Source organism: Stigmatopora nigra, chromosome 21 (genome assembly GCF_051989575.1).
Source record: "Stigmatopora nigra isolate UIUO_SnigA chromosome 21, RoL_Snig_1.1, whole genome shotgun sequence".
NCBI lineage: Eukaryota > Metazoa > Chordata > Actinopteri > Syngnathiformes > Syngnathidae > Stigmatopora > Stigmatopora nigra.
Window position 1 is genome coordinate 8,723,726 of NC_135528.1, and position 144,179 is coordinate 8,867,904.

At 40.4% G+C, this 144,179-nt stretch overlaps 4 protein-coding genes and 7 non-coding genes across 30 annotated transcripts in view; 8 read left to right on the plus strand and 3 right to left on the minus strand.

Annotated features, from left to right (window-relative positions):
- Window positions 1-4,618: 4,618 nt before the first annotated feature.
- trps1 (trichorhinophalangeal syndrome I) lies at window positions 4,619-70,082 on the minus strand. Of its 3 annotated transcripts, none has more exons than XM_077743814.1 (11): window positions 69,647-70,082; window positions 56,950-57,346; window positions 41,820-42,443; window positions 41,125-41,246; window positions 37,939-38,455; window positions 37,047-37,261; window positions 36,309-36,483; window positions 36,018-36,246; window positions 34,910-35,579; window positions 11,687-11,809; window positions 4,619-9,712 (listed from the first exon to the last, which is right to left on the minus strand). In XM_077743814.1, the coding sequence occupies exons 2-11, from the start codon at window positions 56,960-56,962 to the stop codon at window positions 8,372-8,374; spliced, it is 4,029 nt and encodes a 1,342-aa protein (XP_077599940.1). In that variant the 5' UTR covers window positions 56,963-57,346; window positions 69,647-70,082; the 3' UTR covers window positions 4,619-8,371. The 3 variants fall into 3 exon arrangements, with proteins under 3 accessions (XP_077599940.1, XP_077599941.1, XP_077599939.1); XM_077743815.1 differs by lacking the exon at window positions 69,647-70,082 and adding an exon at window positions 69,217-69,376 and having other exon boundaries at window positions 42,207-42,443; XM_077743813.1 differs by lacking the exon at window positions 69,647-70,082 and adding an exon at window positions 69,217-69,376.
- A 34,660-nt stretch (window positions 70,083-104,742) lies between these two features.
- trnah-gug (transfer RNA histidin (anticodon GUG)) lies at window positions 104,743-104,814 on the minus strand. Its single transcript has one exon. It is a non-coding gene; the product is annotated as a tRNA-His (tRNA).
- An 8,218-nt stretch (window positions 104,815-113,032) lies between these two features.
- Window positions 113,033-113,104, plus strand: trnah-gug (transfer RNA histidin (anticodon GUG)). The gene has a single exon. It is a non-coding gene; the product is annotated as a tRNA-His (tRNA).
- A 113-nt stretch (window positions 113,105-113,217) lies between these two features.
- On the plus strand, window positions 113,218-113,289 carry trnah-gug (transfer RNA histidin (anticodon GUG)). The gene has a single exon. It is a non-coding gene; the product is annotated as a tRNA-His (tRNA).
- Window positions 113,290-113,795: 506 nt separating this feature from the next.
- clptm1l (CLPTM1 like) lies at window positions 113,796-117,771 on the plus strand. The gene is made up of 18 exons (XM_077744015.1): window positions 113,796-114,177; window positions 114,497-114,712; window positions 114,772-114,866; window positions 114,936-115,125; window positions 115,189-115,349; window positions 115,408-115,486; window positions 115,566-115,683; window positions 115,748-115,842; window positions 115,926-116,010; window positions 116,089-116,192; window positions 116,271-116,336; window positions 116,409-116,459; window positions 116,542-116,624; window positions 116,700-116,734; window positions 116,793-116,848; window positions 116,916-116,960; window positions 117,044-117,159; window positions 117,230-117,771. The coding sequence occupies exons 2-18, from the start codon at window positions 114,548-114,550 to the stop codon at window positions 117,312-117,314; spliced, it is 1,629 nt and encodes a 542-aa protein (XP_077600141.1). The 5' UTR covers window positions 113,796-114,177; window positions 114,497-114,547; the 3' UTR covers window positions 117,315-117,771.
- A 339-nt stretch (window positions 117,772-118,110) lies between these two features.
- rplp1 (ribosomal protein lateral stalk subunit P1) lies at window positions 118,111-119,311 on the plus strand. Its single transcript, XM_077743531.1, has 4 exons — window positions 118,111-118,335; window positions 118,826-118,900; window positions 118,972-119,089; window positions 119,174-119,311. The coding sequence occupies exons 1-4, from the start codon at window positions 118,264-118,266 to the stop codon at window positions 119,257-119,259; spliced, it is 351 nt and encodes a 116-aa protein (XP_077599657.1). The 5' UTR covers window positions 118,111-118,263; the 3' UTR covers window positions 119,260-119,311.
- Window positions 119,312-120,673: 1,362 nt separating this feature from the next.
- trnav-cac (transfer RNA valine (anticodon CAC)) lies at window positions 120,674-120,746 on the plus strand. The gene has a single exon. It is a non-coding gene; the product is annotated as a tRNA-Val (tRNA).
- Window positions 120,747-120,820: 74 nt separating this feature from the next.
- On the plus strand, window positions 120,821-120,893 carry trnav-cac (transfer RNA valine (anticodon CAC)). Its single transcript has one exon. It is a non-coding gene; the product is annotated as a tRNA-Val (tRNA).
- An 84-nt stretch (window positions 120,894-120,977) lies between these two features.
- Window positions 120,978-121,050, plus strand: trnav-cac (transfer RNA valine (anticodon CAC)). The gene has a single exon. It is a non-coding gene; the product is annotated as a tRNA-Val (tRNA).
- An 83-nt stretch (window positions 121,051-121,133) lies between these two features.
- trnav-aac (transfer RNA valine (anticodon AAC)) lies at window positions 121,134-121,206 on the plus strand. Its single transcript has one exon. It is a non-coding gene; the product is annotated as a tRNA-Val (tRNA).
- A 196-nt stretch (window positions 121,207-121,402) lies between these two features.
- ptk2aa (protein tyrosine kinase 2aa) overlaps window positions 121,403-144,179 on the minus strand; it is a 23,068-nt gene continuing 291 nt past the window's right edge. The window contains exons 2-37 of one of the 18 annotated variants that reach the window (XM_077742812.1): window positions 139,881-139,935; window positions 139,368-139,760; window positions 137,336-137,362; window positions 135,682-135,929; window positions 135,330-135,502; window positions 134,755-134,842; window positions 134,461-134,540; window positions 134,189-134,251; window positions 133,142-133,196; window positions 131,716-131,856; window positions 131,552-131,629; window positions 131,213-131,320; window positions 130,928-131,045; window positions 130,780-130,810; window positions 130,126-130,190; window positions 129,808-129,894; window positions 127,119-127,175; window positions 126,844-126,864; window positions 126,301-126,398; window positions 126,151-126,235; window positions 125,987-126,087; window positions 125,791-125,906; window positions 125,503-125,603; window positions 125,344-125,433; window positions 125,071-125,275; window positions 124,807-124,918; window positions 124,658-124,732; window positions 124,291-124,377; window positions 124,087-124,191; window positions 123,634-123,696; window positions 123,481-123,520; window positions 123,320-123,408; window positions 122,707-122,862; window positions 122,554-122,634; window positions 122,388-122,473; window positions 121,403-122,314 (exon numbers count right to left, since the gene is read on the minus strand). In XM_077742812.1, the coding sequence (XP_077598938.1) occupies window positions 122,194-122,314; window positions 122,388-122,473; window positions 122,554-122,634; window positions 122,707-122,862; window positions 123,320-123,408; window positions 123,481-123,520; window positions 123,634-123,696; window positions 124,087-124,191; window positions 124,291-124,377; window positions 124,658-124,732; window positions 124,807-124,918; window positions 125,071-125,275; window positions 125,344-125,433; window positions 125,503-125,603; window positions 125,791-125,906; window positions 125,987-126,087; window positions 126,151-126,235; window positions 126,301-126,398; window positions 126,844-126,864; window positions 127,119-127,175; window positions 129,808-129,894; window positions 130,126-130,190; window positions 130,780-130,810; window positions 130,928-131,045; window positions 131,213-131,320; window positions 131,552-131,629; window positions 131,716-131,856; window positions 133,142-133,196; window positions 134,189-134,251; window positions 134,461-134,540; window positions 134,755-134,842; window positions 135,330-135,502; window positions 135,682-135,929; window positions 137,336-137,362; window positions 139,368-139,386 (3,270 nt within the window). In that variant the 5' untranslated portion in view covers window positions 139,387-139,760; window positions 139,881-139,935 and the 3' untranslated portion in view covers window positions 121,403-122,193. Of the gene's footprint in view, window positions 122,315-122,387; window positions 122,474-122,553; window positions 122,635-122,706; window positions 122,863-123,319; window positions 123,409-123,480; window positions 123,521-123,633; window positions 123,697-124,086; window positions 124,192-124,290; window positions 124,378-124,657; window positions 124,733-124,806; window positions 124,919-125,070; window positions 125,276-125,343; window positions 125,604-125,790; window positions 125,907-125,986; window positions 126,088-126,150; window positions 126,236-126,300; window positions 126,399-126,843; window positions 126,865-127,118; window positions 127,176-127,268; window positions 127,607-128,742; window positions 128,761-129,807; window positions 129,895-130,125; window positions 130,191-130,779; window positions 130,811-130,927; window positions 131,046-131,212; window positions 131,321-131,551; window positions 131,630-131,715; window positions 131,857-133,141; window positions 133,197-134,188; window positions 134,252-134,460; window positions 134,541-134,754; window positions 134,843-135,329; window positions 135,503-135,681; window positions 135,930-136,221; window positions 136,908-137,335; window positions 137,363-137,466; window positions 137,593-139,367; window positions 139,761-139,880; window positions 139,936-142,987; window positions 143,060-143,857; window positions 143,990-144,179 lie in introns of those variants that run through there. The other 17 variants (XM_077742808.1, XM_077742810.1, XM_077742819.1 and 14 more) reach the window with 17 other exon arrangements.

A 144,179-nucleotide genomic window follows, 5' to 3' on the forward strand; every position in this document is an offset into this window, starting at 1 on the left:
CAAATGAGCGGAACTTGTTTGTAGCGGAACTTGTCCCCTCAGGCACTTTGGTGTAACCGATCTAGCTCATTGCTGAGAAGAATCTAGTCACGTGGCTAATAAAGCAGAAACTGTGAATTTCAGACCTCATTATCTCTGCCGCCGGCAAAAAAAAGGACAATCTGTAGGCAGCAGGTCCCTGACATAATTAATATTTCGATTTAAGCCGCTTTTAATTGCTCCGACAGCTCCATTGCTCAGGTGTGTGTGATACCCGGACCGGGCCGAGGATTTCATCTCAAAAGGAGTTATGGCTTCGTATTTCATTTATTTGATAGGGGCAACGGTTAGGCTACTTTCGTAAAGGTGTTACGAATTCCTTCCCTTGGATGCTTCAGATTTAACGGTTTAAGGTGAAAACAATTTTTTAAAAATGTTGTCGAAGCTAAAAATTGAGAAATTGTTTTGCAAGATGCGATTCGAGGGGCTTAAGTTAGTTAAGGTAAATTTAACTCTTCTTATTGTCAATGTATTTCAAAGCTAATATGATAGAATAACTTATGCAAGTATTATGTACTGCATTTTCCAGATCTATCTCGTACTTTCTTCATAATTTGGCTGGTTTTGCAAGTTATTAGTGTAACTTATGCATGTTTTTTTCTCTGACTATGGAAGCCTGTTATGTTGTTTTTGTTAGGTTATAGTTATCTGAAAAACTAGTGTTGACAAATGCCTATTCTGCTAATTTTTCTCCATTTTATACTTTTTGTTCTTGGTTTCTGATGAAATAATGCAGTTTTTGGGTATTTTTTTCTTCCTCTTATTGTTCTTTATATGGATGGTGCGACTGACCCTAAATATAGTCCAGTATATAAATATATATCTATATTTTAGGACTGTAAAGATGACTCCGCTCATTGGATTCTGCCTAACGTTGTGAGGTTCTGTCGACTTGTCTATCTTTCTTTATCCCGGCGGCGCGACAAGACAAAAAAGGCAAAGTGCACTTTGGCTCCAGGCTAAAAAAGTAGCATGGGCATTTGGGTACTCATTGACGGGTGACGGGCATCGTGACTAAAACGCGGGTGTAGAGCGGCCATTAGGTCTCTTTGAATGCTCGCCCAAGGGCCGCCTTGCGACCGCACATTTCGCCGAATCAGGTACGACTGATGGAGCGGCGGAAATCGCCTCGCGTGTCAGCTAGAACAAAAGTGATTTATGACAGCCGGCATAGATGGCTCATCACTGCCAATTAGTTGCCGTGGCTTTGCGTGCCAAACTAGCACACGGTTCATTTTACTGATGTGATGAACTACAACGTGGATTTTCCGTGAGGGATTTCCCAAATAGCCATTAAATAATAGCTAGTTAAAAAGGATTGGACTTCCTGGGCCATCATGGTAGTGAATGTGTTAACAAGGTACTCAATGGTGGATGTATGCATGATTCCAATGTGTGTCAGCGGTCTATTCATTTCCCCACCAAACAAGTATTAGCCTCGTGGGAGGATGGCTGTAAAGAACCAATGGTATAGCTTCCCTCCCCTCCATACCAATTCTATCACTCCACTGAGACCCAAACATTCAATGAAGCTCTAATGTGACATCCCCCCCTGCTGTGTATTAATTATGGAACAAGCACAATGGCAATGCAGGGCAATAAATGATCAAATATAAATTTTATGTGGACGTACAGTAGTACAATGCATGCACAATCTACCGCATGATATTTATGACGTGAGTAATGCAAATAGATTTTCAATTTGTGACATATTAGGATGAGAAGAAATCCATTACGTAGCTCAAATGAGGGCCAGATGAGCACCCCTCGTTCTAGCATGTGCGCCAATGACCAAAATCAGAGCATCAATTACTCAATTCGGCTAAACCACTATAATATGAATATAAAAATACTCGATATGCATTTAGTTTTGCACAGTAGACTTAAATATTTTCACATATATGGAAGGAATATTCTACATTAACACAGATTGGTTTGTGGGCCAGATTTATGCCAACGTTACTAGTTTATTTTTGGCTTAAAAAGTTAACGTACTGTCCGCCATTGTCGACGCTAGGCATATTTTTATTTTTCGATGCTGGTGTTTGTAACCTTAGTGATAGGTGAGTGTCTGTTCATATCTAGGTGAGGTCGACCCAGTGGGAGAGCATTGAGTGTGTGTTAGTTTCAATCGATGGCCATTGATTACAGGGGCCATTGTGAGTGTGTGTCCTTGTGTCGCAGACTTATTTGCTCATATTTAAAGGTTGGGAAGAAGTGTCAGCTATTGATTGTCTGCAAGCAAGCTTACATGTTCCTGTGTATGTGTGTGTGTGTGTGTGGGGGGGGGGGTGCCTGACGGGACGTAATACATGACAAAGTACTACTTAAAGTAGTGCCATATAATGAATGTAAATAGATGGAATTAACAGGATATGTCTATCTAGTCATATCGTACAGGGAAACTGTGATCATTTACTTAGTGTAGATAATTTAAAGTGATAAATAAGGTATGGTAAATTTAAAGAAAGAGGACAATTATGGAGTAGGCACCCGCACCCCCATGATTGAAGATGTTTGATGCTCGAATAACAAAAAGACAAATGGCATTACAATGATGTTACAATGAAAGTAAGGTTATAAAAGCAGGAAAATGTATATGACAATATAGTAAGTCTGGATTTTAGTCTTTGTCGGCAATATGGGAAAAGGCCCGAAGGACCATCGATTATATGTCCAGCCATCATGGACCTCTTAATGGGCTTTGAGACCGTCGATATTAGTTTTTTTCTTATTTTTTTTTTTTAGGACGCAGGAGCTGGATTTATCTCAGACTGCTAACGAAATGGATGCCCTAATCTGGTCAGGGGTCTCGCAGGGGAACACTCACAGAGCCATCAGTAAGAAACTGGTTGTTTTTCCAACCTTTTTTGTAACAATAAAATCAGTTAACAATTTGATTTTCTCATCTAGTTGCTTCAGAATGTATCTAAAACATCTGCTTTAACCAACATAACATACTTTCTTTTGCCTTTTTTTTATTTCTAGTGAATACTCCCACATTCCAAGTTTTTCCATCAAACTACCTTACGGGCTACATGGCGCTTCAGAGTAAAAAAACAAGTAATAAATGCTGTTTCCATTATTTTACTATCAATTTTGCACGGCCATTTTTAGGAGTAGTTTGAAACAAAGATGGAGGACGGCATAGAGAAGCAGACTAGTGTGTAGAAAAGGGCCGTGGAGAGTATATAAGAAGCAGAGGGGGTGTCGTTTGACCTGAAGGGATGCTCAATAATGGATGCACCATGAGGGGACTGGGCACAAGTAAAACCTGTCTTCGTCTCATTCGCAGCTATTGATTTTTCTTTGCTCTTTGCAGCCATATTGAGAACTGTTACTTATGTTCCCACTATTAGAACATGTAGAAACAGCACTTTAACCAAAATATATGTAACTATAAATCATTTGCATTGTAAATTTGGAAAAATCCCTCCCTGACACAAGCTGGAATCGAACCCGGACCACCACAACAGCAGCGGATTTAATAATATTTTCAAACTGGCAAAAAAAACTAAGTTAAATTTCTCAAAACAAACCCAAATTAAACTATTTACTTTTGCACTCTTTTCAAAAAATACTACTATGTATAACTTATTAACTGCCACTTACTACAAAATCAATTTCTTGCCGTCAATAACACTGAATGTGCTCTCCCAGTTGTTTTTCCTACCGTAATATTATTATTTACTTTGCTTATTAATTTGCCACCTGTGCTCATAATTAGTTGCCGATCCATGAGTCTGTGATGACCTCTGTGCAAAGGCACCGGGCTACTTAGTATTCCGTTCTGACAAGTGCCATCTATGCTAAATCATCATCATCATCATCACACTAACATACCCACACACACACACACACACACACACAAATGATACCCCACTGCCTCTTTAATTTCACTCAAGGCACCGAGTTAATAAACTCTAATCAATGTTCATATAATAAACACACAGATAAATTGATAATGCTAAACACAAGATTAAGAAGGCTCCGGTAACGTTGATTGTGAAAGTTCCTGACCCCCACGGGTGGGACGTGCGAGGAAAGTGAAAATTATAGGGCGACTGCGACGAATATTGAACCATTTGAAAGACTGAGGGAATGACAGAAATCGCCTGCTAGCTAACAAAATGACACAAAAAAATATTACCTTTTTCTGACATACCTTAGAATGTAGAAAGTGAAGATGTAGTTAGCTTTGGTAGTGGTGGCCCTTTGGGAAAAGGTTACTTGATTAGTACAAAAATATGACAATAAAAAGGATTTAGAAAAGCCAGAGCTACTTACATTTTTCTTGAAGAGGAAAATTAAACCTGGAATCTCATATTTGAATCTATTGGAGCATCTGGGAAAAAGCATGAGGGCTTAAAAAGGGGTTTTAAACCATACATTTTGTCAAAAACAAACAAATAGCAGTTTAATCTGTTTCTACATTCAAATCTTTAAATGGATGATCATCAAAAACATCAGATTTACAGTCTGTTTTACCGTTCTAGTTTCTTGGAAGCTGAAATTCTGCAAAAAAAAGAAGATAATCCAGTTTATGGTTAATGACAGAAAAAAAAAATCTGAGACGATCTCAGTATATTTGTTACTTTTATTAATTATTATCATTATCAATATTTTTTTTCAAGTTTAGCTGCATAACAAACTTTCTTGGCCGTCCAAAAAAATGAACAAAAAAAATAAGGTCAAGGCGATACCAATTTTTGCAAACCTAACAAATAGGATACAGAAAGGTAACAGAATAAAATAAGACATGACAGAAAACTACCTTAAAAAACAACAAAAATCCCATTTTATATTAAAACAAAAAGACAAAAACTAACAAAAACAAAAAAAACACTTAAATGTACACTTGCCCATGCTTATTTTGGACCAAACTGGCCATTTTTTGAAGCTCCCTTTTATATCGTGATCGTACCTACATTTTGTGTCGTCCCTTCGCAATGAAATGTAAAGCGACGTCACCACTTTTTTTTGCTAAAAACACTCAAAGGGCCTGAATGTAAACATTGACGTGAAATGCCATTCATGTGACTTTTACTGACAACTACTTAAAATGAAGGAAAAAATAAAAAGTAACAGATTGGAAAGATCCCAAGAGTTTTTTTTTATGACCGACTCAAGTCGATTCCTGACGTTTACAGTCAAACGCGTTGGCAGAATGAAGACATCCAAAATCTGAAAAATCAAATCAAATCAAAAAAAGCCCTCCAGTCTTCCCCGCCACTTCATTTCTTTGCTACATTTCCAAACTGTAAACATAATCATTTCGACTGCCCTTAAAACAAGAAAAATCTACTCATTCGCTTCCCACGCTTACAATTTTTGTATCCTTTTTATTTCTTTATTTTACATGATAGGATTTCGCAGGTTTTTTTTGTCTTTTTTTAAGCAAGATTAAAGGCGAACTTTGGACTCAAGCTATTTTTCTTCCAAGCAGCTAATAGTGTTTTGCTAACAAGGCTGTCAGGCTCCACCATTTTTGTTGTTGTTTTCGCCATTATGGCAAAAAATGACGGACTTTTGACACATTTTTTTCAAGTGACACCATTCAAACTGTTTTGTTCTGGATATATTTCATTAAAGATCTGTAAAATCTAGATTACAACTCGGCCAAATGTGAGTTTTCATACTTATTCTTCGTTTCACCATTAGTTCTTGCATTGCATTTGCTTTGAATATAAGTTGCAGTTTTTTTCCCCAATTTCGCAGGTTGCAAACAAAAATAACCTAAAAAAGTAACGTTAAACTTTGCCTATCAGTGCAATCTTCCTCATTATTAATTTCCCAAACTAAAACCATTAAACAAAACTGTCCAAAAATGTGTAAAAACAATGCAAATGGTTCAATATGTGTAGAATACAATCATTTTTCCCAATAAGAGAAAACAGTATATTGATATATTTTACTCATTGGTTGCCATTGATGATATTTGAAGCCCAATTTAACTGGAGTGGGACAATATTATCCTCAAAAATAACTATTGGAGTGAATATTTTGAAGATGTGATGAAAAATTTTGATCAAATACCAAAAATGTGTGAGAAAATGATGCTCACGTTGGAAATAAATCATCCAAAGGTTTATAAAATGTACGCGTATGAAACATTCAAAACATGTCATTGAATAGGGCCGAGATGTGCAATAGGTTTTGCTATGGATGGAATAAGACAAACTAATGTGGAGGTCACTGACATAACCAATCAACAAGACGCCATCCAATGCTTATTTGTGACAAAGTGAATAGAGAAACAACCATAATGAATACGTGTCACTTGATGAAAGCATTGAAAATGCATCGGGCACTTCATTCCGTGACGTAAATCCAACCCGAGACAAAACATCTTGAGTAGGAAAAAACGTTAGCAGGCACTAGGCGGAAAATTTGTTCATGGCTAGAAAAATATCAGTCGCAGGCTTCTTTTTCCTTCATTTTTGTCCTATTTTTTCGTGTTTTTTTTTTTTTTTTTAAAGGCAGCAAGGCAAGGTGAAACTCCTCCCAACCCTCAACCTGGATATGTCATGACTTCGAATGTAAACAGTTGAGTAGAAAAATATTCTGCAGATAAATAACCAACACATGACTAATGATGGCTGAAAAAAAAACAAAACAAAAAACATAAAGCAGGCGGAATGGGGAGGCAGGGAATTTTTCCTGTGAAGAGATTGCACAGTAAAATGCATCAGTAATACTACTGAGGAGGTAACCTGGAGCACACCCCAAATATTGATTAGAATCCAAACAAGAAACAATCAAAGTTGACCTAGTAAAAAGGTTAAAAAATAGGTTGAGAACATGGATAATATTGGGGTCCTCGGTTTACAGTGGTCCCGGTATAGGAAGGTACAGAATGAGTTGGCATCCTTCATTTACTTTTATGTGTTTTTCAGACAAATATCAATGGTTATGATGGTCAAATTGTAATGTAATAGGTTTAACTTTTACATGGTTCGAGTTGGAATGATTTAAAAAAGGTATCCGAGTAACTTTTGATATTAATAAATGCATATAATAATTTAGGGGGAATAAAGAAAATGATTGGTCAGTAGTAAAGTCCAATTAAGACAAAAAATGCTATATTTTACATGCAATACTACAATAATGTAGTATTTCAAGGCAATGTTTGTTTAAGGAAAATAGTTACAAGCCCAAATTTTTAATTTTGCAGGAAAAAAAGGAATAAATATATCATAATTTAACAAAAAAAAAATCGTTTTACGATTTTTTTTGCTAATTTTCCAAATACTTTGACTTAAGTCTTAATACTGCATGTAAAATGGATGACTTTTTGTTTTTTTTTGTTCTTAGAACGGAATTCCATCATGAATCGAGGACCCCACCCTGCATGTGAGAACATAACCTCAGCAACGTAATGTACATGCTCATAAAAAAAAGAAACCAAAACTGTTAAAAAGAAATAAAAATAAAAGGAAGGCGGGCTGGTGTGCAACACGCGTGAGACCCCTGAGGACTGAAATAGCAAACCTTCATTTTGTTTACATCCATAATCGGGGACGGACACGCCCTTGACCCTCACACACACACACACACACACACACACACACACTCACACACTTTTATAGAGACACTTTTCCATGTACCGTTTCCGTAAGAACCTAAAGAAACATAAAGGCAAAAAAAAAATAATAACTGTAGTACCGAGTCCTGAAAAAAAGCACTTCTTGTCTTTACAAAATAACATATATAAAAAAAATCCTATGAAATTGCATGTTTTTGAACTAGAACAACAATATTATTATCATAATTATTATTGGATACAAACGTTAAGCAGGTTAATAGATTGTTTTGTTCTATTATCAGGCAGGCAAAAAGGCAGCCAGGCACATAGCTAGTATCATGGCACGGAGGGAAGTAAAAAATAGAGTCAATTGGTCCAAAATGGACGCAGAAAATACTCGAGCTCGCCGCTATGGCACCGTTTTGAACCAGTCGTGACTGGTTTACAGGCAGGCAGGTCCATGAAACAAAACAAGTCTTAATTTTTGAGGTTTTAGCCCAAGTCTGCTTTCGATAAAGTGTCACTTTGACACCATGTGACTCATTCGTACCGAGTCCACATCCGATGTTTTTTGCACAGCAGTCTGAGAACATGCACGGGTCGACGACTTAGGGCTGCTTGGGTCGAATCGAGTTCCTTTTGAGTTTTCATTCCAGCATTTGGATGCATTTATTTGTCTTAAAATAATCTCCGTCTTCGATTAGTCACTGTGTCAACATCGAATGCCATCTTGCGGGCTTCAGACGCCATCTCGATGCCTTCATGGTGTCCCTCTGCGACCTCTGGACCCGAAATTTATATTTTATTTTATCCAAGGCCTCCAGATGTTTCGTTTTCCGGGTTCGAATCTGTCAACGAATCTGTATTCTTCGACGTCAAATCCGTCGTATTCTTCGGTGTCAAATCCGTATTCTCCGCCTGCAAATCTTCTTCTTCTCGTTGTTCCGAAAGCGGACGCTCCGGCGTGGAGGCGGCGTCTTCCCCATCCTCCGTCGGAGTCTTTTTGTCCGTGTAGCGGTGTAAACCGCGCTGTATGTGCGTGGTAAAGTCATAGCGGTCGGCGCAAATGTGCAAGCAGAAGCTACACTGGAAGGTTTCCTTGTCGCCGTGGCAACTCATGTGAAGTGCGTACATGACTTCGTCCAGGAAGTAGATGCCGCAGTGGAGGCAACGGTTGGCGGGCTCGTCCTGGGTTGCCACATCCGCCGTGGCGCGGGTCGGCGAGTTATGGGCGCCGCTGTCGTCCTCTTCTTCGTTTTTCGTTGACGGCGATTCCCGTTTCCGCTTTGGCGTGCATTCCGTAGACTCTCGCTGCCGTATGGCGAGATCCAGAGGCGCTTCGCTCTCCCCGGACGACGACGATGGGATTTGAGGGTGTAGCGGCGCCGGTGGGTACTGCGCCGGGGCGGGAGGAGGCGGTAATGGCGAGTATGGCGAAGCGCAGGAAGGCAAGGCGTAACTTGGCAGGTGGTGCTGCTGCGCCGGTGCCACCATGGCGCTCAGGTAGTGAGCGTTATTGGCCAGACCCGCCGCGCCACCCAGGTTGCCCAAGCCGGAAGCTGTGGCCATCTTGTATTTGGTCCAGAAGCGAAGCCAATCAGATTCAGGCGTCAAATCTGGAGAAAGGTTCAGGGGAAGCAGCACTGGGAACAAAGGGTACTGGTACTTCTCGATAGGCGACCCCGGGGGGGAGTAACTGGACGGTTTGGACGGCCGCATGTACTTCTCAATGGGACTTCCTCTTTCCGATCCGCCGCCGGAAGCCACTTTGCCCGCTTCCACTTTGGCTAGTGCTTCCGCCACCTCCGAAGGGGCGGGGTGAGCCGGAAGCAACAAGGGTGGCATACGGCGGTGGATCTCCAGAGTTTGGTTGGCTAGGAAGACCTGTGTGGAACGTGGAGAACGTGAGCGAGGCGATGGCTGCTGCTGATGTTGTTGTTGTTGTTGTTGTTGTTGTTGTTGGCTCTTCACCGAAGCGCAACTCCGGTCCGATTCGTCGCCGTTGACGCGGTCCTCCACGGTGGCGCGTTGCTGCTTAGGGGCGGGGTTTTCCGGCGGCAATGTGTCCGGATTGAGGCGTTTGCGAGTGCGCCGGCGAATGATTTGCTCACCGTTGTTTTGTTTGATGATGTTTAAAGGTCGGGGCGTCTGCAAGACAAAAAAGTTACGTTAGAATATGACTGAAAATGATTGTCATTGCAGACGGTGTAAAGTACTGTACAGTACTAAGTACTGTTTCATATCTAAGCACGGTTTCATATCCAAGTACTGTTTCATATCTAAGTACATTTGACCGGCGACCAAAAGACCAGTGACCAAACGTCCGGTCACGCTCAAAAGAGTAGGTAAAAACTGTGAATGGAGAATGTGCTTCGCAGCTTCAACAGAAAGCTTGTCATTTGAAAAGTGGGCAAACGGAGACTACAAAAGGTCGAGCGAGTCAAAACAAACGATGATACGCTTTCTTCTTCTCACCCCCGCAACTCAACTCAATATTCATAACTCTCCCTTTGCACTCTCACCACGGCAGCATTTTTACTAGCCGCGATCTTCGCTAATAATGTGTGTCGAGGACATAAAAATTTTATCGGGTCATGTAAAATATGGCCGTCAACGATTGCCGGGGGAGGATGCGACTAAAAGTGACGGGACAATGGTGCTTCTTTCAGGGTTTTGAACCTGGAACCCCCTAAGATTAGAACACCAGTTAAATAAAAAAAGTATCTGAACATTTGATTTTCCTTGTTTTTACATCAATATTTTGGCTATTGTTTTCTTGAAGAAAAATTGAACTTCATACAAAGACACCTTGACCTACGTAATTAAGACATACACGCCTCCATCGTTTAATTTCCTGAAGAAAATAAAAATCTTTAAGCTCTCATATTAAACATATTTATAATGCCTTTCATGTATTTATGACCAGGCAATAAGGTTACCAGGACAATCAGTGGCCCAATAAAAAAACATTTTGGTTTTCCAGCCCATCACATGAACTGAGTTTTAAGTAAGTGTCAACCAGGCGGCGCATTTATTAAATCAACAATGCGCTTTATTACGCTGGCAGCACCTTGCGGTTGAACAAGGCCATCTTAAAAAGTCAATATGCAAATACGTAGTGATGCGTGAAATGACTCCCAACTCCGCAAGAGCACGTCTGAGGTGATCCACGCTTGAAAGAAGGCCCTTTCCAGAAGCCGCCGCCGCCGCCTGTCGTTATCTCATCTGTAATTCTTGCCGTCTAATTAAGTTTGGGATTTCCATCGTCTTTCCCTGGCTGGAAACGGCCGGTCGCCTCGATTGGCGCCCCAAACGCTTGGCGCTCCTGATGAGGTTGACTGAGACTCCCAGGCAGCCAAATCAAATACACTTTTTGCACGAGAATACCTTTTCGCAAGCAGTAATCGCAGTCAAATGGATCTTAAGAGGGTACAATTGACTGTGTTTATTTAGTATGCTAACTTGTTGTTAGTGATGGATATTAAAATCCAGTTTCAACTTGGATATTTGGAATTTGGAGTTTTTCTATGCTGTTATACACAGGTCTATCATATAGGTTGCCTCATCTGGATTTATGATTCATATTAGGAATCACAGGTCATGATTTGATCCTCATTAATCCCAATGCAACATTTTAAGATTATTTTTGTATATATTTTGGAAAAACTTGGCAAAATTTGACGTTAAAAGTACATTATATGAATTTATTTCTGAAGCTTCATTTGTATTTTGGTATTTTTTGTTTAAATATATATATATTTCTACCAAAAACCACATTCAAACTGATTTTGAATCAATATGAGAACCATGCAATTCTCATATAGTCTCAATTCTCTTGATGTATTGCAGTATCATTTTTTAAAGCACTATGTTTTAAGAGTCATTGTCTTTAAAGGGTGGTACTACATTACCATCATCATTCTATTAAACTGTTTGTAAATATCTGGCAACCAGTTTAGGATCAGCTACAGTACAATAAATTTGTATGGTAAATGAATGAATGAATATTATAATATATTGTTTTGGTGTTTATGTTTGAGGTTACAATAAATAGTAAATTTTAGTATTTTTGTGACCGTAATGACCAAAATTCTAGCTCAACTTTGTGAATAGCGATCTTACCGAATGCAGCTTCTGATAAAGACCACAAGCGTTGCAGACGTAGCCGCCATTGGCATTCTTCCTCCACAGCGACGTCTTGGTGGTCAAACAGTTGGCGCAAAAGACCCCGCTTCCTCGTCGTCGCTGGCGGACAAAAGAAAAGACAAAAAAAGATGGATGTCAGAGGGCCGACTTTAACATAAACGGATGAAGAAAGCTACAGCTAACATTGGAGTAGAAGTTTTGAAATAAGTCATTAACTATAGTACACAAGCGGAATGCTTGAAAAATGTGGCGGGCAAGGTGAACAGGCCAATCGCCCTGGCAACGTGCTCCATCACAGTAATGAGCCAATCAAAGCGTTTCTCCATCCCATTAAGTCTGTGGTCCCCCAGGTCGCCACCTTTACGATGGCGCAGCCGCATCTTTTCTCCTCCAGGATGCCTACAAATTAGCTTGTTTCATTTTCTTTTATGCCAGTCCATCAATCGGGACTCTCAAGTTCCATTTATATATATTTTTTAATCCTACATATTTATGCTCCTAACAAATATAAGTACATTAGCCAAAGAGTTTCAATCAGTCCAAGTTGGTAATGCAATAGAAGCTTTATATCAAATGAGTTTCCATCCTTTTAAATGTCAGTGGCCGTTAAAATTAATGGAATTTCAAATAAACCACTGTTTTAGTTACATATTTAAAATTGAAAATATGTAAAGAAATGCATTGCTTTGATTAATTTGATAATTGCCACTCAGAAGTTGAGTTGAAGAAGTCAATTTGTGTTATTTTGTAGGAGAGAGATTCAAAATTTTATGACTGCAGTAAAAATGGGAGGGATTTATATCTATGTGATTTATACGGCAAGGACTACTTCTTTTAAAAACCCCTTTTTACAGAAATTGCATTTTCTCAGATTTATTCCAAACGTCTGTCATAACTATCAATAATTCCTGAAAGATAAAAAAAAACACACTTTTAGTAACAGATGCAATGACACGTAAGTTAAAGTACTTTTTGACTTTCTGAAATAACATTGAACTATACTCTGGACTTTTTCGGTTGGTTAAATCTACTGCCCATTTAGCATTGATCAATCTGGTTAATGGAACATTCGTGTAAGTTAACCTTCATTTAAGCAGTATTTATCTCAGACAATACATCTCCGAAATCCATCTTGCCACCACTACCCTGAATTCCTGCCGGTTGTCCACCGGGAGCACTTTCTTTCACAACTGTCATCTCCTGGCTTGATGTGCCTGACACAGTGGAGAGTTAACCGTACTTTTGGGGGTAGAATTGGAGCAGTTCCTTGCAAAAACATTTTCACAACAGCGCCTTGACTTCACTCGGGGCCTATCTGGACTCTCCAATGCTGTTACAGATGGAATCACCAACAGATCTTCCAACAGGCATCTGTTTTCGAGAGGCCTCTCGCTACAAAGTAGACAGATCCGGTGGGCACAGCACTGACACATTGTCAAATTTATATATATTTTTTTTTACACACGGAGGGATGCAGTTGATTAAAAAATGTATTTACTCGCACTCCCAACATTTATCGCATCAAGACAATCATCCACAATTGTTTGTTTAGAACTACAACAGTTTCGCTACACTTTTAACAATGCATTTGCCAAGAGATTTTAACCCAAACTACGGCCCGCGGGCCACAAACAAGCCCATTAGGCTTTTAATCCAGCCCGCCAACGTTGTCCAAATACTGTTTTAGTCCTTTTTTTCTGTTTATATTTCATATGTACTGTTAAAGGATGCACTTTTTTATATGTATCGTATCTTGTGCTGACCCGGCCCATCTGTCAAAATTTTAAAGCCAAAAATTTGCCCAAACCTGTTTTAACCCATTGCCTTTGCTATATTTTTAAGACCCCGTCGCTAAAATACTAGAGAGTTGAAATAACTGCAAGCCAAGATATTTATCGCCCAATGTGGCGATGATTAAACAGCCATGTTGTATGGAATAAACAGCAAATGGCTAATACTGAGATTCTTTATAGTAGATGTGCAGCTTTCTGACACAGGGTTTTGCACTTGCATCCAAATCCTCTCCCTGGCAAGACACTGGCTGCACACCATACGCTAGCCACATGTAGCGAGACAGAGCCAGGTGATTGATTGATGTACACATCCTCTGCGAGTCTGTGAGAGAAAGTGTAGAAGAGAGTCTGTGTGTGGCTGTGTAGACTCCAACGATGCATCTGTCATCAGAATTTAGCTTCTCTCGGGGCATGCCAAATTACTTGCATATGGTCATGCAGCTGAACCCCCCCCCATCCCGCCCCTACTACTACCACTACTACTACTACTACTACTACTACTACTACTACTACTACTATCCCTTGCGACAAGAGATAGGGCATAAAGAAATTTTTGGTCTTGAGCGGGATCAGAAAAAATCCCAAAAGGCTTTGAATGATATTTCAGTGCTATTGACGGAGATAAAAATCCATTTGAACTGGTCCCCGTAATAGATTGGACAGAGGTTGAAAAGTTAGAGAGAAGAAGAGTAAACGGGGTGTTAAAAGGGCAGATGAAAGGATATTTATTTCTTTGGCTGATATTTCTATCTTCTTCCAACACTGGCAGATTTATGGCTACACAGAATGTATAACATGGGCAACACATGTTGGGAGTTTCTATGCTGGCTCATCATATGAACAGAAAAAAACGGGATTTGTGGAGGAACAGTATGAATAGGGACCTTTTTTTATGACTTTTATATTATTACTATCCTATCTGATAAAGCCTCTTTTTTCCTTACATAGAAATAGGTAATAATCCAGTTTTTTGCCTCTAAAGAAAAGAGATTGTGGCGCCCAGAAGTCTACCAAAAAAGAAGCTTTTCTAACAAAATGAAATTACATTTGATTCATTTAAAAAGAAAGTCGAACCTTCCACATCAACCACTTAACCGTTAAATCAGTGATTATTTAATCAACTTAGAAAACTACAAGCTGGATGAATTCACTCGATTCTGTAACATCACCTGTTATTTGTGTCTTTACTGTATATAACAAGATAGTAATTTACCAGCATATGCCAAGCTCCATCTGGCAACCATCTGACCCTTAAAGATAAATGCTACCAACCATCAACTTCTTCTGTTTCCAACATGTGCTTCACCTCAGATGACTGTGTGTACTTAATGGAATTATCACATTGTTTTTTTACAGATGTAAACATTGAAGCAGAAGCCATCTTTAATAATACATTGGCAATAATCTAGTCCATGGAAAATGTCCCGTTTTTTTGGCCTTGTTGGATTGAGAATAAAGATATGCTCCTGAAAATTGTCCATTGTGTAATCCTGACAGATAACCTACTTGGTAACAAGACCGCAACACTCTATGCAAATCTGTGTGAGAAGGAGTCAGTCGTGTCTGGATATAGGCCCGACGGGATTAGAACTGTGCCTGAATTCCGCATTAATGTCAGGGTAATATACTCCGTGGCATTACTGCAAGTCTCCAAAAAAAGATAGATATGGCCATAGTGAGGGATCATTCTTACATCACAGTGGAATATGATTGATTGCAAGATGCCAAAAGTTGGATTAGGTTTGTAGCAAATTGGCAAGCTTGATGAAAATTCTGGTCACCTTTTATACAAAACTCACAACAAATGGACTTGAGGTTTTCAGTGAACCTTGTGTATCATAATCCTGGCAAACGACTATCTCATTATTCACACTCGAGGCAAATTTACAACAAAAATAATAATAAAATGCCGTATTTTCCGGAGTATAAGTTGCCCTTTTTGCATAGTTTGGCTGACCTTGCGACTAATACGTCAATGTTTTTTTACATGTCGACTTTTTAATCAAAACCCTATGTTAACAAACTGTCCCCAGTTTTTTTTTTATTCCTTAGACTCAAATGTAACTTATTCCCAATAATACTGCATCCCAAATGACCATTTAAAGGACTAACAATGCTATTCATAACAGTATGTATATTTGTATCCAGCTATATTGAATAAACCCTCCAAAATATACAGTCAGTGGCCATTGAGCAATGTTTAGCACAGCAAGAAACATGCAAACAAGTGGAGCTGGAAAGAGATTTGTTTTCCCTATATTGAACCCGCCTAGTGGTATGTCCCCATGCACCTTGCGCTCCATTAAACATAAGCAAGCCCATAGTAACAGAGCACACGAGCTGGCTTTGGACTGGCAGCACAAGCGCTATCACTGGAGCACATTCAGCAAAAACCCCTACTTTCACTTCCCTTCTCTTTAGAGCTTAAGAGTAAATCTCATTGCAGGACAATAAAGGCTGTGTGGCGATACTATACGTAAGAGGTTTTCCAAAGCCAGGCACCGACCGACCGACAGACCGACCGGCCAGTTGACGAGGAGGCCACCAGCCAGGGGGCCGGCTCCACATTAGAGCGGGGGAAGTCTTTAATGAGGTTTCAAAAGAGCACGTCAGCAAACCCATTGGATTTTTTTTCTTCTCCTTTTTTGTTGGACGGAGGCCAATGGGAGCAGTGTAAACCTGAACACTAACGTGCTAACCTCAGGGGGAATCTGCATGTGACATTTAACTAATGCTTTGCTGTAGTGACTTTGTTGTATTTTGTAAAAGGGTATAAATGTCAACATTTGGATATTCGGATTCATACTCCAAGGATTCCACTTGTATGTGGTAGCCATTTTTGATGGAATACATCACTTTGTAAAGACATTTTTGAATAGCAATTCTATCTCAAACATGGATTGTTGAAAAAACAACATGTTAGGACCATTCTGTCATTTTTAAGTGTTTAAACAATATTTTCCACACTATAAGAAGTCTACACGTAATGACTTTGTTGTCGACTGTGAATGTCTGCACAATTTCCGTGGTAAATCTCAGCGTGAGGTTCAGAACATATTACTCACCCTCTACGCTGACCCCACCCTCGCCGAACAAAATGGTATCTAGAGAACAGTGACCCACTTCAAACTATCCAGATTGGTGAGAAATGTACTCTGCGTATTAAAATCATCTTGCAAAGAAGAAAGGCCCCTCTAGGTTGACATGAATATGCTTTCCTTATCCGGGACAGTACAACCTTAACCCCTTCTCACATTAGAAGCGCCCAAAGGAACAAGAATGAGAAAGAAAGAAAGAACATGAGCAGAAGAGCAGGAAGTTATTCCATGTACTACATCCTTAATACCTGAGGCCTGCCTGATCCACCAGTATTAAACAACTAATTAACTGTCTGGGTCTACTGTTTATCTGAGAAGGGACAATTGAGTTGATTCCCACAATGCAGAATCCCACGTGACCCAATTCTGCCTTCTCTAAACGTCGGTATTAGGAAACATGCGGCCCGTGGGCCGGATGAAGGCCCCAAAGGGATCCGATATGGCCAGCGGAGTTGTTTTGCCTGACAATCTCTAACAGAAACTCTAACTCTTTGGGCCAAACACATCATGGTTCGACCCGTGAAACAAACCGAGTTTGACAGTATGAGTTTATGGTAATTATTACCCGGAATTTGACAGCCAACCATTTGCTGTGTGTGTATATTCGGGAATAAAAATCAGCTGTGAAGTCAAGAATAAAGTCGTCAGAGAATAAAACAAACTGACCTGACAGGCAGAATAACAGCGCTGTGAATAACGGCATGCATTAAGATCATGGCGGCCTGACGCCAACATCTGCGACGCTAATTGTTTGACACCGCGGCACGTTAAACAAGGTGCACGCAGACTGTCCGTCGTACGTCTTCATTTCCAAACGTCCTTGCACGAGCGGGGATTTGCTTAATTGCGGTGCCAACCAGGAACGAGAAGCAAATGGGAAATGGGGGGAGTGAGGTGGATGGCTATTAAATAAAAATGATGGAGAAGACTTGAAGACAGACACAACGGGAATGAAGGAGGGACGCGACCAAAAGCGTGTAATGGATGGCACTTTACAGTATTAAACCTCGAAATGACCTCGCGCAGTTTGCCGCCTCACCAAATGACTATGCCTCCAATTAGTGCGAAGACCAAGATGGAGGACGAGCAAAAAAAGGGAGGACGGGCGGCGAAGGTGGTGTTCCAAACTATCAAAAAAAAAAAAACTGTGCTGACAATTATCGGTGCTCGGACGTTTGGTCGCCGGTCTTTTGGTGACAGAGAGTTTACTGTTGAAACCAGATCTCAAAATTATATTCATGAGAGAGAGTTTAATATCCAAGTACTGTTTAATATCCAAGTACTGTTTAATATCTAAGTACTGTTTGATATCTAAGTACTGTTTGATATCTAAGTACTGTTTAATATCTAAGTACTGTTTAATATCTAAGTACTGTTTAATATCTAAGTACTTTTTAATATCTAAGTACTGTTTAATATCTAAGTACTGTTTGATATCTAAGTACTGTTTGATATCTAAGTACTGTTTAATATCTAAGTACTGTTTAATATCTAAGTACTGTTTAATATCTAAGTACTTTTTAATATCTAAGTACTGTTTAATATCTAAGTACTGTTCAAAACAGTAGATATTTAGATATTAAACTCTCTCATGAATATAATTTTGAGAGCTGGATTCAACAGTACTTAGATAATAAACAGTACTTAGATATGAAACAGTACTTCGATATTAAACAGTACTTGGATATGAAACAGTACTTAATACAGTATATTAAACTCTTTCTCTTAGATATTACACTTTCTCATGAATATAATTTTGAGAGCTGGTTTCAACAGTAAACTCTCTGTCACCGTTTGACCGGCGACCAAACGTCCAGTCACGGTCCAACACATGAGTTGCACTTTTTTTTAGTAATTTCAGAGTCCCATCAATAAATCCCTTCAAAAAGCACAGCCATTTCTATTTGTTGTGGGTGGTAAAAGCTACCTTTACTACCTCACGCAGGAAAAACCTAAAGGTTATGCTGTGTAATGCCACATTTATAGCCCCTACCTATCACGGTTCAATGGTAAATTGTCTATTTTCCCCGACAGTGCGTGGGCGGGTGTGACCGTGGCACGGGTCACCGTTGCGGGAAATGAGCAACAGCGAGTGGGCAAGGAGGTCAAGGTGAATAATAAGCCGGAGAAGACGCAAAAAAAGTGCGGCCAAGTCACAACCAAGTGTGATGATGACACAGGCATCTTTTTCCAAGCCATTCTTAAATGAGAGTTTTAGACAGCACACACTCCGAAAAGACACGTTCATCTTGATATATTTTTAATTTAAAAAACGGGGGTGAGCGCCGGCGAACGGGCAAAACTGCAGGGCTTGCTTGCGTGGCCCAATAAGTAGTTCACAAGTATCAATGTGCTCTATCAAATTGAAGCCAAAAGGACAATTGATAAGGAAAGCTAACTCATTAGAACCAACTTATTCTACAAAACAAAAGGAAGAAAATACTCTGAGCTGTACAATGACTCACCTTTGCATTAAAAGAAAAAGCCTCAAAATTATTTATATACATATTTATCTATTTAAAGCTATGTGTTACTTTTTTTTTACAGTTTTATGACAATACTTTGTTTTTTTTCAAAGACAAACATGACTAAAATGACAGTCCATTTCATTAATATCCCTCACTGTAGCTATATTTTGACATATTTTCATCTATTATCTTACTAAAACATCTCTGATTAACATTCTTTACTGCATTGAAATCAGAGAATCATGAAATTATACTTTATTCCACTAGAAAATAAACAAACTTAGTTAAAATGTTCACCATGACGCATTGGCAATCTATCCAATTGAAACGATCAATTTGTGTCTAGGCTAACTTGGGATGAGTTTTTATGATTTATTGCTGGGGAGTTGGAAGGCACTTGTTGCCACACACAAAAAAAAAAACATGGGTGTACACTTGGAACGCAGTCGTGTCGTTAAGAAAATACGATTTGAAAATGCTCCTTCTGACTTTTAATGGAAGTCTGCCATGGGCAAACAAGACCTAGTAGAGAAGCTAATGATTAATACATGGGTCCAAATTTTAGAAAAAGCAAGTGCAAGACATGCTTGAGGATTGCAATATTGTAACAAAAAAATATATAAATGTAGTCTTATGAATAAAACATAATTGTAGAGTGCTCAATGGTTTTCCACTCACCATGTAATGCACATCTCATCCCAAAATAGGCCATATTGAACCTTTTGCGCTTGTACCAAATTAAAAGGGAATTATAAAGGGCTACAAAGTCGACTTTTTCCAATAGCACGGAAGTGTAAATATTAGAAATATTAGAAATAAAGACTCAATTCAACCTTTTTAAACCCACATTTAAAGTGAGTCCTTGGGCTTTTTTGACAGGTCCCAAATTAATTAAGCAAACCAATTAACTACTCAATCCAACAATGAGTAGTGGAAGGCAAAGAAATGATTAAAGTTTGATGAAGGGGGTATTTAGGGTGTAAGTTGGGGGATATTATTGACTGCCAATTCCTAAAAGACTAAAAAAATGTCTTTGCATAATTAGGTTTAAATGAGGGAGGAGACTGATAGCAAATGAGCAAGCCACCTGATGCTTATCTGACATTTTCCACTTCTAGAGGACGCCAGGATGGACGGAGCGTCATACGTCGATATCGGAAAGACTCGAAAAGACGCAGACGGCGGGCGGGATTGTTGGCAGTCAGTCATGCTCAGTCTGTTGCGACAAAGCAAACAGATCAGCTCGACTCAGAGGAGCGCAAATACGAGTCTGGGGGCGTAATCGACGTGTCATCTCGGTAGGATTCTCGCACCAGACGGCCACGTACGATAACCCGATACGTTACTCCGACAACAGAACGGGAACCTTGACAGATCGTCACGCTGCGCTTCACATCCACAAAAACGGGCGTCCAAATCTGGCGCCGGAAACGAGACGTCTTTTTTTGAGTTGGAGACTTTAATTGGACTTCAGGAGGCACGGCGCCAGATATACCTGGGCGTCAAACCTAGCGGGGGCCATGACACCTCCGAAGACAGAGCGTCGACGCCGTCAATCAAAAACTAAAAGTGGCAGGATGGAACTGAGATACTTTTAGACATCTTTAATGTCCCTTCCTTCATCTCTACAATCTGCTAACTGGCTCTGACATTGACCTCCTCTCTCTAGAGCTTGGAAAAATAAAATCAACATATTTACAGAAAGTCGTCTTGGGGGCTTTGATCACACTGGTGTGTCAGGCTGCCAGTTACAACAACTCAGGGAAAAAAATATGGCGATGAGGATACAAGAAAAAATAGAAGAGGAAACAGAAGGCAAATTCTGACGCCCGCCTTTTCTCTATTCAAATATAGCACATCAGAAAGCAATGTACCCAGACAGTAACGCTGTCAGCGTCGTACAGCGACATCTATAGAATTTTTTAATACAGTGCATACACAAGGCGCACCGACTGATTGGGCGCTACGTCCACTTTGGGAAAATGTTCTTTTAAGTGCCCCCTATGTGACTAGTAATGTCTTTTCTATGGTTTATCGCTCAATAAGGGGAATTGCAATCATTATTAAGGGGAACAATTGGCCTAGGTTGCCAGGTATGAACTAGGATTATGTGTCAAAATATGTCAAGGAAAGAAATAACCAAAGAAATAACCAATTTCTCTGAGTCACTCAAGGACTAGAAATCCACATTTCATTCTTTTACATCTCTCCACTTGTAACCCGGAACAAATAATCAGTGAAAAAAAAAAAAAAGAAAGACTTGAGCTGCCTGGAGAATGGCGAGTCAATTTGATGGAGAGAAAACGCAGAACAGACGGTGAACAAATGACTGTGGTTGCTACAATTTTTTTCCGTAAGAGCTTGATATGACTCGACAGAGTGGATTGGTAGGAATCCGAGCGAGAGCAGACCAGAAAGCTCATCTCCCCGGAAAGACACTCTGGTAATAATGAAATGCAAGCGCACACATGCGAGTACCGCTCGAGAAGCATCAAAGGGATGTTTTTCTTTTTTGCAGTCGACTCATCGTTTCCAGGAGATTGAACGCAAGTTATGCCGGTATGAGGATGGCCTCGTGCGTCAACTACAGTGGACACGCGCAATACACTTGACCACAGATGGTGAAAATGTTGATTGGAACTCTACACAAAGAGCAGCAATCGGAAAAAACAACATCATTGCGGGTCTGACAGACTAAAAACCCTCAATGCACGCCACGCCCTAAAGGGGCAAAACATCATATAAATCACCCAAACTAACGATTGAAAATGGATTGTTCCTTTCCCAGGTGATTGATAAGGGGAAAACATTCCAATTTCCTTCCCTAAAAGGCCTACAAAGACAGGTTTTCTACACCTGGAAGGGGTCAAAAAGGCTCAGCCCCTTTATTTCTACTGCCTGACTTTCATTATTTTATCCCACTGTGATATTGTCTCTCTCATCTCCAGCACACAGAGAAAACAAACACAAACAATGGGGAACACTGCAGGTTGGAGGGGAACAAACAGGCTAGATAGTGATCACTTCAAACACAAGCTGAGCTACAGCCACGCAAAAAAAAAAGAAGGCGGATGGGACGATATTAAAAGTAGCCACACGGAGCTACCTATGCAAACAATGCATTCAATTTCCTCTCTTATTTTCCAAGTGTATCACAGGCTGCTTTTTTTGCAAAATTGCCACATTGGAACTGCTACAGACAACATTCGGTTACCTTATTAAAAGGACCACATTGACTTGGGTAGGTACTTCAATAGATTGGACTTTTACTGTCCTTTCCTTTGTAAAATAAACCAAAAAAAGCATAAAACGTAATTTTAATGGCATGTTAAAGCCTATCCGGAAGTAAAGTAGCAAATTGTAGGCTGTTTCATCTGTTTATAGTTTAATTTCTGTCATTTTAGTACTTTGTTTGAGTTCATCACTATGTTTGTAGAGTCAAGAGGCGTAAATCTACGTGAGTATTCGACCGAGATCCAAAGTTAATCGAGCCTAAAATGCTTCAGGTCAGGCGCTTTCTCACTCACTTCCGCCTTACCGCCAGTTTGAACCTGTACTATCAAATCAATATAGTAAAATATGAATATAATACACATTTTATGGTCCAATTTCAATAGTTACCCATCTATTTGAGTCCTGACCATTGATTTTTGAATATTCTTTGACAACATTCTCATTAAATAAGGTTATAAAAGCTCATGATAGTGCACATGTGATCTTTAGCGACTTCCAAAAAGAAATGACAGCAACTCTGGCTTGCACAAAGAATAAAACAAAAAGATTGAGGCATTTTTCAAGTGGCCCTCCACAATCTTGTGGGTATAAAAACCCAAAAAAATGAGCAGCTCGCCATTTCAAACCATTCCTGCAAAACAAATGAAAATCAGGACGCATCTGGACAACATCCGCACACGAAAACTAGATAACAGACACACGCAAAATGGAGGCTCGAGTATGTTTTCGGGGAATGGTGTTTCTGTCTTTTCTCCTTCTAAGTTTCCTTCTCTCCTTACGCTTTTATTCTGTTCTCTTTGTCTGTTCACTAATCCCATACGACAGAGACACAGAGCACAAATCTCCTTGTTGGCAGTGAGAATGACAAAAAAGAAAAAGTGCGAGAGGGAAAGAGATTGACTGTTGAACACCAGTTGAAGTTATTTATGAGGCTGGATTCGATGCTGGAACATATGGAGACACTACTTGTCTTTTTGAGGGTATTTTTTGTTGTATAGGGGACACCGAATGACTGACCGATGAGTCTACATGAAAAACACAGTTTTTAGAGAGGAAAATTCCCCTTGACATGTTTTTCTTTTGCCTGCAATTTGGATTTATTGGCATTTCCGCAGGTTTTCACACAACAGACACGGAAAAAAAGGGAAATGGGGGTGCGTGATCTTGACAAAAATCATAAATGTTAAAACTTGGTGAGTCACTCGACTATACTTGGAAAGATAATAATCAATTACGGAATTAAAAATCAACTGGAATTGTTCTCCATTTTCTATTATTTTCCTTGGATAGAGAATTATTTTTGTGAATGAAAATAAGGAACCGGTTTTAAGGTTAAAAACTGGTATCAGTGTTTTTGCCAATTTTTGACATTTTACAGAGTAAATCAAAAACAGAAGTATGATCAATTTATACTACATTTTATACTTTACTACATTGTGTCTCATGGCATTCACAGCAAAGTATTATTGTTACTGAAAGATGTAATTACACTATGAGGGGAAATAAATCTGTAAGATGATTGGCTGGCAATGCCACTTTTGGTGGTCTGGGATAGATCCAGCACCCCCCGCGACCCAACTGAGGAAAAATAGTTGAGGAAGTCATTGGGTGGTCACAAATACATCTAAAAAAAATTAAATTGCATATTAAAATGATGATATTCTAAACATTTTCATGTTATCCTTTTATATTTCATACTTTTCTGCATTGGGGAACTAAAAAAAACGGCACTAATAAAAAATAAAGGCACTCACCAGCCACGTTTGACAAAAACAACTATGCAATCCATCGAAACCAGTTCAGATAAATTGAGCCTCTATCACCGTCAATGGCATCCCATAAATGAAAAAACGGCACTTACAACCACAATAAAATGCAACACAACAACCCATCAAACCGCTTCAAAGTAAAAAAAAAATGCCTCCAGTTACAGTAAGTGACTAAGAAGTGCAGTAAAAATGTTGACAACATCAAGGATCCACTAAATAACAATGACGTTTTTTCACTGGCTGAGACTCAAAAAGTGACTTCTACTCCATTTTCCCAACCACAAAATACTTTTTTTTTCTCTAGCCCAGCACGGCGTCGACGGGGGGGTTGTCGCCAAGGCCGTATCGCAAATGAAAGCTGTAATTATTGGCGCTGACGAGATTGAGAGGCGGCAAATGATGAAGCGAAAAGGGACGGGAATGAAAGCAAGGCGCTGCTGCAGTGTAGAAGAATGATAAATAAAAGATCTGATATACAACTGATGCAATACTCTTGTTATTGTATGGCCACATTAGAATTAGCTGAGCCCAAAAGCCTCTCTCTGGCTTGCTCCCTGGCTCCCATAGTAATCATTCAAACCTGATTGCTCTGATCCCTTCATTCTATTTGTCATTATAGCTAACATACACACCCCCATATCCAGAAGACAGATACAAATGCCTTTTAATCATATGGTATCAATATATAAAATGGCTATATTTCCCAAAAGTCCATCTGAAGGGACACGTTATCCATAACTCAAGGTATGAATGCACATTTGCTTCAAATTCTATGGGTGAATACACACACACAGATGCGGATTGTACGGAGAATAATGGAAATGGAGATGATTTCCGTTGTGTGTGGAAGATGAAACCTTCAAACCGTGTGTTGAGTTCAATGCAAGTGCTCCGCCATTGTACTTTTAAGATGCTATCTAAGCGTAATCCTTTTGTTTAAGGTGCGGCTTGGATTTGTGTGGGAAGATAAGCTTCTCACTAGTACGAAAAGTCAAGAAAAGACTTTTGGGGGTTTGACTTTGAGAGGGAAAAACTAACCATTTGTGTCCGTTTTTTTTTTCATATATGCGATATTTTTCAATGGATTGGATGACGAGAACTGAAAAATTTGTAATCATTACATTATTTCCAATGAATGTAGAAAAAAAGTGGAATTTCTGTATTTTGTGTTATATAAATACAAGAAAAAAATAACCCAATTGGATAAAAAATTGGATTTTCTTGCCCTTTTTTGCAGTCACTCTACCAATTTCTGCCTGGAAAGTTTTCTTTCATTAGTGTAAATAAATATATATAATACTGCTATCAAGTTTTTTTTTAAAAATCTGATCCTTTTGACCCGTTTCCAATGCTCTTTTTTAACAAATAAAAGTGGAAGAATTACGGGTTTAGCCTTTACATCTTTTGATTTCATTTCTGAAAGAAGCTCTCAGATAAAATAAATAAATAAAATAAATGTTGACAACCCCAAGTAAATCCCTGATTTGTTGTACTTTATTCCTTATTTTGAGGACGAGAAAAACAGGTGGCTGTTGCTATGGCACCCAAACAAGAAGGATCTTTGGATTCACATCAGCAAATACCCTCATAATACTTTGTTTTTTATAATTAAATAAAAAAAACTCCCATTGGGTAGATGAAAAATGTTGTTTTCATCTGCCGTGGGCATTTGTTTATTCGACTTTAGATGAGAGGAGGCGTTTAATAAAGAAGCAACATTTTATTTTAGAATAATAGAAAACAATATTACTTTATTTCTATTGGTTCAAGTTAAGGAGAAGCCTAGTAAAGCTGCTCTAGTACTTCAATGTAATTTCTTAACTAGGCTTTATCCTGATTGGAGTCTTACTATGAATAACATAAATTGTACTGAGCGGCGTGACGGCCATTGAGCTTTTTTTGCAGTCGGAGACAGAAAAACTTAATTTTAGAAGCCTACTTCAATTTCAATTTAACATCACAATCATTTGCCAAAAAGCGTTAAAGCAGAGCTATCGAATTCCATCCTCACATCTTCCCTAAATCATACCTGAAACGAAATACCCCCCCCAAAAATATATATTCTCAGAATTTAAGACACCCTGTATTAATTCCCCAAGCAATTCACGGAAAATAACTGAACACAGTTCATAAACGGATGACGCACATGGCAAATAATTTGAATCAGAGCATCTAACAGAGCACCGATTAGCGTAAATATGAATATGAATAGCTCTTTTCCACAGTCCCATGCAGCATATCAATGCAGACCTTTTACATTTATTTTATCTGATGTCCAACATTCCAAAGGTTTTATTAACACACACACACACATGCAGACGACGACCCCCCCCCCCCCCTTCCTCTTTTCCTCCGCCCCACTGAATGAATCGCTCCTTGTCTGCGAGCTGATGGAGCGATAAAGTTGCTTTAAACAGCCGAGGAAACACGCCATGGCGGAGGCCAGAACATGTGTCTTACATCAGGAGCAACTCGTGTTAGCGTCGACAAAACGGAAAAAAAAAAAAAAGAATGACCCCCTTGGCGCTTTAAAAAAAAAAAAAAAAAAACATGAGAACACATGTCTACCTGCCATTCTCCTATCAGCTTTTCATCTATCGTCTTTTCCGTAGAGAATTCTAGTTCTCCTCCTTCTCCCATTATTCATTTGGTTTTCCAACAGGGCTACATGTCCAGGGACATGAGACAATTTGTGTGATTTCATTTTACTGCCTGGATACTACTACGAGATGATGACTTTTTTTTTTTTTTTTTGGCGTCTTCACTTACTCAGCAGGAAGGATTGTCCACTTTTATTCCCACTTATTAGTCTCACAGTGGCTGGAAAGTGATTATTTCACCTCTAGTTTCTTGAAAAGACCCCCTCAGCTCTATGGACAAGAACTAAAAATAAACTATCTATAATGTCCCTCCATAGACGCATTAAAGAACACAAACGACAAACACTGACGCATAACGGCGCCTGACAACAACACACGTAGACCAATCACGGACGTACGCAAACACTGAGGCATTTTACGAGACAAAACGCAATTAGAAAGTGAGAAATAAATGAAGCTGTGCATTGTGGGTGCAGAAACTAGATCAGGACTTATTGGCCTAGCCGATACAATGCAATTTGTACCTTATTACCAGGCTAAACAGGTACAAGATGTAAGGCTTAATAAGATTTTAGAAGATTGGAAGGCAGAATGGAGAACTTTACTTGAAACATTTCATGAGACCAAATTAGTTTAAAAATTATAGCCCAGCACAAATGATGCCCAATGATAAAAGTGCAAAATAAACAAGACTAGGGAGTTTATACTTATGTAAATGGGGGTGTTTAATGTTTGCATATAGGAAAAGTTTGGTTCCCGGGTCAGATTTAGGCCAAATAGTTTTCATGTGGGCTGGTTTATTTCCCAAAAGTTAACTTATTGGCCACCATTGATGCCATAGGGATTGGACGTCTGGCGCTGTCCATGGTGCTGAGGATCAATAGTTAGTTTAAGTGAATTGGACATCTATCATAGTCAAAATGAGTACATTTTAGGGTACTTACAAGTCAAAAGTGGGAATTTTTGGATCATTTCCTATTGATTTTGAAGGACCATCTTGTTATGTTCGACTTTTTTAGGCCTAAAATTGAAAATGTCCATTTTTAGACTCCATGAACACCCTGATTTTATTATTTTATTATTATAATACCCAGTTGTAGTTTTTCCTTAGTTCTAAGATTCCTCAGATTACTGTCTTTTTATTTCTGATTTGTCCTAAAAGAAACTACTAATTGACATACTGTCATTGGGAAGCCATAGCATACAAATCTAGTCATAATACTTCACAGACTTTAATACGAAGACTCGTTCTTGATCACTGAGCCGCGATAGATTAAAGGTAACACGTCTCTTCTTAGATGGGGGAGTGGGGGGGCTCATGTCTTGTAAAAAAAGGGGCTTATCTCAATGTGAAGTGGAAGACAAAAGCCCTTCGTTTAGAATAATGGAAGCATAGTCGAGTCTTTCTATGGATTCCACGAATTTAAGACATTAAAAGGTGCAGCCAAAGTGTGTGTGTGTGTGTGTGAGTCAAGATGCTGGCAGACAGTGGCAATTCTAAAGAGAAATTGAAAGAAATGTCCAAGGACGTTCAAGTATCTGTACTTTGAAATAATATACAGGCAGAGTAAAGGGCACCTCGCCATTGTTCTACAGCAACGTAGACATTAAATAACAGGATAGATGAAATATGTGGAGTCTGTATGCCAAACATCTGCTGTAATGATGGTGCAAAATAAATAAATAAGAAGCGCAAAAAAAAGACATTGTTGAGGTACGATGACAGATGGCAGCGTTCTATAGGCTAACGTATTTTCATTAAAAACAAAGGGGAAAAAATTCAAATATGAATGATCACTTTCCAAATGAGCCAGAAAAGACATTTTCTACTCTTCCACAAGCTTGGGAAGATATCACTCACATGAGAAAGGGGGGGGGGGGGGGGGGATATCCTCCATTGCTCAGAAAATGAAGGCCAGAATATGAATTTTTGTGAGTGATGTTAGGAAAGACTTGAGTTACACGTCTTCTGCGACACGTCATTTTAAGCTAGATTTTGTTTAACTTCGAATTTCATCTGGACAAATTTTAGGGTGGCTTTTTAATACTTTTATACTTTGGTGGTAAAATTAAATAATATTTGTATCACTAGTATACATGCAATGCATTTAAATGATGAGTTGAGCAACATTCTTTTTATTTACTTTGCACTTTTTTTCTAAAATTATGGAAAAACTGATCCTTTTTTTAAAAAAAGTATACTACAAAAATGTAATTTAAACCTGTAAAATCTTTGCTTGAGGTATGTTAAACCGTTTTGCCTAAATCTCTGCAACTATTGGCACTATTGTGGTTAAACCTTAGATGTTATTGTATTAGAATCATTTTTACAATGTTGAAAACGAGACTTATAGCACTGGAGGTTGAATTGTTAAAAGATTTTAATAGTGGAAATTTGAATTTTCCAGGTTTCTGTGCAACCCTGTGATGCCCTTTGGAATTAACTTTCTCCATCATCCAATTCTAACGTCAACAAACGGCTTTAACCATTGTGCGCACCTGGAATAACTTGAGCGTCTCTCTAGCTTCCATCAAGTCTTCAAAGACGAGTAAAATCCAATATTTGTATGTTTTTTTTTTTCTAAAGTGTGATCTTCTTGCATTGAACAGAAGTGGAAGGCAGAACAAAAAAAGCTTAGCCTTCTATGGGGAGAGGAAAGGTTTACAGGCCGCATCGCACCCGTAGAGCAGAATTCATAAACACACTTTGCACACAGGCGAGAGAATTCCTAATGAGTCGGACCTCACAGGGGGATGCGGAATAGCGGAAGGGTTGGAGGTGGGGGGTGGGGGGGTGAGTGCTAGTTCGAGAAGATGCCGAGAGGAGAAAAAGCTTTCACATCGTATCCTGCCTGCGTGCGTTGGGGTAAAAAAAAATGCCGTCCACATTGCGGAAACACGTGTTGGAGACCAAGGCGGTGCGGAAACCTTGCCGAGAGGACCTCAGACGGCCAATGTTGCCATGGTATCGCTCCCAAACACACGTGGGGTGTCTTAAGTCAGGTGGAATCATTAGCATATCATAAAGATATAGTCAATAGCACATGCATCTGTATGGACTTGGGTATAAGTGATGTCATTTGTTTGCAATTGCATTGGTTTCAACAGTAAACTCTTTGTCACCATTTGACCAGCGACCAAAAGACCAGAGACCAAAAGACCAGAGACCAAAAGACCAGAGACCAAAAGACCAGAGACCAAAAGACTAGAGACCAAAAGACCGAAGACCGGAGACCAAAAGACCGGAGACCAAAAGACCGGAGACCAAAAGACCGGAGACCAAAAGACCGGAGACCAAAAGACAGCTGACCAAAAGACCGGCGACCAGACGTCCGAGCCCCCCCATGACACATACGATGCATGGTGCAATATTAAAACATCAAGAACTGTCAGTAGATGGTGCAAAAGAACGTGACTCAAGTCAGGCGCACAGATGGCGGAAGTGAAGAAAAGTGAGTGGAATGGTAGAGGGGGTGTCAAATTAACTATTGGTCAGGGGTCAGGTGGACATTTAATCTAACCAATCAGCTTCCTAATTACACAAGTGCTGCCAGGATGCTATGTACTGCCTGTGCATGTGTGTGCGCGCTGGTTAATATTGCGTGTAGAGCTCTTGTTGTAGCAAAATGAACATCTGGCCTCAATATTTGTTCCATGTGTGAACGCACACGCACACGCAAGCGAGCCTGCGGTCAAGCGCTCATGCCTTACACACAAAGAAAGAGAGCGAGAGACCAACAAGCACGGCGGCGAGGGCACACAAAAAAAAGTTGGAGGAAAAAAAACATGTGCAGCGGAGCTGATTGTAACAGTAATTGATGTAAACGCCTAAATTACAGCAAGGAGCTAAAGTGACCGCCGTGTTTGAGCGTTGCCGAGGCAACGCGATGAAAAACACCTGGCCGGCGCGAGGGCTGGCCAGAGCGGAACATCTGTGTCACGGCGTCCGGACCCAGAGCCGCGACGGAGGCCCGCCCGGCCCGCTGGCCACGGGTGTTAGACGCACGTCAAACTCGTTCTATTGCACGCCACAATATATTGTCAGACGTGAATGGCAGCGTGGTAATTAGACGTTGCTTTGAGTGGGAAAAAGAAGAAAGTTTGGCTCCCTATAACCGCAGTTATTCCATTATAAATAGTCAAAGTCAAAAGAGATGCTAGGTTTAATTTGTTTCCCGAAAGAAGTCTTTCCTGCTTGGCCCGCAGCACTACAAAAACAGATCCTCCTGTTTTGTCAAAGCCTAATCAGTCCATTCTTCCCAAATTGATATCCTATCGATTATAATTCAGTGCAGAAAAAAAGGTTTTATCCGTTTTTTTCCCTATTCATCAGGACTCTAAACTTGCGGTAACACGACACACAATCCCTTCTGTGTAATAACTTCGGGGTGAGGTAATATGAATAGACATTGGGCGGTCATCTGCCTCCTACTGGCTGACTAAGGAAAGACAGTGAGTCAATGATGATGACAAAGCCTATGTCCGATTATTATTATTATTCAGAAGCAGTACTACTCATAGCTAGGTAGCATATGAATGCCATACACTATTTCCCAATCTAATTTGAAACCAAATTTACATAAACAACCAAAAAGTAGAATTCCAAACTCTACTTGGCATGTAAAAACTTTCCGAATTTTAAAGCATTCAGGTCAAGATTTTCCAATTGGAATTTTGTGACCAAGCGCTTTGCCACCTCAACCATAGTGTGAACAAACCCCAACATGGCCGCTAAACGTGCTATCATTAGGGATCGCAATTTTCTGGAAAACGCTGGAAAAGGCTAAAAAAGGCTCAAGGACTTCCCACAAGCATGGCTGAAACTTTCACGACTCGACTTGATCCGACAGCATCACCATAGCAACATGTAGAAGTCGGGCAAACTGGAAGGAGAATAAAAAGAGCCAAGACCCGAGTCCCCAGAGTTTCAAATTCAATTTACATTGTACTTCTCCACGCTGATAAAATAAAACAGATGGATAGTGTTGTAGACTTATTAAAGAGCATTGACACAATGGCCAAGTTAATAAGTGTGTCACGTTCGGACAAACCAAGGTTGTCACAACTTTACTTTTTCTACGATGTATCGGTATAGTACTTCAAATAGATTGAGCTTCTATTCCTGTCATTGACATTAAAACAATCGTCTTTACGGTGTAAATTCTTTTTGGAGGAGAACCAACAACAACTAAAATTAGCAAACTGGTTCCGTGTCAGTTGAGGCGCTCTAACAATAACAATGTAGCGTGGCAAAATACAATTATAGTTTCATTACTTGGGTAAATTAGTAAGATAAAGTTGTTATTTTTCCTTTAAAGAAGTTACAGACTCAAAATTACGTGATAACCATAACTGGAAATTGGACGTAATTACAGTAGTTGACTTTGTGCAATGCTTTATGATGCCCCTAGAGGGCACCAAAGTCATGTTGGAAAGAAAAATTGGCAATGAGCGACGGAATGCTTGGACGGAATACAATTTTTATACATTTGGCTTAATGTTAGCCTTCGAAGTTCAACCTGGGTTGTCGATTTGTCTGCTTATAAACGTGCACTTCATTTACGTTTAAATTAAAGCATAACGGGTAACGTAAGATGAGTTTAAAAAAAATCAGCAATACATACAAAGTGCCACAAGGTGATAGGATTTTTCCGCAAAGAGCCTCTTGTACCCTCTCTAAAAAAGAGGCAAGTATCTTTTAATTTATTTAAATTTTCTATGAATTTGCATCATTTACAAGCTAAGTTTAACTTTACTATTAAACCTCAGATGCACAACCATACACAGACATAGACAAGCATAAGCTCTACAATTTCCTGAAGCGGATATAACAGGATGTTAAATTGTCGCTATGGAAAACAACTTGAATTCGTGCTTTAATTTCCTAACAAAATACACACTTACGTAAGCACACTCGGTCGGAATGCAAATGTACGGACAACGCACGTAATTAAGTACACGAGAAGAATCGTCGCACAGATGGATAAACATGGATTTATGCAGGGGAAATAGAACGCAAAGTAATGAGAACTTTATGTAAAGTACAGCTGCGTTAGTCTGTTTTTTCTTCAACATAATTAGCTCCATGAGGCAGAAATATAACAAAAAAAAAACTTAAATGGAACGTCTCTTTGACAAGCTCAAAGCATACGCAGTCATTTATCTTATTAAAATTTTCATACTAGTACTTTTGAGTCATGCCGGATTTGCAGTAGTTCCACAAATGTATTGATTTCACAATCTCCACCCTTGTAACTTTTTTTTTACAGTTTTAAAGACTGTTTGGGTCTGCATTTGGTTACGGCGGTCAATTTTACTTGATGCCCTTAGTTCCGTCATGAATACAATTTGACGTGGTGGCAAACAAGACAGTAAATTTTGAATGCTGCTTATGTTATTAGATGACCCCACTTGGTTTGTGTGTTGCTCTCTCATTAAGTCAGTCAAAAAGACAGAAAGTCACATTGGAGACAAAGGCCCACGTCACTGTAATAAATCAGCAGACCGAAAAACCCAGTGGGAAGTGGAACGCCTCAACAATGCAATCCTTCTCTACTCTTTAACTCTATCACTGCCATTGACAAAAACTACATTTACATAAACACTTTTTGGGTTTTGTGCCCAGAGACCAAAAAAGAAACATGAAATGTTGTAATATATATATACATGCCAGTCCTTTGCCCTACCCGAAAACGATGACTCAAAATAATGAGTCAAGACAGCTGGCAAGCGTGTGTTTGTGCCATGGAAACACAGTGTAAATATTGCGTGATAAAGCAATATAATGTCATCGCCATTCAAGTCATATCTCACGTTCAGTACTTGGGGTGTCTCACCTTCACAAATGGGGGGGTGCGAGAGAGGAAAAACTATTATGTAAATGAGCACACGTCTCACAAAAGAAGTTGTTATTGATGCCATGGGAAAGGTAGTGGATTAATAATTAATATTGTGGTTTGCAGTGGATTCATGAGTATATTTTGAGTATAATATCTAGTGGATAACTCAGTGTTTATGTGATGTTCACAAAAACAACAAGTCGACTCAACTTGCATACAAAATAATGCAATCAGTACATCCAAATAAAAGATATTCCTTTTAAACGTTTGTTATGGTCATAAATGATACCTTCAACCAGCAAAACACTTTCCCACACAATTATCCCTAATACACCACGGTACTTCCCTGTACTTCCTCAATTATCAAACAAAGGTCGCTCAGTTGACGTCAAAGAGCGATTGAATATGTTGTTGTTGCTTCCCTTTTGATAGAGAGAGGAAATCTGAATGACAGAAAGACTTTCCACTGGTTACATTTTGTTTCAGGACTCGCCCCATTGCTTCTCATCTAAATGTTCTTCCCTTTCTTTCTGCCCCACCCGAGAAAATGAGTAAACCTCCTTGCCGACACACCCAACGTGTCTGCCAAGTGGTTGCCAACACATCATGTGCATAATCAGTCAACACAGTGTATTCTTATAGTCATTTGTCCTCAAGACATCCCATGAGCTTCATTCACAGACTAACTTTTACCACTGACTACATATCCACCCACACACATACACAGAGTAAATGTGCTTTTGCCGATTTAATGCGATCATAGCCAATAAGCTATGGGCCCCAATCTCGCTTCAGCCAGTCCATGACATCACTTTATACATTAAGAAGGCTCCCCCGCCACTCTGGAAAAGTGGAACATGACGGGTGGGTTGTCAAGGCAACTGTCAAAGTTTTGCTTTGCCGTTAAGTCGAAGGCGACTTGGTGGCGACGTTTTGCTCCGTCATTCTGTGGGATTAGTTTTCCCAGTTAAAGTGGATTCACTGCTTGCCAATGACAATATTGTACTTACAATATAGTCAAATTGGCAATGTGAGCCCACCCGGTTTGGCAATTAGATTCGACGCCTATTGTCGTCAATGTCAGCTCATTAATTGTTGCAAATATTGAGAAACCTTATCTGGATCAAAGTATATACTTTAGTTGTAACAATCCAAATGGATTGATATGAGCACAATTGTTATTTTTGCATGCTATGTTGTTTAAAAAAAATTCAAATATGTCATCAACAGAACTGTCAAAACTGCTTTGAAATTTTTGGAATCGCTTTAGTCTTTTTAATCAAACTAAATCTAATTGTGGTAGACTGTAATATTGGATTGCATTGCATCTTTGCCCAAATAATTCATCTTGTTTGGTCGTGACATTGGACATTGAGTGTGGCGTTATTGCGAACTTACCCGTAGCAGTGACTGGGACTCTTCTTTAGCAGCACCTCCTTTCACCTCTTGGCCTCCTCCACTTCCTCCTCCTCCTCCTGTATGTTGCTGCGACGTCACCTGACTCATTTTCTCCCCTCCGCTGGCACCAGGCCGGCCTCCTCCTCCTCCTCCATACAGCTTGGCGTCCCCCAAAAAGGACTTGGTATCTCCCAGGTAGACCATGCCGGGCGAGGCCACGCCACCGGTTCGCTTCTGAAGCGAGGCCTCGTGGTTGGCCGAAACAAACGCCACGGGCAGAGGCGAGGGGAAAATGGATGGTTCTGGTCCCATGCGCTCCTTGGGCACCCACAACAGACCGTGGGCTTGCTCTCCACTTCTGGTTTCTCCCAGGACCCAACCTTTCTCGTGTTCTCTGTCCTTGACGATCTCTTCGCGCCCCCCCTCGGCCAGGCGGCCCTCGGGTGGCGCTAGTGAGTAGAGGAGGCGCAGATCTCCTTTGCTCTCCTCCTTGATGGCCAACGTGGAGGGCGCCGAACAGCCGTTGGCCGACGGCGTTAGGGACGGAGTGAGCGAGGTGGCCGAACCCGAGGCCTCGTGACAGTGGGCCGAGTTGAAATGATCCAGGAGCGCCGATGTGTCGGGCGCCGTGAAGTCGCAGTGGCGACAGCGACAGCACGCGTGGACACGCCTGCATGCAGACAACAAACAAGGAAATCAAACTCAATGAGTTAAAAGTAAAGTATTTTGCAGACTATAAGACACAATTTTACTGTATTTTCCAGCCTATAACTCGCACTTTTTTGCTAGTTTGCTTGAGTCCGACTTGTTTTTGTTTTGTTTTTCTGTAGGCTATACTATAAATGTTCACAGATACCTATTTAGCCTCTAGTTCTCCATTTCAGTATTGTGTTATTAATGTATGTTTGTTTTTGGTTTCTGATACAATAAAAAAAATCCCAAAAAGGCAACATATATAGTGTTTTGTTTACAATACATTCTTTATTCTTTGGTTGGTGCTTCTATTCTGATACTAAGATACTATTGCAGTCTGTAAAGTACTATCGCAAAGAAATAAATGGAAATTTGGTCTATATATGAAATGAATTATGATGCAAAATGAGCTCACCTGTAGTGTCTAAAGATTTCCTCCTCCACTTCGGTAATAAAGTGGCATTTTGTGCACGAGTACTCCCGGCTAGCCTCTTTGTCCGGACCGCTACCTTCCTGTTCTTCAGCCTTGACATTGGCTGGCGCCCCCTTAAGGTTGATTAAACTGTGGCAACCGTCATAATGCTGCAGCAACACGTCAATGTCGGTGGTGGCGAAGGCGCACTGGTCGCACAGGTGAGTGACACCTGAGGATGCAAAATAAGGGATTGTCAGATATTGAATGGTAGTCCATTTTTGAACGAATTACCTTGCGAAGCAACCGAGTTGGCGAGGTGGACGGCGGAAGCCGATGTCACGCTGGGGTCGCTCCTGGGATAAGGAGGTGGCGTCGACCCGCTTGTTTCTTGCTGTTTGCTGGATGGAGGGAATTTGCTGCAACATTTGGGACAGCTGGACTTTCGGCAAGCAAAGGGGTGGGAAACCTATTCAAAACAACAAGATTTCATCTGGTTAGGATTGCTGTACTGTGATTCGTCATGCCTGAAATGATCAAATTACTAACAAATAAAAGTGCATCTTGATATGAGATTTGGCAAAAAATTGTCAATTTAGGTTTAGCATGGTGAAATGGAGCAAAAATTAGGGGGTCTTGGATAGAATTGAAATTGGGAGTCCAACTATAGTAAACACTGCTTTAGAATTCAATGTCAGTAAGTAACAAATTCAATAGAAACATTCAATAAGTGTGTGGCGTCCCGTTTACAAACTCTTTGTTGAAAAGCCTCTAAGCGATTCTATTGATTGCTAACTTGAATTCCCGCTGAGGACGACACAGCACGAGTGCAACCATTTTCACATTGTTTTACATATAAAGAGAAGGCGCAAAATAATCAGTGTCAATTGCGCTGAACTCTCCTGTAAACAAGCTGTCAATTTATCCTTTCATTTTCTGTGATTACAATGACATTAATTGCCTTTTGTTCTATGTGTCAACATTTCCACACAGGGAAGGCTCAAAATTAGATGAAGAAAATGTTCACATCACCTCTCCCAAGTGTTTTTGTGGCTGACAAAGACCTTGAGGGCAGTACATGCAGTGCTGGATACAACATCGATGGATGGAGTGGTTGTGCTGGTAGTGGAGCAGCAAAGGCGCCACCACGATCACGTCGCCGGCGTGCGCCATGGAGTAGCGGAAATCGCATAACTGGCAGTTGTAGCTGGTCACCACTGCCTCGGCGTCGACGCTGTTGGGATCGCCTGGCGGACAGACGGATGTCGTGTTAGGCAAAAAGGTCGTCCAATTGGCAGGATGAGAACGGACGATATTTTGGAAGGGCAGAAAGCCGACGACAGCAGGGTGTTGGGAAACAGGCCACGTTGAATGATAATTTCTCATGTTGATTTATCGACATAATTATATTACTATAATAAATAAGATAAGGCAGAATTTGCCTTTGACTAGAAGATTTTGACTACATTTAATACAAGGGTAATATTTGACAAATATTCCCTTTGGAAAAAAAGAAGCATTAGAACAATATAGTAATGTATTTAAATGTGATTATCTTAATTATGGTAGTGTAGTAGTATAGACATTTAAAATAAAGGGTTATGACCTTCAACAAGAGTCAAAAAATGAAGTCTTAAGGACAAATTATCAATAAAAAAACACAGCATGATTGTCCACTAATCATAAAAAGTTTGGGATCTTGGATTAAAATTTTAAGATGAACCAAAACAAATTTTACCTAGATTTTCTTTCACTAAAAAATTAAAAATACAATTTCCGCAGTTTTAATGTATCTTCAAAGGCCAAAACTTTCACCAAAGATGACCTTGTATAGCTCCAGTTATATAACACAATGGTAAAAACAACAGTAGTCTTTCCTCACATGCCTAAAAACACAATTTTCAAAATTTGCACTTTGACTTACCTTGGTTGGCATTGGCTGACACATCCTTGCGACTTTTAGAAAGCATGGGGTCTCTTTCCCCGTCCCTCCTGGAGTCATGGGGGCTGGTGGTGGTCATCCTATGCCGTTGTTCGTAATGCTCCAAAAGCTTGGCCGAGCCTCCCGAACACTCGCAGCTCCAGCTGCAACACTTGCACCAATAATAGGCCCAAGCGCCGTCCGCCAGCCACCCCGCCGAATACGGCCTAATCGGGACGGAGTAACCCACGAGGGAGTCATCCTCCGCTCGGACCGCCACTCGTTCCACCCCGTCCGGTATGGGGCTTCTTCCTTTACTCTGGTTGTCGTGGATGAGCGGCGGCGCGGGTGGCGAAGTCTTGACTTTGTTAGGATGCGAGGATAAGAAGTGTTGCTCCAGTTCCATGGAATTGCTGCCCATGTACGTAAAGTTGCAGAATTTGCAGCGAAAGTACTTTGTGTTGCCTTGGCAGTCGGACGTCTTGCGGCCGATTCCGATAAGTGTGCTACCCAACGTCACCTGATGGGGAAAAAAATGGATATGTTATGCCATTTGTGTTTAAAAAGTGTCATAATTGGAATTTTGAACGGTTATATTTTAGTGCTACTATCAATTCATTTTGACTTCTATCTGTTGCTGCAAAAAACTTCATTTAATAAATAATATTAAACCAGTTGCAACCAGTAAGGAAGTTGTAATATGGCCAAAAATGTAACAGAAATGTATTTTTAGAGCAGATCTGGTTTGTTAATGTCAGCAATTAGTGAAATTAATCCAAAAATATTTTCTAATTCCATTCCAATGTTTCGATCTATGCCAGTGAGGAATAGTGATAGCTGAAATTTATTCCACTTACTCCATTCCAGAAGGTACAATTCCAACTGCTGTCGTTTCCTTTATTAAAACATAAATACCGGCACTTCCCTCCCCATTGCGTTCATCCACCTTGCGTTTACAACTAAGCAGGTGCAAATTTCACTATAAATGAAAATGTTTGAGTCAATTCAGACCAAATCATCCTTATTTCTATTTTCTGACAAATCTGTTTGGTTGCGAGCTGTAAGATAATTCTGCAAAATAAATCCTGGGTTTAGGGAGGAACAGTCATCTGATAAATTCCTAAATAATTCAACAGATCAATGTCGGGGGAAAGTGCTGGACTTGTGTTCTATCCTTTGATAGGTTTGTGTTTCAGGGGAGTAGCTTACTTTGAGAAAGTAATTAAATTGCGACCATCAACAACAGTCAGCGTTACGGCTCTTGGCGCCTTTGGTTTCATCCCGCCAATATATCGACTCCCACTTGCTTAACATGACAGAGATTTGATGTGAAAGCTCTTGTGAGGATGCGTGTCATTAGTCAAAGAATGCTTCTTAGCACCAAAGCGCCTACAATTAAATTCCCGCTACAACTACAACTAAGCAAATGCCTAAAATATACAGACGCTCCCCTACTTACGAACGGGTTACGTTCCGAGCGCTTGTTCATAAGTTGAAATTGTTCATAAGTTGAAATTGTTCATAAGTTGAAATTGTTCGTAAATTGAAATTGTTCCTAAGTTGAAATTGTTCATAAGTTGAAATTGTTCAAATTGAAGTTGATTCAGTGCTATATTTTGTATCATAATTTATGTTTAAGGGCTATAGAAGTATATTGAAGGTTTATATAAGTGCATTTGTATGTTTAAGGCCTGTATAAGTAACCAGAATAGGTTTGTACTGAAAAAAACATTTCATAAAATGGAGAGAATACATACAGTACTGTATATATATTAGAGAGATGGAGAAATTTACTAGAAACTGGCCGAAAGAAGCTATCTAATGCCGATTGCACAATTTATGTACCGTTATTCGTAAGTTGAATGTTCATAAGTAGGGGAGAGTCTGTATTCCAGGGCAAGGTTTCCACGGGACGAGGCCGCGGCTGCGAGGCGAGGAAACCCGACACCCATCTGCTTTTTATTAGACCGGCCCCGTAGACTGTAGGTGATTATAACGTGCTGCCGCTGGCTGGATCGGGAGCGCGAGGGGCTTACGATGACATTACTACCGTACGATGCGGATTTATCTCCGAGGAGATCCGCGGTCTCATAAGGGAGGCCACGGCCGTCCGGCGACTGGCGGTTTGTCGGCGCGAAACAGAGCCCTTTTTCGAAAATCCAGATGTTGTGTCAGAATTTGGGATTCCAAAGCAGAAACGGGACATTAAAATGTCGTCTTTTGTTAGCTAGGAGAATGAGTTGGACCCCTGAAATTGACGGAAGGACGACCATTTGCTGACACCCAACTGTGAATTGCAAAGTAAGAAGTTTGGAATGGGTAAACAACAATGAAAAGCGGCGTTAAAATGTCTGACAGCTGCTTTACGGACTCAATATTTTGTCAAAGCCTCCATCACTAAAACTGTCATCTTTCCATTTTTTTTCCTCCTCCTTTGCTATCATTTTCTTTTCTTTTTTTCCGCTTCTCTCGCTTAAATCTCACCGGCTCACCGGGAATCCCGTTTTAGCAAATGACAGCATGGAATTTTCCAAACACGAGCGTGAGAGTAAGAAAGCCTGAATGAGTGAATATGAGAATAGAGGTTCCTTTCATTTCTTTTATGAACAACATTCATTTTTTCTTCTTTAAGTGTGCGTTTGTGGTCGTGGCATAGTTTGGGGGTCATTATGGGCAGCCCAAAAGAAACTCCTTGACTTTTGAAAATGACTTTCACACAAATTGGGTCGTTTGGTTTTATCCTTAAAGCGACAGAACATTCCTAATATAAATGCAAATTTTGTAAAGCTCTGATCATGGTTAAAATTATGTTTTATGTTAGTTTTTAAGTTAGTTCAATTAGTTTTGTGACGCCACTTATACCCAAATACATACACACTGAAAAGCCCCACTATTACATAGTTTTAAATTTATGAAACAAGATTACTGTATTTTCACAACTCTAAGGCGCACCACATTTAAAGGCGCACCACATTTAAAGGCGCACCAAAGCATTTTGTTCATGAATTTTAAAGCGGAAAACTAGAAACTAGCTTTAATTTAAGACTGTTTAAGTATGAGGAATTTATTTTTTTTGCCCTCAAGATGTGACTTTCAGTTCATAACATTTATCTGGCAAAAATGCATGGCGACTTGAAGTTTAGAATCAATACATTGTATGCAAACCATGTCAAATGTGCTTCTTCTCACCTGGATGTCATATGTGCCGTTCATCACCACCGTCCTGTGTTGCTGCTGATGGTGGTGAAGTTCCGCTCTGCTCTTGCCGGACTCTTTGGCTTGCTTCCTGGTCCCGTCTCCCGTCTGAACCACTGCGAGTGAACACAAACACGGACGGCCTGGTCAGAGCAGCGAAACCCAAGCAAATGTGAGTTGGGGAAAATGCCATTGGGTCATTTGATTGAAGTTGATTAAAGTTAAATGTCACTGCTCTAAATACCATAGCACTTTTTTTACCCGAATCAATTCGGCATTGAACTACAGCAGTTAAATAACACTCCGACACAGGGAAAGATTTCAAATGAAGCCTATGTAGAAAATAGAACAGAATACAAACGACTGCATATGCTAAACCAACCAGGGGTAGGGAACCTATGGCTCGGGAGCCATATATGGTGATAACAAGAGTGTAACAAGAGTGGACGGGAAGAGTGGGTGCTTACACACCTTCTGCTTACTGCCAATAGCCTTTTGTTTGGAGAAAAAAAACAAATTGTTGCCGTATACATATAATTATGTGAATGCCCAAAACCGGCGCAAATGTGTGAACAGGCCGACATGGAAAATGTGTATCATTTTAAAGTGTGACCGCGATGGGTCGGCAAGTCCCGATTTCTACTTTTGGCCAGATTGATGTTATGGGGAGGGTGCTAACTAGGAGTTACCTAGTGGTGTATGCGGGGGCGCCATGTTGTGGAGAGCCAGGATGTGTGTGTCGAGGGCAGCGTCCTGCCGTGTGCGGTTGTGCAGGCCGAGGTGATACTTCCTAAAGTGCTTCACCAGGTCGGCGGGGTCGTTGCCGTAGTAACCGTAACCGCACACGTTGCATTTGAAGTCCTGCAGCTTGGGGGAGGGGCTGGAGGAGAGAGGCGGAGTGTCCGGGGCCAGCTCCTCTCCGACCGCGTCCGGCTCGGGGGGTTCACCTTTGCCCGTCTGGTCTTGGGGGTCCGCTCTGGGCCCGACTTGCCAAGGCCTCCCTCCTCCGCCCCTCCTCCTAACTCGCTCCTCGTTGCCAAAGGATGCGGGCGAGAGAGACCAGGAAATGCACTCACTTTCTCCTTCCTCATCCTCTTCATCGGGCTCCTCGTCGTCGTCGTCGTCGGCCCGGACTCGGTCCTCGGGTTCCGACGGACGACTTATGCGGTCGGCCTCGGCTCCCAGGCGGCCCTCGTCCTCCTCGCCGTCCTCGTCCTCCTCCTCGCCTACTGGCCTGCTCCCCTCTTCCTCTTCCTCTTCCTCCTCCTCACCTCCCACGCTGCGGATAGGGGGATTCTTCTTCCTCACCATCGCTGGAGAAAAAAAATGGAGAAATTGTCATTTCATTTCCACGTTACACACAACTTTTTCTTCCCCCATCGCCAACGCTATTGTAAAAAAAAAAGAAAACACTGCATATGAATCCTACCAAAACTTATTTTTTTTCCCGTTTATACTCTGTTAGGTTCAAAGGTAATATCTTAACCCACGCAGGATTTAGTTTATACGACATCAGCAACAAAGACGTATAAAAAGTGCCCGGGAATGGACGATATCCTGAATAATGTATAACTGGAGATGTGCAAAAAATGAGCCGATGAACTCCAAATCTGTTCTTTGTGGAACTCACAACACCCTGGCCTCTCCTTCTCAGCCATGCAACTATTAAAATAAAGTAATTTATGTCAGCCAGGGCCCACGCCTCAACCAACACTGGCACTAACTGTGTGTGGATGTATGATAGATTGTGGCGAGCCAGCAGAGGAAAATCTCATCTGATGCTCACCACACCCAAGTCAGAATTCATTACACACACACACACACACACATAGAAAGTGGAAAACGACATGGTTGTGGTAAGGCGATGACGCAAAAAGTCCCGACTTAAAGGAGCTCATGAGTGACCAGCCTGTGTTTCCATCTGCCGCTAGACGGACGTTCGTTAAGATGAGGCTCATAAAACTGTGAATTTAATCAGAAGCAATTGGTCGCTAGCGTTTTTTTCACTCACGCATGCCAATTACAGGACGATGCACTTTTGCCAGCAGAGTCTTTAACCGTAAATGTGAAACCCGCTGCTGGAATTTATTCAACTAACTTTTTGTGTGCCATGCCTCAGTGCCACTTTCAGACATGCAAGGGTACCTCGTCCATTTAAAAGGTCATAGAACAGTCATTTCAAATAATGAAAATGGGGATAGATTATATTTGTCAAAGTGGCGGCCCGGGGGCCAGATCTGGTCCGACGCATCATTTTGTGTGGCCCGGGAAAGTTAATCATAAGTGCTGACTTTCTGTTTTAGGATCAAATTCAAATGTAGAGTATCGATGTATATTAAATTTCATTATTTTCCCCCTTTTAAATCAATAATTGTAATTTTTTAATCATTTTTTTCTGTGTTTTCAGTTCAAAAATAGTTTTGTAATATCTAAAATCCTATTTAGAAAAGCTTGTTTTAGATCTATATAAAAATATATTCAAGGCTGAATATTCAAGGCTTTTAATCCAGTTCTTTTAATCCATTTATTTCAAAAAATTGATATATTATATCTAAAATGGTCCGGCCCACGTGAAATCAACCCGAGTCTGACACCCTTGGGTTAGATAGTTCATTAGTCAGACAGAATGTCAACTAGGACTTCATTTGGACTCGGAGACCACCATTTTAGAACCACCCATCCACATTTTGTGCATGCTTGGGGCTGTGTGCACAGGCTGGAACCATTACTATCAAGTGCAATTAAAGGCACCGCAACATACTGCCTTCACGGCGTATCAGTAAATGCGACGCGCTACAATTACCTAACCCCCAAGAAAAAAAAACCCTCGGCCGAAAAAAACAACGCTAAGCGGCCCCGTGATATGACAGGTAGGATGAATGTGAGACTTAATCGTTTCCATCATTGAGAATTAACCGGTGGGACTATTATCGAAAATTGATGATAATGACCAGGACTGACTACCGCTGAGGGATACGTTGACGTGTGCGTGTTAGAAGTTGGCCATTAGATGACAAACAAAGGCAAGCAGAATTAGGAGAAGAAGAAAAAAAAAAAGTTTAAGATTTCGCGGAAGTCATTTTTAAAAATGCTATTATTATTATTATTATTATGATTACAGTTCATTTGGGGCCAGTGGTGGTGCACTGTCATTGGTTGTTGATGTTCCAAATGAGCAAACATGCAAATAATTTTAAAAAGCCAATTATTGCTAACTATAATTCTTGGAAATAAATTACTTACAGATTTAAAATTAGGTTTTTTTTTTTGCCTTATTTGAACATTTAAAATGTGACGCATCAAGCCAATATTCAGCAAAAATAAATAAATAATTTTTGACATTTTTACTAGAATAAATATAGGGCTAAAAGATCAGTAGCGGCTAAAAGTCTCAAAAAAAAAATAATTATCGGTACATTCATAATGACAAGTCCGGTTTAATACTTGTCAGGCAGAAGCAATTTCTTTCAACATAATAAGGCGAGAGTATAGAGTATTAAACTTCACAGTCCTTTCTCAACATCAATCTCCATCCACGGTGTTGTCGCTTCTGAAGCTACCTTACGTTTGTATAAAATGACTTCTCCGGGAAATTGGGCTTTGCTCAAAAAGTACAAAGCCGTTATTTAGACATCAGTGTCATACGTGATTACTTGATGTCCAACTGACAGCAATGTGCTGCCTTGTCATTTCAACTTAGCACTCTTTGATGCAAAAAAGTTAATAAAAGCACTGTATATGAATGTATGTATGCTTTTATGCCCAGACAGACAAAACATATGCCTTCCTGAAACCAAGCCAAGCTGTAATAGGAGTCAGATTCATATGTGGTTACTAGAAAAGCAGAAAGGGGAGGGCTTGCATTTTCAGCACATAAGGGAACTCAGGATAAATTCAGGTTTGACTTATTAACTACAAATGATCAACTGTGTAGTTTTAATCCATAAGGCTATGTAAGGTGGTGTGCAGTATTTTTTTTAAGTTAGCATGAATTAAAACTGCACTATGTGTGTTTCTTCTTTTGTACACTAGGCTGTAATTCCATATTACAACAGCAGAGTCCTCATTTGATAATAACAACGGTTTTGAATAGCCTCAAAATTTGTATTGTGTGTCAAGGACAGAGCTAGGTCATTATTATATGATTATTTTCCGTTACCAAAGTGCAAAACATGTTTAGTTAGCATTTTATCAACAGGAAATGATGAGCCAAAAATCTGCCACTGCAAAGTGAAATGCACCATTTGCAGTCAATTCATTTTTTTGTGTGTGTAGATGTCACTGAAAGAAAAAAAAGGAAAATATATCAAGATGTTAGAGGAGCTGATGTGCTCAGTCAGCATTCTATTATTTCCTCAAGCAACGGCGTAAGTAAAATTGACTTCCTTTTTTTTTTTAAGTTAAAAGTTGCAGCATTGAATGCTAACAAGTTTCAGCATCCCCCTTGCCAAGTATTATATTTGAAGTATTTGCATTTGGATATATATCAACAACCCTTTTGGGTACATTGCATTTTTTCCAGATAGCAGAGTCGGTAAGTTTATATTAGTAAAGAGTATGCCAAAAGTGTCATCATAAATGTGAAAGATAATGAGGAGGTTGGAAGAGATTTCCAATCTAAGACACGGTAGACAAATTGCTCTCTTCCCACTTCGAACGTGTTGGCTTGGTATCACTCCATCTTTCATCCATCGCTTTCAATTAATCCGTCACGCACACCCACACTTATTCATCACGCTCTCAGTCAGTCTTCAGGTTTATCCTGGGGCAAACCTTGTTAACACCTTGTTCGGATAATACCACGCTTTTGGGGCGGAATTCCATTGCCATGCTAATATACAACTTAAATAAACCATCATATATTAAAAGCCATAGCTTATACTATAAACTCAATATGACTATCCTGAGATAAAATGAATAAATAAAGCCAATGTCTGGACTATTACACATCAACAACTGCGTTTTACAGAGTTACATACACAATAAATACTAATATGAAATGGTCTATATCCTCAGTGACTTGGGAAAATGTTAAAAAACAGAAGACATGAGAGTAGACAATGCGTCTCTTCTGTTATTTCAATAATCTGTGACCTGAGAGTTTATATGACTGTGGGCCTCTCGTCTGGATTTTGACTTTACAAACACACACACACACACACACACACACACACACACACACACACACACACACACACACACACACAAGGACGGACAAAACACAGACAGCACTCCCCTTCTACTATGGTCTTTTAAGCACACACTGTCTGAGTGTGTAAATGTCATCAAATATAGCATGTGTGGTCACGGTCTCTTTTTTTTTTAAAGAATCTTTCTAGTATCTTGCATGAGCTTCTTACAGAGTAGTCGACATATTCACAAACAGAATGACATTTAGAATAGATATCTTATACTGTATATTTTTTTTAAATGTCGCTGACTGTTTAAGTAAACAAAAACTCTTTTAAATAGTAAAAAAGAACACACAATGTCTCCTTATAGGTACTCTTCAACCTTTGAGGTAACTATGTGGAAAGCGCTTACTAAAACAATGAGCATGTGTAATTAATTATACTTAAACAGCCTGCCACAGCTAAGCAATACTGCACCCTCCTCACACACACACACACAAATGCATGTACACACATGCACAAACCCACACTTTATACACAAAGGTAGCTCATAAACCTTCATTGATGTACGCACGTTTGTTTTAACTGTTGATTTAACTTTCCCAAACCCTGATTATAGAATAAATGAATGCAAAACAGAAGAAAAATGACTGTTAACATGCAATATAATGATAAGACACTAAGCAAGAGGATGTAAACATTGTGTAATAACTCACAACACCCACACAATCCTCACAAGGATCGATCCGACCAGATTAATTTCCTCTTATTGGATTCTACGTGATTACAAATAATGATTAAATGTGTTGTAATGCGAGCACGTTAATAGGATTAGTTCCCCCCTATCCGCTGCTAATAATTTACAGTATTTAAAAGTGATCCTACTCCATTAAATCCTCGATATATTCCCAATGGGGTTTCAAAGTGCCTGAAGAAATGCAAGGTATAGCACAAGAAAACATACAGCCTTGTGGTACACAGAAATACAAAGAAAAAATGCATGAGAATGATACAGAGACAGCTCAAGAAGCCTTGGAGGCCTCAGTCTGATCTTTCATTTCCTCTGTCCTTCACCCAAAAAAGACAAATGTTAAAAAAAAAGCATGCAGTCATGCATGCAAGCAGAGATGCTTATCAAGATCTTTGACCCGCTCGCAGGAACTAAACAGCACACAAAAAAACTTAGAAAAAAAGGGCTAAAAACACAAGATAATGAAACTATGACTTTCATAGTAACAGGAATGACAATAAAAGGCATAAATACATGAGTTTTGTGAGAAATCACAAATAAAATAGACTAAGTCTGGGTATGCATGCATGTACATCTATGTGTATCTATATATATGTGCTTATTATATGAATGTGTATGTATATATGTGCTTATATATGTATGTGTATGTATATATGTGCCTATATATGTATGTGTATGTATATATGTGCTTATAAATGTGAGTATGTATATGTAACATGCTTATTTATTTATATATTTATTTATCTAACTATCTATTTATGTCTACAATGTCTTTTTCTGTGTCTGTATTAATGAATGGATTAAGGAAGCTTGTTTTGGCAATGGGAAGGTAGTTTTTGTGGCCTATGTGCTCTTTTAGAAAAAGATTGGGGTGTGGAATCATAATGTAGGCAAAGGTAGACAATCTCCGATTGCCAAGGAATGCAATGTGTTGTTCTCACGCCCATCGTAACCATTGGTACGTGCGTCGTCCATAGGAACAAACCAAACGACAAACACTAAAGTATTGGCACACAAAATTTCATTACGGAGTTTAGCAGTTACTACACCCTTTATTCTTTTCATCGTCTATCTTTTGTTGGCAAACCTCTCCCTTCTGCATTTCATTCCTCGCCCTTATCCTCTTCTGATCTATGCCGGGGATGAATCACACACAAATTAAATTTAAAACGATAAGATGGGCGTGATGGTTGAGGCTTTCCCTTTTGTCATGTTTCAAAAAAAAAAAAAAAAACGACAACCAGATGAGTCATCGGCAAGCGAGTCAAAACCAGCGAGTCTCGGCAGTTATCGTGTCGAATTTGCAAGCGTGTCAATTTTGGAATGAACTAAAAAGACTGTCGAATCCCGCTGTCAATCACTCGTAGGCCGACTGATTCTTACATGTGCATCACGCAAAATAAACCGCAATCTTGGCGGCGCTTCAAATGTGCAGGTGGAATGGGAAAATCTGAAAATGAAGCATTGCTGCAGGATGCACAAAGTAAAACATCTTACCTGAGGGGTGCGGAGTTTAAAAGAAAAACTAATCAATGGAACTCACCTAACCTGCAATTCAGCATTTAGTGTCTGGTTGCTAATTACATATCTGTACAAAACAATAGTCGATAGTGTCGTGTGAGAGTTGGGAGAGATAAAACAGTCGTACGAAAGGGAAAGCAAAGACAAGGACAGATTAAAAGCAGAGATGAGAGCAGAGAAATGCTTCACAAGACGCTGGGAAGGAAGATGGGAGGGAATTCATTGCCTTAAAAGCCCATGGGAGTCAAACGGTGTGATAACAATCAGACTACATATGACCACGAGGGCCATTGCCTTTCTCTCTCTCGCTCTCTCGCTCTCTCTCTCGATCTCTTCCTTTCTCTCTCAGGCAGATAAGCAGATAGCAAGTGGCCAAATCCGGGCCCATCATGCACTTGGGGTGACACGCCGCAGATCCCTAGAGTGGTGTTCTCCATTCAGACGGGATGTCAAGGGGTCAGGGTTTTTTTTCGTTGAGGTCACGATGACAAATAGAGTCCTCAGACTGAGACTTTGGGTGCATCCTGAAATGGACAACTTTAAAATGTCATTATTTACTTGTGCAACCCCTAACACGGCTGATTTGGAAACTAGAAAAAGGTTTTAAAGAAGGCATAGATATTTTTACAAATTTCTGAATACACAACTTCAGATGCATGGATCAGATCCCTAATTGACAATTGTTCTTCAGGTGCTCGGACGTTTGGTCGCAGGTCTTTTGGTCGCCGGTCAAATGGTGACAAATAGCTCTCAAAGTCATAATCATGAGAGAGAGTTTAATATCTAAGTACTGTTGAAAATAGTAGATATTTAGGTATTAAACTCTCACTCATGAATATAATTTTGAGAGCTGAATTCAACAGGACTTAGATAATAAACAGTACTTAGATATTAAACAGTACTTGGAGATTAAACAGTACTTGGATATTAAACAGTACTTAGATATTAAACTCTCTCTCATGAATATAATTTTGAGAGCTGGTTTCCACAGTAAACTTTCTGTCACCAAAAGACCGGCGACCAAATGTCCACTCGCGGTCATTCACAGCACTGCGATTAAGCAATAGATGCAATTTCAAAAAAATCTCTGCTCATTGTTAACCTGAAAGAAATCAGAGGCATCCGCTATTGTTTTGGAGTGCAAGAAAAAAAGAAAAGAAAAAAAAGATCTTGTTCTCTAAAATCCCCAACATTCCAAGCGTCACATCACCACAAAACATTGTGGTGGCAAATGAACTGCCTCCCCTCCTTGTGTCTATGTGGCACTTTCTTTTACTCCCGCTATCCTATTATGGACATAGCAACAGTGTTGATGTCAGTACGACGGAGATTTGATTCACCGACTGTCCCCCTCGTCTAAATGCGTGCTAGATAGCCGATAAGGGCCATATATAAACAGCACTTGAAAGCAGAAATGTAAATGTTTGGACGTGGCTACAGAAACGGGGTTACATCGAGATATCGTGGCAAGCAGAGAGAGAGAGAGACACAAAGCTGAGATGAGAGTTTGCGGCGGGAGAAGACGCAGGAGGCCTGATACCTCTCGTTAATCAAGTCTTGAGGAATTTGTTATCATGAAATCCATAGCATATAAACAGGGATGCGCTGAGTTGATGTCGGTCTAGAAGAGATGGATGTTGCTCTTTTCTGAGGTACAATGAGAATTCATTTTTCATTAAAAATGCTTTAAAAGGAGAAATGGAGACAGTGAGCTTGAAATCATTACTTTTTGAAGGTTCGGAACTATTACGCCGTCTGCTGTTTGGGCTTCTCAAACGAAATGATCATTTATTTAAAATCTTACCAACTCACAAGCTATGGCCCACTGACACTGGCTGGAAATATTTGCTATGAGAAAAGAGGTTTACATGGTGGGTAATGACAGTATACAAGTAAGCACAGGAGAAAGGCTACTCTGTAAACCGCTGGACTTTTGATTTAACTTTTCGACTTGGTTGAGTGCATGAAAGGCCCCAGGCGATGCGCTTTAGCCTGGAGCGCTGCTACGCTTGTCTCCTTTTTAATCAACGGGCGATAAGCACAATTGACTTGCTGTCTCCCGCTCTTCGTTTGCATGGGAAATCCGAGCAGACATGTTATGACCGGGCGTGAATTCGAGTCCACTGAGGCTCGCAGGCAACATCACTAAGACTAGTGCGACTTGATCTGACAGGTGGCGCTATATCGTTGGAATTGGTTAGGTAGCGGTCATAGTAAAATGCCATTTCATTATTGCCGATCTTAAACTGGACTGGTGCTTAGATCTGGCAACTTTTCCATTGAGGAAGGCAATGGAGTTTGCCAATGTACTTTAGAATATTTTAGTAGGCTTTTTTTGGTGTTATTGAAGCAAAAATGTGGACATTTGGGATGCATATGGTCTTCAACTGAGAGTACCAGTGTTCAATAATTGTTCCTCGTGTCAAGGGAATAATAATAATAATTTCCCCCTGTGATCATGTTGGCATAAAGTGTAAAACTTTGTTTCTGAGGGGGGCGGGGCCACACGCCATTGCGGAAACTTGACGGAGCCACCAAAACGAAAGGCTGTTCTCCCAACACATGTTGTACATTAAATGAAACATGTTGAAACTATACCAAAGAGAGCAGCCATTAAAAACAAAAAGACCTTTCTTGCAGCTGTTACAATACAAATTGAGTTAGTCAGCCACTTCTGTACGGATTTTGCGTCTAAACACTTACTTTAGCGTGCCTTTGTTTGACCTAATACTCAATACAGAAAGAACCAGTTAAGAAAATCCGATTTTTGCTATGCAGACAAAATCAGTTTCTGCAAAAGGGATGCGTAAACATAAGTGAGGTTTCTTGGGAGTGTACACAGATCTGCTTACGTCTGTCAACACACGATGACCGAATAGAAGCACATTCAAGTGTTTATGCATGTGTGAGACGGTGATTGTACGCAGGTCTCGGCACTGGCCACCACTACGCCGAATGTTAAGCCAAAACAAACCTCAAATCACAAGGAAAACGGACACAAAGAAAACACCAGAAAAGTACGTAGAGAAGGGGAAAAAAACCAACGTGATAATTTCAGAACAAGCCAAAAACAAGTAAGAAACTCTATCAGGCAGGATAAACTGGGCTTGAAAATACATATTCAGCAAGTGTTGGACATAAAGGGTTGAAATTGTAGAGTAACTGGAGATTTGGGATCTCTTGCCAAGGATAGCATTGCTGTCGACTCGGGATGGATTGGTACATAAGGTAGATTCATATTCAGATCGGAGTGACTGGCAGAGAGCCTACGGGATACAACATGGGACATATTAGGTAAGAGACACAAGTCCATCTGCCTTGCCGTTCTTGCGGTTCTTGCCATATGCTTCTCCATAAACAAACAAAGCAGCTCGTCGTCTAGTTAGCACTTTTTGCACATCCGGCTGTACAACTTTACCCCATTTGAAATGAACTGAAAATCATAAAAAGTACCGCAATGTAACTTTAAATGAGAAATGATACTCCGGACATTCACAAGTATTTTCACGACTGTAAGGCGCACTTAAAAGTCTTACATTTTCTCCAAAATAGACAGGGCGCCTTATAATCCAGTGTCCTTTATATATGGAGAAAAAAAATGAAATTGTGTCATTCATTGGGGGTGTGCCTCATAATGTAGTGCGCCTTATAGTGGTGAAAAAACGGTAAATCAATGATTTTGATCATTTGATATTGCAGTGCTTAAACATCTCTGATTTTCACTCCAAATAGTTATGGTGACTAATAAACATGTGCATTATTGTAATTTGACATTAGCAAATCAGCACTGACAACTAAAATTCCCAACATATTTATCGACAAAATAAGATTCACGATTATTCGGTAGCATTACTATCGTCATCTAACATTTTGTGTAAAGTATTCCAACAAAAAAACAAATACTCAAGGCATAACAGCAATGTCAAGAAACCCCACATTATGATTTAAGTAAGCGAGGTAGTATCTGACATCACTGCACCGAATGCAGTTTTTTTCTTCTTCTTCTCAAGACATTTTTTGTTTTGTTTTTACAGCTTCAGCTCTGGGCAGACCCGACCGCTGTGTGCGCACACACACTACACACACAACACACAGACGCATACGCACACGCAAACCCCTAAAGAGGCCTTTTTTTTCCACATAGGGCCATATGGTGCAGACAGGCGCACGGAAACAATTCTCCAAAAACAACACACACTCTGCATTTAGAAACCTGTCATCCAGACACACACTACTACACACACAAACACATACACACACACAGTTAAATCTGCTGAATGAATTGCTGCCTTGTTCAGTGGTGCACTAATAGCAAGGAACCTGCCATAGAGATTACCACACTCGCACACTCACATTCTGCATTAGGTATTCCAGGGCAATTATCCATTTCTACCAAATTTAATATTCCAATAGAGGCCTATACTCAAGCTCATAAAGACAGCTGATATTTAGCTTGTCCTGGCAGGATTACGTCTTTAATATAGCAGAGTAAAGCAATAAATTTAGTGGGGAGAAGAAGGAGAAAAAAAATGACTGGCTGGTGGTGGTGGTGGCGTGGTTCTTCAAAGCAGATATGTTTCCATGCCATATTCCAAACTAGCAATCCAAACTTCCAGTAACTTCCACCACCCGATTTTGGCAGCCGGTAGAGCGGCGGTGAACACGCAGCCGCCACATTCAACAACATGGCAACGTGTTGGGTCATTTGCGCAGATTCACGAGAAGAGAAAGTGTGGAATTGATTCATCGTGGCTTGAACGGACTTCATGTTTAATCATTTTTTTTAAAAGCTTGGAGAATTTATAACAAAGTCACACCGGCATAGAGTGAAAATATTGAATTAACAAACTGGGAAATTTAATAGCGGAGCATCTCTTTAGTATACGACTGCAATTACATTTAATGTTAAAAATAGGTCATTGTTTGAATTCAATGTCTTCAATATTAGCCAATTCCATCACTATCCTTTTCATCATCTACTCTTTTGCTTAGCTCACAGGTGTCAAATTGTGTTTTTAGTTCAAAATGTATTTTGTAAAATCTAAAAATAAAGAAAAGCTAAAAATAAACAGTTTTAGATTTAAAAAACTGAATATTCAGGCCTTTTTTTAATCCATTTGAAAAAAATAATCTAAATATTATATCTAAAATCTTATATCATATCCTATCCATCCCCATCTTTTTACTAGTCTCAATAAAACAAATTGGTTAAGTAAAAAAAAATGCAGTTGAACTCAGCCATCTTTTATCCCACACCTTCAATATTATCATACACAAAAAAACCTAATGTACCACAAAATATTAAACTGTATTTACAACACTATTGCGCTGACTATGCAATAATCTCCTCCCAGACACACTCTGAAAGCAGCAGCTGTATGGCTCACCGGCATATGGATGAAATAAATCGTGCGCACAGATCTTGTTAACACTTGTTCGCTTGGCCACAGCATGCAATGGTAGCCCAGAAAGAGAACAAAAAATAAATAAATAAAATAAACGACACACCCCATGGCGGCAAACATACAAGCAGGTGAACGGGTGTATCTGGGCTTAACGTGGGAGCGAGTAGCAACACATCATGTAATTGCTCGGGAAGCGTAGCCGTGAGCCTGAGGGAGCCCAGTTCACGCTGAACCGCAGGTCGGGTTTGTTGGCTGCTGCTGGCAATGCGACTGCTTTCCATTTTAATCTGATTAAGGCGTTTCAGCTCCAACCCGTCTAGAAACCCAACAGAGACAAATGAAGCGGGCCTCCAAAATCTAGGTTGGACCCACTGGCCCCTTCTTGGGCTGGAAAACACTTTTTTTTCCTGATTAATGGAGTTTCCCGCAGAGTAGCCGGGAAGAAAATCTCACTGACATTAGCTCCAACAACACGTGTCAGTCATACGCCATCATTTTGGGTATTTTTACATATTAACTACCTAGTAACCAAGTCAAAGGAGTAGTACAACATATCTATGTTTCGTCATTATCTGACCATTGTTGTTGTTTAAACCAAAATAATAGTATGTTTTATTTTCAAGACATTACGTTAAGACAGCAAGCCGTTTTTGTCAGCTGTAAATAGGACAAAAACATCAAATTCCCGCCCAGTATTCTGAGACAGAAGTCAAAAGACTTTTTGGTGCGTTCAAGAAGCCCACACACAGTCCGTTATTCAATGGTAAATCATCTGTCTTTGATTAGGGATTGACGACGGAAGTGGATGGATAAAACGCGGGTGCCCATGTTTGCTGCAGCTGCTTTGACTCACAGTGCAACTAAACATGGCCGTTTCTCACTCATCACGCCATTTTTTTTGTCTTGATTGTATTGGGTGTTATAAGTCAAAATCCCATAATTCACACGAGTTTGCGAATAGCCATTCCTCACTGCTTGGACCTTGCGTGGGTTTTTTCCAGGTACTCCAGTTACCTCACACATCCCAAAAACATGCAGATTAGCCTAGTTGAACACTTTAAATTTGCCCCTGCGTGAATAGTCGTCTCCTTGTGGACTACAATTGTCTGACCACCAGTTCGCCTAGTGCCTGTCATTAGATGGGATAGGCTCCAGCACCCCCTGTGACCCTTCAAAAAATGAATGATGCATTTAATCATTGCATGCCAGCTTTCCCTACTTTAAATGGACTAATTTTACATGGCAGCCAGTGAGTTAAGGCCTATCATCTTCTAATTACCAAATAAAGATACAAGTCCCACCCACCCCAACCCACGCGGATGACCCAATAGCAACAAAAAAAACCCACATTTCACCCACGCTGTTCTTATTCCATAGGAGTGACTTCATCAATGATGAAGTCACGAGTACACTTCACACCACGCCACATGCACATCTGTCATCTGGACGCTTGATTGATTCCGCGTCCTTTAAATAAGTCGATCATTAGCAAACTAACAAATGAAGTCATTAATTGCGGTGACGTCTAGCGACGACGCCTTTATCCGTCTTTGTCTGCATAATTTAGACGCCTACGCCAAATAGATAATTGTTGTTTGTTGGACATGGATGGAAAACTATCGTTTTGGCTGAGCTTGAGCGCAGAGGTTAGTGCGGTGAGGGTTAATGGCCTTGCTAGGAGAATGATGCATTGGCACTTTTTGTTCTATCACCCGTGATGCAGCATTGAAGGAACACAAGCAGTCATTTATAGTCATTTTAGGCTGTAAAATCCACTTATGATATTGCGATAGAGTTGAGGTAACGGGATATTTCATTTGGCAACTAAATTGGTACATGCTGAAAAGAAAAAAATAAGATGCGTTATTGTGTGATGCAATTGGCCCAAAAAAATCATAATAAAACGACAAATAGAAAGCGCAACAATGACAAGCCGACTTAACTTTCAGACTCGGTGAATTGCCTCTACTCAACATTCCTCGGTTCCCTTTTCTTTTTTTTTGGAAAACGGCACAACAACATGTTCCAGAGGCGACTCGTGTTGGAAACATTAAAGCTTGTTGCGGGACCACAACACACAGGCACGCACGGCGGACGAGCTCGCGCACCCCAAAGATGCGCACGCATAGACAGTTGTGAACATTCAAGCGCATACAAACCACAGCTAAAAGCATCAAGCGGTTCTGAGTAACCCGCCCTTGCTGAATAACATCACCGAGCAAAAGCCACTGTGCCACATAATGAAAAACATACAAACACACACACACACACATATACACAGTTATGTGCTTCAAAGGTTTTCGTGTGTATCCCATCCCATATGTTCTGGCTTGTCTGGCTAATCATTTATCTAAACACACAATGACAGGAAAAATTATCAAAAGAGTTTTGTTTTTTTGCTTTTTTGGTTGTTTTTTTTTTTTTATATCCTTTGGGAGCAAAACCACATCTAGGTTGGTAAGGTTCTTCCCAAAATGTATTAACTTTGAGTGATGTTCCTACTCATTGGAATTGAGGGAAGGACAATGCGTGGTAATAAATTAACAGCAAAAAAACAACATCAGATCATTTAGAAATAGCACGGATAAAGAACAGAAACTGAACTAAATCCAAGGATCAAGTAAATAATGTGGGGTAATAAAAATATTGACTGTTATTGTGAGAAATTGTATATTTAAACATGCACTAAAAGGACAAAATTAATTGGAATGCATAGGATGATTATTATTAATAATGATGCAAAAATTATGTTAAGCTAACTTTAGGATAAATGACTCAAAAGCATGATATTTCAATGGAATTTTTTGGGGAAAATAGGTCAATTAAAGAAAACAGTATTAATTAAAAATGTTAGACTTTGTTATTATTGATGGTCCTACATAGTAACTCACAGAAAAGTTAAGGATTTGAGTAATGATATCTATTGCTAATTGATTGATTTTATCCATGAATTCCCCATTTCATTTCCTTTTCTACTTCAGGTTCCAAGTATAAGGTGGAAATGTCTTACCTCTGCTGGTCATCAGGTTATAAAAACAACATGCCGCACTCTGGGCCTGGGCATGGGTTCTGTTCAAGTGGCTCAGTTGGACCCCAGAGGTTTTTTGCTCCGATGACAGGAAGCAGGACAGGAACAAAAAACAAAACAAAAAAAGCAGCAGGAGTGGCACCTCTCACTTAATCCCAGCACTCCTTCTCAGTAGGACTGCATAACTCCATGCAGGTACATGGTGGCCAATCTTTCCTTTCACTTTTGTTTAATTTTTGCTTTTGCTTGGTTTGGTACTTCAAGAGGGTCTTAAACTCCACATAGCACCCTCTGGCTACAGTCCACCTTTAAGGGATGGTGCCGTCTAAAAACAGTCTTCTGATTTAGGTCCTGACGCATCAATTTCGACCAAAAGTACCTGAAAGGAAAGAAGATAAATGAGTTTAGATTAGACATGCATCGCCGTTTTACCCAAACAATTTTGCCAAATTGAGTGTCAGTGCGGCTTTGAGGGAAAATTGTTTTGCACTTCAACGTAGATGGAATCAAGAGAGCCAAAAGCCGTTCAAATATGGCGGTGTCATTTTGAAGAGGACGATAGATGGCCTAAATGGTTCAATAAGGAACAGGGTTGGTTTGAAGAGTTCTCGGAGTTATTGAAGGAAGCAATCACATTCATCTTGATGCCATTGCGACTTTTGTTTCGATTGTTCATAGAAAACATCGGCACGGGCCATTTGAGATGTCATGCCGTGTCAATATTTGTAAACTGATGTGGCGAGTTTTGGAAACAAGACAAAAAAGTCAAATGCATTGTGAGTCATTACAGATATTCTGAGTCATTTTCAGACCTGCCCATCTAAAAGACAATGTGTTTTTGGGACACAATAATAGGGAGAAGACAGTTATGTTTTGTGTTTTGATTGAAATAAATCCATTCTCCATGAGCCAAACCTTTTTTTTATATAAATTGCATTAAAAGATTGGTTGTCATGAGCAAAATTATGTTAAAAAGGGTCATGAATTGAGCTCTTGATTGTGACTTTCTTGATTTTGATGATCAATTGCCTCTAAAGTTGCTTACTTGTGTAAATATCAAAATATTGTATAAACATACAATGAGGCGCACGACTAATAGTACAGCAAATGTATCGCAATTAGATAAGAAAGATACGCATTAATCCCAAAATAAATTGAGGATTAAAGACTCTTGCAAGAATGTGGAAATGGAATCCGATTAGTTATCAAGACACAAAAAGGACTCCAACCCATCGGAAGCAGGAAACAAAACCCTCCCCACCCTAAAAAAATATATTTGTAAAAAACAAGAAGCCATTTTCACACTTTCCCGTTATTGTCTCATCACCGAGGCATGTTATTTATAATAAAACCTGATCTCCTGCGTGATGCAGTTCCCCTCAAATCCTCCTCAGCTTCCGGTTATTACAAGCTTGACCGCATAATAGCCTTTGCCATTAGTGCATTTTATGAAGAAAAAAAAAGAGTAGCACTCAAAACAGGGAGGAAAAAAAAGGAGGAGGGAATTGTTTCCCGTTAAATATTTCCCCCGCGGACCTCCGAGTGTCTCCTCATTCATTTACTCCAATCACAGTAGCTCTGTTTTTCTCTTCATCCTTCTCCTCTATTATGACTTATCTCCATCTTTTCCACTTCTGGTCCTCCATCCACTTTTCAAATGTCTTTCCATCGCTGTCTTTCGCATCAATCCCAGCAACTTTGGAAGGATTCCTGGCACTTTTACCAACTTGCCTAGAACACACACACACACACACACTTCCATACATACACATTGAGCTTATACACACACAATCTTGCGTACGTACAGATGTATTTCCACCACCGCAAAGCTACCGCCACCCCCTCCTGCGCTCCTCAACCGTGTGTGGTCCGGTCCGACTATAGGCCGTTACATTGTCCCAGACAGGTCGAACCGTGCCACGAGCATTCAGACCAGTGAGGAGGGCGACTTGACTTCTGGGGGGGGGAGATGTTTGTTTTTCTGTTTCCAATTTAGTCCGGCCCAAAGGAAGTCCACACTCCGCTCCGTGTCAAGCGCACCATTCATGACAGCCCGATGCACGCGATTACATGCAAACACTACACACACGCACGCATGCATGCATACAACTCCTGACTGTAAGGACATTACGGCCAATCAGAGGGCAAAAGAATGTAGTAGGTGTATATAGAAGGTATGGCAATAAGACAAACGTGAGGGAAACGACTGCATCCATTAATCATCTGCTTGAGTGATGAGCAAATCTGTCATTTGTAAGAAAAATAAACAAAAAAAAACCTAAAAGCATGAAAAAAGTCACCTTAACTATGTCTTGTGTTCTAATTTCAACGTGAAAACTCACTAATGACGCATAGAAAGAACTAGTGAACATCTTTTGACCGAGCAACATAGGCAAAAAAATGGAATATAAAGGAATTCTATTATAAGCAGCCTTGCTGAAGTCTCCGTAGCAGAATTGAAGAAAAATCTTGCTCAAACAAGAATAGCCAAATAACGTCTAGTTGTGCCGAGGCGGCGTTCCAACTCAGACAGACAGAGTATGTATTCATCCTTGGCCATGCTGCATAAATCAACAGGTATCTTTACACGTTTGGGGACTTCCAAACTTCCAAAAAGAATAATGACGACAAAGAGCAAACAAGCACACAAAAAAAAATCAGTTTTTTGTTAAATTTCACCTATTCTGTCTCTTTTCTAAAGCATTGCCAAAAGAACAGAGAGTCCAATAGTCCATATGCCAAATACTAGTAGATATAGTGTATAAGACATTTTGGGAAGAAACCCAAACAACCCGTGCACTTGTGTCTGTCTGGCTAAACTCAAACATGAGCTCATTTACACACCAACCGTCCGGGGAAAAAGAAAGAAAGAAAAGAAAAGAAAGAAAGAAAGATGGCCATGTAGTGCACATGCAGACACAACTTTTCAGCGCCTGTGTAAACACACAAATACGCACACTTTTCCACTCTCGCAGAAGCGGACGTTTCCTGCAGAAGAAGAAGAAGAAGCCCCCCTTCTCCTCCTCTCCAAGCCTCCTCCGACTGACGGGAAATATATCTGGACAAACTTAACGTGCACACGCGCAGCGGAACGTTTGCTGGGCCACAATGTTGACTTTTATATTCCCTTGCAATGGCGCATCGTTTCTAGGGTATTGAATAGAGAGAAAGGGCAGGTTTTGGGGATTTTTTTCAGGTTATGTCAACGTCTTCACTCCATTCATTGTAAAAAAAATGGTGGTCAAAATTTAGTCTTATTTTATTCCATGTCACTATGTGCATATCGAAGTACAGTGACTTAAAATGTACTTAAAAAACAGCTATTTTAGATTTCCATACCATAAAATTGGTTGTAAACAATTCAATCATACGTGACCGGATGTTTGGTCGCCGGCCTTTTGGTCGCCGGTCAAATATACTTAGATATTAAACAGTACTTAGATATTCAGACAAAAGTATTTTTAAGGCATCCTCATTCCGTCCATTTGAGCAAAGTGACCTGAAATGGTAAAACAGGTGCAGTCCATGCAGCTGCCATGGGATATTACAGCACGACACCCCGACTAAATCCATTTGAGCATCCCACCAGGCAGGCACTGAATTTAAGCAAAGCTCAGTCTATTCAAAAGAGTTTTTTGGGGAGGGAGGCAGAGTGCGCCGTAAATAACTGGAATGGATGCTTCTCGGATGTAGTTATTAAGCAGATTACATTTACATAATCATCTGTACAGACTTCCAATGGCGTTATGGTTCCTTCCTTGACACATTTTCTCAAATTCAGGATTGGGCGCGCGAATAAAAAGAACAAAATACAAAAAATGAACAGATTTAGCACATGAATGTCAACTCCAGAACGAAATACTTTCCTCAAACATGTACAATAACTTCATTTACTTCTATCTTAATCCACTCAAGGCTACTAAAAAGCCCACCTTGAATGCTGTAAATATCCAAAAAACATAACAAAATAAAGAGGCCTTCCCAAGTGAATGAAATCTCAATTATTTCCCCGTTTTGTTTCCTAAGACAAAAGAATTGAGCCTGAGCGAGTGAGCAGGACGACTTAGTGTGTGTGAACCAGTAAAAAGCCCAAAAGGCATGTTGCAGAACAAGCGCAGCACCCCCCCAACCGAGCCACTTCTTCTTTCCCACATACACAACACACACAAGTAAATTTAACTGTCAGCCGTAAAGTTTTTGACTCCTTCCCCCGCCCCTTTTTCCTCCTCCTTTTCTCACTCCTGTTTATGCTAATGAGCTCCTTGTTTGTCCATCTGCCCTTACATCCTTCCTACATTGGATTTGTCCTTTTTCCTCACACTTTTATGGTTTGTGTACCTGTCAATGTCGGCGGTCCACGCGATCGGCCTCTTTTCTTTCTTTTTTTTTCTTCCCCCCACTTTTTCACGCCTTCCTTACTAAAAAGAAACCTTCTTCAAGGCTCCCTCTTTCACTAAACATTCTCCCTCGCACCCTGAGCGTGGGCCTCGGACACCCACCACCTCTTCTTCCCACCACAAAGACCCCCAGATGTGTGCCTCCTTCATTTCCATTTAAAAAAAGGCAGGGGGACACCTCCCTAACTGCTTGACATCCAATCGATGCAACCACTTCACACACAAAACACACTAGAAAACTCATATTAACTCATTGACTGCAATTGAAGCGGTAGATGTCCAATTCATTTGAACTGGGAGGGTGGTATGCTTACCAGGTCAAATGAATTGGATGTTTACTAGTGGAAAAACTCACTTAACTTCACATTAAAAAGACTAAAAAAATGCAAGATAAGTCTTTAAATTTGTTTTAAAAAGATTCGTAATACGCATACCGTACTTCCCGGACTATAAGTCGCACATTTCTTAGTTTGGTAGGGCTAAGACTAATACTTTTTTTAGCTATAGTTAGCTGGAAAATGTATGTCAACGCAACTGTTCTCCATTTTACTGCTGTTGCTTTAACGTAGTTTTGTTCTTGGATTCAGATAAAATAAAAAGTTGCCCTCCCAAAAATGCGATTTATACTCCTGTGCGAAAAATATTCAATGTTAAGTTAGTCTATGTACTGTCAAGAGAATATTGACAAGTTAATGCCCATTGAATTTAACAGTAAACGGTAGAAAACTGCATATTTATGACCAACTGCACAGAAAAAAACTCAAATTATGAACATTTTCCGGACTAAAAAAATGTACTTCATTGTATTTATTCTTTAAAATGTAAATTCTGATGAGTACTGGGTTTGCAGTTTATAATAACGAGTAAAAATTTGCTCCAAAAATATATTTTTAGTCTCCTGGCATCCAAACGCATTGGAACAGTTTACATTTGACATTGTTTACTCCAACAAAAAAAAGCCCGATCAACCCAAAGTGATTATCACTAATGTTATATTTTCCTGACTTATTTGTGAAAATATACAACTTGTTACTAAATCCTCCGAGAATAAGATTATTGACAGGCAGCTAATAAAAATGTCCGTAGATGCGCGGTTGCCTTGAATCACATCCTGACAACAGCCGGTTCAATAGTCAATGTGGTTAATGCTTGTTTTCTTTGCGGTACTCGCTTCTATTCGGGAATCCGCCTCAGTCAAGCAGCACTTGTGTGGAACTTTTACAAACGTTTCTCTAAAATACAGACAGTATGCAACTGAACAATGAGATTTGCTGATGTTGTTGCTTGTGTTGAGTGCAGCTAATGGTTATATAACGGAATAATTGGTAATTGGCCATATTAGCGGCTGTTTTTCGGGTTGAGGAGAAGAAAGATGGCCCTCTGTATTGTTAAAAATGGCTTTTAAACAAAATAGACCACTTTTGGAAGGACGACGAGATGCTTTACTGTCACTCAAGAGTTAGAAAAATGGCTTAAATATATTGAGTTTGAATTTAAACCTTTAAAAGGGAAGATTTTCAATGGAATATATCATTTTAGATGTAAAGTTAGTAGGCCACCAACTTTAGCCAAAGTTCCTGTTTCTCAGGGACCAAGCCTGAAGGCATCACATTCACTTTGCCCAAGTTTTGTCTTTCTGGCTTGTCTCTCAGAGTCAAAGCCAAAATGTCAAACCGGACCAGAGGCAAGCCGAGAGGGTGCCGGATTCCTACTCAGTCATTCCCGCCACATGGGCCAGGCCCGAACGGGCCAAAGCCAGCTCCATTTGTGGGAAGCACACACACACACAAAAAAAGAAAAAGCCTCTGTTTGTCGTTTGGTTTCCAAACTACAATTAGCCTGGACAACATAAAACGCCTGCTCCTTGTTTTGTAGACAGAACCGCTGACCTGCCCATTTTACAGAGAAGAGGACAAAGACTACTTTGAAACAGTCGCCAGATGTTTTTTTGCTCGACGACAACGCTAATGGGGTTGACTTTGTGAGTGTGAGTGTGTGTGTGTATGAGCAGTGATGTCAAAAGCAGCTGAAATAAGTCCCTTTCCTCAGCAGGTACCACACTGAAACCACCTGTATAGCCTTTAAGGTCCTAAAACATGTGCACTCAACCTAAGTTAACTCACTGTTCTCCAATGACCACTCCATTTGAACTGGGAAGATGTAAAGACAAAAAAGACCAGATTTCCCAGTCCAAGTGGACGTTCATGGTCGATGGTAGCCTATGATAGTACAAATAGTCCAATATAAAACTGTTACCTAGCCATAGCTATACGTATGTCACTGTTAAGTGACTGTTATTGTTCTCAAAATATGCCGATACCAATCTGAGACCACCCATATTGTTAGAAAAATACGTGTAATGTAAATGTAGAAAATAGGGCCAAATATAACATAGGAGTACATGATAAATCACTTGGAGTAAAGTCAAGAAAATCTTTGTTATTGCCATTAGTTTCTAAAAAGATGTCGTAAAACTCAGCAGACAAATTGGCCTATTGATTCACAGCTTCTAAACCACAATACATCGAATCCCATCATGTCACCAAATCATCTACTATCCAATAGTCCAAAAATAATGATCAATACCAAATTTCCATTTCATCTCTATTAGCTCCATATCTTTATTACCAACAAAAGTATGTATATCTACCCTACCAGTTCAGGTTAAATAAAGCATTGCCTTAAGCCTACCAAGAATAACTAACAATTGAATAAAAACACGGCAGCAGCATAAAAGAAGCTTTAACCAACAGGAAACAACAAAGACAAGCAATTATCAGACCTTGAAACGGAACGCCTGATCCCACAAGCTGCTACAAGTCTTGTCGGCTGTACCTGCGTTAAAACAAACACATGCATCTACAATAGCAACACCCGAATGAAATTCTGCCCTGGAAAAGGGGAAAAAGAATCAGAGTACTTTCCCCAAACATCACCCTTTTTTGTGTGTTCCAACAAAAAGAAACTTACAACTTCGATCACATCCAGGCCACTTAGGCTCCGGTCACATTTTCCAAAGCTAATTTCACTGTCTCACGGCTTAATGTGGGGAAAAAAACCCAGAGGAAATTACCGTCAAGGGCCTGCGCTCATGGGAAAAGCGTTGAGTCCCGTAATACCAAATCATAACACCAATGAATATCTTAATTGTGTGATGATGACTTTAAATGACAGTACAGGATTTGACACTATGCAGACTATGGCTATTTTCAGGCTGAGGGACCAGACACATTAAAAAAAAAAAAACAGATTAAAAACACACGCTAATGTAATGTATTCAAAGAGAGAAATTTGCCGACGAAATGTGTGCCGGATTAACAGTCAATAAACGAATGTGCAAGCCTTTCGTCGGAGAATGGCTGGCTTAGTTGATGTTGACGCCGGATCCGTTTAGTATTCTTACGCACTGCATGAGTAATATTTATTTTAATTAAATGGATTTAACTCTTTGACTGCCGTTCAAGGTGATGAATTGGATGTTTAAAATCACAGGTAAGGATGCAAAAGGGCCATATGATTGGATGTCTATCTTTATCCAATCTATTTTCCAATGTTATTCCTTGTGAGCCATACAACGGATTTAAAAGTCAAAATACATATATGTAAATGAGTGCCTCATCAATTTTTTTGTAATTTCACCACTTTTAAAGTGGAAAAAAATGAGTATTTTTACAAATATTCTCATGCTGTTGCTAATCAATGAGAAGATGCATTCCAGAAAAGTCTACTGCAAAAAAAATGAAGATTAAAGCAGTTCTAGATGTAATATTTCAGTTATGTCATCAGCGGTTTCCATATTTTAGCTGACAGGTTAGCAAAGAGCCAGATGCCCTCATCAAAAGAGCCACATGTGGCTTCCGAGCCATAGGTCCCTACCTAAAGGTTTGCATCCAATCATGGCTTATGAAGCAAAAGGTCATTTAAGCAAATATTAGTCTGGTTTTAATCAAAATAGTATTTTATATGTTTGTCTATTGGATCAAAATTTGGGGAGACAAACTTGAGTCCATAAAAACAAGATGTCGCTTTTTTGTACAACTAACTTTGTATAACAGTTCAGGAAAAAAAATTTCAAGACATTTTTATCCCATTTGTCTTCACCTAGCACTTTTAAACGCCCAAATCCACTCACCTGTCACTTTTTCAATGTCATGACAGGAGGATTTTTCCACTATGTGATCAAAGTAAGGCAGAAAAAAGGTTTTAAAAAAAATATTAATAATTCTTTCATTAAGAACATGTTTTTCCATTGACAGGAAAAGTCTCAACTAAGCCAGAGGACGCCATCCTCAGTAACTTTTGGTATTCTTAGCATTTAGGCTGCACCCCACAAAAAAAGAAGCCAGACAACCTCAAATCACTGCACTTGTTATGGGCTGATCTACTACTACACAGCAACCAGAGTCAAAAACTGTACGCCTTGTAAAACTTGTTGTAACAATTGTGTCCTCCTAGTATGCGCTAGCGACAAAACTATAAGCCAGATGTCTCACCCCGAAAAAAAATCTAAAAATAAACCAACTGAAACAAAGGACTTTGCAAAGTACATTGTTCAAGTCAATCATGATCATCACTTTAACAAAACATGGCCTTTTTGTTATGGTTACAGTAAACAAATAGGACTTAATTCACAGACAACTGTGAATATTAAGGAAGACCAATTAGATTCTTCAAGGAAATGTTTCTTTTTAAAAGCTTCAAAATGTCATCCAAGTACGATGATGATAAAAATACATCAATTAGTTTGGTCTAGACGGGATAAAAAATATATGTATACATTTTAAAATTCTCCAGAGAGCCTGTACCAAAAAAAACACAAAGTTCTAATACTAAAACTTAAAGGAAATTGTAAAAAAAAAAAAAATAATTAAATAAAAAACTAGAAGATATTTGTTTAAGGTCTCCAAAGGTACTTGAAAAATACGCAAAAAGAACAAGTGTACAATATTGACTGTTTCAAAGCCAAATTAATAGTAAAAAAACAACTAATTTATTTGCCTCTCACGATGAATATGCATCTCAAAGTATAAACTGTAGTAAAAATGTGATTAATATTGTGATGATACATTTGATCATGACCATTCGACCACTAGAATCCTAATGTCAAACACAAATTATACAAGGATGGATGTCACTATATCTCTTTTCAAAATAGAGCTAAATTTCTTCCTCATTAACACGACTTTATCTTTTTATATGACAATACAGAAGAGCATCACCCGTTTTGTGTCAGACTTTTAAAAAAACTCAAAAAACCCTTGCTGGAAACTTTGAAAGAACTTGTACATAAATGCCAAACTAGTTTAAATACATACTGTCAAATGCGAATTACCTAGTGTGGTAGTTCGTGAAGCTCCCCGGGATCGTGGTCACCAGCGTTTAGCCTCAAAAAGTTCCACGGGCCAGGAGTAATGTCTACTTTCGCCAAAGTCGGTCCTGCCCCCGTAACGGCGCGCTGCTCGGAAGCGACCAAAGACAAACGCGCGGCAGCCCGCAAAATCACTACAGTTGTTCCTGCGTGTCGTACAGCGCGTCAAAGCGTCAATAAAACGACGGCGAGATGCATTCCGGCACTGAAGACTTTCCCCGCCTCGTTCCCGAGTCCGAAACCCGGCTTGGTTTTTCTCCCACGCGACCAGAAAACTTTCTCCAGTTGTACCGCAGAGGCTTCACATCTTGCAGCCATATGAGTAATCCGTGGTTGTCTCCACACACACACACACACACACACACACCAAAGTACTGTGTTCTCCTCCCCACACACACACTCACACACACATACGGGAAAGCGTTTTATAAGCAGACGTTCTATTTAAGAGGTCGTCAACTGGTTTGAGGTTTAATAGTGGCTTCGAACAAGGCCGTCAGACAATAATATCCAGTGTCTGGAAGGAAAAGGAGTAATAGTTAAGATTATATGGAGATATTTTCAGGGTGGGGGGTTTCTTTCACCTGGATGCTGTGAATTATGACAAAAAAAAGGTTGAGCTAAAGTTGACCAAGTCCATTCAAAATGAAGTTGACTGTGAAAAGAGTATAGGGAAGAATGGAGTCTGTAGTCTAGTTCATTTTATTTTGAGTACATCAATAAAGTTACTGAAGTTAAATGCTGTATTGTATTAGATTTTGACTTGGTATGAGAGTTGTTTTTTTTAACATTGATCTGAACTACATGGGAGGTTTAAGATGCATGTGCATACTGTCAAAAAGTTAGTCATTCAATCTAGCTTTAGTTTAAGGAAAATAGCAATAAAATATTAGCTTTTAAATGAAAATGCTTATTTTTGTTTGTTTTTGCAAGTTTTGCAAGACAATTAAACTATACAAGGATACCCCAAAGATGCGTATTGACGTTTTTTGCGGGCTACCAACCAAAAACTGACATTTTTTTAATGTTTTCATCAGCCACATTTCTGTACTAATTTTTTAATGATGAAACATGCTGAAAAGCACTTGGAATTCTTTTCAGCACCAATTTTCAGTAATTGGACTTTTTTAAAGGATTAAATTACGGAACTCAACTTTTCCAACTTATTTGTTTCATTGCTGGCCCACCAAAAGTGACATTTATTAAGATAAAAATATTTACAATGAACACTCTTGGTACTACTGAAGGTTTTACAGATGCTGACATACTTTTCAACCCTAAAGCGGTACAATTTCTCATGGCCACTAACAGGTGGATAAAAAATGGTTCCAAATAGGATTTTTGTTTATATGTTTTGGGCTGGGGAAGCTCAAAAATGTGGTTGATACACATTTTTTCAAAAATTATGATTCTTGGGATTTTTTTTCTGGCTTTAAAACAGTTATAAATTTCTTTACAACTCAGCAGATTTACCTTTCAGATATGTCATCATTGTGCAGCCCAAATATCAAAAACACTTTCAATTCCCATTGATTTTTGCATAAAATAAAGGTATTGACCATAATTTTTCATTCAAAACCACTGCCTAATTCTCCTATTCATCCAGATTTGACCTCCTGAACCAGCCAAAACTTTTTTCCACAACTCCGTCGCTGAAAACCCCAAAAAAGAACATTTAAATTCTCCTCAAAAATCCCACACGTCAATAAAAACATACTTTTTCTAGTCAATGCGACCACACATTTTAAGACAAGGCCTCACTATCCTTTCAGGGTCACCGTGGGGTACAGTAAGCGTTTGATGAAACATCTACACATTATATATAGCAGGCATAAAAGTGGGTACACATGAGCAATTTAGTTTGTCTTTTTTTTAAAGAGAGGGTTAAGCGGTTGCTGGAGAACCGTGGAAGGTCTGTTTTAAAAAAGCTTTCCTCGCAGTGTGTGCCTCATTGTGCTGCCTTCGCATACTCGGCTCTCCCCACGGAGTTGTCATGCCTACCCGGGTTCCCTTATCTCAAAGGAACATCACACTTTCCGACCACAAGACGGGAAAAGGAAGGGGGTTAGTGAAGGTGGTATTAAGTAGTAAGAATGGTTTGATTGCAAATAAAATGAATACATATAGAAGTATGAGCTCATGTGGGGATCTTTCATGCAAACTTGCAGCCTTTCAGGCCTGGAATAAGTTTCACTTTCAAGCTGATAAGGGAAGTAATGGGAGGGGGTGGGGGGCGTCAACTTACTACCACGCGCCCCCCAAACAATGAAAGAGGTGCAAAAAAACAAGTGCTTTGATCCGTGAACGCACCATTTCCAACACTTTAGGGCGACTTGAAGCGCACGAGAAAAAGTTATCAATGAATGAAAGCAAAGTAAACAACGTGCACGCCGGGGGATGGAAATCAATGCTAACAAGCACTTGAAGGGAAACACTGAGCGATAAGAAAACGACAAGGACAACAACAACAGCAACATCTCCTACTTGTCAGGCAACCGCAACCGCGTCTCGTCTGGTCTCGCCACGGGCTTCCCGGTTCACTTTGGCGGTCGAGCGATAGTAGCCAGAGTCGTACCCCCTCCTTCCGATCCAGGAGCCCCCTTCGATCGCGCACTTTGTATTGCTGTCCCGAGCTAAAATGCGAGCTGCCATGTGAATTCAAAGCTCTTCCCTTCCCCTTCCTCCCCCCTCCTGCCTCCCTCCCTCGCTCTCTCTCTTTTTCTGACTTCCCTCCCTCATCCAGCAGCTCGCCGTTAGTTACATAAGTCGTCAAGCGATCGCCGGTTGTCGTGAAAGCTCCTAACGCTGAGATTTCCCCGAGTCTGGATCGCTCACCCGATTTCACCGCTGCGAGCCTCCGATCTCCTCCCTTGACTATTTTTACGCGATCGCGGCATTTTGACGTGTTTCTTACCTGTTGATCCGAAGGGAAAAAAGAAAAACAAAAATCATTAGCTTCTTTCTAGCTTCGTGCTAAAGATGGAGGCTCCCCTCAAGAGGGAAGAAGCCAAGATGGGGCGAAAAAAAGGCTGTTTGGTCACAGTTTTTGGTGGGTTTACATCTTGTTTTGATGCTGGCGTGCTGGGCGACTTGTTGTTTTGGTTCTAGTGTTTATTTTTATGGTGAGTTTGAAGACGGTAGGACATCGCAGTTAAACTGGCTAAGGGGGACCACTATCCTTGTTACCCGGCGATCGAGACAAAAGAGGAGGTGCTCCTGGTTTTTGTTGTTGTTGTTATTTTTAGTTCGGAGTAAAGATGTCGCTTTTGCAGTGACAGGACATCTCTGCGTTTTTTTTTTCACAACGGGGAGACACAGCTGCAGCTCTATTAATATCAACAAGGAGGCATCAGAAGACGGACTCTTAAAGTGACACGCACACCCGTGTATGGGACCCTCGAAGAATCACGACTGGACCATCTTAAAGTGACAGGCCCCCCCAAGACAAACGCCTTGCCCCATTCAAGTCCACCTAAATCACTGTCAGAACTAATGCATTCATTCTTATAAAACACAGATCCAGGTCAATCAACCCAAAAGAAGCACAAATTTAACCTAAATTTAAGTTCACCCTCATAAAAAAGCTGACCCTTGACCCTGCACAGGGCAAATGTTTCATCCATTATCCGGACCACTTGGGTTGTGGGGGGTGCTGGAGCTTATCTCAACTAACTGTGGGCACCAGGCAGGGGACACCGTAAATTGCCAATAAAAAGTTAAGGATACATGCATGCACAATATTACAAATATGTGAATAAACTTATGAGTGATTCAATTGAAGTATCTTGCATTGATACATGTTAGTTTAGTTTTTTTTTAAACCAACTTCATATGGTTTAGTTCAGGATTATACGTAATAACGCAAAAAAAGGTCAAAACTGCCAGAACATCTTAAAGTAGAAGATTAAAAAATATATCTATATAGCCACATAAAAATGGTGTCATCAAAACACAAGATAAACTCATGTAAAAACTGTTGAGTGAGAATCTCACCCCTCAAATCTCAACCTCAGGCAATATAACTATATAAAAGTGTGTATAATTGGAGCCAAACAGTTTCCCCCGAACGCTGATCAGAGAGCAAGCGGTATAAATATTAATGAATCTTATCTACTATCGCTAAGCACATAACCAGCGGGCAAATGGGCCAGTGTGAAGAAAATATTCATCGGTAAATGGATTTAGGCAAGGACAAAGAATAGAAGATAAGATAATACTGTTATAACTCTATCAATACTAGCTATTTAATCACGTGTCCTTCTAATGTGACGTTTAAAAAAGTGTGGCGTGCATCTTACAATTTTAGTTTCTAGTGTAGTAACAGAGTTTTGTGCCTTATAGGCATGCATTCTATCTACATTGCATTGATTTGGATGTACTAATCCAGTAGGAAAGACACCTGACTCATATTTGTATAAAGCGTACGGGTTGATTTACTTTTCATAGTATTTATTCCTCAGGCAATTTTAAATGCAAGGCCCGAATAACATTTCCTATTTAAAAACAGATGAGTGATGTTTAGTCATGGGAAGTGACCGAGTAAAAATAACTTGTTTCTCTAGGCTACATGAGTACATTAACAATATTACATAACATATATTTCCTATTGTTCTAATAAACTGAGTTTAGACGTCCAAAGCAGGTCTGTCGGTAAACAATTCCTGTCACCCGCAAAAAAATAACATTGCGGCTCCATCACGTAATTGTGTTTGTTTATTTCTTTGTCACTAATCTTTGCATCGCATGCACAACTTTGGACAAAGTGGCAGCGTGGCGTAAAAAAGCGGACAATGCGTCCTTTTCCAGGCTGAGTCAACAATAATATACTTTTATCTTGCGTCCATTAGAGCATGTCTTCACAATCAAGGAACACCCAAATTGGCTCGCTCCGCTATGTTAATCAGGCTCAAAGTTGGTCATGCGATAGACAAGCCTCTGCTCTAGCTGTTAAATTCAATTCAATACACTGTAGTTAGTTAATCAGCACTAATATAACACAAACCTCAAGAGTAGACACACAGGGCCAAAAGAAAATAAAGTACTACCTCGAAATACGAGCAATTCGACATACGAGTAAAATTTCGGGCAAATATTTACCTTGGGATACGACACAAGTACTATTAAACCACTAGTTGTTTGTTACTTTGGTAATAGATGGCGAATTAGAACAAAAAAACATTTTTTCCAATCCAATATCATGTTTTTGGTATTTTTTCAGAAGTTGGAATGAATTAATTTGTTTTTAGTTCATTTCAATGGGAAATATTTGTTTGATTTACAAGAATATCGACGTATGAGCTCAGTCCCAGGACAAATTAAGCTCGTATCTTAAAAGGTACCACGGTACTGCAATTCTACACTGCCAGACAAGTGAACCACTACACCATTCCCACTATGGGCTAGCGTTAAAGGATCTGATTGCAAAACAGAACCGATGAGTAAAGTTTATTTTCCCCTTTGCATGATAATTACAGCATTGATGTTGTTGTTATTGCTAACAAAAAGACAACATGGAACATATGTGGTATCAGAATGAATAATTAGGCCTTTTTTTCTCCCTTTGCGCGGTCGACCACAGTAAAGTCAATCATTTCAGGGTCGCGCATTTTATTGCTCTTTGCGTCATTATCGTTTGTGAGAAAAAAAACATCAATAGATTTGGATGTCTGTCTTTTGCAAAGTGATTTACTTTGAATTCATTTGATCAGATGATAGCGTGCTGTTGTCTTGGTGGGGCAACATGTGGCTCATTACACCACGCCATTTTGGAACATTTCGAGAATACTAACGAGCTCCAGGCTGGCTTTGTTATTAAGGATTCTTATGATAACTCCACTATGTTCATAACTGCAAATATGGGTCTTAAATGAGGAGGATTTTTTTGCAAATAATGCGATATTCGGGCGATTTGAGGGGAAGGGACATATTTATCGAGGCGCAATGCACCTTGTGACAAATGCCGCAATGACATTTCAATTTCCAAGTCATCCATCACGGGCAGACAGATCAAATTAAACACGTCCTGGAGACTATCTGAATATTTGAAAGCACAATAAAAAAAACACAAACGGGGTAGGAGTCCAGATTTTTCTTGTTACTTTACGGCTATCTGTGCGCGCTGTTTTCTCTGCCCAGAACACATCCAATAAAAGAGAATTTATACGCAGAAGAAGCTAAAAGGGTTTAGGAGCAATCTCATAAAAGAAGGGGGGACCATCAACGAAGGAGAGAAAAGAAAAGTAACGTGTGAAGGAAGGAAATACTTTGACAGGTTCGACTTTAGACTTGGGAGAAGCGTCAAGAATTTTTGGCTTTCTGACTAACTTGTAAATAAATGGTTACTAGAAACAATGTAAAATGGAATTAGACACATGCTGATTCACAAATTGGTGGTTTTATCTTGTTGTTTTTGTTGCCTGATCAAATAGATATTAGAAGTCATATGAAAAATATACTTTGTTTGGATTTTTAAGGTTAGAAAAGAAAGGTATTTTTTTTGTATTGTTGCTGTTTTGTTAAGGCACTACAAAAAGTGTAATCATACCATGAAATGACATTTTAAATGACTTTATGGGCTTTGGAAAGACAATATTTGATTTACATTATGTGCATTCTATTTAAAAAAAACTGGTTTTGGTTATTATTTGATGAAAAATACTACATTTTCTCAATTTTATTATTCCAAAATATAAACAAAACATGTATTAAATCCTGGCATTTTCAAATTTGCCTTTCAAAAAGTTTCCTTGCATTTTTGTGCATTATTTTGCATGTTTTCTTTAAATTATTGGACATGAAAACACTAATTTTATTTATTTTAACACTATTAGTGCTTAAAATCCAAACCATTTGAACTGGGATGGGCTGGAATGAATGTCCATTCACTGCCATCTCTCCCAGTTCCTACAGATTGGACATCTCGTCGTTACGAATGAATTACACGCATGAAATGGAGTTATTGAAGTCGATAGTGTTTTTGATGATGTGCCATGCCATAGAACGTTTCACTCAATTCTAGAAAACTCAATGAACTTACTGTAATTAGACTTTTTTTTTTTTTTGGTTATTCCTGCGCATTTTTCCAGATGTGTTTGCGTTGACGGATGACTATCGGACACGCTCAAGTTCAAGTTGTATTGTGTAAGTCATCAGTCACGGCTGCTTTGACACGGTGGCTCGCATCATCGGGTCCCGCGGCCTCATTTCCAAAAACAAACACGCTTAATCAGTGCAACATGCTTACAGCCGGTCACGCCAATTTTGTCTGCGAGCTTGAAATGGCGACGCGTCGTTTGCGACGGTGACTCCCATCTACGTTTTGCTCGCTAATTAATGACACCGAGTCTCACACACTGATTCTTCTTATTATGTTATTATATCTAATCTCTCTGGGCGTCATCTGTGTATTATACGTAATATACACGGTAAATATATTCAAAAGTTTGCTCAGATATAATCTCACCCAAGAAACATTCACTTTCAGCTGTTTTTTTGATTATTATCTCTGCTGTTCTGTCATTTTAGAATTAAAAAATATCTAATAAATCATGCATTGACTTCCAACGATTTAACACAAATACACTTTTTTTTCTTTCTCTAGAAATTGAAGCTAAGTACTTCCTCTTGGGAAAATTGTTCCTTTTATAAAATTGTACTATGTTAACACATTCTTAATGCATTCCCGTTGATATATTAGCACATGTGGAACAATTTAGCACCATAAAATGTGAAATTTGTCTAATTGCACAGCTCAGTACCGTCTAGCTCTTTCTCACGCTTTTTTTTCTTCCCTAAGTCGTATAGGTGAAGTGCAGCGACCTCGTCATGATAATATAATATAATTTAATACATAATTAGCACGTACAGTGTGTTCAAAAATCTATTTTTTTATATTGTAGTACTGCTATCATAATACTTGTGGGTGAGTCAGTGGGAATATATATATATATATATATATACATATATACATATACATATATACATTTATACATATATACTTATGTACTCATAGTCAAGTATGATGAAGGGGGACAATAGTATGAATAATAAGTTTAAGTTAACCTGCATTTGTAGCCCTCACACACCCAAACATAGGCGGACAACGATGGAAAATGGAGACGCGGAGCAAATTACGTTCATAAATTGGCACTTTGAATGCGCGCCCGGCAAAATGGCAGCAATAAGAGCAGAACGGCACCGGAGCCCTCTCGGAGGTGGCCAAGGGTCGCTTTGCCGCCGCCGTGGAGCGTGGCGGCCATGCCGATATGAGCAAAAGCGGCCAGCTGGACAAAACAATTTTGTACATGGTTTGGTTTTCTTTTGGAAGACACAGCTCGATGCATTTCAGACGCAACTTGGTGATGGAAACTGACCTGTTTTTTTGATGATAAACAACTAACTTTGGAAGAATGTATAGTTAACTTATCTGCAAAAATATATATATATTTGGTGGATCATTTGAAAAAAATGGGCTTTTAAAATGTCAATAAGAGTTTTATACCTCTTTCTGTTTTTCTAGATCTCACATAGGATTGTTCACAAAAAAAAAAAAACATTTCTAATCTTAATCACTCAATTACATTAGATCTCATTAATAATTCATGAATAATATTAAATATTAATATATTCATTATCTATGTAGAATGCATGTTATGTTTACATATTCCTACATATTTGCCCAACTGAAATTTTTACTCTTACAATTTAACACAAAGTTATTTGTATTAAAAAACACACTTTTAAGAACCTCTTATTTTTTTGATATCCCCAACAATAGATAATAAATAACCTTGGCAAAAAAATGTCTTGTCTTTTTATAAATCTAAAAATAACTCAATAAATCTTCACTCTTTGTCAGCTTAGAAAAAAAACATTACTGAATCTTTGTCGCTTAGTTACAAGACTAAAACATTTTTTTTGTTGCCCTCAATTCTGCCTTAAATCATCACGGAGAAAAAAAAATCTGCTTTATGTTTTTTAACTTTGTCCCGAGTTCTCTATTCCAACCACATCACATCACATCCAGACGGACCTGGCCGAGTTTGGACATCAACGAAAAAGAAAAAAAAAAAGTCTTAACCTCACTAAGCACAAAGCAGGCCATATCGGGAATATGTAATTAAACTCCCACGACAAGACGCCGTTAGATATAGCCTAGTGTGCGTGTACAAAAAAAAAAAAAAACGTGGCTGCCAGCACTGTACAGTGTGCAACGTAAATGACACCTGACAATGTAATTGCCCATCAAAATACAAACTGGGGGGAAAAATTAGACGGTAATTGCTAAATGATGTATGTAGCCTGCAGCCCTTCCCATTTCCCACTCGGGGTGTGGTTTTCACACACAGGAAACAGTTGCGTTTACGCTTAACTGAGGGCGCCTACTATGCACACTGATGGGAACGTCAAACTCTCTGTTCCTTTTATAGCCGATTCCCGTACGTTTTTTTTTCATACGACGCAAAGTAACAATGAAAAAATAAAGCCCAAAATGATGTCATGTCTATTTTCAATATTCTCAATTTAGAGTTGGTTGATTGTTTCCCAGGTGAGATCCATTTTGGCCTTAAAGTGACAAGAGTGTAACCTCCCCAACCGCAAGCGTCGCCTTCAATTTGGGAGTTGCACACAAATGGAAATGTAAATAAACGCTGCAGGCCTTTTTATGTATTCATTCCAAATCCAAAGTACTTGTTGTCATGCATTGTTTGAGTTTGGAAGCTAAAGTAGTATTCGACTGAGAAACAAATCATTGCTTGTATGAACGCGTATAATAAACTGCACATTGCTGTTGTTGCATCAATAAAAAATAGTAATACGACTTGTGGCTAACTTGTAATGTATCTTACAATAACAAAATCTAAAGAGTAAAACAGATAATTGGATTACTTCTTGTGAATGGTGGCAACACTGGTAATAATGAAGTATTTTCTTGCCTATGGATAACACAATAATCTTGTTTATGTCATAAAAGCAACCATTGTAACTAATTTACTGACAACTTTGTAAATCTATAGTCGGCAATAATCTCAAACGGGTTAAAAAAATCCACCTCAAATACAATTTCCTGCTTCTACCCATTAAAACATTAAGATAACTTAGTCTCTACTTTGCTTGGCGGCTTTTCATCAAGTTCTACTGTCTATCTGCATGCCTTTCTTTTATAATCTTCTCATCTTTCCTCCCAAAAAGGACCACGGGGGACCCCCCAAAGACAGCCACCCACCTGCCTATTTTTACGGCTACACAAGTCGAGGCTCTGGAGAACTGTACAACATTTTGTCTCTCCCAAAAAATAACGTGTTGTTGTTTTGAACTGGCAGCTCTGAGGTCAAGCCATGTCACTACCTTCCGCTAAGGGCATTTCAACATCGATAATCCAAACATCTCAGTCATATGACCTCTACTTTTTCCTTTTATTATCAGATCCCCCTAACTTTTCAACGTCGACACAATACTTATCAATAAAAAAACAATAAATATCTAATTAAACCAACACAGACCAACTGACTATGGATGCCATTGAGTTAAATAAATAAATGATATAATTTGCTCTTCCTCTAGCAAACATGCACCCTTCCTTCAACTAGTTTATCACAAATGGACATCCATGAAGTCCAAATGGATTGGACGTCAAATAACAGAAGATAAATGTCCATTATTTGGACGGAATGAGTTAAATAACCATTTAAAACCACAAATTAAATAAGTGATGGGAGGTATTGGTAAAAGCACCCAAAAGCCACCCAGAAATATCCCAATGAAGTTTTTTTGGGGGGGGTACCATGTCATCTGGATCTTGAATTAGACCACCACAGCTGCAGTCTATTGACCCCCCCCCCCTCCACTGTTTTTCTATCCCCTCCCCCCAGCACCTGTGCTGCATCAGTCCTTGTCATCTCGCCCGCTTTTTTTGCACCCCGAAACCAATCAGCTCCTCGCCTGCAATCACGGCCCTGCCACCTGTTCCTTGTTAAAACGATCGGCCGCGTCGAATTGTCATTGATTTTTCATTTTTTTTACGTCAAGAGGGAACGCCATGTCGTCTTACCCGAGTACAAATCTTATTGGGGTTCCACCTTATGAGATATTTTAACAAACTGGGATAGAAAATGATAAAAGTACTCACTCGTTCATTGGTTGGGAAATGATGTATAGCTTTATCCTGGTCGTCATGGCGACTTAATCCATAGGAAACATCGGTATTGGTGTAGAGTCGCCCACATGGGTGAGTGGGTCACACTTTTAAAACAGGCTCATTTCTAAAATGCAAAAAAGGGGAAAAAATGCACTTGGTTATGATATCTCATTATAATTATTTGCTGTAATTGACCACAAAAGATGACAAAATAATTATAATTATGTAAATAGTCGTGAATGAGGTCAAGGTTATTTAAGGGTAAAAATCGGTAAGGCTTAAAAAAAACATTGTAATAAAATAATAATATTATATTATGAGAAACTGATTTTAAAGATAATATGGGGAAATTTTTTGGAAAATATGTTTTAGTTTGTTAATTTCACGTGGAAAACACAATATCTTTAGTTATTCCTTAAATATTTTGTGCTTCATAAAAAAAGTAAGAATAAATAAAAAGCCATATGATTAATTTGCCGCTGGTAATGCAAATAATTTGTGATTTTTCCCCTATTTGTCGTTGATCCCTATCTGGTGGTCATCCACCTCGGCCCATTTAGCATTTACAGTCAATTTTTAAAAAATGAGCATGAATAAGGTTTCTTTTTCCTTTTTACAATATTTTCATTATATTTTTTAGTAATGGCTTCCTACAAAACTTGACTATGGGTCAAACTTTGGCTGGTCGCTGCTTGCGGGTGGGAAAATATTTGCCAGCAAAGAGACGTTTTTCCCATCACAATTTATGCCAAGAACCAAAATGTCTTACTTTCTTTCACACAAGGCTTGGCTTTAACTAAATGGCCACTCTCTCACACTGGAACAAAAAAATCATTCTGTCCTAAAAAAGAGGAAAAAATACCGCAAGGCTTAATGATCTTTGCGACTGCCATTACGCTCACATCAATGTTTTTTTAAAGCAACGGCGTCTGGTTTTGTTGAAGCCTTTGAAAGCCTCTTTGATGCCCGTCGCCGGCTTCTGAAGTCGACTCTCCTTGATTGGCGGTGCTAACGAATGACAACGCTCCACATTACGACTGATTGGATCAATAGCGTCAATCGCTCGAGAGCATTAGCATGCGCACAATGTGGATGTTGTTATACGATTGAGGGAAGGCCGGCCATTAAGGGAGGCGCTTTTGGAATTTGTATTTGGATTTATTAAAGTTGAATTATCATTAAATGTTAAAAGAAAACAAATGTGGAGTGTCAGCTTGCATTTTCATCTTCATTTCAGGGTGTGTGATTGGACGCCCCCACAAAAATTTCAATGAGAAACAACACAAAGTAAACTATTTATAAATTAGGGGTGTGTATGGCTTCATATATGATTGCTATCAAGATTCATAGGTCACGATTTATTGTAAACCAAAAACTATAATGAAAATGGACAATCAATTTATTTCCGAAACTTCATTTAGTACTACAGTAAAATGTTTTATTTTTCAACAACATACGATTTTAGTGTAGAGCTATTTTAATGCAATCCATTTTTTAAAACACCTTTCCTATAAATATACTCCAACTGGAAGTTTGTCATTGCCAAATGGCAGCCAAATACTTAATTTTGGGGGGAAAAAAAGTCTATTTTCCAAGAAAAGAAAAAGTTTATTTCGCCCTGTCAGCGCGTATAAGTATAAACAAGTATGGGAAGGTTGAGTCGATGACAGTGTCTGATCAGTAAGCTACACCTTGATTGCAGAGAGCTCGTGTTGATTGCAATGTGTGTGTGTGTGTGTGTGTGTGTGGGTAATGTGTGTGTGCGCCTGTGTGTGTGTGTGTGTTTGTGCGTGTCCTGATTGCAGAGTAATGCAGATCAGATGAAGCAAGAAATCGGCTTTTTGGCTCCATCAATCATCTTCCGCTTCAGCCCTCTTTCTTCCCCAGTATCGCTCCATTCTGCCTCATTTCTGCTCTTTTGACTTGAGACGTCATTGTTTTTGCTCCTTCCACTTTTATCTGGGTGGCACACTCTCGCAAAACCACCCGTTTTTGACATTATTTTGAATCAGCGCAAGGGCGATTGTTACGAGTGACATTTTGCAGAGGTTGGGCTTTCCTTCAGATATCAAGTTTGTGTGTCTCCGTGCCTTATTTTTCTTAAAAAAGAACTCTGGACTGATGAAAAGGAGTCTGGAACTGACTCCTTTTGAGCCATGGTAATATGGGAACTTTTCCTCCACTTGGGATGCATGAGAAAAAGCAACGATGTCCTGCAGAACGCAATGCGGTCAACTGCCACCATGCATTTCCAGTTCACCACTATTAGAAACATAATAGGCCGAGCTGTTTGTTTTCTCTGCCTGCTGCGCTTCAACTGATAATAACAGTGAGATCATCACTGTACACGGTCCAATTTTTTCTCTTTCTTTTTACCCCTAATGATCCCAGAGGAACTTCAGTCACTGTTGAAGATAAACAGACAGAGACGAGATAAGACCAGCGCAACGGAAAGTCAAAATAATAATTAGAAACAGGAACCTTTGGTATTTCTGAGGGCGATACGGCGCAGATGCCGTAAAAAACCGCCAGATTTACGATGCCTTGCCTTAGAATGGCGACGCATCGGTACCTCGTATCTGCTCTCTAATCTCCCACAAATCAGCTGTGATTGGTTGTACTTTGTCTCCTCCTGGTGCTTGTAGTCAGCTGGGCTAGGCTCCAGCACCCCTCTCGGATCAGAAAGTGAATGAATGGATTTTTAAAAATGTACTTTTTCAATTCTCACTTGACACTTGTGTACTGACTTATGAGTTGAGAGCCAATGGTGTTGGGCAAAGGATAAAAAAGTGCTTTTAATGCAAGCAATGGCAATATTTAGCCAGATGAAAGCAGAAGATGACGTGCCCCATTTGATCTAACGGGAATCCCAGATCTGTGGCCGTGCGGCCGTCAATTACAAGCAGATTGGCCCCAGTTGACTGGCTGGGGCCTCCGTGCCACATCAAGGTTGGCCTTCATCTATCTGGGTCCCCGAACTCCACCCCTCGGCCCCCTTGGCCTGGCACAATAGCCAGAACAATGTGCCAGCGTGCCGCCACATCAAAACGCGGGTGACGGGGAGAGTGAAGCGGGACAGACAAAGACGTGGAATTACAGCGCGGCCCCAAATCTGATTGCGCATCAAAGGCACAAGTGCGGGGGGAGAAAAAAACATCCTCTTTAAAGTGATTCTATATCCATGAGAAGAGAAAAACCACAATGTCTGTGCCGCTGCGACGTGTTCCTCTGTCGTCTTGTCGTCCCGCTGGTGCCAACTGTCTACACGCCACCGCCCGCCCGCCTGCTCGCCCGCCCGCCTCCTGTTTTTACACGCTGCTATCAAAGCCGCAGCAGTGGGGATCCAATCCCGAGGAGCTATCGAGAAGGTTTACAGTCGGCGACACTGAGAGGAGAACTTGGCCAAGGTTTACGCAGGGATGGCGGCGTCATATTTTCCTCAATTATAACTTAACAATACCCTTGCTTTCCCGGAATTGTCTATCGTCACATCCGCAAACTATTTATTTTTAACATTATGTTCGTGTGTTATATGAATACATCTATTTTTGTCATTTTTAACTCTTTTTATGTAATGTATATATGTATGTATCTGTATGTATGTATGTATGTATGTGTATATATGTATGTATATATGTTTGTACATATGTATGTATATATGTATGTATATGTATACAAGTATGTACTATATATGTATGTATATGTATACAAGTATGTACTATATGTATACAAGTATGTACTATATGTATACAAGTATGTACTATATGTATACAAGTATGTATATGTATGTATATATACACACACATACATATATACTTACATACAAGTAATATAATAGTAGTAATAGTAGTATCTTTTTTTCTCTTTTTGTATATATGCATACATAAGTCATACAAAAAAATTAACCATTTTGAAATGGTTTGATTATGCCAATTCAATGTAAAATACCCTTCCACTTACAAAAAAAAAATACAATCCAAGTTAAGAAACCAATTCATTTTGTAAGTATAGGAACCAGTGTATATGAAACAAGGCCTCAAAATATGGAAAAATAAATCATGCCCGCTCAAGCACCAAATGTCAATCAACTACTTGTACTTGTTATAATTGGGAAAATGTGGGTCAGTCCTGGACGATGCACTGTTTGCCCGTTAGACTTCCTGGCGGCAGCCTTTTTTCCCCTCTCCTACTGCACTGCGACATGCTTCGCAACCTCTCTGACGCGGCTGACTGGCTACTTCGCCATGCCTTATTACACCAAGCCCAAATACCATAAAACACGTAAATAACCAAGGGAAAAAGATGTATTTGAAGGGGTTTTAACTTGTTGGTAAGACTTTATGGACCTGCTATGAATGAGAAAGTTGCAAAAATCCAGGTTTCAACGGGTTCGTTCAAAAAGTCCTAACAAAAAGATTTCCAGCCAAAGTCTGTTATCAGCACAACCTGAAGTATCCATTTTTGCTTACTCGAATTGGAAATAAATAAAGCTTTCTTCAGAGCAACTCCACCCAAAAAAAAAACAATTTAAAAGCCACTTTGTTCACCCTCAAGCAGCCTCCTCGTACTTTACGCCAACGGCAATGTCAACGGGTTCGCCACCCCGTAATAAACAGGACAAGTTTCCAACTAAATTATCTGCTTATCTCTTAGTTCAAAAGCATCCATCCATCCTTTCCTGGCAAGTTACTTTCAAAATGCGTAAAATTCGCTTCGGATTAACGCCAAATGGAATCCATTCTGCTAAAACGTGGCGACACATCTGCGATGATGTGATATTGTCATGCACACTAAGACGCAAACTGCAGAGTCATATTAGTGGTTATGACTCATCCCACACTTTGAAGAAAGATGATAGTGTGGATCCTACACTACCCGTACTGTATACTTTTTTTTTTTACAATCCAACGTGGGATTAAACACAGAAAAAAACTTTCATGCTGGTTGATGTTCGTGGCGAAGGCTCCGCAAAGTTTGACGGGGGTGTTCCACACACACACACACACACACACACAGAGACACAGATGCTGTTGCCTTGTAAAGCAAAGCCATCCATCATTTTAGCTCACGTGACAACACTTGAAATCCATTTATCAATCCTCGCCTCCCGGAGAGCGCCATTCTCTGTACTCGTCTCGTTCTCGTCATTCCAGCCTACCCGACCGACCGACCGACCGACCGACTTCTGCTTTTTCGCAAGTCTGTCAGTTTAAAGGAAAGCTGGCATACTAGCAAAAGTAGGATATTTTTTTTTTACTTAAAAATGAAGCTAGTTGGCTGCCATTGGCACTGATAAACTTCCAATCCATTTTGAGTGGGAAGGTTTACTATCACAGGTGCACCTGTGCGACATTCTGAATTTATGTTAAGCTATATCATACACATAAATGGTTTAAAAAAAAATCATACATTGTGATTTCTGGATTTTTCTTTTGAAAGTATTGCTCTAAGTTTGGACACAATGAAAATTTTAGATCCCTCCAAGATTTATAAGTGGGCAAATTTGCAATATTACAGGATATTCAAATACTAACTATTAATAATAGGGTGTTTTTTTCTCCATTATCAAACCGCTCAGAAATTATCCATTCTCAAACATGCATAATTTGAGTAGCCATATGAGATCATTTACTATAATAAGTGTTCTCTATTAATACTTAGAAGCTGAAAAGGCCAGGCAAGAATTGAAGACAATTGAAGTGACCCCTTTTGTTTGATTTTCCAGGCAAATCATTCCCCGAAAATGGCCGTTGGAAACAAAAGAAAAGCACATTACGCAAACTTTACGCTCCTCTAACGCTCAGTGTGCATTCACCGCTTGAGAGACCTTGACAATGATGAATAAGACTCACCAGAGAATTATTTCCGAGCACATGAAGAGTGACGTGCAGGAAAGAAAAAGAAGAAGAAGAAGGCCTAGAAAGAACACCAGTGACGCGAGGAGGGCGATAACGTATCAAAGGAAACAAAGAAATACGAGAGAACCAGTCAAATTGGCCCTCTTCCATACAAAAATGAGAAAGTGTTCTCTTGTCTCGATTCCTGTGATGCGTTTTGCTTCTCAGCATCAAATTGAGGGTCAAAAGAGAGAAAAAAAAAGGCAGATGAGCAATGAAAAATTGAAGATATTATTCAGGAGACTAGAAAAGAAAGGGCGATTCGGATTTAACGTTAAAAAATGCGATAAAAAAAGAGTGGTAGGGCCAGTGTTTGACTTCTTATGGTAACCTTTTTGACAAAAAGAGCCATAAACGATTCATATTTTCAAACATTTTTCCTTGAGAGTCATACTAAGAATTTAAAAGTCAAAATACATGCATTGATTAATCATTTTACCACTTTGAAAATAAAATAAAAAGTGTCTGAGTTCTTTTGAGAACATCTTTCACCAGGGATACCCATATATTTTACCACACAGATTAGCGGAGAGCCATATAAACCCATCAAAAGAGCCACATGTAGCTCCCGAGCCATAGGTTTCCTACCACTGGTTTAGGGCATATGGACGTCCAAATTATTTGAACTGGAAAGATGGCAGGGAGTTTGATAATAGAGCAATAGCATCCTATTTTCCTAGCCATGAGTTGAAAAATTGTTGATTTTTTTCTTATAACTAAGCAAGTTTGTTTATTTATCCTTTTTTTTTTTGGACTACCATTGTGCTTTCTGATGAGGTGATTTTTCAAAGTCATAGTTGCCTTAAATCATTTTTTTTGCTTCACAAGAAACTTGTTTGACACAAATACATAATGGAAGAAAAACAAACCCAAAAGAGAACAAATGTAAACTAGGAACAGAATAAACCTAATAGCCCTTCTTCTCTTTATTTTTCATTCCACACAAACAAGATGTTTCCCTTTACTTAAACTGCCATTTTCTTCTTCTTTTGTGGTGAAACATAAAAAAGAAATACAACATGTGGCTTTACTTTGTTCCCCTCCACCCCGACATCAAATATTCATGATATTAATACTATTTGTCCTATGTTATGAACTCACGAGACAGGATATTTTTCTTTAGTATTTGTGTTTTTTGTTGTTGTTGTTTTTACAGATGAGCGAACATTGACATACAAATTTTTAGAGCATAAAAATGAACCTTGATTGTGTCTCATTCTATTTTTGGGGGACGTTAACAAGTTCATTATGGGTAATTAATTATGGTGGGTTATATAATAGGCATTTGTTGGCCACAATTTTCTAGCCGATTAAACTTAGCGACACAATAGTTTAGCTAACAACAACTGAAATAGGCCAATTTAAATGAAGAAAATGTTCATTAAAAGGTTTTTGGGCAGCCATGAAACTAAGAGTTGGTATATTATTTAATTCTATTAATTCACAACTATTATTTTAGGGGTTGTTTTTAGCTTTTTGTGAGAAATCTAGTGATTTATCAGAATTCATTAAATACAAAACCATTTTTTTTTTCGAAGGACCCTACTTTATACATAATATTTCATTTCCCTAAATAATAATTTTCTATAATGGAAGGTCCAGCTGTGCTGACTACTTCCATGTAAAAGCATCTTAATCAGTTTTGTTCAGAGTGCTTTTAAGTTGAAAAGCGGCTGAATATGAGGACAAAATTTGCATTTCAAGTTAAATACTAAAAAGGTACTTTCACTAGCATTGACATTCCTTAAAGTATGCTCCTCCCTTCAAAAATAAATAAATAAAAATATTTGCATCACTTCCATTAAGTATTTTTAGTTCTATTTTTACCATTGACTAACATTACCTCAAAATTTGTTTAAAAAAACTAGTGAAGGGACAATTTCCTCCAAAGAAAGCACATTTTTAATGTTGCTAAGATATATTTTCATCCATCAAACCAAACGTAATTGTAAGCATTGATTAACATTGACGAATATTTTCCTCTGACCTTGTTTTTTTTAATTATTATTCTAAGAAAAAAATGATGCATTCACTGCAAGATAGCTTCATAAAAACTATTTTTTTCTTTTTTTTAACCGCGCCACCCATCCCAGCACAGCGGAACATTAGCGGATGTCTATTCCTAATTAGCCAGAGTGCTTTTATGCGGCGCTAATGGACTCTCGGCGGAAGTTTCTGCCAGTGGAGCTCCGAATGGAATCCTAATGTTTTGATGGTGATGATGATGATGATCTATGAAGATCAGTGAATAGGCACAAGTGTGATGAAGGGTCAGGTCAAGATGGGCTAATTACAATTAGCGCTTGTTTAGAATTAATTATTTTCTTAAATATGACCTCATCATTCACTGTCAGCGTCCAATCCAGTATTTAAAGTTTTTTTTTTGACTGTCACGTGAATCCAGTCAATGATTTTTTTGTTTATTTGTTTTTTTAAGGCAAACGTCCTTCAACCGTCAAAGCGACTTTAATTAAAAAATCCTCGTCAAGCCGTTTTCAAATGAGTTCCAGTTGCCACGCATTATTAAATTAGATTTAGAGGTTAGCAGGTCGATTTGTGATTTGTTTGACATTTTAGCTCAATTACCGAATCCGCCTCTCGGTTGAAAATTGGCCGGGTTCCGATCGGACGCCACCTACGTCCACTCAAAAACTCGACTTGACTTGGCAACTAGTTCCGTTGGCCTTTTTTGACATTGTGCGGTCAAAAGTTGTGGCGGCAGGGCTGGTGCCAGACACGACTGCTGTAATGGGAAAAAATGTTCCCTCGGAAAGAGAGCATTAATCACTGTTTACACGGGACATCTGAAATTATGAGATGAGGAATTTTGAGTGAAAACTATCTAAGCCGCTCTCCCCTTCTTTTTTCGCCACTATATTATTAAAGTAAATAAAGTGTCACCCGCGCAGTAAGTATCTCGCAAGAAAACACCCCGCCTTGCTCACTTCATCATCATTATGTTGAGTTTAATTAGTGGTGTCGGTGACGTTTTCAAACCCCAAAAAACAAAGCTTTTTTGGGTCATTGCGTCATCACCAGAGGAGATTTTGCCAAAATAATTATATTTCGAGAAGAGGATCTCACGTTCTTTTTAGGCGGTTTTATGTGGTTTCTTGCTGATTTTTGATGTTAACTGCCGAGCGTCATGGCTAATTGTCATTTTCAGAAAGTCAGATGGTAATTTGGTCGCCATATTTGAACACACCAAAAGTTACCGCTCATCATTTAATTTGATTTGTATCTCAATCAGAGTTTGATCATCTTAAAGGTGATGTTCACCAAATCTTAGAATTATCATATTTAGTTCTGTAAGAATAAACCGACTTTACATCAAAATTTAGCAATTTGTAAATCAATAAGACCCAATAAAGTATAAAATATGAGCTTGCCTGACCCATCATTAGTCAAACAAACTGATTAATCTGCTTATTTTTGCCATTCTTAAAAGCAAATACATTTAACATATTAATAATCTTCCGAAAAACAATTTTATTTAAAATGACTACACTAATGTTATGCCATATCAGCAAAAAAATGCACATTTCCATCCTATTTATCAACAATAATACTAAAAATCTTTAAACAAGCACGGTTAAAACTATGAACTGGACGTCTATCGCCATCCTTAGCGACCAATGCGAATAACAACGATGAGTTGTTGACTTGCGAGCGTAAAAAAAAAAGTGAGCTAAAACACAGTCCCCCTCAAATCTACTGTAATACGGTGGAGCAAAATGCATTAAAACTATCATGTGACCATCTGCGCCCAACATAAATCCTCGTTATGGTCAGCCTGCAATTTGATTATAACTCTTATGCGACGCTGTCAACGCCTTTTCGGGAGGGAGAGACGGAGAGTAGTGGTTGGGAGGGACGGCAGAAAATGCAAAGTCATGACAGACCTATAAAGAACGGTAGTGGCAGTCAATGATCCATGGCCCGCCATGACTCAGCAGTACCATGCATGCCGAGCCAGTGGTTCAGCAAAGTGTTATGTCGTACGCCAATGGATGCTAGGGACTAAAGGTCGAAGCGTTAGGAACTGAAAAAAAAAATGTAAAAAGCCGGAGAAAGCTAGAAGTTTGAGACTTGGCTGAACTGTGATTAAGTGGCTGGCAGACTGTCAATGTTAAGTGAAGGTCAATAATATGCAAAGAATAACACACGTGCCAATACTAACCAGTGGAATACTAATTTGTCAGGGCCTAATATTAAATGGAGTGCATTGTGTTGCTCTATAAGCGGTAAAAAGCACTCCTGAGACAACGAATGGAACGTGGCCAGCAAAGGATATCAGCTGTATAAAGACAGCGCAGAAACCCAAGAAATGTTTCAAACACTTTAGTAATCAATAGCAAAATAGAATAACTTTTTCGCAGTACTTTGTTCAGAATAAATGGTATCTGATTCTCTTTCTTTCACTTCATTGTTACATAATAACACACAAACACACTAGTTCATGTTGCAGAAAAAAAGCATGATTACATCTGACATAATAATATACATAATTCTATAAGGATAAAGTAAGCCAACAAAAGCCAGCCTAGCAAGCTTTTTTTATATGTAGGATGAAACCGATGAGTACCAAGAGAAAACCTACACAGACACAATAAAAACTCCACAAAGGACAATCCGAATCCACAATCTCAGAACTATGAGACAACCAAAGCAATAGTACTCCCATTTACTAACTTAACCTTATTTCCTATACACAGCACATGTGACCATTTCCACTGATTAATATTAATTCCCCATCAAAAGCCCTGCTATATCATCATTACTAGTAAATGACTTGAAATACAACAGCGATGCAGTCCCAACCAATGAAATAAGCGTGCACAAATAAAAGCCCAGGGCTTTAATAGAGCCTTTCCCATCTGCAGTTTAAGAAAATAAACACCCTTGACCACTATTTGTGGAAAGACGGATGTTTTTGATCATTAGGAAATGACATTTAAAGACACATGAAATGAGGAATATAACAGCAAGGCTATGAGTCTGAAGTGAAAGTCGGGGGGAACAAAAGGCCGTCTGTACAAACGCTGACGTTAAAGACGCACACACACACACACACACACACACACACACACACACACACACACACAGGGGCGAGCAGTTACCGCTCACTCGTTAGTTGAGGTAATGTTTACACAGCATTATGCCATGGCACACAAACATTCAAATGCTTCTTGTTCAACACGGACGGAGTACTTGGACAGGAAAACGAGGGGGTGGGAAGAAAAAAAAAGAAAAAAGAAAAAATAGAAGACATGTAAAGTTATATTTGAGTCACATGTAATAGCGGCAATTATATATTGGCGATATGGAAGGCCTGACTGTGTGTGTATGTGTGCATTTGTGTGTGTGTGTGTGTGTCTACACTGGAACAAAGGGCCACTTGTGTCAGGGGCCCGCTCACTGCAGCTCTTACCGTAATGATATTCCAACGCTTGTACTCACTATACGTGTGTGTGTGTTTGCATCCGTGTGTGTGTGTGTGTGTGATGTTGAGTCTAGAAGGGAAATGACTAGCGCGCCATGCCAGATCCTTCCAAACCCCCCCAACCCCAGTACTACTCACACACCATTCACAAAGACACGCCCCCAAACATACATACTGTAAATATTCACCTATAGCAAATTAGCTGTATCTTTACAATCTCTAGTTCTAGATTTGCCAATCAGTGAGCGGCTTTGTTTCGATGGATTAAGTGTGTGTACGTGTGTGTATGTGTTTGTGTACCATGTGATCCAGATGGATTTTCCACCAGGCCCAGACCCTCCTTCAAGGCTGGATTGAAGTAAAGAAACATGGCACCTGGTTTTTACTATGTGGCCACAGAACAGTAACATTGGAGTATGGTAGTATTTTTATAGTTCTCGATATTGAAAATTTGCTTTGTCTGGAGTTTTGATGAACTAAACGCAAGTGTCAGATATACGAATTACAGTAATACCTCGTTTTTCGCAACCTGGCGGCTATACGTGAATAACGGTGAAGTAGTATGTTACATTTTGGACTCCTAGATTCCAAAACTGATGCTCATATTTCATTATGAGTGTTTTAATCAAATACGCGTGAAATCATATTAGTAGAGAAATCTGGTATTGATATTTTAGTCAAAGAATAGATGTATATTGTGTATATTTTCTATGGTTATATTAATGTCTAACTTGTATCCAACAGAGTCCCCTATTTTGCCAGTAAAGAATTTGATTTTTCTGCTGACACAACAAGGAGAAGAAGAAAAAAAAATGGGCGTAAAATGTCTCCCTGGGCTCAGAAAGCAAAATCAATTTTCATTAACATACCAGTTTGATGATGTGGCTTTAGGATAAGGTGGCAACATAAAGAAGCCAAAGCGGAGATCGAAAAGGGATTTAAAAGCACACTTGAGATGACAAAAAGATGCAATGAGCTAGATTTAAAGAGAGTGGCAAAGAATCAAATCAACAAAAAAAGAAGTATTGAAAGACCACGTGTAGCGTTTGGTCGATGCCTTTTGACTCTTTAAAGCTCTCCTAGTATGCTACAAAAGAAAAAGATATATTCCCTCAGCGCCGTGCACGTATATCGTCAATACGCTGCCTCCAATTTAAATGGTTTCAATTTTCTACTCAACACACGCACCGCGCCGATGTAAATCAGAGCATTGCTAAAAAGGGCCTCAGGCAAAGTACAAACACAATTAGAACACAAACAATAAACCAACCTTTATTTGGTTTATTCCCACATCAATATTCATTCATCCTTTCAAATAATTAGGAAGAATTCAATGATTAAATGGACAACCTAATGTGTCCTTTTGGAAAAGATTTGGCTGAAGGGATATTCTAAAAAGTATTTCCATCAAATAATAAAAACGTGATATGTAGAACCTCCCATGAGAACTTTAGTTTGGTGGTTAGCAACAAAGCTTAAAGTTTAATTACAGCAAGTTGACATTTAGTGGCGTTTATTTGAATAAGCAAGAAAATAATTCCCACCACCTCTGGCAATGTGATGTGAGCCTAACGACAAGAGTGAGCGAGCAGCGCCTGCGGGGCAAAAGCCGGAGAAGTAGAAAAGCGAAAGGTGGAGGGGAAGTGCGTGATGAAGAGAGCGGCGAGGAGGAACATAAAAAAAATAGAGAGAGAGAAATTGAGAAAGGCACAGAGGTGTGCAACACTCCATCACAGCAAACAAGTTAAGGCCTTAAGGACCCCGCACAAGCTAGATGGATGTCTTTGTGCTTCGTACAACAGTGTGTGTGTGTGTGTGTGTGTGTTGGTGTGTGTGTGTGTGTGTGTGTGTGTGTCGGCAGCCCTCCTCCACGCAGCAAGCCGGAAACTCCACTGTCTGCCTAATTAATTCGCATTTATACACAGGGAATAATTGTGAGCTATTTCACCCAAACCAGGCACTTTGGGTTGGAAAATGAGGTATGATGCCCTCTAGAGGCAGTGTGAGTATGTTTAATCATGTCTTTTGGATTGGATTTTGGTCAAATTGTTTAAGGAATTAATCCCCCTTTTTCGCAAGTTGAAATTGGAAGTGGAATAAAGTATGGCACAAAAACTAATGGGTGTTTTGATTGAATATTTGAGTCTTTTCACGTTTTCTTCTCGGGCTAAATCTCCCATTAAAGCTCCAATGGAATGGCAAACAGCGTGTTTGCCTTTTTTGGGGTACATTTCAGCAAGGAAACAGACTTAAGAGACTTGTTGGCAGTCAAAGATTCGAATAAAATAAACAATCGTATATGACTGGCTTATTCATATTTTTTTTTACTTGTCTATTCTTAATATTGCTAGCTTTTGTCCTCCATATGGGTCAGCTACGTTAGGTAGACTTTCCCATTTTTGTGGATGGCAGGGGGTCGCTGAAGCAAAGTCACACTGATTTTCTGCTCAATAGTCACATCCCCGTGTGGTTTTATATTATTTTTCACAACATTTCCCACTAAATTCCGGTGGCAAGCTTCGATATGAACGAGGGACAGCAATTCATCATCATTTTCCAGGCCCGTACAAGCCAGGGGGGAGTCTCAAAAAACACAATACCCCCTCCCTGAGCACCATCCATTTCCCTTTTCAATCTAGCAACATATGCATGATGTTGATTTGTTCCCTTTCCAAGAATATTTGAGCATCTCGCCTCTTCTTTACATCTTTCATGTTTTTTTTTTGCCTCCCCGCCAAGCAAATCTGACGATCTGCATGGCCCTTTGTAATTATTTCTTCTTCAAAAATCATAAAATATGTTCCGCTCAAGCACACACACACACACAGCAACACATACATATACATTTTAGACGTATACTATAATTTGCATCCTGTTTGTAATTATCAATTCATCTGGGGATTTGAAGAGTTTCTTGATGGATGTTAAAAAAGCTTGTTGTTCTGTTCCGACAAAACCACATCTGAAAAATCCCGCACGCACGCACACAAACGCACCACAAGAATCTCGGAGGAGTCGAAGGAAGCCACAGTGTTTGAAGATAAGATTTTTTTCCTCCTCATCCTCACCTCCTCCTGTGTGTGTGTGTGTGTGGCTCTCTGGTGAATCATGTAGTTTATGAACAAACTTTATGAAACATATTTTGCCGAGGGGAACACATACACACACACACATATGTGTAGCAAAAAAAAATTGGGTGTCAAATGCCATTTCTTACTGGCTATCATTAACAGTGATAGACTAGTTTGGTTTGGGCATTAAAGTATAAGAATAAATGTACTCAAATTCATTACATTTATTCATATACTTTAATGCCCAAACCACCAAATACATAAAACATAAACTACAGTAATGACTCACAATTCTCACTATAATAAAGAACACTATATTTTTCCAATCCCCATGATCTAAACTACTATTTAATTTCACATTTTTCTTGCCACAAAAAAAATCCTAATGAATATATCTACTTCAAAAACCTACCTCATTATTATCTCAACTCAAAAGGATCTTTAAGACTTCATTCCTACAGTTAAATGCCAATTCCAACCAGGACATTCATTCACTTTCTACTGCATGCAGTAAACGAACAAAGTAAACTAGCGTATTGACTAAACAACTCTCTTTACAATGACCCACCACTATTTTAACATTCCCAATTTCTCTCAATCGCCAATTTCCTCGATTTTGCTCACGGGTATTTAAGTTAGGCATCATTTCTCAATAGTTTAGCCAAGCCGTTGGCCAAATGGACATATTGAAGTCTGGCCCATTAATTCTGCCATAGACACTCCATTGGAAGTGCAGTCTGAATTCAGCCTGATCCCCCCAGTCTTAAGTGCACAGTGTCAAGTCTGAATTAAGGTTTTATTTAATGAGGCCAGGAGCAGACGGAGTGACATTTACTTGCAGAGTCACCGCTTAATTGCCCTCTATAGCGTCCTCCCGAGGTTGGACCAAGTGAAAAAACGCCTCTGGAAGGATGCTTCCACGTTTTTTTGTTCATTTACATCCAGGGACAGCATATTAAAACCTATACACAGCATTTAAGACCTTGCTACTGTGAAATTTCCCGAATACGAGATGAATAAAGTTATCCAATCCAATCCAAAATATGAACACAAGGCTGTTGAAGAGTAAATATGTACAGAAAAAGATAAGCCGATATATAATGAACAATTAAAATAAGCAGTCATCATTTTCAACTTCTTGGAAGAAGAAAAAAAATCAATCCCATCATACTTTGTCAGGTACGCTTTCAAATAAACGAGGCGAACGGGCAATTGTTATTGATCAACATCGTTTAACATGACGCGGCGGCGACTGGCCGTCGGCCAACTCGTCCCATTGTGTTCCGCCGGGTTGATTGACAAGTGGCTCTTATCATGACGAATGTGGGAATAAAAAATTAGGAACACCTGCGAGTAAACGCAACCGAATCCGTAAATCAAAACATCGGGAAAAAAAGTCCATTGAAATAGATGGAGCATTATGAAGGCCATTAGGGAGAATTTACTGCCGGTTCTGTTGTATTATGCTGCATTAATTTAATAGTGGCGGACCCAAAAATAGCATCTTTGCAAAGCAGCGGTTATTAATTATTGCTGGAACAACATAGAACAATGTATAAATCCAGCAGCTGGGCAAAATATTGACAATGTACTTCTACTTCTTGAGAAAATGAACAGGCCTGGCTGAGTTTTATTTTATTTCTGTGTTGTGATGGGTGGAAAGCAAAAGGCCGCTTGTCTCTTTAAATTATGCTTCCATCATACACGTATGTGTGCATTATGCATGTAGCATGAGTTTGTGAGGATGCTTTGATTTGGTTTTGCCCTTTATTTCTTCTAGCTCAAACAGGTTCTAATCAAATAAGAGCTGCCTTTTTGCATCTGTGTGATATATTAATTTGAATTTTTTTCCCCTCACAAGAACAGAAGTTGGGAGTAAAAAAAAAAAAGTCAGCCATTATGTGAGATATATTGGATGATCCCAACAACAATTGCAAGTCAAGAAAACACACCGCTTGGCTCCAGTTTTTTACCTAGGTCTACAATGTCTTGTGTGTCTTACTACTGCAACCAAGAAATTTCCCAAATACAGGATGAAATAAAGTTCTAACCTAACCTAAAATACAGAACATTTCAACTAAATCAAATGCTCAACCTGCAGCAAGCAAGGCATCAAATGTTGACAATTGTTAGCATGTGAATATTCGCTCTGATCCGAGGAAGAGACATCTACGCACCAAATCGGCGTTCCCCGTTTACAAGTGGAAACGCAAGGAGTGAAAGGGGTCTTTATCTTGCCCTCCGAGCTTCCATGGCCTCATTGCGCCACTTTGCCAAACACGACAATCAATCAGAGGAGGGAGGCCACTAAAATGTTGACACTTTGGAGACGTCATGTTTTCATCTGTCAGCGGCGGGAGCTGCACGCCGTTTTCCGTCCAGTGTGTTTACCCGCGCAAACACACGCGGGCTTCTAAAAATGTACATGCGTGTGTATTTGTGTGTAGGTGACCGTGTGTGTCGGCACACGTGTGCCGCACGGGTGTGTTTTCTTAGGTGTGTTGTCAGGAAGCCGGCTGTCAGACGTGGTGACGGCTGAGCTTGTGCTCATTAGATGCTTGCGCACACGCGCGTGCACCCGCGTACACCCACATTTAAGGGGGTGAGTGGTGCGCAAAACAGAGAGTCATTCAGACAAACTGCACCTGTTTTTCCAAAATGGTTTAACAAGCAGTTCCAGCATAGAGAAATACCTGGTCATAAAACACACACATACACACACATGCACACAAATAATGACATTTCATTTCAGTCTTGGAAAAGTGGAGGAAAATAAGGAAAAACATCCAATGAAATAGGCTTGGGACGGAAGGGCGGATGGATTGATAAAAGCGTGATTACATTCCAGTGAATCGATGGATAGTTGAGTCCAGTGAGGAATGAATCCATACGTCAACCCGGTGATTGATGGATGGATGCATGTCATGTGATAAGAGGGACAGATGGACAGAAAGATAGGAACATTGGATGGGCGCACAGGAACATTGATGGAGGGGGGGGGGGTGCCCAAGGTTCGCATCGATTGAGCGACTGACGGACGATTGGGGAGATTTGCTGACAGATGGCCTGAGCAACACAGTCAGATATTTGGGTTGTTGTTTCAGGGTGTTTCAGTCATGTGTCCCTTTTGGGCCTCTTTAAACAAAGAGCCTCACCAGAATGGTGGTCTCAACACCATCTTGTTAAGACAAGCAGTACGGAAAATGAATGAATGAATGGACTTTCCTAATGTGCAAACTGCTGAATAAATAGGTGTGCCTGTTGGGTGAATGGACAAATGGAAAGAACAACAAAATAATACAGAAGGTGAAATGTGTTTGACCATCCAAGAGAAAGCCAGAATAGATGGATTGACCGAAGAGCTAGACAAATTGTCTTAGAAACTCTGACTGGTAGATCATCCCATTGGCACACAGAAAACCAGTTAGAAGATGGATGCACTGACCGATTATCAGATAACTGTCTGGCTAAGCCAAAAAACTAATGGACAGACCTAATGACTGACAGATCAACAGATCATTAGGGTAAGGAATGGCCGGCCAGGGTGAAGGAGTAAAGGAAAAACAGGTGGTTGCATTGATCAGACTGGCCGACAAGCATGAGCTTCTTCTAATAGGTCTGCATTATCTTCAAGAAGCTTCCTCATCAAGCGGCAATAAACCCTAATGACTCCCCCATCCCAACAGAATGCTAACGAGGTCTAAGCTGGCCAAGTATTAGCCCGGTGGTATCCTACAAAGATGGCCTCCACGCCTCCTGCTGTCATCCGGCGTGAAGGGTGACTTGCCGTGATTTGCATACAACTCCTATTAAGCCGGCGTTAGCCAACCAGAACGTCAGGAGTCGACGGGTCAAAACCGCGGCCGTGAAAGATGAACGGCGGAGCGGCGAATTTATGCGGCGGCACGCCCACCAAAAAGAGCTGACTCAACTGCAAAGAATGTTTTGTGGGATTAGCTCAGCAATAATGCTTTGGATGTAGTTTCCCTTTGCTGTGTACACATAGGTTAAGTACTGGAACCGTGACATTAGCACTCAATTGCTGCGCTTTACAACATTGTTAACCTTATTTTAAAAACAGGGTTTCTAGCATGAAGGTGATTTTTCGATTGAACATAACACGGTTTTGTTGGGTATAAAAAAACTAAAGAGCAACTTGGTCACCCTAAAGCTGGATCAAAAACAGATTGAAATTCCCATATGGAGTTTTTTTAAGAGTCATGGGTTTGATGATGCAACACTGACACAGCCATTGCATGACCTGAGTGTTCTTTAGGGGGGCGGGCAGCGCTTCTAATGAGTTTTTACAACGCGGGAGTTACCGACCCGCGCTAATGAGGGCCGGTACGACTCCGATGAAAAAGCCTGATAAACAGCCGGCGGGTAAATAAAATAAGCAGGCTTGCTAATTAGCATTCATGACTGTCTCCTATACTGGTCTATTCGCGATCATGTTTTGCCTCCGAATGCAGTCGTTACCCATTTTCGGGTCAGCGGGCTGCGAATTATCCATGCGAGTTAGAAAAGAACATGTTGTAATATGTACAAAGTAGTTACTACATTTGCGGTGGACATTTTTGACTTCCTTCTGAGTTGAAGAATACAAAGACAACTGCCAGTAATTTTTCCACCAGAACACGACGTGACACAATTTTTCAAATAACTATAGCCTAACAAAACAACATAAAAGTCACACTTATGAGTTCCAGGCGCTGCCAAATGATGAAAAAAGTGCAACTTATAGTCCGTATAATGCATTACAAAAGAAGTCATTCAAAACCCTAACTTCAGCCATCAATGTTGGGTTAGAATTTCAATGGAAAAGCCAACTTAGAGACCTCTGGAAACAACAAAGCTGATGCCAGATCAGTATGTAACTTGCTTTTTTAACATCTGCATCTCTGTAAGAAAAAAGTTTCTTCTAATTGGCGAGAGGCTTCCCATTCATCATGAAATGAGCAAGACTTTTGACATAGAACATGAGGAGCATTAAAAGAAGATCAAATAAGCTTTAAGGAATTACGCTGGGATCGGGCAGACGGCAGCTCCACTTGGAGTCTCGCCCCGGCCGCCATCATCATCACGCCAGCGCCAGTGGGACCACACACGAGGACTTGTCACGCTTCCACGCGTCGTTCCTGGCCCGTACAGTTAAAGCGGAACCATCCCCCCCAGGGAGAAGGCTATCGTAAATATGGAAAAGCCACGGCGTGGGCGCCACCTTTGGCGTGTTTGTGCGAGCCGGCCGAGCACAACGGCAACGGTTCCGTCGCCCGTCGTCCGCCTGACCGTCGATGTGTGTGTTCCGCGTCGACGTTGGTGTTCCTAAGAACTTACAACCCGATTGGGAGGGTGACTCAGAAGCGCCTGATTGTGTCTACGTGGAGTTTGTTTAGATTTGCGCCATTTCCCAGGGAATCTGCCCGGTAATCCCCCGCTGCGCTGGCCATTTGGGGGTTGAAGCTAACGGAATCGGCATCCATTCGTGCCATGGAATCAAACTAAAGACCCTAAGAGTGAGGAAAAAAATCCCAGAATGTGGAACGAGATCTACCATTTTATCGGGCAGGCCTAAATGCTGAAAATGGATGAATTTTGTTGAAGCTTTGTTGGCTCTTACAATCAATATATTCAAAAATACAACCCCTCTCCCGGAAAAAAAGCATAATATACTCTTGCTACTTCACTATTTTTTCCCATCGAGAATTGCCAATGGCACAAGACCCTCTTATTTATTTAAGTTGGGAAAAAGGGACTCGAACTCGCGGCCAAACCCATGAGGAACACGTGTTATTGCTCCATTGAGTTGACACACACAAGCACTCAAACACACAGACACATCGCAGACATTTCCACAGCTGTCATAAATCCATGTAGAGTATTTGTAACAGTTACAAAGGATAAAGAGTGTCTGTGTTCTCCAAATATGTGTGTGATTATTTCTTCCGCTATTTATTTACTATATTTTTTTTGGTATTAAATTTGTCTCTTTTACTTTAGAGAGTTATTTCTGTTTATGAGCCAGGACGTGAACACACACACACACACACACACACACACACACACACACGTACATAAGGTGAAGGCATTAGTGGATGGAAGAATACAATAAAAGTATTGTTAAAACTGCACTTGTCAAATACAATGAAATATTGATGGTAATAAATTGTAAGCAATGTACGTCGGGTTAAATACGGGGAGGCCAACCACACGTAAAATGAACGAGTGCAGCGATTACATGGTTTGTGTCATCTGATATGTTTTAAAGTTACAAATAATGCATTTAAAGGCTTTTTCCTGATCACTTACCTTTTTCTTATCATATTGATGACAATTACTGTATGTGTCAGTGCAAAAAAGTCATTTTTGAGCAAACTGAAGTACTAATATAATCAAAACTAGGTCAGAATACCAAATAAGATTAAAATAATAAACAAACAAAACCAAAAATGGTATTGTTATATAAAATATAGTTGTTTTGTGCTTGACTATAACAGATTTACAGCATTTTTGAAGACGCAAAACCTTTCCAATGACATTTGGGGGGCTGAAAACAGTTTTTAAGATTTAATTTAAACGCCACTTTTGCTTAAGATTGTTGTAGTTTAAACATGGCCTAAATGGACAACGACTTCCCTCCCATCGTCTAGTTTTCTTTAAGAAAATGTCAACTTGGTCACTTTTCAAACATTATAAAATGAAAAGGACTTATTCCAAATGTACAACTTCATACTGGTAACTTTTAAATGTGCCCTCAAGTCATTTTGCATCCCTTTTATGTAATGCGTCATATAAAAGTAGCAGTTATTTGAAGCTTTCAAAATATTTCACAATCTGTGTTCATCACTTTGCTCCCCTGTTGGGCCACTGCACTGCACTTTCATTCCCGTTTGATCGTCATCGTTACCTTTCATAGCAGATTGCTTGGGACAGACGATCCTGCTTGGTCGCCGGCTGTCGGAATTCCTCAAACTGAAAAAAAAAATGAAAAAAAAATATTAAGTAAGATGAAAAACATGACAAATGGTGAAAAAGTGGAACTTTCTACATGGATAAATCATCCGCAATGAACCGAGCAGACAAATGAAGTGAGGCCACACAGGAACAAATGAAATAAATGTGAGCGTCCGCTCTTTAGCCCCCCCAACATTTGCATCGCAGACGTTCCTATAGCGCCGTTATGGATGACCCCCGCGGGGTTGGCGAGGCGCTGTAATGAAAAATAAATTCACACTTAGTGAGCGATCGCCATTCTAAAGCGGGACATCACTCATAGGCCATAGATTAAACACGGTGGGTAAGTTGCGGAATCTTTTTTTCCCCCCATGAATAATTCATGGCCGCCATTCTCAAATGACATCTGTCATTTGGATGCCAAAATCTGAGGCCCGGTGGCAATTTGGGTGCTTGGTCGCCGGAGTTTAATATCTAAGTACTGTTTAAGATCTAAGTACTGTTTAATATCCAAGTACTGTTTAATATCCAAGTACTGTTTCATATACAAGTACTGTTTCATATCCAAGTACTGTTTAATATCTAAGTACTGTTTAATATCCAAGTACTGTTTAATTTCCAAGTACTGTTTAATATCTAAGTACTGTTTATTATCTAAGTATTGTTTCATATCTAAGTACTGTTTCATATCTAAGTACTGTTTCATATACAAGTACTGTTTCATATCTAAGTACAGTTTCATATGTGTCAGGGTCTTGACTAAAAAATGAATAGAATATTTTAAAAAATGAATGGAATATTCCATCTGCGCTGGCTTCCATTTTGGATCGGATCCACCTGAAATGCGCCAATGCATTGGGCCTCATGACTTGTGATGAATCGTTGCAATTTAGCGTGTCGTCATCTCCGCGAATGATTGTCGGTTTGAGGTTTTCCCGGAATGACTGCGCCCACCCCCCTTACCCCGCCTACGAGAATTATTTTTTTCCATAGCGTCGTATTAAATGGGCTTAAAGCGATATGTCCGAACAGTTATGACGGCCTGGACTCGTCGCGGATTGGCCTTTTGCTTTTTGTCGGTTTAAAAAAACCTGCTTGGGGGTTAAGATGTCGGATCCCCTGCCGGCAGTTGCGGGAGTCGGGGTCTTTTTCGGTAGCACCTCAGCGCTCCTCATAAAGGGGAATTTGGATGTGGAGCCAGCGGCTTCCACTTGCCTCTTGTTTCAATGCGCCCACTGGGTCTCCAAGCTGTCAAGTCCTTATGGCCTGAGCTACTGCCGCTCCCTATAAAGAACGTATTGATTAGCGCCGCGTGGCAACAACACATCTCCGTGTCCACCGTAAAATATTCCGAGTGTGAAGATAATTTAACGGGCGCTGGAAATCAGGGTTGTTGGGTTTTTCTGATTTTTTTTTTTGACAAACATGCTATTTGTGTACGAGTCTACTTTGCTGTCCTGGCCTCACCTCCCCCAATAACCGTAAATCTTGCGTATAACTGACTCACACTGTCAAGACGCCAACGCGGCCATAACTATAATTTTTGTCAAACTGCGTCAGGCTGTCCCGGGCGTGGGGATATTTATACGCGCATTTTGTCTATGCCAACTAAATTAACTGTCCCTAAACACAACATTATCGCTAGCCTTTGCACGCACATGCACGTGGCCGTTCTCCAGATGACGTGGGTGGTAAAACTCTGGATCGTGGGCCACAAATCAGACACGGGTGGCAAGGTTTAGGGTGTATTGGCACCAGGAAAAACCATCTGAGATCATGGATCGCCAACTTCAGCCCTGAAAGGCACCAATCTATCCCTCAAGAACAGGAGTTGGTGACCCCTGAGTTCGATAGTCCAAAATAAAAAATGTCTACCCAACCAAAATGCATTACTACCTCTATGTCTTGTTTTTTTACAATCTGTCCATCCTTCAACACAACAAACAATCCTGTTTGTTTCTGTTTTCAAGCATGAATAAACATAAACATGTAAATATATAAGATTATAGCCAAAGGCTAATTTCCATCTTTACTCCCTTGTGCATGTGGAGGTTAAAAATGCAAGATACAATCAATTAAGCAATAGTAGGGAGGAGAAAAAAGAACCATGATACATACACGTGGTACAGGTCTACAATGTGACCACTACCACTACTTTTGGGTTTAGTCCGAAACAAACAGGGCAGGTATGAAAACGATCAGGAAAAAAAGGTGTTTTCTTTTAGCGGCTTGGGCATTGTTGGTCTTTGGCGGAGTGTGTCTAGAGCAACGCAACGAACAAAAGGAATCAATTATTCAATGATCTCGACTCATGTAAGAGCCGTGAGCGTAAGCCCCTCATCTTTCCCGGAGCTTTAAAAACATCCGAACAAGGTTAGGACCAAGGTTGCTCTTTTTTTCTTCTTCTTTTAAACCACTGAAATCCTCAAGTGCAAGACAAATCCTTCAACTGCTTCTTGGGTAGTGCTGAAAAGGAAGTTGGACTTATGGTCACAGCAGAGTTGCTTGAGGAGGATTTGTCAAGGATACAAGGGCACAGACTCAAGTTATCTGGCCCGCGGGCCGTAGTTTGCCCACGCTGGGCTAGGAAAGAAAAAGGCAATGCGGGAAAAGTTGTGAATGTACACCAGTAGGTGCTGAAATGAGGAATTTTCACACTTAATTACACACACTAAAGGTGTAGCCAGTAGATGCTCAATGAATGATGACCCTGCACCAGGAAAGGGGAGGAAGTCGAGGGAGGCCGGGAAGGAGAAAAATGTCTTAAGGAGAAGAAAAAAAAATCACAAATCTGCATTTGTGGCCATTTAGCAGAAAGATAAATGGCAAGTCTGCTTCCCGTTGAGAAGGAAAAACGCATGCAAGAGGGGAAAAAAATTCATCCTAGGTGGACATTTCGAGTCGGGCGCCGATAAGAAACGGAGAAGGGAGAAGACCCGGCCGGGAGCATCGTGGTGGAGCGTTGACATTCCTGGCCGAGTAGATCAGCTGGCCTGAGCAGAAAGACAAACACGACGGAGGAAACGCCGTCTAGACGCTTCTCACGCACACACTCGCACAGAAGCTGCGGCGACCTGCGAGCGTGGACAATGAAGGGGAGACGTGCCATAAAACAGAAGGGAAAATAGCACAAGTAGAGGTGAAAGATGGAAAAATGAGCGCAAGGGCTGTGCACGCTACACCAATCAATATGTTGGGTTTGTGGGTGCAATATTAATCATGGTGATTGGGGGTTGAAGACAAGAAAAATGACTTTTTTTTGGTAAATGCACTCATCAAAAGAGCCGCATGTGGCTCCCAAGCCATAAGTTCCCTACCCCTGTCTTATAGGCTGAAGTTTGCAACATTAAATCAACAATGCCCCCTACTGACCAATTCCTACTCTATAGAAAACTGCCCTTTATTTGTACTAATTACACATTTAATTAATCATCCCTTGATACTTTTTTTTTAACTCAGGTTCTGAAAATTGATACACACTGGCCAATACTACACGAGTACCGACTTTAAAAATGATTGTGGATTTTAAAATTAGTGTCCACAAGAAGAATAACAATAACAAAACATCTATTTTTGTCGTTCAGATGCCAATCAAAAGCTTTAAATTAAAAAAAAATAAAGAGTGGTGGGCTTTTATATGAAAACAAGATTTGTGTTGATGATAACTTGGAGTAGCATTCAGTGGCTCGCGCTTGACTAATCCTCTTTTGAGGTATTTAAAGGAAAAAAAAATCCAATAAGACCAGGACATTTCTTTTTCTGGCTTAGGTTGAAATGGAAATCCGCAGAGCTTAAAATGAAACTCCTGCTAGGCGTCCAGTCTCCTCGAGGAGAGCAAGATCGGCTTGACGGCTCTTTAATAAACGCACATGACTCAAACTTTTGCATTCAATACAAATGCGGGTTGTTTGTCATCCCTTTTGCCCGCGTGACTCACTTTCCTCATTAGCGGGAAAACCAATGAGTCGCATGCTGAGATGAAGCCAAAAACGCATGAGTTGGCGACAACATGTCATGTGAAAAATAAAAAATACATCTAAAAAATGCATTGAGTTCACATGACGACTGACCTTGTGTGGCATCAGATGAGATTTCTCCTGTGACAGCCATCTTGAACTGTCACATGACCCCTGACGATGATTGACGGGTCAAACGGCCTGTGCGTTGGCTGCTAATTGGTCGCAGGTAAGTTGGCAATTTCCATCACCTGGAGAAGGAAATAGACAGTGTTAGATTTTGCATTATTATAAATTTGCTTGAGTTATCAATATTATATACATGTTCACAATGAAGAACACTTGCTTATTTTGGATATTAAACATTAAATATATGAATGCTTTGCTTATAAGGAATGTTGTAGTTATTATTGAATGATTGTGTTTTATTTCGAGCCATCGACGGCTACTGTTTGGCCGTCTGTGGTCGTCGATGGCAACCAATGAGTCAAAAACGTCCGACTAAAGGTGAAAGTCAACCGCTACGATTTGTTTAATAGGAAAAAAATGCTGTTTGATGTACACGTCATACATGATAAGGAACTGAAAGCGCACCACAGGGTGCCAAGCAATCTAGTGTAGGCACAAAAAAAAAAAACCTCGCCAAGTCGACGGGAAGACGGCGTCGAGGGGGATCAAAGAGTGGTCTTCATATTATCCGGGCTCCTTTGATGAGTCGCAGCTTAGAATTTACCACCTGTGATCCTATATGGCTTCCTATACCATCCACCAATGTTATTCTTGGGAGGCAAAAGTTGATTTGAACAATGAAGGTGACTCCAAGGCTTTAAAAGCAAGTGAACTTGACAGCTCTCACTGGATTTGTCCAAAGCCTGCATTTATCTGGGTTTTGCCTGGGTTTTAGGAAGTACTGGGTGTAGTCTGGATGATTGTCAATTGCATTTGCTTAGACCGCTAACATGTCTTGATCATTTAAGATTGAAATATGGATTGCAGATATACAAGTCATGCCTGTATGGTTTCTGTGTGAATCAGAATGTGTGGCTCACTGGTTTAGGATCCAGAACAAAATTTGGATTCTGTGTAAAGTTTTGGTGAAGAAAATGAGTAGAAAAGGTCAAATTTGCTCCAGGTAGCTGTTTTTTTTCTACTTGATTTTGGGGCAGAGACACTAGGGAGTTAACTATTTATATTCAACATCAAAAAGTAAAAATTTCCATAATAGTGTATTGCATCTTGTCTTTGAGTTGAACTTCTTGAACAAAAATAAGACTTGAAAAAGAAAAGGCATTCTTGCACTTAAAAAAGTAACAACAAAGATTGCTGGCTCCACATGGAAGAGTAGCAACCAAAAAGAATCAAAGTTGAAGGATTTTTGCGCTAGTTGTCTCTGTGATGGCATCTTCAAAGAGTACCTAAAATACATCATGCGATATCTACAACAAAAAAAATGCTGCTTATCTTTACAAGGGTCACAGGATTGCCAGCTAATTTCATTGTGAGGTATAGCTTGACTTCATAAAATGTACAAAGAAAAATGAAGATGCTGGAGTGCTGTGACCCGGATTCGAACCGGGGTTGCTGCGGCCACAACACAGAGTACTAACCACTATACGATCACAGCTGATGAAGGTACTGATTCGAATTTCTCAACTTATAGTATCTGAAGTATGTTACGTGAAATTACAGAAAGCAGGCAAATTGTGAGGATGAAGGCCTCAAGAAGGACTTTTAGTCTTGAACAGCATAAATATCGACATAAGATATCAACATCCATGACTGCCGTGACCCGGATTCGGACCGGGGTTGCTGCGGCCACAACGCAGAGTACTAACCACTATACGATCACGGCTGTTCAAGACATCAATTCAAATTTTTTGACATATAGTATCTGAAATACTTAATGGGAAATTTTAGAAAGCAGGCAAATTGTGAGGATGAAAGCTTCAAGATGGACTTCTCGTCTAGAACGATATAAATGAAAGCTGTCAAAATTCATGACTGCCGTGACCCGGATTCGGACCGGGGCTGCTGCGGCCACAACGCAGAGTACTAACCACTATACGATCACGGCTGTTGGAGATGTCTATTTGAATTCTTTGACATGTAGCATTCAAATTCCTTTATGTGAAACTTGAGAAATCAGGCTTGCATTGAGGGACAGATGAAGGCTTAAGATGGACTTTTTGTCTTGAACGACATAAATGGAAGACTTCAACATCAATGCCTGCCGTGACCCGGATTCGGACCGGGGTTGCTGCGGCCACAACGCAGAGTACTAACCACTATACGATCACGGCTGTTGCAGAAGATTATTTGAATTTATTGACATGTAGCATTCAAATTCCTTTATGTGAAACTTGAGAAATCAGGCTTGCATTGAGGGACAGATGAAGGCTTAAGATGGACTTTTTGTCTTGAACGACATAAATGAAAGATATACCAAATCATAACTGCCGTGACCCGGATCCGGACCGGGGTTGCTGCGGCCACAACGCAGAGTACTAACCACTATACGATCACGGCTGTTGCAGAAGATTATTTGAATTTATTGACATATAGTATCTGAAATACTTCATGTTAGATTTAAGAAAGCAGGCATTTTGTGAGGTATAGATAGATGATAAATGGAAGATATCAACATCCATGACTGCCGTGACCCGGATTCGGACCGGGGTTGCTGCGGCCACAACGCAGAGTACTAACCACTATACGATCACGGCTGATGATGCGAATAATTCAAATTTCTCCACAAATAGTATCTGAAATACTTCATGTGAGATTTAAGAAAGCAGGCCTTTTGTGAGGTATCGAGGGAGGCTTCAAGATGGACTCATTGCCTTGAATGACATAAATGGAAGATATCACTAATGACAATTGCCGTGACCCGGATTCGGACCGGAGTTGCTGCGGCCACAACGCAGAGTTCTAACCACTATACGATCACGGCTCATGAGGAGCCCAAAATGTAATCCTCAACAAATAGTATCTGAAATACTTTATGAAATTTCAGATAGCAGACATATTGTGAGGTACAGATAAAGGCTTCAAGATGGACTTTTTGCCTTGACCGACATAAAAGAAAGATGTCAACATCAACGCCTGCCGTGACCCGGACTCGGACCGGGGTTGCTGCGGCCACAACGCAGAGTACTAACCACTATACGATCACGGCTGATGAAGTAAAAAAGTCAAAATCCTCAACATATAGTATCAAAGATACTTAAATTTGAGAAAAAGGGTACAATCTTGTGTCTATTTTTGATATACTTGGCTTGTGAACAGGTTGATGTTAGGGCAGAGACAGCGAAAAGCCTAAAATCCATTCTACCTGCGGACCCTGTGTCGGCATTTATTAGCAGGCCAATTACAGAATCACCTCTGTTCCGAGTGTGAACAATGTCAGCCCCCTAATTTCCATGATCAATTTATATCTCTGGGCAGTCGCTACTATGTGTCTTAGCGTGACAAATAGCTTGTCACTCTGAAGGGCAAGACTCTAGTAAGAGTAAAAGTACAAGATATGTCTCTCACTTGAAGCACGAAGGGCTATTCTCTCATTAAAGTCAATAGACGCCCTATCTGTTTCAACTGGAAGAGGGTTAAAAGGTATAAAAGGCTCCTTCAAGGTTCTCCCAAACAATATTTGAAAGATGTATCTGGAAACTTGATGTCTACACCTAAAGCAGGATTATAGAATATTCCAAAATTGCCGTTAACATGAGTGATGGCCGTCTGGGTCTGGCCTCCACGTGAAGAAACCATCTGGTGAATGTGTACCTCGTACCAAGTTGTGGTTAGAAGTACAAATTCTTCGACATTGTAGCCTACTGAGTTGGATTTGCTTCAAGTCAGTGTTTTCAATTTTTCACTTTGACTCACAGATGGAAGTTGAATCCACATTCAGTGATTTTGGCACCTTGTGTTGATAATCGATACCCTGGCCTAAGGCGAATGAATACATGCGGAGCTGGACAAAAAAGTGTTTGCCACTTGTTCCTGAATTCCTGATTTACTTGTGGCTTGCAGCAAGTTTGAATTCCTTGGCAGGCCGTGTTGTCGTGGTGTTTTAACTGTCAGCTACAGCCTATAAAAAATATATCAATAAATAAAGAGCAAAATTGATGAGCTGGCTGGCTGAAAGAGATGAACACAGGGCACTCTTGAAATGTTGTTGATGTACAGCCATCTTTGCTGTTCCCAACTTCCAAGGAAGCGCTTCAAATTTATGATGCCTCTGACTAGGCCTAAAGACAAACTCAGCAATGTAGCAACAAGGACAAGAAAAAGGTTGAGAGAAGCCACATATAAAGACAAAAATGAAATACTACATTCACCGAAGTTGAACCACTTCCAATCTCATAATTCGTCTCATCTTATGCTAAAAACAACGAGTCTCAACTACCATTTTGCATGGAGTCATACGCCCTTTTAACAGTGGGACTTTGCAACATTGATCACGTGGCCCTAAACACTTATATTGGCCTGAATGAACGGCCGTGAATGGCTGTATTGTTTCTCCAGCATCTTACTCAGCATGCAACACGTCCTCCAAGCAGAGACCGCAACATTTTTTTTTTTATCTCAAGCCACAGATTCACGTGCAGAGTTTTTTTTTTACCCTCACCGGCGGGACGCCCCCGGAGAGTGCCTCTCTTCTGGGTTTTGTGGCGCCGCGACAACATTACGGCGGGTCCACTACTCCCCACCAGAGACGGGGAACTCTTATTATTGGGTCCACCAAGAGGCAACATGCCATCTAGCCAGGAAAATGCAAAGAAAACAAGACGCTCTTCATCATGAATTATGCTGACACTTCTCAGCACAGGGGGGGAATTCCCTCAGGCGTCTTTCATCTGACTTTTCAGCACCAATATATAGATGCCATCGCATAGGGAGAGCCACAACATACAGTGAAACACAACACAACATAACGATCAGAAGACGTCAATGGCAACCACTGATGAAATAATCATTTATGGTCTGCGTGACGGCAACCTGACGGGAAAAAATATCCCAATCTTCCTTTTACACTTTAGCCAAGCCATGCCTGCACAATAATGGACTGAGTGACCCACAAGTAGATGTTAGACGATAATAGACATACTATAAATCGAATTTACCGCATCACGCCCACTTTGCCTGGTATGGGCTTGACGGTATAGATTGTACACGTCAAGGTGTGACGGCTTTTCTAATTTGATCACACTGTATCGTGAGGGAAGCGCATAGAGGCTGCAAAAAGGATGGAGAAAAAAATGCTGCTTTTTATGGAGCACTGTGCATAGGTCCACAGTGCCATCCGGTGGATGTCAACGCATCATCATTCAACAGCTGCTTACTAGTCAAACGTATTTAATGTTGTGTTGGGGATGACCATCAGCGTGAAGGTGCGGAAACCCGGGGGGACGCTGTCTGTCAAAATGGTGACACTACACGATTGTGACAGGTTGCTCTTCCCTATGCTATTGCACTGGTGTCAAAGTCAAGGCAGTGGGACATTTCTGGACCTTCACGTTTCTTTGTGTGCCACGTGAAAATAAGAAAGGCATGTTTTGGGTCAAGTCAAATTTCTGTACTCCATTAATGTTTGAGGATATCAGAAATTGGGATGTATTTACAGATTTGTCCTTTTTTTAAATAAATGATTAAATGATAACTTACAGTTTTCTGTCTCTTTGTGCTCCGTGATTCCCTGGCCACCAATTCAGTGCTGTAGTCAATCGCAGCCAACAGCTACAGCACCCCCTGCAAACCATAAGAGGATAAGCGTTACGGAAAAATGAATGAATTAACATAAAATTTGCAACTTCAATATCAAAACAATTCAAATGGATTATGAAAATGATATAAAATAAATAAAATAAATAAATATGTACTGTTAACTGTCTTATTTAAATCCCAAAATCAAGAGTAATTAAAAAAATCACAAAGAAATAAAAGAAAAATATCATTACAAATAATATTCTGTTTACATAGATTGTATTACATTGTGTGTTGTCTATTGACCATAACTGACACAGACTACTTTTGCCTTTTCCTTACCGGCACCAGCTTGCCCTGAGCTGATAAACTTTATCAAGCGGCACACACCTGCAACGCTAGGCAATGGCACTATGAGTGTGTGTGTATGTGTGTGTGTGTGTGTGTGTGTTAGGGGACGCATAAGTGCTGTTGGAGGGCCCGAGGTGGCAATAATACACTGCTGCTTTGAGTGCACGACACACATGGCTGCATGCTCACAAACTCTGTGGTGTGCACGTATTGGTGTGCCAGTCTTGGGGGCAAGCTCAAATTTATCGCATGTCGCCATCTAAAGCCACTAATAAATGTATTCTGTATTGAGCGCTTTAAAGATGGTCGGAGTTGAGGATCTGCAGCAAATGGCTTTTTGCCACGCCTTTGTTATCCGCCGCCTTTTTCATTCATAGCGATAGAAGACCCATCTATTCAGTCGAAATGGATTGGACGCTGGGAATGCGTTGAAGGTGTACCAAACAACACTTTTTTTATTTTTAGCTAAAATAAACATTGTTTAATTCCTACATACGCCAACGGGTAAACTAGTCAGCTACTTGACCAATTGGCATCTTTTCTCCAGGCTTTTTTGCTCAATTGATCAGCTGAGTGCATCTTTAACGGCAAAGGTTTGATGTTCCTTCACGCTTGATTTTTGCTCCTTATTTTCAAAGAGATTAAAAGCAGATTGCCGCGTTCCCGCAGCCAGACGTGCGGTGGACACGGTGTGCTCGGCTGAAATTGAACTGTCATGGCCAGAATGGGCACTTTGATCATTTCCTGTTGGCGGTGACGGCAACAAAAAAAAAGGAGAAGGACGAAAAAAAAGGCGTGCTTGGAAAAGGCTGGACAAAGAAGGTGAATAAATGGCAGGATGGGGAAGGGAATGTAAATGAAAGCAGGAAATGCACTTGTGAAAAGAAAAGAAAAAGGACCCAAAAAAAATCAAAGGGAAAAACTATAAAAGGGGCGACAAAAGAGTGAAGAAGACCCGAAAGAAACTCGGGGCGAGCGGACAAAAGGGACGACGGGCGGCTGATGGAGGGAGGACGAGGGATGAGGGATGAAAGCCTCCTTTCAGCGGCGCCACCGGGATGCGCTCGCGTGGCACGCCACTTACCCACAATCCACGGCCTGAGATGACTTCCCGGAATCCCTTTCATCTCCGAATCGCCCTCCGTCAGGAAGGAGCACCGGGAGGGAGACCCTAAAGCGTGGACACACAAACACAAGTGGCAAATACATTATTGTGGCAAACGGGCAGGCAGGGGGCACACTTTCTTTACATGCTTTTGCCACAAATTCAATGTTTGTTTTGGTCTAAATGGAACTCCTCAACTCATTTTAATAGAGTTCCTTGGTAGCAAAATGGCAAAACAAAAGTACTATTTCTGTCTAGATCACAGGTGTCAAAGTGGTGGCCCGGGGGCCAAATCTGACCCGCCGCATCAAAAAATATCTTCACAATGTCATGCTATTTCACATTTTTGGTGAAAAACTCATGTACTTGCTTTTTAGCATACAGCCCAATGCTATGTGACCCCATTAAACATCTAACTAGTGATAAGGTCTTTTAATAATTTCCAATTAGTCCAATGTAATTGGACATCTTTCATCGTCAATGTCACTAAAAAGAGTAAAGGCAGATGTTTAATGAACACGATGGCTGAGATCCGACCTTAATGATCTTACCAGTTGGGGGAAGCGGCCTAAATCTGGAAAAAAAATGTATGCGCCTACCAGCTTGAAGCTCGCCATTTGGGCATTTGACTTGGGTATCCGCAGGGGAGCGAATAGGGTCTTTTAATCACTTTTGACATGTAGATGGGACAAGAGATACGTCAATTTGGAGGATTGTAAGGAGGTCGTGGCCTTCTCTGGTCTTTGAAATGCTTCCATTCTCTTCTCATTTATTTCCACTCTTGCACTGTTCCTGACATTTTCTCTTGTGCCCACAGGCTTGAGCACCTTAAACCTCCCCGCAACCCCCTTTTACCTCTTTCTCTTACTTTTCAAATTCTCTGCCTGGCTTGGAAATATTCTGGTCAAAGCAGTGAAAATGAAAGATTTTCTATAGCTGGAAAAGGTCGGCAAGATGACATGCCAAAAGACAGAAGTGAAGAAGGACTGGAGAGCATGTTAATGCACTCCGACAAACTGAATACGCAATACACAGATTCCCCCTAGTGGTTGCCAGCCACATTGGTGTGACAACTGATCAAAAGATCAATTAATTCACATCCACCTCTGGTTTCAATGACAACTGTTCCTCCCCGGTGTGTAAGCCGTGATCGTATAGTGGTTAGTACTCTGCGTTGTGGCCGCAGCAACCCCGGTCCGAATCCGGGTCGCGGCAGTCATGGATGTTGATACCTTCCATTTATTTCGTTCAAGACAAAAAGTCCATTTTAAATCCTATCTATACCTCACAAAATGCCTGCTTTCTTAAATCTAACATGAAGTATTTCAGATACTATATGTCAATAAATTCAAATAGACATCTGCAACAGCCGTGATCGTATAGTGGTTAGTACTCTGCGTTGTGGCCGCAGCAACCCCGGTCCGAATCCAGGTCACGGCAGGCATTGATGTTGAAGTCTTCCATTTATGTCGTTCAAAACAAAAAGTCCATCTTAAGCCTTCATTTGTCCCTCAAAGAAAGCCTGATTTCTCTAGTTTCACATAAAGGAATTTGAATGCTACATGTCAAAGAATTCAAAAAGACATCCCCAATAGCCGTGATCGTATAGTGGTCAGTACTCTGCGTTGTGGCTGCAGCAACCCTGGTCTGAATCCGGGTCACGGCAGTCATGCATTTTGACACCTTTCTTTTATATCGTTCAAGACGAGAAGTCCATTTTAAATCCTATCTCTACCTCACAAAATGCCTGCTTTCTTAACTCGCACATGAAGTATTTCAGATACTATATGTCAAAAAATTTGAATGGATGTCTTCAACAGCCGTGATCGTATAGTGGTTAGTACTCTGCGTTGTGGCCGCAGCAACCCCGGTCCGAATCCGGGTCACGGCAGGCATTGATGTTGAAGTCTTCACTTTATATCGTTTAAGACAAAAAGTCTATCTTAAGCCTTAATCTGTCCCTCACATCAAGGCTGATTTCTCAAGTTTCACATAAAGTAATTTGAATACTATATGCCAAGGAATTCAAGTAGACATCTGCAACAGCCGTGGTCGTATAGTGGTTAGTACTCTGTGTTGTGGCCACAGCAACCCCGGTTCGAATCCGGGTCACGGCAGGCATTGATGTTGTATTCTTCAATTTTAGTATTGAGGGCTATTTATGTCGCTTGGTGCCTGGATCCCCACAGACATGGGCCTGTCCGACAACAAATCCTGAGTGTAACTGTCAGCCGTGATCGTATAGTGGTTAGTACTCTGCGTTGTGGCCGCAGCAACCCCGGTCCGAATCCGGGTCACGGCAGGCATTGATGTTGAAGTCTTCAGTTTATATCGTTCAAGACAAAAAGTCCATTTTAAATCCTATCTATACCTCACAAAATGCCTGCTTTCTTAAATCTCACATGAAGTATTTCAGATACTATATGTTGAGGAATTTGAATTGATGTCTTCAACAGCCGTGATCGTATAGTGGTTAGTACTCTGCGTTGTGGCCGCAGCAACCCCGGTCCGAATCCGGGTCACGGCAGTCATGGATGTTGATATCTTATGTCGATATTTATGTGGTTCAAGACAAGAAGTCCTTCTTGAAGCCTTCATCCTCACAATTTGCCTGCTTTCTGTAATTTCACGTAACATACTTCAGATACTATAAGTTGAGAAATTTGATTCAGCATCTTCATCAGCTGTGATCGTATAGTGGTTAGTACTCTGTGTTGTGGCCGCAGCAACCCCGGTTCGAATCCGGGTCACGGCAGGCATTGATGTTGTATTCTTCAATTTTAGTATTGAGGGCCACTGATGTTGCTTGGTGCCTGGATCCCCACAGGCATGGGTCTGTCCGACAACAAATCCTGTGCGTAACTGTCAGCCGTGATCGTATAGTGGTTAGTACTCTGCGTTGTGGCCGCAGCAACCCCGGTTCGAATCCGGGTCACGGCATTTTGAAAAACAGTGTACTGAAAAAAAACTATGATTTAACATTGTTCCCCAAGCCAAAGTACTAAATGACAATCCCATCTTTAAACATAGTATTAAAACATTTGCAAGTAACAGAGGAAACAAGACATCCTGGCGGTGTCACAACACAAAAATTGATGCCTTTTTGAGATATATGTTTTAGGGTTATGTACCTATCTTTCATTTCAGTAATACTAATATATAGAAGCAGTTAATACCTAATTTAAACAGCTCTCATGCTACTGATTGCAGCAAAATTCCAACATGTTTTTGTTCTCATCAACATGCTTCCAAAAATATGTTTTGATCATTGATTTGAATTGTAATGATGTCAATTATCGCGTCAACGATAATAAAATAATAATAACAATAAGAAAAAAAAGTGACTTATATAGACATCATATATATATGGCTAGATGTCTAATGTCTAAATTCGCGGCGTATGTAGAGGACGTCCATCTTGGGAAGGGGTGGTCACCACTCCAGGAAGTGTGCACCGGAAATCACGTAAATCCACCTCACCTTACTCGCAAGCTAACGTGATTTTATGCAGAGCAGAGAGGGGTCGCGTTTGTTTAACATTTGGACCCGGAGCCAGGCGCTTTGGTGGGCTATTAACAAGGACATTAAACGACCATCGGACCGTAAAGTGGACACGGCACTAGTCGCCAGCACATGAATGAGCAGCGAGTGTTGCCTTCACTGACAGCCAGTCTCTTTCTACACCGCCGATTAGTGTGAATGAAAACAATATCCACTTCTGTTTTATTATTATTATTTTATGCATGAATGCAAAACGTGCCCAATTGAACTACGGAACCTACTCCTTTATTGCCAGTGACGGCGATGACGTCCGATCTAACTGAACTGGTACGTCTGACAATGAATGTGAATGATCATGTCTTTTTGCCATTGACGGCCACAGACTGTCAATCCATTTTGACTAAGTTTTTTGCTATCTCTTTTTCTTGTATGAAAATGTATTTCGCATCTATTCCTGTTCTTCAACTTTGTACCTAGCAAAAAAACTGGTTTTAAATAGTGATTTTTTGTGTGTATGTCAGTACAAGAGTAAGTCAATTTCTACACTCATACAGGCACTTTGTGTTTTCATTTAGGCTATAAAAAAACTAAACAAGGACAAAACCAGATAAGCAGGTTTTCCAAATTTCCTTGTTTTGGCATCTAGGTAAACACGTCTTGGTCCCGATGCTAGCCGAGTAGTCACCAAACGGCCGCTATGGTCCTCAAGTCATCATTCACCGCCCTGGTGGTGGGTGTTTTTATCATGTACGTGGTGCACACCTGCTGGGTGATGTACGGCATTGTGTATACCACACCCTGCGAGCCACCCGAAGGCACCAGCTGCATCACCCCCTTTTTGGCCACCAACCCCAAACTACAGGTGGGTAATGTACAAAAAAAAAATTGCTTTAATCATGACCTCTTGTATGCATCTTCTAGATGAGCATCTACACAGCCCTCCAAGCCAATGCAAAGAATGGCCACACTCTCATCCACAAGGAGGAGGATTTTAACATTAACGAAAAGTTTGAGAGGTCAGTAAGTCCCGCTTGTTGACAAATTCCTGGTTCTGACAACCCAGCGTCTTGTCTTCTCTTCTCTAGGGCTATCAACATCTCCTTACCCAAGAAAACGCGCAACAACGGCACCCTGTACGCGCTAGTGTTTGTCCACCGAGCCGGCGTCCACCCGTGGGACGACCCACGACAGGTGCACGCGGCGGCTCAGCTCACCACCTACATGGTGCCCAAGCCGCCTGAAATTTCCCTCATATCCGGAGTGGACCAAACGCAGGTACGTCACTCTCGCTTCAAAAAGCCACGGATTCGTTTGTTGACTTAATTTGCGTTTCGGCAGGAGAAAAAAGTTCTCCAGACCCGACGAGGGGAAGAAGACGGAGAAATTTTAGACCGGCCCGTGTCGCACTGGCGCTCCCGCCTGACGCTCAATATAGTCGGCGAGCATTTTGTGTTTGACAAGAAACACCTACCCAGTGAAGTGCACCACTACCTTCAAGTGTAAGGCCATATCTATCTATTATTTATACTATATCTATATATCAAGTTTTTTTTTCAGGTTACAGAACGGGAAGAAAATGGTGTACTTACCCCTGCTTTTTATTGACGAGCTCAGCAACCGTGTCAAGGACCTGGTGGTAAAACATCTTCATTTTTCATGGCGAATCCCATTGAAATCTACCAAGAGATTAATATTACTTTATGTGTCCTGTAAAGGAAATAAACAGCACCTCCCTAGAACTCCCTCTTACCATCTCTTATGATGCCATTTCCCTGGGGAGACTGAGATTCTGGATCCATATGCAGGAGGCCGTCTTTCACCTGCAACAGTTTGGTATGAGCCATGTTAATATTTTGCTTTCGCCACGGTGCCTAACGTTGCCGTTTGCCACTTTCAGGCTTCACGGAAAAAGACTCTGATGAGATTAAAGGTATCTTCACCGACACTAACCTGTACTTCTTGGCGCTGACGTTTTTCGTAGCGGCTTTTCACGTGAGTCTCGCCGTGATGACCCCAGATCTCGTTTCAAAATGGATGCCAATGAATGGTAGAATGTCCCTTCTTTTTTATTCTAGCTGCTTTTTGACTTTTTGGCCTTCAAGAACGACATCAGCTTCTGGAAAGAGAAGAAAAGCATGGTTGGGATGTCGAGCAAAGCAGGTAGGACTTGTTTATTTGACATAGGTCAGATCGGTTCCAAATTTAAAAAAAATCATTTGGCTTTTTCATTTTTTTTAGTTCTCTGGCGATGTTTCAGCACCATCATCATTTTCCTCTACCTGTTTGACGAGCAGACCAGTCTTCTGGTCCTCATCCCCGCTGGTATTGGCGCTCTCATTGAGGTAAACAAATCACAAAGATTTGGCCGGCAACCATGAACGCTTATACGGACAGATTGGTCTAATTGGGATTTGTTTTAGGTGTGGAAAGTAAAGAAGGCCTTAAAGATTCAGGTCTTCTGGAAGGGAGTAAAACCAACATTCCGGGTAGGTTCACGGGCAAAAATGTATTATTTACTAGGCTACTTTCTCATTTGTATTATTTAATCCTTTTCGCAGTTTGGCAAGTTAGACGAGTCTGAAAGAAGAACGGGAGAGTACGACACTCAGGTGCGTTTTGGATTAAATGTCATATTTGGTTTGAATTCCATTTATTTTTCCACACAATAATGTGATGCTTCCTTATTTTTAGGCCATGAAGTACTTATCGTACCTTGTCTATCCGCTCTGCTTGGGAGGGGCTTTGTATGCGCTCATTTTCCTACGCTACAAAAGGTGAGGACGTCACTGCCATTTTACGGACGTAACGTAGATGTCAACTCACGGTGTTGTCGTTTGTGTGCTTTGCAGTTGGTACTCGTGGCTGATTAACAGTATGGTGAACGGTAGGTTTGGAGTGCCTTCTTTGAGAATGTCTCTTATTTAATTGGATGTTTTTTTTAGGCGTCTATGCATTCGGATTCCTCTTCATGCTTCCCCAACTGTTTGTCAACTACAAGGTGAGCTTCAAAATCAATTGTAAGAAGTGAATGTGGATTTATCAATGCAAATTTGGTTCTTTAACAGTTGAAGTCAGTGGCTCACCTCCCGTGGAAGGCATTCATGTACAAGGTGAGGGTTTTCAGGACAATTTTACCTGAAGGTTTTTTTTAAAAGTACTTTTGCATTTCTAAACTAATTTGCTTGCACGTCAGGCATTTAACACTTTCATCGACGACGTCTTCGCCTTCATCATCACCATGCCGACGTCCCACCGATTGGCCTGTTTCCGAGACGATGTGGTCTTTCTTGTTTACCTCTACCAGCGATGGTAGGCTTACATTGACACGCGAGTGGCTAGCTTAAGAGAAAACACAGCTAATGCTCTTTATCTTCCTCAGGCTTTACCCAGTGGACAAGACAAGAGTGAATGAATATGGAATTTCATATGACAACAAACCCAAAAGGAAAGCTCACAAGGACTAAAAAAGGACACGTGAAGGAACATGACTATCCTGAATTGTAAAAACAAACAAACAATAATTATTGTTTAGTGGTATATTTTTGTCTGTCATTTTATTCTGTCGAATCCAATCTGCATATCCCATAATCAAATTTTTTTTCGGTAAATCGATTTTGTGCAAGTATTTGTTGAACAAAGGACAACACTTGGGTGCCAAATGTGAGCCTTTCAGAATGTTTTTGGAGCTTATTTAACACCAACAGTGTCTCGGAAAGATGTTTTTCAACGGGCACTGAAGTGGACAAAGTATTACTACATTTGCTTCCCTTAAAATGTTTTAATGCACTTGTTTTTAGTACACCCTCTTAAAAAATGCAGTCTTGCTTTTCTGGTGGCTGGTGTTTTTTTTAATTATTTTTAATGGTTTTACTTGACATTGTGTTTTTTGTAAGATGGAATAAACTGACTGAATATTTCAAATGGTTTATGTTGTTTTTATCAGTACAAATCAAATTATTTTTTGTGTTATGTTCATGGAACTATGGTATTTTATGCCTCTACTTATTTTATCATTGCAATATCTTTATTATAATTAAAATTATTCATTTTTGAAAATAAAACCTTTAAAACTCTTTGGCTATCAATACTTTTGAGTTTAACATTTAAATTGTTTACAGTACAGTGGTACTGTAGAAATGTTATTGTTTTGTTACCAAGTTGATTTTCAATAAAGTTTCAGGAAGACAAAAACGAATCATCCAATCACCGGTGGTTGTACATATGACGTCGTTTGTCCGTCGCCGCGTGCTATATATACTAAACCCGCGCGAGCCATCTCCCCTTTCCCATTAACAGGAAGTTAACGTGCCTAAGGTGCTCGGTTCTTCATCCGAAGCTAAGGCCTGTAATCCGGCGACTAGCACCGTTTAAATTAGGCATCCGACGCCAAAAACGTAAAATCAAACCTCCACAATGGCTTCAGTATCTGAACTCGCCTGTATTTACTCGGCTCTCATTCTCCACGACGATGAAGTCACTGTCACCGTAAGTAAGCTACTAGCCACGTTAGCTTTAGCTCAATAAAACGTCGTTTGTGGCCACGAAACGATAATGTTTACAAATTGCTTCATATATAATAACATATGAATTTGTACGGAAGGCGGAAAAACAACATGCATTTTGTTATACTTAAAGATAAAGTACTGTTTGCTAATGCTAGGTTAACTTCTGACATCCCACACAAGTAGCCAATCACTCTACATTCTCTGATTTGAAATTGACTTGTCTTAATTTATGGAAAATTAACCAAACTCTTAACTTACCTATCACTGACGGCGATGGACGTCCAATCTTGTCTGATCGATGGTGATGGGCACCAAGTGGTCGCTGTTGGTCTAAATTCAAAATGAAGATACATGTTAATAATGGAAATGTGGTCTGTAGTTGTCAATATTAAAGGCAGCACTTGTTGATTTTTTAACCTAAAAATATTAATGTCCTATCAAGTATTAATATCCCAATTTTGTTTTCTTAGGAGGACAAGTTGCACGCCCTCATCAAGGCAGCCGGTGTTACCGTGGAGCCTTTCTGGCCCAGCCTCTTTGCCAAGGTAATGTAAAATGGATATGCTATGATTTAGAGAACATGATGCAAGATGCTGACCATGTTTACATCTCATAGGCTCTGTCCAATGTGGATATGGGAAGCCTGATCTGCAACGTTGGCGCCGGTGGTGGTGGAGCCCCAGCCGTAGCCTCCGCAGCTGGAGGAGCAGCCGCCCCTGCAGGAGCTGCCCCAGGTTTGTTTAGTTTTTTTTAACTTAAAGTATGGTCATTGTTTTTGTTTGCCATTTTTTAACCATGTTTTTTCTCATTTCATCTAGCTGCCAAGGCTGAGGAGAAGAAAGAAGAAAAGAAGGAAGAGTCCGAGGAGTCTGATGACGACATGGGCTTTGGCCTCTTTGATTAAATATGCTGTTTTTCTAAAAACACAATAAAAGTGCTGCAAAAAAAAAACCCTACTTGTCTTGACAATTTTATCTTTGTGTTCATCCTAAATATTGCCTCTTTAAACACCCATAAGGTTAATATGAAAATTATGTGGTTTAATAGTGTATATGCACCCCTCAGAAAAATATGTACATATTATTGTTATACAAGTATATATTTAAAAAATTATCACTAGGCTTATCTTGAAACAGTACTCATTACTACACTCGAGTGGCCCAAATTGGTAAACTAAACACACCCACTTATATTCAAAACTAACGCCAATTTAGGACTGTGGGAAGGAGACCTTTACGTGTCTTTTGTAAATAAACGATATATAATCGGCATGGACCTAGAAAAATATGTACATATTGTTATACTAGTATATATTCAAAAAATACTCACTAGGCTTATCTTGAAACAGTACTCATTACTACACTCTAGTGGCCCAAATTGGTAAACTAAACACCCACTTATATTCAAAACTAACGCCAATTTAGGACTGTGGGATGGAGACCTTTAAGTGTCTTCTCTTGTAAATTAACGATATATAATCGGCACGGACCTGGGATTGCATTTTCAGTTTTTGTGTCTATCAATAAATCCTCCAAGGACAAAAAAAGTACGTGGCGTTGTGAGTAGGAGATCAAACAAGAAACAACGCCTATAGTATTCATCAACTTTCATAGTTAATACACGAGTTCACAATTCTGCATGTGCAAGGAAAGTATCTGATTGTGCACATGATGCTTTTCAGGATTTTAAACGTGTGCCGTGGGGAAAGAGTAACATTAAGGGCAGTACATTTTATACAATAGGATTAAGTAATTTTGGTGTAGATGATGATTTTTTTTAAATGCCAAACGATAGATTTTGCGGGGCTATCGAGCTTTATGGAGGAGATCAGGGCAAACTTTTCGATTTCGTTTGCTGGCTATCCCAAAAGTACACTGCTCGTTGATTAACGTGTTTTTAGAGCAAATATTTACGCATCAAACACGCGGATGTTCGACACAAGCTGATAGTTAATACAGAAATATTGAATGTTATTTTCCTTACCTTTATTGCAGGTCCTTTGTTTGTGCTTGACGCTGTCCAAATCACAAATTGAACAGCTGCGTAATTAGTATGGCCATCACGTTGCTTGTCATTCTTTACGTGTCCGCTAGGCGGCTGTCTCCATGTCCCAAGGCAGCATTACCAACTGTAAACAGTGCTGATATGTCGGGCTTAGTTCTCTACTTCATCAAATGAATGGATCCATCCTTGGGGACGTTTTATATTTGTCTTGTCTATTAGTCGGCGTCAATTTCGTATAAAGCACGCAAACTAAATGGACTAATAGTGTTGCTAAATGATCTAGTCTGACTTCAACAAGAACATATGCATCGTCAGTTTCCGTAGTGTAGTGGTTATCACGTTCGCCTCACACGCGAAAGGTCCCCGGTTCGAAACCGGGCGGAAACAGTTATTTTGCTCCTAAATACTACTTGTGCTGGCTGACATATATGATTGTCCAGGTCAACGGAATGTATTCAAGCGTTTCCGTAGTGTAGTGGTTATCACGTTCGCCTCACACGCGAAAGGTCCCCGGTTCGAAACCGGGCGGAAACAACCTTTTGCATCAAACTAGTATTCTTAGCGAAGTCATGTATGCTAGTATCGATAAAATATCAAGTCTCCAACGAACCTCCAACAGTTTCCGTAGTGTAGTGGTTATCACGTTCGCCTCACACGCGAAAGGTCCCCGGTTCGAAACCGGGCGGAAACATTTCTTTTGCTTCGAACTACGGATCATGGGGACCATTGCTCATGTAAAAGATGAGTCACCAAGTTACAGAATTCAGTGCAACGGTTTCCGTAGTGTAGTGGTTATCACGTTCGCCTAACACGCGAAAGGTCCCCGGTTCGAGACCGGGCGGAAACATGTATTTTTGCTTCAGATTAGAAAATTAAATCATCTATGCTACCTTTACTAATGTCTCTAATACCAGTGCAACATTCACTAAAAAAATTCAGCCATTGACAGCAAAGCATGAAGCCTAATAATTGACTGAGTCTGTTTACATGAATGACAAGTTATTAAGAACATTTCTTTAGAAACAAATAAAGAAGCAGCCAGGTTGAAATACTAACAGTGTATTTTATTTGCAACTGTACATGATGTGAGTTTTTCCTGAGAAAAGTGTTAGAAAAAAAAAACAATTGTGAAAAAGGATCTTTGTTGGAAATTTATCAGGTTCAAACCGGCTGACCAAAGCGTCCAACTGATGTCGCCATTCACCCAATAAATAAGGATGTCACTCTTAGTGTATTCACAGTATTCGAGTCCAAGTTGCCAATTGATTTGTAGTGTAAAAAATAAGCAGGCAACACCATTTGACTTCATATTCTATCCCTATATGAGATAGAGGTTAAAATAGATTAAGTCATATCTTTTTTTTCTAAATGACCTGTGTTATATTTATTGCTGAACATGTGGCATGTGTCTCCATTGAAACTGCATCAAAATCTAAGAGGAGCTATTATATACACTTAAAAAAAAACATTTAACCTGCAAATGCTTATATTTTTCATTCATTTAGGGAAACTGGCCCCTCCTATGTTTGAGGAAAAAGTTCCCCACATTTGATTCTTTAAAGCTTAATGATGACAATTGACAATAAAAAGATCCAGTACAAGCCAAGTCTGGGAAAAATGACATATAAATTGTAAATATATTATATCAAAAGCATGTTCAGACGCCACCGAACTCCTTCGAAACGATTTGTTTTAAAAACGGCTACTTTTAACAATGTACTGTATTACTACAAAACATCGTTAAAACTCCACGATGGCACCACCAGAACGTGGCGGCTGGACTGTGCATGGTCCACCATTTTAGTCTCTCTCCCTGTCTACTACCTACGTCCAGCTAAGGCGGCCGTGTGATCATCTTGAGGCGCGCCTGGTCGATGACGTCCAGTAGGTTCTTAGCGTCCACAGCCAGGGCGTGGGCCGCCATCAGCATCTGCTTTTTGTAGTCCTTCTGCAAGCTGACACAAACGGGAGAGACGCCGCGTTAAAAGGTTTTTTTGGCGAGAAAAGTGGAAGCAAAGTGGCTCTCACCTGGTCATGACGTACTGCTGCGCCAGCTTCATCTTGGCGATGAGCTCGGCCAGGTCCGAATTGAGAAGTTTTTGTGCCATTTCGATCTGAACAAACACAGGAAGGGTTTGACTTTTTTGTTCAGCTTTGGATTTAAAAAAAAGGGTAAACAGGAAACTGCGTTGACCTCTCTGTGGGTGCTGGAGGGCAGAACCGGGATGGTCTCGTCCACCGTGGCCAGTAGAGTCCTCAGTGCCAAACCCACTTCCTACAAAACACGTCCGCAAAATCTCAGCGTCTCATTGGATGACGATAGCGAAAGATAATGAGTGTGGGTTACCTTGACCATAGGAACGTACTCCTCGGGCGCCGCCGGCTGGATGCGATTGGACATCTCGATGACGGATTTAACCAGCGCCGTCACATTTTCGTACACCTTGTCGTTAGAGCGGTCCAAGTTGGCCGTGGGGGGCGGGCTGATCTCCTGGGGCTGTAACTGCACCAGCCACATGGGAAATAACGTCAAAAATGTTGAAATGGCACTAAAAATTGAGAGCTGGACACACGACTAGATGGATGAAACAAATAGAATCTACGTGATGGGTTGGACTACTCCATTAGGGAGGACCGGAAGTGCAAAAATAAAGCACAAGTTTCATAGAGGCCAGGACCAAAATCTGACCCCAGTGATAAAGAACAACAAGACCAAGATGGGACTTTAGCTTCCAAGCTAACCAACATGGTGGATGTTAAATTTGGCACTCCTGGTCCTCCCTTAACTTCTACGGCTAAAATATATGTCTTACGCTAACAGGCTAACTAACTACTGACTCTACACACGGGTCACCTTACCCTCCATGGCTAAATAAGACGTCAGGGGAGAAAGTGAGGGACAGCCGTTAGCACGAGTTAGCGCCACGGCGCGCGTTAATCGATGTGTAAATGGATTGTACCTTAACGCCCTCGTTGTAGCTGTCCACGGGGGCGGCGGGGTGAGCGGGGGCGCCGGGGCGTGGGGGTTTCTTTGGTGGAGCCGTGTGTTCTAAAATAAATACAGATTTACTTTAAAAAAAATAAAAAAGGAGGTTCTGATGCTTTAAGCAGGTACATTTACCTGGTTTGCCTACAGGTTGATAGATATGCTGGCTTCCCCCCTGCAAATGGAGAAAGACGTCCAAAAATAAGTCAAGAAAGTACCAATTGGGGACATTTTGTAGCTAAATAAATAAGATGCAGGCACGGGAAAATAAAGAAATGAGCGACTGACCGGCGCTTGGAGAGCCCCATCTTCTCTTTCGATGCTCCCTCGGCTGTTTCTGGGCTCGGTCTTCTGAAAACACCAAAAAAAGTAGAGTAAAGTCTTTAAAATATGTGATTAAACACAGTCAAATTCTCCCTCTTTTTCTTATATACCATTTTGGTAAAGCATGCTTTAAAGAGTTGCATCCTGGGAGTAAAAATAAGCGTCCGAACTAGAAGCAAAAGAGATTTTAAAGGAGAAGAGGAAGAAGTTTTTATGTAGAGAGGAGGAGGAGGAACACTCAAGGAAAAGATCCCCTGGATTTTTCCTCCCATTCTTTTCATCCATTCCTCGGCCAATCCCGCTTCCTGTCTCGCCGCCCACTTTAATAACACTCGGGTCCCGATTGGTTAACGTTGGTGGCAAATACTGCGTTCCTGGTGTATATTTAGACATGTGGTGAGCTTTCTTTCACGTTACCATGAAGCTCTCCTCCTGTTCCAGCCAGCGTTGGTCATCTTCCATTTGCTGTTGCTGCATCATCAGCCTCTCCTCCATAAGAGCCTGACCTGTACATCCTGTGTCCTGGAGGAACAAAAAATTAAAAAAAAATAAAAAAGTGGAACTACCCTTATTTTGGATGATGAAATAGTCCCGAAATCCACATTTTTGGAGGCAACATACCTCCATTTCGGAGCTCCACATTGCAGCATGTTCCGGCCTATGCTGGTTCCAGGTATCATTGGTGGGGAAGCCCCCGTGTGCTGTCGACTAAAGGTGGACAGAAGAAAAAAAAACATAATATGGAGCTTATAATTATGTGATTAGTTTTTCTAGGTTAGGCATGTTGTATTGAATGTATGAGGGAAAAAAAATCCTTCAACAATAGTATCAGGTTTGAACACTAGGTGGCTGTGTCCACCATGATTTGGGCTTCTCATTTGTATCATATAATCTGGATTATCACTTTTTTTTTTGTATTCCAACTGAAAGTTTGAATGATTGCCGCAAAATATCATGAAACTCAATGGTTGTGAAGAAGAAGGCTGACCTGGTAGTGGTTATGTTGCGGACTGGAGAAGTAGCCGTCACTGGACCGAGGGCTGGGGTAACCTGGCCGACTCGGCTGGAGAAAAAGAAAACACCCATGTCATGGAATTTAGAATTTGAACTAAGAAGACGTACAATAAATACTCTTACTTTTGGCGGGGCTTCATCGGAACCTCCGGAATCCCAGGATACTGTGACCTGTCTTCTCATCTCCATCCTCAGTCTCTCCTCTTGCTGCATCTTTTCTTCTTCCAGTATAGTACTATTACACAAAGCCTATTTGTTCATTGTTGTCAATGGGAAGAGAGACTGTGTGAACTAGCCCAAAACTGGATCACACTAGATTTAAAGCTAACTGACCTCAATTGTCAGTAGCAGTCAATGGGCGAATCATGATAGAAAATGACTTTTTACTTGAGCTGTGTTTTGAGTTCGGTGAATCGCGGCCGCTTGCTGGGGTCGTACGACCAACATTTGGTCATGAGGCTGTAAAGCGTGGGCGGGCACTGCGGCGGCATGGCTAGCCGCTCGCCGTTCTCGATGCGCCCGATCACGTCGTTGTTCTTTACGCCTTGGAAGGGCTTGATGCCGTACATCAAAATCTCCCACATGCAGACGCCTGCGGAGGAGATGCAAAAAAAGGACGGTTAAATATTAAGCCACGCCTCTTTTGGGCGGACGTCTTACCGAACATCCACACGTCACTTGCGGAGGTGAATCTTCGGAAGTTGATGGACTCTGGTGCCATCCACTTGATGGGAAGTTTGCCCTTAGAAGCTGAAAAAAAGGAAGGATAGAAATTGGAAAAAAATGCTTCTGGGTGATAAACATTGAATTTTCCAGTACCTTTGTAGTAAGAACTGTCTTCCATGTAGCGAGACAGACCAAAGTCGCCCAGCATTACGCAGTCAATGGAAGACACCAAAACGTTACGTGCTGCTATGTCCCTAAGAAGAAAAAAAACACAAGATAAATGGTGTCACTAGTCGGTGAGTCTTGTAAATATTTGACTACTAAATAGTTGCTGATTCTTTCCTCATCAATTATTTGCTAAATGTGGTCAGTGACAACATTGATACCGCTACTTTCAGTAAAAAAAATGATGAATTTTTGCACATTTCTTCAGTTTTTTACCTGTGCACAAAGCGCTTGCTCTCCAGATACGCCAACGCGGTGCTGAGTTGGTACGCGAATAGGATGAGCGTGGCCAAATCCAGGCTGTACTTTCTCACTTGGAGGAAGGAACGCAGCTGCACGCCACAACAACAACAAAAACTGAATCAGTAACAAATTCCGGCACAAAATACTGTTATAGAGTAAATGGTCGCACCTCGCCTAGCGTGCAAAGCTCCATGATGATCCACACGGGATTTTCCGTGATGACGCCGATCAGCTTGACGATGTGAGGGTGGTCAAACTGCCGCATGGTCACTGCCGGAGAGGGTAGATATTATTGTAGCGTCACTACGGTAAGAAATAGCTTTGAGGACTTACGGGCTTCTTGCAGGAACTTTTCCCGGACGCTGTCCGACGTGCAGTTTTTGCACGTTTTGATGGCGACGGCCAAAGCTGGTTTGTCCTACAAAAAAAAAATGATGAAGTCAGTGGACTGAAAGGCAATTAGAATTGTTTTTGTAGACGTACCGGGATGTTGTAGACTCCTTGGTGAACATCGCCAAATTGACCTTCTCCTATGCAGCGACCAAGTTCGATTCTGTCTCTTTGGATCTCATAGTCCCGCGCTAAAAAGATGAAAAATACATTTTTTTAGTGACATTCTTGAACTTTTGAACTGGGAGGTTTGGCAGCAATCAATCGCCGGGCCATCCATTGGTATCAATGGCATAGAAAAGGTTAATAAAAATATGTAAAAAATTCAATTTAAATACATTCAATCTATTGAACTACATCATTTTGTTTAATTATTCTCCCCGTGCAATTATTGCATAATCAAATATGTCCACAACATCAACAATAGTTGAAATTTAAAGTTCCCTCAAAATACACTATTACATTGGAAAACTAAAATTTGACCCAAATCATTAAAATGTAAAAATAACATTGATCAATTCATCAAGATATAATCAGATGCCATTTTGTGCTCCAACTACTAATCAGAGAAGAACAAAAGCCTCCAAGAAAGCATTAAAAAGCAAAAGTGGGAAAGCTTTTTAGCTGTTATATTACCTTCCACTATTCCATAGGTCACTTGGTGGGCGATGGATGAGTGAAGAAGGAAAAAAAAGAGGAAGACAGTGCGGTGAAAAGCAAGAAAGAAGCAAGAAAACACATCATCATAGTATATATTCCATGGGGGATGTCATGCAAACACAGAAAATGTCTTTTTTATAAGTTTGCTTAAGTAGAGGAAGCAAGAGAAACAAGAAAAAACACATTGTTTTTTTAGGCTTAACAGATCAACCCAAAAAAGAACAAAAAAAAAACATAAAACAGGCACTTACTGGAGGGCATGGTGTACGTGTCCTCTTCGTCCACTATTTCGGCGTAGTCATCGGTCTCTGGGGTGGTGACAATGAAAAAGAGTGACTAACACACCAAAAAAAAGGGTTTAAAAAAAGGAAATGCATTGACTTTTTGACAAGAAAGCTTACTGTAAAAACGCTGGCTGTTTTGGTAACTCCTTCCCAATGCGACACCCATACAGATAAAGTTTTTTGCCTCTCTCTCTTGCAAACACGCAAATTAAAACAGGACGCAAACGCTGGCTCGCTGTCAGCAGAGTTTTTGGGGTTTTTTTTTTGATGGCGGCGGAGAAATTAACAGAGGCCAGCAAGAGTTCAGGAGGGGATAAACATAAATAAAAGAAGCGAGGATCCACAAGAGATGTTTGGAAGAATTCACAACAGAATGAAAGACCAGGCAAGAGCAGGAGGAGGGGAAAGAGAGAAAAAAAGAGGGAGAGAGAGAGAGAGAAAGGAGGATGGACAGAATCCATCCTAACCAGATGGTTGGTGTTTAAAATAAAATCAGCTGGGAGGAAGACCAGTGGAACATCTGCCGTCTGCGGGAGATTAGCGCCCAATTTCTCGGCTTTTTAACCTAAATTACGATGCATTTTAATGGGAGGAAAGATTTTAGACTTTCTAGTCAAAATGGAGGGCAGGGGGTGTTGAGTTGGAGGGAAGAAAGTGGCATAGAGTTGAATCAAAATGGAGTAATTCCAAGTGGGGCTAGTATCAAAAGGATTGTTTTCGGTGGAGTGGATATTAATTTGCTCCAGGCTGAACATGTTGGCGTCAGGGAAAGTTTTCAAACAAAGACACTGTCAATTTGTGGTTTGTTTTTTTATGGGGACATCGAAAGATGGCGTCAAAGCGGAGATTAATAAAAAAGTTGTTCGTCATTCATGTGCAATGACTAAAAGTTCATTGGTACACGCAATAGGTAAAAATAAAAAATAAAAAAAACAACCCCTGTGACCCTTGTGAGGATAAGCAGTGAGGAAAATGAATAAAAAATATTGTAGTAGTCAAAGTATTGTCTAAATTTTATGATTTCTAATTTACAGTTACTGAAGCACTATAATGTTTTGTAAGTATTTTTTTGTTTTAAGATTTTTTTATGGCAACATGTTATTCCAAATTGTAGTATATATTTTTACAGAGTACATTTCAAAGATGACTTTAAAAGTTTCTGTTTTGAATGGAAGTTTGTGTTATTTTTGTTGCCTGTGACACGCAAAAACTTTAATTGTTTCAAAAAGCAATAAGAGAAGATTTAAAAATAAATACGAAAGGGAAATGAATCATTCACATTTCATCATAACATAGTTTACATTAATTACGGCATACCGTATAATAAAGAAGCATTCCAGTGGCAAAAGGAGAAAAAAACTAGCTTTTCAAATTCCAATCTTTAAATGTGTGTTTTTGCCGGTTTTAGCTTAAAACCAGAAAACTTCTCTCACTGTGTACCACTATATTTTAGTCTATGTGTGTGTATGTGAGGAGAGAATAACTGTTGGAGAAATTCCCTTAAAGAGAAACATCCCATTTTTTGGGCTTTTTTTTTGGAGTACAGCAAAACAATTCATTGAAAAAAAAGTTGACATTTTAATCACTTTACCATCCCCACTAAGATCCTCTGCAGGGTCCCGAGAGCATGCAAAGAGGAGGCCAAGAAAGGGAGGGAGATACAGAAAGAAACAAAGCAGAGGTTAGTCTTGTCACAAAATGGCTGCTGTACAACCTGCAAAAAGCCAAACAAACATGCAAGGAGTTAGTGCAGCAGGCTCAGATAGATGCGTTAAAAAAGCAAAAGCGGTGGCAAGAAGACACCACACACTGCCAGTTGAGCAGCATCCAGTTTGCGGTAACTTGTAAATATTTGCATGAGTGACCGAGGTGAACGCAAAAATTCCAGTGGTGGATTTTAAAGAGAGATGCAATGCAGTAACATTCTCCTTGACTTCAATTTGTTACGAAAATGTGTATTTTTGAGTTCCCCTGAAAAATTGCATGTTTTTTCAACCAATAACCCAAAAATTAGGAAAGTTGACCCAAAAGCGTGCCAAAAACTCCCTTAAAATCACTTAATTCAACATTTTTGCATCCCAAATTTTTGGTGCCTAAGACAATCTTCCCTTGTTCTTTTTCCCAAAACTTCTTTCCTAGTATTTTAGTCCTTATCCAACATGGTTGCTCCGAATTTCAAGGCAATACAAAATCCCTAGCCGTCGTCAACCCTGCATATCAAATTGTAAGCCGCCAGCTGAAAACGTTGGGGGAAAAAAAGTCTCCACAATTCCCGGCTGCCGTCCAAGATTGATGGCTGTCGCCTGGGCCGATAATCGCAAAAAGTCTCCTTACTTGGCAGTAAACTTCGTTCTGTCGCTTTAAATCAACCGGTTTAAAACAGAGTTGAAATATTGAATTTGGAAAGCATGTGCTGAAGTCATCATTTTTCTGCAGTGCAGTGAAACTCAAGTACTGCTATTGAAACAAACTGCTACTTATCAATTACATATTAGCAACTGTTAAGATACACTTTTTTGTCATTAGTTTATTTGCTGATGTTGACCAAGATTGACTCTTTGTCAATGGTAGCTTTCACATTAATATTGCCCCTATTTTTTTGATATTCAATTCTGTTAGTTGAGTTATATTCTCTGATTTGCATGACAAGGAATACCATTGGGCGGCGAATCGGAACAGAAGACAAAGGGGAGGAGGAAACGTCGAGCCTTAGCCGGCTTGGGAGGAGAGGACGGCGTCGGGTCTTCGTCCAATCAGAGAAGGAAAGGGATGCAACGCGGGAGGACCGGGTGAATGGGAGACGGATAGAGTGCAGATAGAGGCCGAGTGTGGAGGTAAACAAACACCACAGAGGAGACAAGACAGGAGGAATAAGTGAAAAAACACATGTCGGAGGAAATGGAAAAAGCACGGGAGTCACTCACTACGGTCCAGGGAATGAATGAATGAATGGGCAGCGTTCCCATTTACTTACCGGAGACGGAGATTGTTCTTACGCCGCTCTTGACTGCCTCCAATTTCTTCTCATGATTTGACAACCTAGAAATGGACAAAACAGTGCGTTGACAACACCAAAAGCAGGCAATTATCTCTGCTTTTTTGTGGCGGCTCGGGGGAAAGGGAAGGGAAGAGCCAGAGGCCAAGGAAAAGAGGAGGAGGAGGAGCAGACTCGCGCAAGTGGAAACTATTTGGCTCCTTATTTGACCACACATGGGGTGAGAGAGAGAAAGGTACAGAAGAGAGAGATGAAGACAGACAAGATTTAGGGTTAAAGTCAAGGAAAAACACTGAGTCATAAAAGCTGGATCATTCAACTGAGGGATAAAAACACTGCCACATTTTATTGTGCACACTATTATATATGCAACTGCTAATGGGGAGCTCCGAACTCAAAAAAAGTGCAACAAAAGAAAAAAACTCATTCTAACACTATTCAGTAGTATGGTTAAAAGCGCAACAGCGACATGCTGTGGCCAATATATGAATAAACCCGTTCCAACTTTGCTAGTAATGTATTAGTAACCTACACTTGATCATTTTAACTTATTTACTCAGATGCTGATACCACTGTTAAACTCATTAGGGCAAGCTTTGTAGTATAACTTCAAATGTACAAAAAGGAACTTACTTTGGAAGGGATGGAAGTGCTCTCTCGCCCTCTGGAGGACAAAACACATAACAACAAATTTGACTGAGAAGAACTCCCCAATGGACAAGTTCATAATTCATAAATGAGCGTGTTTCTATTGGATACCTAAATCCTTATTCTCCACTACCTTTCTGAACTCTGATGATAAATGAGCGTGTTTCCATGGAGATGAGTCGACAGTAGCCATCGATGAGATCCGCCAAGTTCTCAGCCAGGGTTAAAGAAGCTGTCGTGACGGTAAGAGGCTGCACGCAATAACAAAACAAAAAGCTCGTTATCTTTACAGTGGTACTTTTCAAACACTTTACAGCCAGTAGCATCTCCCAGAAAACATGGCTCTCCGAGTACTATTACTATCAGGGCCCACTTGAAGTCAATGGCTGCCACTATCCTACGGTAAAGGCAACGATACCTCGGCAGCTCCGGCGACATTGACTTGAAGCGTTGCTTTCCGGTCCTTCTCCTCCACAGCCGAGTATTGGATGGACTGTACTTGAGTGAAGTTGGCCAGATGGGTGGGCTGTGGGTTGGAAAAGACACGTATTATAGCACGGTTCCTTAGACAAGTGTGTCATCCGCTTGTTCAAATATACTACAGATGAAGTCGCCTCCCTTTTGGTTGCGCAAGAATATTAGTCACATTCCTGGCAATTACATTACTTTTTTTTGTTCCTCGGAATGCTTTTTTTCTGTACTAGTGTGGGTTTGCTGGGAGGACTTGGAAAAAAGCAATATGTTGACTAGGACTTACCGCCGAGCCCTTGTCTGTTAGGTAGCTAATGCCTTCCTCAGGTCCAATGGCTAGCTCCACCTGGATGACCCAACTCGACTGAAATGAGTGGTAAAATAGACACCGTCAAGCTATGTTTAGTTGTATTTTGGTGTCTGTTCATTTGCTTTCTTCGCCCAACTTACCCCAAGGGCGCATTTAAAGCATTCTTTGTCGTAGCGGTGAATGGGTGCCAGGATCTCCAGGAACTTGAGAATGCACTGCTCGTCGTTGAGATTGGCCACTTGCTTGAACGTCTGCTGGATCAACTTTCGAAGCGTCTTGGCCTACAGGAGAATGACAAAGCAAGTGCATCCAATTGCATTAGCATCACCTCGAGAAACAGGTTACCTCAAAAATGGACAGAAATCTCCAGCAAATTAACTTTTTAGAGTCATTTCAGTGTATCCAACCTTCTTGAGGGGAATTCTTTAAAAAAGTATGACGTTTTTTCTTTAAAAAGATCCCAAATTGTCAAACACGTACACACTAGCGCTCCCTGGAAGCAGGCTTTGGAATTGAAAAGGTCTTAAATCTGTCTAAAATGTCACTAAAGCTTTTTTTTTTCTTTAGAGAAGCTGAAAACAAACCTGTGATGGTGAATGGACTCCTTAGAAGGCTTTGACTACCCCTGACATCAGTCACCTTTTACTACCATAGCCATCTGTTTTTATGTAGCTCCTATGCACGTGTTCACCAACTGGAGTCCATTGAGAAAGAATAATCTCATTAAATGACTCCTTTTTTTTCACCCTTCCATCCACACAACTGACAGCTGCGACCCCCTCGACTCAATCACCTCAAATCTAAGCGTGTGAGCCAAACAACTGCAGATGTTCACAACAACAACTTTTGGCATCAGCGTGTTAATCAAGCAAAGGTCTGAAAATCCTACGGAAGAGCGAAAACGCCCACCCTAGAAATCTGCATTCAATTTAAGGATATTTGACTGCACTTATGTGTGCCTCGAGGAGGGGAGGGGTCTTTAGGTTGCCATATTTGTGAAGAGGAGTTAAAGTAGTGGGCAGCTGGGTTTTGATAGGCAGACGGGGAAAGGATGGGAGCACCTCCCCCCCTTTTCTCCTCATTGTTGGAAAGAAAAAGTGGGTTTAAACGTGACCTGGAGGTTGAGCACGAGCGCTCTGAGGAGCGGAGCATCTGTCTCCCCCCTTGGCCAGCCCACGCAAGCCCCTTTTTAGGCCTTTTCCTAACACACCCTCCCCATAAAAGTGTGCCGTGAATTTATAACTGACACTCCTTCTCATTATGCTAGCACACACGCCGGCTAAATCAAGGAAATTAAAACAAAAATAGTTACATTAGATTTACTATAGCAGGGATTACAATCAGCAAGGGGGAAGCCCATAATTAAAAAACATGGAATGATTGATAGGGATAGAAAATCAGGTCAAATATGCTAGATATGACTTTGGGGTCATTCCCAGAAAAGGCCAGAAATTCCAGAGTGGTGAGTTTTTATTGTAGTCTAAGGGAAATGATAATATGTGAATTCATGAATACTAGTGAAGCATAAATATGAATGTGATGTGATGTGTGGTGCTTTATGCTCACCTTGACGGAATCCAGCAGGTCTTTGGGGAAAAAGCGTCTCAGGCCCACATCCTTCCTGCATACAAGAAGATAAGACAATGTGAGTTTTGGGTGAAACGCTGTAACTATTGGCAGGAATGTTAAATGTTGCTATCTGATCTGAGCTGGCTAGCATGCGTGCGTAAGGGCGTGTGGGAAAAGCACAGTGGGAAGCAAATAGCAATGTGGCTGAATTATTGGCCAAAAACGGTTTAACTTGCTAAATCAAATGAAAAAATTTGACTTGTCTTTGGCGATTTCACCAGTGAAAGAATGTCAAAAAGATATTGAGGGGTATATCTAATTATATAATCCATTTAAAAGGGAAATTCATTTTACATAGCAATGTAAAATACCTGTGAAACCCATGTGACGTATTTTTTAATTGTCCAATCTGTGTCACGCACATTAAAAGTACTATATTTTAGTATTATTGCAAAATTACAGAGTGGTTAATTTTTCTTGACGACGTTAAGGAACAAAATGGCACCATACAGTTAACGTAATGGATAATAACGAGCATGAAATTGACTGTAGTCTTATTATTAGGGGGAGTACATCATTATATATTTTTATAGTGAGGAAAGTGTTACTTTAAACATCATCACCTAGCAATTAAACCAATTTTTCAAGCAACCAGGATCATGGAAAGATTGTATGTCACTTTATTTTTAGCTAGCTAATTCACAAGTGATCAAATGTCTGTATTTTGCCCCACGGTCATCTCAAAAGAAAATGTAGAAAATTGTGACAGGGTCGCAGAAATGGGCGAGGAGGAAACAGGATATGTAATGACTGAGCATTCTTTCGCAGTTCAACGGCCATCTCATTAGGGCTGAAAGGAAAGACTACGGCAGAATCGGGCGGCTCATTAGAATCCGAGCCGAGTGGCCTCGTTAAGGCGCTCTCTTTGTTAGCGCTGGCAGGCTAACCGCTAGCAGATTGCCCTATGGAGCATGAAGCCGTTTTGTCATCATGAGTAATTGCCATATTGAACGTAAAAAAAACATGAAATGCATAAGTACTTACTCAAGTAGCTCATAGTTGGACTTCTTGTCCAAGGCATTTCCTCTCATCTCTTTAAAGAACCTCCTGCAAAGCAAAACAGAGCACATCTGCCTTAACATGAAGTCATCATCATCATCGTGGCACAACAGCAGGGTCTCAATCCGTCATTGGTCTCAGAGGAAATCCATTGCTTTAGTACAGCTGCACCTTCTAATGGAATCCCGTAAAAACACTATTATAGCATCCATAATATTATCATTCCAAAAGGGATGAATGGTTAAACAACATCTAACCTGATCTCCAGGCATCCCAGTTTCAGGGCCACATCTTGCTCCACTTGATCTCCATTCTGGGCCATGTAGTCATTTTTCACCTGGGGGGGGGGGTTGGCAAATGACAATTCTAAGCAATGTTTGTTGAAAAAGGAATGAAACATATTGCCAAGCGACAAATGACACACAAACAGCCCTGCTGACCTAGATGACTTCAAGGCAAACAGTCTGCAAGCCGCACCATATGTTTCATATTGAAAGACTGAATGTGTGTGTTGTATACACAATGTTTTTTGCAAATGTGTGTGTGTGTACCTGGTGGTAAAAGTAACTCAGCGTAGGTTTATCTTCCGTGAACTGCTGCACGAAGCCTTTTGGGAGGTATCGGATCCTCAGTTCATACCTGAAGAGAGCAAATGGGGTTAGCAAATCGGGCCATACCACATATTAAGTATTGTGGTTACGTCATGACAAGAGCAGAAAAGAGCTGTTGATTCAGTCAAACAAAAAAAGGGGACATCTGGTTTGCTCTCTTCTTCTCCAGCCACAGTGCAAAAGTTCCAGAACATACAATAGCATTAGGAGAGCGCCGACTGCAATAAAAGTGATCCACAAGGATTTTAATAGCGCACAACAGACGGGTCCCCTGGATTTTTCATGAGACCTCCTCACTAAATCACTCCTCCGGCTTTTCCATTGGCCACGGGGGCGCACACGGCCAAAGGAAGCGAGCTGTGGCTTTGTCAAAAGGGTAACATAAGAGTTTTTCTTTGCGTAGGGCTTAGCCACATTCTCCATAGAGAGACAGCTCATATTAATCTTTCAACTATATTGTGTAACAGAAGCTCCTTGCGAATCGAGTCCGATCTCAACGTTAAAAACTCGCTGACCTCCACTCCTCGTTGGGGCGCGCCTGTTCATAATTCTCGCGGACGTGCGAAACGCCCATGTCGGGATGAAGCCAGTGGACTTGGTCTCGCGGTTGGGCGCTGCTGCTGAGACGCAGGCCGAAACACGACGTCCAGCGCACCTTGTGGATGTCCAGGATCTTCTGGATAATTCCCTGTGGACAAGAAAAGTTGGTAACGGGACATCTAGTGGACTTTTTATTGAAATATCAGAAATATCAGCACAGTCAAAGTTAGGACAATAAGCCATTTACGATTGTTTTGGAGTTATCTAGTATAATATAATTGTATACGTGTAGTAGTTTGAAGTACATACAGGAGACTGAGAACTCACCCGAATGTCCGTGGCGTCCCCATATCGGATGTTAGAGGACCAGCTGCTGAGTTCAGTGTTGGTCTCAAAATGGTGGAAAACCTTCAAGACCCTGTCTACTGATCCGCCCACGATCCGGTCTGACGCCCCGGCGCTGAGTCTCGACTTGGCGGTCTCGTCCAGAAGGGCCTGATTGAGGTTGGGGTCCGTGTAGGGCGTCGCCATGGTCTTCCCTGCTGACACCGCCGCCGCTAAGTGTCTGTCATATTCTGCAAAACAAACAAGATTCGCCACATTGAGATGATTTCAGCTCAGCCAAGGCTCATCCATTCTATGAGTGAAATAAGACAATGGACTACAGGCGGTTATTTTTCCTGAAATGGACACTTCCTGGAATGAAACTCATCTGGGAATGCCTACTGACGTCACGAGTGCGCCTTGAATTGACCGAGGGAACACGGACAATCGACAAGGCTTTGCAGTTTCCGGGAAGGCACCCAAACTATGCTCATTTCTGACAAGAAAACTTTGGTAGTTGAACCAAGCGGATGGTTTCCCTACCTCGGCCCCAACACGAGGGAAAGGGGCTGCAGCCGCTCATCGCCACGGAAACACATGTCAAGCCCTGCCCGCCACGTCCGTCGACGCCGAACACAGACGGACAGCTGGTGGCCTCACAAACACGCATGATGACGCTGCACCTCGTCCCTCAGGATGTCAACCAACGTGAGCGATCCACCGCTTTGTGTGGCAAATCCTTTCAAAGTAGGAAAGTCTGACCGTGTCACATTGGAGTCCTTAGCCTGGGATCCCCATAGTTCTCTTCTCCACACCCCACGACGGCCCCCTTTTCACTCTCGACAGCACGCTGTTTGTTATCGGGCCGTCCCTGCTGCCCCATGCCTGCGCTCCATAGTTACACCGTTGCCGTGGAAGTGTGCCGTGAACTCGGATGGGTCCGACCAGATCATCCGCGGCGAAAATAATCCAACTTTTTCAGGCCCAGTTGACGTGCGTTGGGAGAAACTTAAAGACAATTAGCGAGGAGCCTATGGCAAGTCGTCCTCTCGTTGCGCGGCGAAAGAGGGCGAGAGATGGACGGGGGACCACGGGGAAGGCTGCCATTGTCTGGCGGAAGAATGAGAGGAAAAGGAGGACAAACGCGGCACGGGTGAAAGTTGAATGGGGACTTGGAGAGAGACGAGAGGCGAAGGGAGGAGCAACATGCTAATTCACTGCTTGGCTTTCTTTGGATATGCCCTCCTACGTTTTTCAAGTCAAGTGCTTCCCTTTTTCTGCCTGTCAAGTGCTGCTCTGCCAAGTCAAAGTACAAAAATGTACTACACCTAAATATAAAAGTGTTGCATTTGTGCCCCAAAATGAGCTTGACGCCACATTTTTAATTAGTCATTAGCACACAGAAGGATGAACTCAACAATGTTGAATATAAATAACATGACTTATTGATCTTTGCCTTCCAGAAAGGAACCTATGTTCTAATTACATTTATTTGTGGTGCGTTGACCTCTGAGTAATGCAGCAAACAAATGATTTCCTCTGTTCTTCGTCAGGGGGAATCTTTGGGGGTCACTTCACCCCCAAGCCTGAAGCAGCTGTGTGATAATGATCATAATATAAGGCAGGTGTGTGCGCGAGGGGGGAGGTTGTCACTCACCTGTGTAGTAGGCAATTCTGGAGATATCTGAAAGACAAAAAAACGCTTGTTAATCACAATTTAGAAGAAAAATCACTACTAAAGAATGCTAAAATGACAAATAAAAGCTCCTAAACTCCCACAGGAAGTACCCAAGTAGTCTTTTGGGTACTTGACACCCTGATAAAGTGAAACGGATCCAGAGTCAGCTTAGAGGATAAGTGCTTGAGACAAGCAGGTCTACACAATACTGCCACCCTGGCATATACACACATAAACACACATAAACACACACACTCCCGAGATTGGAGTGAAATGACAGAAGGGGGTCATCAACAACGGTGACGTAATGCCAAGTAAGGCCACAGAGAGGAAGTGCCGACCGAGGTCGTATAGTTTATCGACCGGCGTGGTGGAATATGAAACCAGAGTGTGTGCAAGAAGGGCCTTTAGTCATCGATATCTGCTGTTACTGTATGACTTTAACGGTCCATACATTTTGCTTCTAATGCACATTTCGCAACACTTCCCATCATTCATATGGCCTTGTCAAACTGCAAAATTCTACACTCCAATAAAAAACGTTTTTGCCAAGATCCACAAAATCTAACCCAATAATAAAAAGCGGAATAAAAAGTTAGAACTTGCTAAGTTTGCTTATCTTTAATGTCAAGGTCCTAATCAATTTTAATAAGGAAACAATGAATGATGCTTATTTCAAAAAATAGCTTATACAATCATGTGTTTTAAAGTCTATAACGGAATTTCTTTTTACGCATTTTTTTGTTTTCATGGCATATACAGCTCATTAAATAAGTATAGTCCGCTTCACTGGTTCGTGTTGATTCTTGGCAGGAGGCGTACAGGTTGCGTCTACGACCCTGCGGACGACAAAGTGTTACTGGAGCATGCAGTCTAGCATTCAACAGCATTACGCTTCAGGCAACAAACACACCTGCCAATGCAAAACACAGCAGGGATGCGTGAAAATCAAGCCTTTTTTATGCAAAGTGAAGCTGTGACTTATTAACAAGACGTCGATGGATAGACATTTTAACGACTCAAGATTTTTTTCTATTCTGTAAAGTCAAACACGAAAGTGATCCACAAAATTGTAGGCATTTCTTCAATTTTAATGAATCAAGTTAAGATAACGATCAACGGATGGCTAAATCGGCGCACATGAAATTCAGATAAAAGCTGCATGCATAAAACATAATCGGGTCATGTAAACGCACGCGTGAGCGCTCGTTTATCTGCAAAAGCACACGCGCTCACTCGTGTGTGCAGCGATAACGTGTTAACTCGGGTGAGCACGCAGGACTGATGCGTCATGTTTTATTCACCATCGATCTGGGATGAGAGAAACATGGCTTTTTTAATGATATTGACCTTTTGATATAGTAAACCAGCTTCATGTGGTCTTCTAATTAAGCAGGTTGACTCTTGAGTTATATTACACTAAAGAAAAAGCTACGCACATAAAATGAAAATTTGACTTTCACGTATGGAGACACATTGAATTAATCAATGATAAAATAGTCACGCTCTATTAAAAGTTAAAACTTTAGTTTGACTTTTGACTTTTATCATAACAAACTATAAAACTAACATATAAACACAGAACTTAGTTCATAAGGCCCACAAACAAAATGGCATAAGCAGAAAAACAAAAATACACGATGCCTAAACACAAGACAAAAGCGTCTGTAGTCTATGTAAGGATGCCCAACAACACAAGCCTCTAATTTCACATCCATACCCACGCTCCAACACATAACTTTGCACACACCCACACCAGCGCACACTTGAAGCCTTCACTGTACACGCACTTGACATTTAACACACAGCTTGATCAAGAGGAAAGAGGATTATGTCACCTCTTGAAATTCTCTATCCATTGATTTCATTAAAAAGTGGCGCTCGTACCGTATCAAAGTGTCAACAGCAATTCTTACAAGTCGCAATTGTGTCTCACCATGTTACTTCAGACGGAACACTCCAGCAAATAGAAAGTGACACATCCATAAAAAAAATATATCTCTAACCTTACCATGGTATAAACCCTCCATTTAGAGTCCAGAAGGGATGAAAAAGATGACCGAGGTAAACCCTCGCCCGCCAAGCAAATGAAAGGAGGCTAAACTGGGAAAGCCCAAATCCCAGCCGAGCTTCTGTGGTCAATGCGTCAGTTTACAAACCGGCCGTCTCCTTCCTTCTTAATCCCTCGCTACTACAACTACTACAACTACTGCTACACTAACAGAGAGGGAAGGAGAGAGAGGGAGCTCTAAGGGGGAGGGATGTAAGCGAGTGGATGGAGGAGGAAGAAGGGGGAGGGGGAAATCTTTGTCCTGCAGGAGAGGGATGAAGGACGAGAGACTGCCAGATGTACGTGGAGGTTGACGGTAGCGGGATGGGGACTACAGAAATGTGCAAAGTGGGCCTGTCATAGAAGAAAAATGGCAATTAAATAAAGACTATACATTGAAGTGCTTGAAGAGTTTAGCTTCAGGTCAAGGCTTTGGTTTCAATCCCCTTCAATGGCCTTCCTGACTGAATGTACCTTTAGCCTTTAAAGAGGAGTCCAAAAATTGCTGGTGTGCTCTTCCCCTCCAATCCTGCAGGGGGCAATAATGCTTATTACATGGTGTTTCATTTCATTGCAAGTGGACAACATATTTCAAAGAACTTTAAACTTTACAGTTCATCCTACGTAGCTTGAGCAATACTCATATTTTCTTACGTTACTCCCCAAACTTACATTTTTCCTTTTCTTTGCAATTTGTAGGGAAACCAAACAACTCTTTGTGAAAACACGCATGTGTGTAAGTGTGTGTCTTGCCTTTGGCCTTTCCGCCGCCTGACACAAACACCACCCGAGGGGCTACTCCATTAGTCATAATGTGACATTCTTCATAGCCTGAGTGAACAGTGTGGCGCTCCTGCTGTTCGCATGACTGCCTAATTCTATACAGTTTGATCACAACATAGACGGGAGTGATAAGTAGTAAATATTCATTAAGTTAAACGGAGCCCATGATGGCAGACTGGCCCATGATGGCCTTTCCCTTGTCAGCTAATAAAATTGAATTATTTGTGGTCTGACCCAAATGAGCCTACTTGGCATTTGTAGAACATCAAGTGAGTAATTTACAGTCAGCCTACAGATGATTCATACCTTTTCTACTGCACACATTAGGGTTGTCAGTGAGCTTCAGCCCATTCTGACTGACTTCGGGGTACACCCTTAACTGGTCGCCGGCCATTCATAAGGCACGAATACTGTAGACAACCAGGCAAAAAACATGAGACAAGCACCAAGTATGTATAGCACACAAACAACCCTAAACACAACTGTAGTACTATATATGTTGTGTCTCAATACATTGTAATTGAATGAGACATAGTGGAGACTGGTCTTAAACCCAAACATACAAAGACTGGGCTAACAGGCCAGAAGGCAAGACTGGAGTTGCTGAAGAGTAAAGCAGATTAATGGAGCGCCAGATTAGTAGGCCAAGATGAAACACACGCAATGACACACATCCTATACGATGCTGACTTTGTTTACAGAATGGACCTAATAGTAAGAATGCCCTCTAGTGGTAAAGCAATTTAAATGAGGGTCTCGAAGAATCTCAAATTTTGCTGATTCAACCGGTTTCCCGCTTATGTATAGTTAAAAGCAATTACATTAAAACGGGTTGGAACCGGTTGGAAGAATGGAGAATGAAGACCCGCTGCTCAATGAACCTTTGTGTAAAAGGACAGTGTTTGCGGGTGACTCATCACACACACCCGCACATACAGACGACGTGGTATTTTACCCATGTCTGACCTCAGCCGGGCGGTCTCGACACGTGTGTGATGTCATGACGCTGGCTTACCTCCAGGTATTCCACTGAAGATGTTCTCTATGTATTTTGACAGCGTGTGTGTGTGTGTTAAGAGACAAAATGAGGTCATCTGGTTGGCCCAACAGATGCTGATGTGGCAAACTGGTGACAATGCTGTACTTTTGTAGAAAATACAAAAGCGAAGATCCACTCTGAGGCGACATAAATATTGGGAAATTATTTTTTTAAGTTTAGAAAAATGTAAAAATCCACCCTGAAACTCAGCAGAAGCCTCAAAACTCAGCACTAAAGAAGGGAAAAAAAAGTTATAATAGGGCTGACCCTACTTTGCGATTTTTCAATTGTCGTGGCCATGTCTGGTCTACGTTAGAACAATAGCTAGAGACAACAGGAAAGCCTTAAACATTACAATAGGCGACAAAAACATAAACATCCTCTTAAAATAAGAGGTCTCCTTGCTTTAGGTTCTCCCATTCATATTTTCAAAACCCACCATCTGAAAGCAATTTGACAATCAATGCTCCTTTTCCACTCCTTGTCTTGTATTTCTCTTTTTCCTACTATTTGTCTTCAGTCCAGCGCTTTTTTTCTCCCCGTCTATATGACAATGACTTCTTTCTTTCGTCGACGTGTAATTACGCCAACTGCTGCCGCCATCTCACACGCACGCAAAGAGAAGCCCAAATACTTTACAAGATGTTTGCCTCCCTGTTTTTGCAATACAGCAGCCAGTCAGACTTACATCCTATTGTTTCCGTTGCGTTTTTTTTTTGGGTCCGCACACGAGGGGATCCCCACGCTCCAACTCCATTGGTCATAACCTAATATTCAGCACCACTTGATGACTTGAGTATAGCTAGCATGATCAAACTGCCCCTGAGGGGATTCAGGTGAGGATCAAGGAGATTTTTTCAACATTTAAAGTTGGGTTCAATTGCCAAGAAAAGCTAGCGTTTACTTATTAGGCCAGAACACTGTGATTTTTGGTTCCCGAGGCAGTTTAAAAGAAGCAATTGAGGGATTTGGAGATGATTCAAGTGTCTTTTTGTGCATTTGTCCGAATATGTGCATGTCCCCAGGGTTCACAGGGTTATTACTGATGATGTCATTTCCTGCCATTGTGGCAGAATGCAGTCATCCCTGCACACAATTTTATCTACATACTTTGTGAAGCTCATTTTTTATAACCTGAGATCATAACAGCCTCCTTTTACATAGGAAACACTTGTATTTTTAACCAATTAAATATGCACGCAACCTATAATAAGGACATAACCGTATTCAGGCACCCAGCATTCTTTCTCACACACTAGCGATTACTATCATAGTGTGTGTGATTCACGCTGCACTAGACTGCTGCCTTTGTCACTCTTTTGTCATTCTCTCACATAATTACAAAAAAATGAATGGAATGCCAAAATCAGGGGACAACCTGGTTGGTAAGACACGGACAACTGGGACACGGCTTTTCTAAAGGGGCTGGCGGAAGGATCTTTGAGAGTAGTCAAGTGTTTCTATAAATACAAGCACTGCTCTGCAATTTACACACATACACTCACACGCCTGTATTAGCCAGCTGCAGCCAACCACATGAAAAAAAAAAGTCAAATGAGTTAGCCGCTGACAAAAGTTATGACAGATGCTTACTTTGGAACTTTACAAACAATCCTAAATTCAAAGTGGCCTTAAATTACAATGCCTTGTTGAAACCACAATTTCACAAAACGCACTAGACTGAAAATTATTGTACAGAATGGCATAATGACATAAGGGCATCAAAGAGATAACGCAAAAATGAGAAGAAAAAGCAAACCATTTCCTGATTCTCCTTATCTTTCAGACATCTGCATAGGGTGCGTCGTGTCACTTTTTGGGCATATTTTGTCTGAAATTCAAAGGTTTAAACATTTTTTTAGTAGTCTGATTTAAAGGATTATAAGGAAAGTAATATTAATAAAAAAATATTATAAAGACAGTGTTCAGAGGCTGCGTTTGGAGTGAAGACTGCAGTTCATTAGCATTTGCTTGCATCTGGAATATGAAAGGAGGACTTACGCTACACCCAGTGCATCAATAATGTGACACAGTAACTGATTTAAAATAATCACTGCAGTCCCTACTTCAATGGGTACAGCATACTTTTTAAGTTCTTTTTTAATGAGCAGGCAGGTGTGGAAGAGGGTCTCACCATCCTTGGCTGTAAAATGGTTGTTAGACATTGTTATGACTAGCAGATTCCTTGTAGAGATGGAAGTGTTATAGTACTTTCGTTTTAAGGTCTATAGATATGAATTGAGAATGTAACAGATAGTCAATAATTAGCACAGATTTTTATTTTGATTTGTCTTTAAACTGGTTACCCCTGGTTCAAATTTACTGTCATTTTGTTGCTATGGTAATGTAATAAATGTTATTAACTCCACATGCCCCTTTATAAACGCATAACGATTCCGTTTTATATAATCTACGGAAAATACAAATGAATGAAAAGTATTGTTTTACAAGCTTTCTATAACACGCTTGTGAATATGACGAATACCACGGAATGAGTATTTTCAAACAAACAAACGAAAAAAAACACATAAAATCTTAATTCTGGTAGTTTTTACTTGACCACATTTACTTTAAATACATTTTTAATCACAGGAAGGTCGTAATCACAACTGTAATAATCATAACTCACCATTGAAATACACGACCGAAGTTCTCTTGAAGAAAGTATATCTTAAGATGACCCAAAGTGATATGAATTCGCTAAATTTGTAATGTTTTTAGGTATTGTAAAGTTTGGATAATAGTGCTACTTTTATGGACTACGAAGCACCTGGGACGTAGATTTAGGCGCCCCAAACTGGGTTAATCCATTCGGAGTTGAGGTAACGCTACTCCATGTGACTTCCCAATGCCAAAAAGCTCTCGAGTTTAATTTACCTAACTACACTTGGGTGATATTAAAAGCAAATTCCACTTATTTCATACTTATAATGCGGTTAACACTTTTAATA

Bases quoted from the DNA above. Each gene is read 5' to 3' on its own strand.
- trps1 (XM_077743814.1), bottom strand. The intron at 38,456-41,124 runs GTGAGAAGAAGC...TTTCCCCATCAG, and splicing joins ACGGCACATATGACATCCAG to GTGACGTTGGGTAGCACACT. The intron at 36,247-36,308 runs GTAATTCGTTCA...TTGCATCCTCAG, and splicing joins CAACTCGGTTGCTTCGCAAG to GTGTCACTCACCTGTGCGAC.
- clptm1l (XM_077744015.1), top strand. From the start codon at position 114,548: ATGGTCCTCAAGTCATCATTCACCGCCCTGGTGGTGGGTGTTTTTATC. The intron at 115,350-115,407 runs GTAAGGCCATAT...TTTTTTTTTCAG, and splicing joins GTGCACCACTACCTTCAAGT to GTTACAGAACGGGAAGAAAA. The intron at 117,160-117,229 runs GTAGGCTTACAT...TATCTTCCTCAG, and splicing joins GTTTACCTCTACCAGCGATG to GCTTTACCCAGTGGACAAGA.
- rplp1 (XM_077743531.1), top strand. From the start codon at position 118,264: ATGGCTTCAGTATCTGAACTCGCCTGTATTTACTCGGCTCTCATTCTC. The intron at 118,336-118,825 runs GTAAGTAAGCTA...TTGTTTTCTTAG, and splicing joins ACGATGAAGTCACTGTCACC to GAGGACAAGTTGCACGCCCT. The intron at 119,090-119,173 runs GTTTGTTTAGTT...CATTTCATCTAG, and splicing joins CCCTGCAGGAGCTGCCCCAG to CTGCCAAGGCTGAGGAGAAG.